Source organism: Mesoplodon densirostris, chromosome 9 (genome assembly GCF_025265405.1).
Source record: "Mesoplodon densirostris isolate mMesDen1 chromosome 9, mMesDen1 primary haplotype, whole genome shotgun sequence".
Taxonomy (NCBI): domain Eukaryota; kingdom Metazoa; phylum Chordata; class Mammalia; order Artiodactyla; family Ziphiidae; genus Mesoplodon; species Mesoplodon densirostris.
Window position 1 is genome coordinate 5,212,440 of NC_082669.1, and position 144,179 is coordinate 5,356,618.

Consider the following 144,179-nt stretch of genomic DNA (forward strand, 5'->3'; position numbering starts at 1 on the left):
GGAGAAAGCCCCTCAAGTTTGTCTCACTACTTCTTGTTCGTGTTTTTAATTTTTTTTTTATTTTCTATTACAGCAAGTTTGATTACAATGTTTGGCTTGTTGTAGGTGTGGAAGATTGGTTCTTTTACACATATACAGATGTCTGTTCTTCCTGGGATCCTTTTCCCATGTACGTTAGGACAGAATGTTGAGTAGTCCTCTCTTGGTATTCCGTAGGTCTTTGGTGATTATATATGTCACCTGTGTTTGATTATGTCTGTTAACCCCCATATCATAATGAAACCAATCCTCACACCTTTCCATTGGTGAACCATAAGTTTGTTTAATGAATCTGTGATTGCCCTTCTCCGTGGAAATGTCTGCCCTGGTATCCATTTTTAGGTAACACCTATAAGTGATATGATACGATATGTGTCTTTGACTTTCTGACTTACTCCAAGTCACGTGATTACCTCGAGACTCATCTACGGGGCTGCAAATGGCATTGTGTCCTTTTTTTCCTTGGCTTCTATTCTGCCTTAGCGAGGTCCATTTTCAACAATGTGATTCCCAGAGGGTTGTGGATTAGCTGACCTGGGCAGCCTTACCCTGCCGGCCGGCCCTCCCCAGGTGTGCCTGGTCGAGGTCAATATAAACAGCGCTCCAGGCAGCAATAGCCCCTGAAGTTGTGCCTGACTCCATATTCTCTGCCCCGTCAGCAGTCTCGGGGCTGTGCTGGTGGGAGGGAGTGAGGGGCCAAGGCTTTGTTGGTGGTCCGGTGTGAGTGGGGCTCTGCTGGCCTTTCTGCAGGAGTTGCCAGGCTGCCACCTGTAAAGAAGAGGATGTGTCACCCATACCTTCCGATGGAATTTCTCTCCGGACAGAGGTGAGGAAGGATAAAAGCAGTGGGGGCCGGGACAGGATGGCTATCTCAGGCAGGGCAATAGAAAGCTTCCAGAAGAGCGCCCTTGGCCAGGACCATCCTGGCTGGCCTGCAGCCACCGAGTTGGCCTGCGTGCTGTTGCTTGTGTGGCTCCACGGCCCTTCCTCTAGGCTTTCAAGCCCTTGTACATATTCAGGTGTTTTACCTGGGAAGGGTGGGAATAGTTCAGCAGCAGCTGGCCTGGGGCTCAGCTCACGTTTACTCACAGATGCCTCAGCACGGTCCCCCAGCTTTGCAATGAGGATGCTCCTTGCATGGGGGGTGGGTTGCTGGCTGTATGGGAGGTGATTCCCAACCTCTGACCAATTTGAGAATTGTTTACCGCTGGAGCAAGTGCCATGATAGGGTTTCCCTCTGTATAACTGGTGGGTTCAGGTTTTTTTTTCTTTTATGGTTCAAGTTAGACTTGATTCCTCTTTTATGTTTTTATAGATATAAGCATGGAAATAATTCATTCCTATAAATACATCTGTGTGAAGGGAAGAACTTTTTCTGTTTTATTTTAAAATTTTATTTTTTAAAATTTTGAAATTTAATTTTATTTATTTTTTTATACAGCAGGTTATTATTAGTTATGTATTTTATGCATATACATGTATACAGGTCAATCCCAATCTCCCAACTCATCCCACCACCACCACCCCATGGCTTCCCACACTTGGTGTCCATACGTTTGTTCTCTACCTCTGTGTCTCTATTTCTTCCCTGCAAACCAGTTCATCTGTACCATTTTTTAGGTTCCACATATATGCATTAATATACAATATTTGTTTTCCTCTTTCTGACTTACTTCATTCTGTATGACAGTCTCTAGATCCATCGATGTCTCTACAAATGACCCAGTTTCATCCCTTTTAATGGCTGAGTAATATTCCATTTTATATATGTACCACATCTTTATCCATTCATCTGTCTGTGGGCATTTAGGTTGCTTGCATTACCTGGCTATTGTAAATAGTGCTGCAATGAACATTGTGGTGAATGTGCCTTTTTGATTTATGGTTTTCTCTGGGTATATGCCCAGAAGTGGGATTGCTGGATCAGATGCTAATTCTATTTCTTGTTTTTTAAAGGAAACTCCATACTGTTCTCCATAGTGACTGTATCAATTTACATCCCCACCAATAGTGGAAGAGGGCTCCTTTTGTCCACGCCCTCCCCAGAATTTGTTGTTTGTAGATTTTCTGATGATGCCGATTCTAACAGGTGTGAGGTGATACCTCATTGTAGTTTTGATTTGCATTTCTCTAATAATTAGTGCTGTTGAGCAGCTTTTCATGTGCGTCTTGGCCATCTCTGTGTCTTCTTTGAAGAAACGTCTCTTTAGATCTTCTGCCCATTTTTGTATTGGGTTGTTTGTTTTTTTAATATTAAGCTGCATGAGCTGTTTATATATATATTGGAGATTAAACCTTTGTCCATTGATTCATTTGCAACGATTTTCGCCCATTCTGAGGGATGCCTTTTTCCATTCCCGTTTTTTTAACAAAAAAGGAAAGAAAGAAAAAGAAGCAGAACACTAATGTGCGTAAAATATGCCTTTTGAAATGGTCGTTTTGAAATATGGACGTCCTTTGAATTTTTTGGTCGATATGTGACCCCAGGATTTGTTTTCAGGGCAGGTGTCATTTACAGGCCTGCAATGATTTTGAATATCAACTGACCATTAGCGCTGGGATTAAAGCTGCTGTTGCGTGAAACGGCCACAAGGTGGCAGCAGTTCTCCCTTACCAAATCTGGTTACTAGAGCAACAGAGCCTCAATGGAAGTCGTGTTCTAGATTGGAATTTAGAATGGAATGTGCCAGGAGAAAGCCCCTCAAGTTTGTCTCACTACTTCTTGTTCGTGTTTTTAATTTTTTTTTTATTTTCTATTACAGCAAGTTTGATTACAATGTTTGGCTTGTTGTAGGTGTGGAAGATTGGTTCTTTTACACATATACAGATGTCTGTTCTTCCTGGGATCCTTTTCCCATGTACGTTAGGACAGAATGTTGAGTAGTCCTCTCTTGGTATTCCGTAGGTCTTTGGTGATTATATATGTCACCTGTGTTTGATTATGTCTGTTAACCCCCATATCATAATGAAACCAATCCTCACACCTTTCCATTGGTGAACCATAAGTTTGTTTAATGAATCTGTGATTGCCCTTCTCCGTGGAAATGTCTGCCCTGGTATCCATTTTTAGGTAACACCTATAAGTGATATGATACGATATGTGTCTTTGACTTTCTGACTTACTCCAAGTCACGTGATTACCTCGAGACTCATCTACGGGGCTGCAAATGGCATTGTGTCCTTTTTTTCCTTGGCTTCTATTCTGCCTTAGCGAGGTCCATTTTCAACAATGTGATTCTCTGAGGGTTGTGGATTAGCTGACCTGGGCAGCCTTACCCTGCCGGCCGGCCCTCCCCAGGTGTGCCTGGTCGCGGTCAATATAAACAGCGCTCCAGGCAGCAATAGCCCCTGAAGTTGTGCCTGACTCCATATTCTCTGCCCCGTCAGCAGTCTCGGGGCTGTGCTGGTGGGAGGGAGTGAGGGGCCAAGGCTTTGTTGGTGGTCCGGTGTGAGTGGGGCTCTGCTGGCCTTTCTGCAGGAGTTGCCAGGCTGCCACCTGTAAAGAAGAGGATGTGTCACCCATACCTTCCGATGGAATTTCTCTCCGGACAGAGGTGAGGAAGGATAAAAGCAGTGGGGGCCGGGACAGGATGGCTATCTCAGGCAGGGCAATAGAAAGCTTCCAGAAGAGCGCCCTTGGCCAGGACCATCCTGGCTGGCCTGCAGCCACCGAGTTGGCCTGCGTGCTGTTGCTTGTGTGGCTCCACGGCCCTTCCTCTAGGCTTTCAAGCCCTTGTACATATTCAGGTGTTTTACCTGGGAAGGGTGGGAATAGTTCAGCAGCAGCTGGCCTGGGGCTCAGCTCACGTTTACTCACAGATGCCTCAGCACGGTCCCCCAGCTTTGCAATGAGGATGCTCCTTGCATGGGGGGTGGGTTGCTGGCTGTATGGGAGGTGATTCCCAACCTCTGACCAATTTGAGAATTGTTTACCGCTGGAGCAAGTGCCATGATAGGGTTTCCCTCTGTATAACTGGTGGGTTCAGGTTTTTTTTTCTTTTATGGTTCAAGTTAGACTTGATTCCTCTTTTATGTTTTTATAGATATAAGCATGGAAATAATTCATTCCTATAAATACATCTGTGTGAAGGGAAGAACTTTTTCTGTTTTATTTTAAAATTTTATTTTTTAAAATTTTGAAATTTAATTTTATTTATTTTTTTATACAGCAGGTTATTATTAGTTATGTATTTTATGCATATACATGTATACAGGTCAATCCCAATCTCCCAACTCATCCCACCACCACCACCCCATGGCTTCCCACACTTGGTGTCCATACGTTTGTTCTCTACCTCTGTGTCTCTATTTCTTCCCTGCAAACCAGTTCATCTGTACCATTTTTTAGGTTCCACATATATGCATTAATATACAATATTTGTTTTCCTCTTTCTGACTTACTTCATTCTGTATGACAGTCTCTAGATCCATCGATGTCTCTACAAATGACCCAGTTTCATCCCTTTTAATGGCTGAGTAATATTCCATTTTATATATGTACCACATCTTTATCCATTCATCTGTCTGTGGGCATTTAGGTTGCTTGCATTACCTGGCTATTGTAAATAGTGCTGCAATGAACATTGTGGTGAATGTGCCTTTTTGATTTATGGTTTTCTCTGGGTATATGCCCAGAAGTGGGATTGCTGGATCAGATGCTAATTCTATTTCTTGTTTTTTAAAGGAAACTCCATACTGTTCTCCATAGTGACTGTATCAATTTACATCCCCACCAATAGTGGAAGAGGGCTCCTTTTGTCCACTCCCTCCCCAGAATTTGTTGTTTGTAGATTTTCTGATGATGCCGATTCTAACAGGTGTGAGGTGATACCTCATTGTAGTTTTGATTTGCATTTCTCTAATAATTAGTGCTGTTGAGCAGCTTTTCATGTGCGTCTTGGCCATCTCTGTGTCTTCTTTGAAGAAACGTCTCTTTAGATCTTCTGCCCATTTTTGTATTGGGTTGTTTGTTTTTTTAATATTAAGCTGCATGAGCTGTTTATATATATATTGGAGATTAAACCTTTGTCCATTGATTCATTTGCAACGATTTTCGCCCATTCTGAGGGATGCCTTTTTCCATTCCCGTTTTTTTAACAAAAAAGGAAAGAAAGAAAAAGAAGCAGAACACTAATGTGCGTAAAATATGCCTTTTGAAATGGTCGTTTTGAAATATGGACGTCCTTTGAATTTTTTGGTCGATATGTGACCCCAGGATTTGTTTTCAGGGCAGGTGTCATTTACAGGCCTGCAATGATTTTGAATATCAACTGACCATTAGCGCTGGGATTAAAGCTGCTGTTGCGTGAAACGGCCACAAGGTGGCAGCAGTTCTCCCTTACCAAATCTGGTTACTAGAGCAACAGAGCCTCAATGGAAGTCGTGTTCTAGATTGGAATTTAGAATGGAATGTGCCAGGAGAAAGCCCCTCAAGTTTGTCTCACTACTTCTTGTTCGTGTTTTTAATTTTTTTTTTATTTTCTATTACAGCAAGTTTGATTACAATGTTTGGCTTGTTGTAGGTGTGGAAGATTGGTTCTTTTACACATATACAGATGTCTGTTCTTCCTGGGATCCTTTTCCCATGTACGTTAGGACAGAATGTTGAGTAGTCCTCTCTTGGTATTCCGTAGGTCTTTGGTGATTATATATGTCACCTGTGTTTGATTATGTCTGTTAACCCCCATATCATAATGAAACCAATCCTCACACCTTTCCATTGGTGAACCATAAGTTTGTTTAATGAATCTGTGATTGCCCTTCTCCGTGGAAATGTCTGCCCTGGTATCCATTTTTAGGTAACACCTATAAGTGATATGATACGATATGTGTCTTTGACTTTCTGACTTACTCCAAGTCACGTGATTACCTCGAGACTCATCTACGGGGCTGCAAATGGCATTGTGTCCTTTTTTTCCTTGGCTTCTATTCTGCCTTAGCGAGGTCCATTTTCAACAATGTGATTCTCTGAGGGTTGTGGATTAGCTGACCTGGGCAGCCTTACCCTGCCGGCCGGCCCTCCCCAGGTGTGCCTGGTCGCGGTCAATATAAACAGCGCTCCAGGCAGCAATAGCCCCTGAAGTTGTGCCTGACTCCATATTCTCTGCCCCGTCAGCAGTCTCGGGGCTGTGCTGGTGGGAGGGAGTGAGGGGCCAAGGCTTTGTTGGTGGTCCGGTGTGAGTGGGGCTCTGCTGGCCTTTCTGCAGGAGTTGCCAGGCTGCCACCTGTAAAGAAGAGGATGTGTCACCCATACCTTCCGATGGAATTTCTCTCCGGACAGAGGTGAGGAAGGATAAAAGCAGTGGGGGCCGGGACAGGATGGCTATCTCAGGCAGGGCAATAGAAAGCTTCCAGAAGAGCGCCCTTGGCCAGGACCATCCTGGCTGGCCTGCAGCCACCGAGTTGGCCTGCGTGCTGTTGCTTGTGTGGCTCCACGGCCCTTCCTCTAGGCTTTCAAGCCCTTGTACATATTCAGGTGTTTTACCTGGGAAGGGTGGGAATAGTTCAGCAGCAGCTGGCCTGGGGCTCAGCTCACGTTTACTCACAGATGCCTCAGCACGGTCCCCCAGCTTTGCAATGAGGATGCTCCTTGCATGGGGGGTGGGTTGCTGGCTGTATGGGAGGTGATTCCCAACCTCTGACCAATTTGAGAATTGTTTACCGCTGGAGCAAGTGCCATGATAGGGTTTCCCTCTGTATAACTGGTGGGTTCAGGTTTTTTTTTCTTTTATGTTTCAAGTTAGATTTGATTCCTCTTTTATGTATTTATAGATATAAGCATGGAAATAATTCATTCCTATAAATACATCTGTGTGAAGGGAAGAACTTTTTCTGTTTTATTTTAAAATTTTATTTTTTAAAATTTTGAAATTTAATTTTATTTATTTTTTTATACAGCAGGTTATTATTAGTTATGTATTTTATGCATATACATGTATACAGGTCAATCCCAATCTCCCAACTCATCCCACCACCACCACCCCATGGCTTCCCACACTTGGTGTCCATACGTTTGTTCTCTACCTCTGTGTCTCTATTTCTTCCCTGCAAACCAGTTCATCTGTACCATTTTTTAGGTTCCACATATATGCATTAATATACAATATTTGTTTTCCTCTTTCTGACTTACTTCATTCTGTATGACAGTCTCTAGATCCATCGATGTCTCTACAAATGACCCAGTTTCATCCCTTTTTATGGCTGAGTAATATTCCATTTTATATATGTACCACATCTTTATCCATTCATCTGTCTGTGGGCATTTAGGTTGCTTGCATTACCTGGCTATTGTAAATAGTGCTGCAATGAACATTGTGGTGAATGTGCCTTTTTGATTTATGGTTTTCTCTGGGTATATGCCCAGAAGTGGGATTGCTGGATCAGATGCTAATTCTATTTCTTGTTTTTTAAAGGAAACTCCATACTGTTCTCCATAGTGACTGTATCAATTTACATCCCCACCAATAGTGGAAGAGGGCTCCTTTTGTCCACGCCCTCCCCAGAATTTGTTGTTTGTAGATTTTCTGATGATGCCGATTCTAACAGGTTTGAGGTGATACCTCATTGTAGTTTTGATTTGCATTTCTCTAATAATTAGTGCTGTTGAGCAGCTTTTCATGTGCGTCTTGGCCATCTCTGTGTCTTCTTTGAAGAAACGTCTCTTTAGATCTTCTGCCCATTTTTGTATTGGGTTGTTTGTTTTTTTAATATTAAGCTGCATGAGCTGTTTATATATATATTGGAGATTAAACCTTTGTCCATTGATTCATTTGCAACGATTTTCGCCCATTCTGAGGGATGCCTTTTTCCATTCCCGTTTTTTTAACAAAAAAGGAAAGAAAGAAAAAGAAGCAGAACACTAATGTGCGTAAAATATGCCTTTTGAAATGGTCGTTTTGAAATATGGACGTCCTTTGAATTTTTTGGTCGATATGTGACCCCAGGATTTGTTTTCAGGGCAGGTGTCATTTACAGGCCTGCAATGATTTTGAATATCAACTGACCATTAGCGCTGGGATTAAAGCTGCTGTTGCGTGAAACGGCCACAAGGTGGCAGCAGTTCTCCCTTACCAAATCTGGTTACTAGAGCAACAGAGCCTCAATGGAAGTCGTGTTCTAGATTGGAATTTAGAATGGAATGTGCCAGGAGAAAGCCCCTCAAGTTTGTCTCACTACTTCTTGTTCGTGTTTTTAATTTTTTTTTTATTTTCTATTACAGCAAGTTTGATTACAATGTTTGGCTTGTTGTAGGTGTGGAAGATTGGTTCTTTTACACATATACAGATGTCTGTTCTTCCTGGGATCCTTTTCCCATGTACGTTAGGACAGAATGTTGAGTAGTCCTCTCTTGGTATTCCGTAGGTCTTTGGTGATTATATATGTCACCTGTGTTTGATTATGTCTGTTAACCCCCATATCATAATGAAACCAATCCTCACACCTTTCCATTGGTGAACCATAAGTTTGTTTAATGAATCTGTGATTGCCCTTCTCCGTGGAAATGTCTGCCCTGGTATCCATTTTTAGGTAACACCTATAAGTGATATGATACGATATGTGTCTTTGACTTTCTGACTTACTCCAAGTCACGTGATTACCTCGAGACTCATCTACGGGGCTGCAAATGGCATTGTGTCCTTTTTTTCCTTGGCTTCTATTCTGCCTTAGCGAGGTCCATTTTCAACAATGTGATTCTCTGAGGGTTGTGGATTAGCTGACCTGGGCAGCCTTACCCTGCCGGCCGGCCCTCCCCAGGTGTGCCTGGTCGCGGTCAATATAAACAGCGCTCCAGGCAGCAATAGCCCCTGAAGTTGTGCCTGACTCCATATTCTCTGCCCCGTCAGCAGTCTCGGGGCTGTGCTGGTGGGAGGGAGTGAGGGGCCAAGGCTTTGTTGGTGGTCCGGTGTGAGTGGGGCTCTGCTGGCCTTTCTGCAGGAGTTGCCAGGCTGCCACCTGTAAAGAAGAGGATGTGTCACCCATACCTTCCGATGGAATTTCTCTCCGGACAGAGGTGAGGAAGGATAAAAGCAGTGGGGGCCGGGACAGGATGGCTATCTCAGGCAGGGCAATAGAAAGCTTCCAGAAGAGCGCCCTTGGCCAGGACCATCCTGGCTGGCCTGCAGCCACCGAGTTGGCCTGCGTGCTGTTGCTTGTGTGGCTCCACGGCCCTTCCTCTAGGCTTTCAAGCCCTTGTACATATTCAGGTGTTTTACCTGGGAAGGGTGGGAATAGTTCAGCAGCAGCTGGCCTGGGGCTCAGCTCACGTTTACTCACAGATGCCTCAGCACGGTCCCCCAGCTTTGCAATGAGGATGCTCCTTGCATGGGGGGTGGGTTGCTGGCTGTATGGGAGGTGATTCCCAACCTCTGACCAATTTGAGAATTGTTTACCGCTGGAGCAAGTGCCATGATAGGGTTTCCCTCTGTATAACTGGTGGGTTCAGGTTTTTTTTTCTTTTATGTTTCAAGTTAGATTTGATTCCTCTTTTATGTATTTATAGATATAAGCATGGAAATAATTCATTCCTATAAATACATCTGTGTGAAGGGAAGAACTTTTTCTGTTTTATTTTAAAATTTTATTTTTTAAAATTTTGAAATTTAATTTTATTTATTTTTTTATACAGCAGGTTATTATTAGTTATGTATTTTATGCATATACATGTATACAGGTCAATCCCAATCTCCCAACTCATCCCACCACCACCACCCCATGGCTTCCCACACTTGGTGTCCATACGTTTGTTCTCTACCTCTGTGTCTCTATTTCTTCCCTGCAAACCAGTTCATCTGTACCATTTTTTAGGTTCCACATATATGCATTAATATACAATATTTGTTTTCCTCTTTCTGACTTACTTCATTCTGTATGACAGTCTCTAGATCCATCGATGTCTCTACAAATGACCCAGTTTCATCCCTTTTTATGGCTGAGTAATATTCCATTTTATATATGTACCACATCTTTATCCATTCATCTGTCTGTGGGCATTTAGGTTGCTTGCATTACCTGGCTATTGTAAATAGTGCTGCAATGAACATTGTGGTGAATGTGCCTTTTTGATTTATGGTTTTCTCTGGGTATATGCCCAGAAGTGGGATTGCTGGATCAGATGCTAATTCTATTTCTTGTTTTTTAAAGGAAACTCCATACTGTTCTCCATAGTGACTGTATCAATTTACATCCCCACCAATAGTGGAAGAGGGCTCCTTTTGTCCACGCCCTCCCCAGAATTTGTTGTTTGTAGATTTTCTGATGATGCCGATTCTAACAGGTTTGAGGTGATACCTCATTGTAGTTTTGATTTGCATTTCTCTAATAATTAGTGCTGTTGAGCAGCTTTTCATGTGCGTCTTGGCCATCTCTGTGTCTTCTTTGAAGAAACGTCTCTTTAGATCTTCTGCCCATTTTTGTATTGGGTTGTTTGTTTTTTTAATATTAAGCTGCATGAGCTGTTTATATATATATTGGAGATTAAACCTTTGTCCATTGATTCATTTGCAACGATTTTCGCCCATTCTGAGGGATGCCTTTTTCCATTCCCGTTTTTTTAACAAAAAAGGAAAGAAAGAAAAAGAAGCAGAACACTAATGTGCGTAAAATATGCCTTTTGAAATGGTCGTTTTGAAATATGGACGTCCTTTGAATTTTTTGGTCGATATGTGACCCCAGGATTTGTTTTCAGGGCAGGTGTCATTTACAGGCCTGCAATGATTTTGAATATCAACTGACCATTAGCGCTGGGATTAAAGCTGCTGTTGCGTGAAACGGCCACAAGGTGGCAGCAGTTCTCCCTTACCAAATCTGGTTACTAGAGCAACAGAGCCTCAATGGAAGTCGTGTTCTAGATTGGAATTTAGAATGGAATGTGCCAGGAGAAAGCCCCTCAAGTTTGTCTCACTACTTCTTGTTCGTGTTTTTAATTTTTTTTTTATTTTCTATTACAGCAAGTTTGATTACAATGTTTGGCTTGTTGTAGGTGTGGAAGATTGGTTCTTTTACACATATACAGATGTCTGTTCTTCCTGGGATCCTTTTCCCATGTACGTTAGGACAGAATGTTGAGTAGTCCTCTCTTGGTATTCCGTAGGTCTTTGGTGATTATATATGTCACCTGTGTTTGATTATGTCTGTTAACCCCCATATCATAATGAAACCAATCCTCACACCTTTCCATTGGTGAACCATAAGTTTGTTTAATGAATCTGTGATTGCCCTTCTCCGTGGAAATGTCTGCCCTGGTATCCATTTTTAGGTAACACCTATAAGTGATATGATACGATATGTGTCTTTGACTTTCTGACTTACTCCAAGTCACGTGATTACCTCGAGACTCATCTACGGGGCTGCAAATGGCATTGTGTCCTTTTTTTCCTTGGCTTCTATTCTGCCTTAGCGAGGTCCATTTTCAACAATGTGATTCTCTGAGGGTTGTGGATTAGCTGACCTGGGCAGCCTTACCCTGCCGGCCGGCCCTCCCCAGGTGTGCCTGGTCGAGGTCAATATAAACAGCGCTCCAGGCAGCAATAGCCCCTGAAGTTGTGCCTGACTCCATATTCTCTGCCCCGTCAGCAGTCTCGGGGCTGTGCTGGTGGGAGGGAGTGAGGGGCCAAGGCTTTGTTGGTGGTCCGGTGTGAGTGGGGCTCTGCTGGCCTTTCTGCAGGAGTTGCCAGGCTGCCACCTGTAAAGAAGAGGATGTGTCACCCATACCTTCCGATGGAATTTCTCTCCGGACAGAGGTGAGGAAGGATAAAAGCAGTGGGGGCCGGGACAGGATGGCTATCTCAGGCAGGGCAATAGAAAGCTTCCAGAAGAGCGCCCTTGGCCAGGACCATCCTGGCTGGCCTGCAGCCACCGAGTTGGCCTGCGTGCTGTTGCTTGTGTGGCTCCACGGCCCTTCCTCTAGGCTTTCAAGCCCTTGTACATATTCAGGTGTTTTACCTGGGAAGGGTGGGAATAGTTCAGCAGCAGCTGGCCTGGGGCTCAGCTCACGTTTACTCACAGATGCCTCAGCACGGTCCCCCAGCTTTGCAATGAGGATGCTCCTTGCATGGGGGGTGGGTTGCTGGCTGTATGGGAGGTGATTCCCAACCTCTGACCAATTTGAGAATTGTTTACCGCTGGAGCAAGTGCCATGATAGGGTTTCCCTCTGTATAACTGGTGGGTTCAGGTTTTTTTTTCTTTTATGGTTCAAGTTAGACTTGATTCCTCTTTTATGTTTTTATAGATATAAGCATGGAAATAATTCATTCCTATAAATACATCTGTGTGAAGGGAAGAACTTTTTCTGTTTTATTTTAAAATTTTATTTTTTAAAATTTTGAAATTTAATTTTATTTATTTTTTTATACAGCAGGTTATTATTAGTTATGTATTTTATGCATATACATGTATACAGGTCAATCCAAATCTCCCAACTCATCCCACCACCACCACCCCATGGCTTCCCACACTTGGTGTCCATACGTTTGTTCTCTACCTCTGTGTCTCTATTTCTTCCCTGCAAACCAGTTCATCTGTACCATTTTTTAGGTTCCACATATATGCATTAATATACAATATTTGTTTTCCTCTTTCTGACTTACTTCATTCTGTATGACAGTCTCTAGATCCATCGATGTCTCTACAAATGACCCAGTTTCATCCCTTTTAATGGCTGAGTAATATTCCATTTTATATATGTACCACATCTTTATCCATTCATCTGTCTGTGGGCATTTAGGTTGCTTGCATTACCTGGCTATTGTAAATAGTGCTGCAATGAACATTGTGGTGAATGTGCCTTTTTGATTTATGGTTTTCTCTGGGTATATGCCCAGAAGTGGGATTGCTGGATCAGATGCTAATTCTATTTCTTGTTTTTTAAAGGAAACTCCATACTGTTCTCCATAGTGACTGTATCAATTTACATCCCCACCAATAGTGGAAGAGGGCTCCTTTTGTCCACGCCCTCCCCAGAATTTGTTGTTTGTAGATTTTCTGATGATGCCGATTCTAACAGGTGTGAGGTGATACCTCATTGTAGTTTTGATTTGCATTTCTCTAATAATTAGTGCTGTTGAGCAGCTTTTCATGTGCGTCTTGGCCATCTCTGTGTCTTCTTTGAAGAAACGTCTCTTTAGATCTTCTGCCCATTTTTGTATTGGGTTGTTTGTTTTTTTAATATTAAGCTGCATGAGCTGTTTATATATATATTGGAGATTAAACCTTTGTCCATTGATTCATTTGCAACGATTTTCGCCCATTCTGAGGGATGCCTTTTTCCATTCCCGTTTTTTTAACAAAAAAGGAAAGAAAGAAAAAGAAGCAGAACACTAATGTGCGTAAAATATGCCTTTTGAAATGGTCGTTTTGAAATATGGACGTCCTTTGAATTTTTTGGTCGATATGTGACCCCAGGATTTGTTTTCAGGGCAGGTGTCATTTACAGGCCTGCAATGATTTTGAATATCAACTGACCATTAGCGCTGGGATTAAAGCTGCTGTTGCGTGAAACGGCCACAAGGTGGCAGCAGTTCTCCCTTACCAAATCTGGTTACTAGAGCAACAGAGCCTCAATGGAAGTCGTGTTCTAGATTGGAATTTAGAATGGAATGTGCCAGGAGAAAGCCCCTCAAGTTTGTCTCACTACTTCTTGTTCGTGTTTTTAATTTTTTTTTTATTTTCTATTACAGCAAGTTTGATTACAATGTTTGGCTTGTTGTAGGTGTGGAAGATTGGTTCTTTTACACATATACAGATGTCTGTTCTTCCTGGGATCCTTTTCCCATGTACGTTAGGACAGAATGTTGAGTAGTCCTCTCTTGGTATTCCGTAGGTCTTTGGTGATTATATATGTCACCTGTGTTTGATTATGTCTGTTAACCCCCATATCATAATGAAACCAATCCTCACACCTTTCCATTGGTGAACCATAAGTTTGTTTAATGAATCTGTGATTGCCCTTCTCCGTGGAAATGTCTGCCCTGGTATCCATTTTTAGGTAACACCTATAAGTGATATGATACGATATGTGTCTTTGACTTTCTGACTTACTCCAAGTCACGTGATTACCTCGAGACTCATCTACGGGGCTGCAAATGGCATTGTGTCCTTTTTTTCCTTGGCTTCTATTCTGCCTTAGCGAGGTCCATTTTCAACAATGTGATTCTCTGAGGGTTGTGGATTAGCTGACCTGGGCAGCCTTACCCTGCCGGCCGGCCCTCCCCAGGTGTGCCTGGTCGCGGTCAATATAAACAGCGCTCCAGGCAGCAATAGCCCCTGAAGTTGTGCCTGACTCCATATTCTCTGCCCCGTCAGCAGTCTCGGGGCTGTGCTGGTGGGAGGGAGTGAGGGGCCAAGGCTTTGTTGGTGGTCCGGTGTGAGTGGGGCTCTGCTGGCCTTTCTGCAGGAGTTGCCAGGCTGCCACCTGTAAAGAAGAGGATGTGTCACCCATACCTTCCGATGGAATTTCTCTCCGGACAGAGGTGAGGAAGGATAAAAGCAGTGGGGGCCGGGACAGGATGGCTATCTCAGGCAGGGCAATAGAAAGCTTCCAGAAGAGCGCCCTTGGCCAGGACCATCCTGGCTGGCCTGCAGCCACCGAGTTGGCCTGCGTGCTGTTGCTTGTGTGGCTCCACGGCCCTTCCTCTAGGCTTTCAAGCCCTTGTACATATTCAGGTGTTTTACCTGGGAAGGGTGGGAATAGTTCAGCAGCAGCTGGCCTGGGGCTCAGCTCACGTTTACTCACAGATGCCTCAGCACGGTCCCCCAGCTTTGCAATGAGGATGCTCCTTGCATGGGGGGTGGGTTGCTGGCTGTATGGGAGGTGATTCCCAACCTCTGACCAATTTGAGAATTGTTTACCGCTGGAGCAAGTGCCATGATAGGGTTTCCCTCTGTATAACTGGTGGGTTCAGGTTTTTTTTTCTTTTATGTTTCAAGTTAGATTTGATTCCTCTTTTATGTATTTATAGATATAAGCATGGAAATAATTCATTCCTATAAATACATCTGTGTGAAGGGAAGAACTTTTTCTGTTTTATTTTAAAATTTTATTTTTTAAAATTTTGAAATTTAATTTTATTTATTTTTTTATACAGCAGGTTATTATTAGTTATGTATTTTATGCATATACATGTATACAGGTCAATCCCAATCTCCCAACTCATCCCACCACCACCACCCCATGGCTTCCCACACTTGGTGTCCATACGTTTGTTCTCTACCTCTGTGTCTCTATTTCTTCCCTGCAAACCAGTTCATCTGTACCATTTTTTAGGTTCCACATATATGCATTAATATACAATATTTGTTTTCCTCTTTCTGACTTACTTCATTCTGTATGACAGTCTCTAGATCCATCGATGTCTCTACAAATGACCCAGTTTCATCCCTTTTTATGGCTGAGTAATATTCCATTTTATATATGTACCACATCTTTATCCATTCATCTGTCTGTGGGCATTTAGGTTGCTTGCATTACCTGGCTATTGTAAATAGTGCTGCAATGAACATTGTGGTGAATGTGCCTTTTTGATTTATGGTTTTCTCTGGGTATATGCCCAGAAGTGGGATTGCTGGATCAGATGCTAATTCTATTTCTTGTTTTTTAAAGGAAACTCCATACTGTTCTCCATAGTGACTGTATCAATTTACATCCCCACCAATAGTGGAAGAGGGCTCCTTTTGTCCACGCCCTCCCCAGAATTTGTTGTTTGTAGATTTTCTGATGATGCCGATTCTAACAGGTTTGAGGTGATACCTCATTGTAGTTTTGATTTGCATTTCTCTAATAATTAGTGCTGTTGAGCAGCTTTTCATGTGCGTCTTGGCCATCTCTGTGTCTTCTTTGAAGAAACGTCTCTTTAGATCTTCTGCCCATTTTTGTATTGGGTTGTTTGTTTTTTTAATATTAAGCTGCATGAGCTGTTTATATATATATTGGAGATTAAACCTTTGTCCATTGATTCATTTGCAACGATTTTCGCCCATTCTGAGGGATGCCTTTTTCCATTCCCGTTTTTTTAACAAAAAAGGAAAGAAAGAAAAAGAAGCAGAACACTAATGTGCGTAAAATATGCCTTTTGAAATGGTCGTTTTGAAATATGGACGTCCTTTGAATTTTTTGGTCGATATGTGACCCCAGGATTTGTTTTCAGGGCAGGTGTCATTTACAGGCCTGCAATGATTTTGAATATCAACTGACCATTAGCGCTGGGATTAAAGCTGCTGTTGCGTGAAAGGGCCACAAGGTGGCAGCAGTTCTCCCTTACCAAATCTGGTTACTAGAGCAACAGAGCCTCAATGGAAGTCGTGTTCTAGATTGGAATTTAGAATGGAATGTGCCAGGAGAAAGCCCCTCAAGTTTGTCTCACTACTTCTTGTTCGTGTTTTTAATTTTTTTTTTATTTTCTATTACAGCAAGTTTGATTACAATGTTTGGCTTGTTGTAGGTGTGGAAGATTGGTTCTTTTACACATATACAGATGTCTGTTCTTCCTGGGATCCTTTTCCCATGTACGTTAGGACAGAATGTTGAGTAGTCCTCTCTTGGTATTCCGTAGGTCTTTGGTGATTATATATGTCACCTGTGTTTGATTATGTCTGTTAACCCCCATATCATAATGAAACCAATCCTCACACCTTTCCATTGGTGAACCATAAGTTTGTTTAATGAATCTGTGATTGCCCTTCTCCGTGGAAATGTCTGCCCTGGTATCCATTTTTAGGTAACACCTATAAGTGATATGATACGATATGTGTCTTTGACTTTCTGACTTACTCCAAGTCACGTGATTACCTCGAGACTCATCTACGGGGCTGCAAATGGCATTGTGTCCTTTTTTTCCTTGGCTTCTATTCTGCCTTAGCGAGGTCCATTTTCAACAATGTGATTCTCTGAGGGTTGTGGATTAGCTGACCTGGGCAGCCTTACCCTGCCGGCCGGCCCTCCCCAGGTGTGCCTGGTCGCGGTCAATATAAACAGCGCTCCAGGCAGCAATAGCCCCTGAAGTTGTGCCTGACTCCATATTCTCTGCCCCGTCAGCAGTCTCGGGGCTGTGCTGGTGGGAGGGAGTGAGGGGCCAAGGCTTTGTTGGTGGTCCGGTGTGAGTGGGGCTCTGCTGGCCTTTCTGCAGGAGTTGCCAGGCTGCCACCTGTAAAGAAGAGGATGTGTCACCCATACCTTCCGATGGAATTTCTCTCCGGACAGAGGTGAGGAAGGATAAAAGCAGTGGGGGCCGGGACAGGATGGCTATCTCAGGCAGGGCAATAGAAAGCTTCCAGAAGAGCGCCCTTGGCCAGGACCATCCTGGCTGGCCTGCAGCCACCGAGTTGGCCTGCGTGCTGTTGCTTGTGTGGCTCCACGGCCCTTCCTCTAGGCTTTCAAGCCCTTGTACATATTCAGGTGTTTTACCTGGGAAGGGTGGGAATAGTTCAGCAGCAGCTGGCCTGGGGCTCAGCTCACGTTTACTCACAGATGCCTCAGCACGGTCCCCCAGCTTTGCAATGAGGATGCTCCTTGCATGGGGGGTGGGTTGCTGGCTGTATGGGAGGTGATTCCCAACCTCTGACCAATTTGAGAATTGTTTACCGCTGGAGCAAGTGCCATGATAGGGTTTCCCTCTGTATAACTGGTGGGTTCAGGTTTTTTTTTCTTTTATGTTTCAAGTTAGATTTGATTCCTCTTTTATGTATTTATAGATATAAGCATGGAAATAATTCATTCCTATAAATACATCTGTGTGAAGGGAAGAACTTTTTCTGTTTTATTTTAAAATTTTATTTTTTAAAATTTTGAAATTTAATTTTATTTATTTTTTTATACAGCAGGTTATTATTAGTTATGTATTTTATGCATATACATGTATACAGGTCAATCCCAATCTCCCAACTCATCCCACCACCACCACCCCATGGCTTCCCACACTTGGTGTCCATACGTTTGTTCTCTACCTCTGTGTCTCTATTTCTTCCCTGCAAACCAGTTCATCTGTACCATTTTTTAGGTTCCACATATATGCATTAATATACAATATTTGTTTTCCTCTTTCTGACTTACTTCATTCTGTATGACAGTCTCTAGATCCATCGATGTCTCTACAAATGACCCAGTTTCATCCCTTTTTATGGCTGAGTAATATTCCATTTTATATATGTACCACATCTTTATCCATTCATCTGTCTGTGGGCATTTAGGTTGCTTGCATTACCTGGCTATTGTAAATAGTGCTGCAATGAACATTGTGGTGAATGTGCCTTTTTGATTTATGGTTTTCTCTGGGTATATGCCCAGAAGTGGGATTGCTGGATCAGATGCTAATTCTATTTCTTGTTTTTTAAAGGAAACTCCATACTGTTCTCCATAGTGACTGTATCAATTTACATCCCCACCAATAGTGGAAGAGGGCTCCTTTTGTCCACGCCCTCCCCAGAATTTGTTGTTTGTAGATTTTCTGATGATGCCGATTCTAACAGGTTTGAGGTGATACCTCATTGTAGTTTTGATTTGCATTTCTCTAATAATTAGTGCTGTTGAGCAGCTTTTCATGTGCGTCTTGGCCATCTCTGTGTCTTCTTTGAAGAAACGTCTCTTTAGATCTTCTGCCCATTTTTGTATTGGGTTGTTTGTTTTTTTAATATTAAGCTGCATGAGCTGTTTATATATATATTGGAGATTAAACCTTTGTCCATTGATTCATTTGCAACGATTTTCGCCCATTCTGAGGGATGCCTTTTTCCATTCCCGTTTTTTTAACAAAAAAGGAAAGAAAGAAAAAGAAGCAGAACACTAATGTGCGTAAAATATGCCTTTTGAAATGGTCGTTTTGAAATATGGACGTCCTTTGAATTTTTTGGTCGATATGTGACCCCAGGATTTGTTTTCAGGGCAGGTGTCATTTACAGGCCTGCAATGATTTTGAATATCAACTGACCATTAGCGCTGGGATTAAAGCTGCTGTTGCGTGAAACGGCCACAAGGTGGCAGCAGTTCTCCCTTACCAAATCTGGTTACTAGAGCAACAGAGCCTCAATGGAAGTCGTGTTCTAGATTGGAATTTAGAATGGAATGTGCCAGGAGAAAGCCCCTCAAGTTTGTCTCACTACTTCTTGTTCGTGTTTTTAATTTTTTTTTTATTTTCTATTACAGCAAGTTTGATTACAATGTTTGGCTTGTTGTAGGTGTGGAAGATTGGTTCTTTTACACATATACAGATGTCTGTTCTTCCTGGGATCCTTTTCCCATGTACGTTAGGACAGAATGTTGAGTAGTCCTCTCTTGGTATTCCGTAGGTCTTTGGTGATTATATATGTCACCTGTGTTTGATTATGTCTGTTAACCCCCATATCATAATGAAACCAATCCTCACACCTTTCCATTGGTGAACCATAAGTTTGTTTAATGAATCTGTGATTGCCCTTCTCCGTGGAAATGTCTGCCCTGGTATCCATTTTTAGGTAACACCTATAAGTGATATGATACGATATGTGTCTTTGACTTTCTGACTTACTCCAAGTCACGTGATTACCTCGAGACTCATCTACGGGGCTGCAAATGGCATTGTGTCCTTTTTTTCCTTGGCTTCTATTCTGCCTTAGCGAGGTCCATTTTCAACAATGTGATTCTCTGAGGGTTGTGGATTAGCTGACCTGGGCAGCCTTACCCTGCCGGCCGGCCCTCCCCAGGTGTGCCTGGTCGAGGTCAATATAAACAGCGCTCCAGGCAGCAATAGCCCCTGAAGTTGTGCCTGACTCCATATTCTCTGCCCCGTCAGCAGTCTCGGGGCTGTGCTGGTGGGAGGGAGTGAGGGGCCAAGGCTTTGTTGGTGGTCCGGTGTGAGTGGGGCTCTGCTGGCCTTTCTGCAGGAGTTGCCAGGCTGCCACCTGTAAAGAAGAGGATGTGTCACCCATACCTTCCGATGGAATTTCTCTCCGGACAGAGGTGAGGAAGGATAAAAGCAGTGGGGGCCGGGACAGGATGGCTATCTCAGGCAGGGCAATAGAAAGCTTCCAGAAGAGCGCCCTTGGCCAGGACCATCCTGGCTGGCCTGCAGCCACCGAGTTGGCCTGCGTGCTGTTGCTTGTGTGGCTCCACGGCCCTTTCTCTAGGCTTTCAAGCCCTTGTACATATTCAGGTGTTTTACCTGGGAAGGGTGGGAATAGTTCAGCAGCAGCTGGCCTGGGGCTCAGCTCACGTTTACTCACAGATGCCTCAGCACGGTCCCCCAGCTTTGCAATGAGGATGCTCCTTGCATGGGGGGTGGGTTGCTGGCTGTATGGGAGGTGATTCCCAACCTCTGACCAATTTGAGAATTGTTTACCGCTGGAGCAAGTGCCATGATAGGGTTTCCCTCTGTATAACTGGTGGGTTCAGGTTTTTTTTTCTTTTATGGTTCAAGTTAGACTTGATTCCTCTTTTATGTTTTTATAGATATAAGCATGGAAATAATTCATTCCTATAAATACATCTGTGTGAAGGGAAGAACTTTTTCTGTTTTATTTTAAAATTTTATTTTTTAAAATTTTGAAATTTAATTTTATTTATTTTTTTATACAGCAGGTTATTATTAGTTATGTATTTTATGCATATACATGTATACAGGTCAATCCAAATCTCCCAACTCATCCCACCACCACCACCCCATGGCTTCCCACACTTGGTGTCCATACGTTTGTTCTCTACCTCTGTGTCTCTATTTCTTCCCTGCAAACCAGTTCATCTGTACCATTTTTTAGGTTCCACATATATGCATTAATATACAATATTTGTTTTCCTCTTTCTGACTTACTTCATTCTGTATGACAGTCTCTAGATCCATCGATGTCTCTACAAATGACCCAGTTTCATCCCTTTTAATGGCTGAGTAATATTCCATTTTATATATGTACCACATCTTTATCCATTCATCTGTCTGTGGGCATTTAGGTTGCTTGCATTACCTGGCTATTGTAAATAGTGCTGCAATGAACATTGTGGTGAATGTGCCTTTTTGATTTATGGTTTTCTCTGGGTATATGCCCAGAAGTGGGATTGCTGGATCAGATGCTAATTCTATTTCTTGTTTTTTAAAGGAAACTCCATACTGTTCTCCATAGTGACTGTATCAATTTACATCCCCACCAATAGTGGAAGAGGGCTCCTTTTGTCCACGCCCTCCCCAGAATTTGTTGTTTGTAGATTTTCTGATGATGCCGATTCTAACAGGTGTGAGGTGATACCTCATTGTAGTTTTGATTTGCATTTCTCTAATAATTAGTGCTGTTGAGCAGCTTTTCATGTGCGTCTTGGCCATCTCTGTGTCTTCTTTGAAGAAACGTCTCTTTAGATCTTCTGCCCATTTTTGTATTGGGTTGTTTGTTTTTTTAATATTAAGCTGCATGAGCTGTTTATATATATATTGGAGATTAAACCTTTGTCCATTGATTCATTTGCAACGATTTTCGCCCATTCTGAGGGATGCCTTTTTCCATTCCCGTTTTTTTAACAAAAAAGGAAAGAAAGAAAAAGAAGCAGAACACTAATGTGCGTAAAATATGCCTTTTGAAATGGTCGTTTTGAAATATGGACGTCCTTTGAATTTTTTGGTCGATATGTGACCCCAGGATTTGTTTTCAGGGCAGGTGTCATTTACAGGCCTGCAATGATTTTGAATATCAACTGACCATTAGCGCTGGGATTAAAGCTGCTGTTGCGTGAAACGGCCACAAGGTGGCAGCAGTTCTCCCTTACCAAATCTGGTTACTAGAGCAACAGAGCCTCAATGGAAGTCGTGTTCTAGATTGGAATTTAGAATGGAATGTGCCAGGAGAAAGCCCCTCAAGTTTGTCTCACTACTTCTTGTTCGTGTTTTTAATTTTTTTTTTATTTTCTATTACAGCAAGTTTGATTACAATGTTTGGCTTGTTGTAGGTGTGGAAGATTGGTTCTTTTACACATATACAGATGTCTGTTCTTCCTGGGATCCTTTTCCCATGTACGTTAGGACAGAATGTTGAGTAGTCCTCTCTTGGTATTCCGTAGGTCTTTGGTGATTATATATGTCACCTGTGTTTGATTATGTCTGTTAACCCCCATATCATAATGAAACCAATCCTCACACCTTTCCATTGGTGAACCATAAGTTTGTTTAATGAATCTGTGATTGCCCTTCTCCGTGGAAATGTCTGCCCTGGTATCCATTTTTAGGTAACACCTATAAGTGATATGATACGATATGTGTCTTTGACTTTCTGACTTACTCCAAGTCACGTGATTACCTCGAGACTCATCTACGGGGCTGCAAATGGCATTGTGTCCTTTTTTTCCTTGGCTTCTATTCTGCCTTAGCGAGGTCCATTTTCAACAATGTGATTCTCTGAGGGTTGTGGATTAGCTGACCTGGGCAGCCTTACCCTGCCGGCCGGCCCTCCCCAGGTGTGCCTGGTCGAGGTCAATATAAACAGCGCTCCAGGCAGCAATAGCCCCTGAAGTTGTGCCTGACTCCATATTCTCTGCCCCGTCAGCAGTCTCGGGGCTGTGCTGGTGGGAGGGAGTGAGGGGCCAAGGCTTTGTTGGTGGTCCGGTGTGAGTGGGGCTCTGCTGGCCTTTCTGCAGGAGTTGCCAGGCTGCCACCTGTAAAGAAGAGGATGTGTCACCCATACCTTCCGATGGAATTTCTCTCCGGACAGAGGTGAGGAAGGATAAAAGCAGTGGGGGCCGGGACAGGATGGCTATCTCAGGCAGGGCAATAGAAAGCTTCCAGAAGAGCGCCCTTGGCCAGGACCATCCTGGCTGGCCTGCAGCCACCGAATTGGCCTGCGTGCTGTTGCTTGTGTGGCTCCACGGCCCTTCCTCTAGGCTTTCAAGCCCTTGTACATATTCAGGTGTTTTACCTGGGAAGGGTGGGAATAGTTCAGCAGCAGCTGGCCTGGGGCTCAGCTCACGTTTACTCACAGATGCCTCAGCACGGTCCCCCAGCTTTGCAATGAGGATGCTCCTTGCATGGGGGGTGGGTTGCTGGCTGTATGGGAGGTGATTCCCAACCTCTGACCAATTTGAGAATTGTTTACCGCTGGAGCAAGTGCCATGATAGGGTTTCCCTCTGTATAACTGGTGGGTTCAGGTTTTTTTTTCTTTTATGGTTCAAGTTAGACTTGATTCCTCTTTTATGTTTTTATAGATATAAGCATGGAAATAATTCATTCCTATAAATACATCTGTGTGAAGGGAAGAACTTTTTCTGTTTTATTTTAAAATTTTATTTTTTTAAAATTTTGAAATTTAATTTTATTTATTTTTTTATACAGCAGGTTATTATTAGTTATGTATTTTATGCATATACATGTATACAGGTCAATCCCAATCTCCCAACTCATCCCACCACCACCACCCCATGGCTTCCCACACTTGGTGTCCATACGTTTGTTCTCTACCTCTGTGTCTCTATTTCTTCCCTGCAAACCAGTTCATCTGTACCATTTTTTAGGTTCCACATATATGCATTAATATACAATATTTGTTTTCCTCTTTCTGACTTACTTCATTCTGTATGACAGTCTCTAGATCCATCGATGTCTCTACAAATGACCCAGTTTCATCCCTTTTAATGGCTGAGTAATATTCCATTTTATATATGTACCACATCTTTATCCATTCATCTGTCTGTGGGCATTTAGGTTGCTTGCATTACCTGGCTATTGTAAATAGTGCTGCAATGAACATTGTGGTGAATGTGCCTTTTTGATTTATGGTTTTCTCTGGGTATATGCCCAGAAGTGGGATTGCTGGATCAGATGCTAATTCTATTTCTTGTTTTTTAAAGGAAACTCCATACTGTTCTGCATAGTGACTGTATCAATTTACATCCCCACCAATAGTGGAAGAGGGCTCCTTTTGTCCACGCCCTCCCCAGAATTTGTTGTTTGTAGATTTTCTGATGATGCCGATTCTAACAGGTGTGAGGTGATACCTCATTGTAGTTTTGATTTGCATTTCTCTAATAATTAGTGCTGTTGAGCAGCTTTTCATGTGCGTCTTGGCCATCTCTGTGTCTTCTTTGAAGAAACGTCTCTTTAGATCTTCTGCCCATTTTTGTATTGGGTTGTTTGTTTTTTTAATATTAAGCTGCATGAGCTGTTTATATATATATTGGAGATTAAACCTTTGTCCATTGATTCATTTGCAACGATTTTCGCCCATTCTGAGGGATGCCTTTTTCCATTCCCGTTTTTTTAACAAAAAAGGAAAGAAAGAAAAAGAAGCAGAACACTAATGTGCGTAAAATATGCCTTTTGAAATGGTCGTTTTGAAATATGGACGTCCTTTGAATTTTTTGGTCGATATGTGACCCCAGGATTTGTTTTCAGGGCAGGTGTCATTTACAGGCCTGCAATGATTTTGAATATCAACTGACCATTAGCGCTGGGATTAAAGCTGCTGTTGCGTGAAACGGCCACAAGGTGGCAGCAGTTCTCCCTTACCAAATCTGGTTACTAGAGCAACAGAGCCTCAATGGAAGTCGTGTTCTAGATTGGAATTTAGAATGGAATGTGCCAGGAGAAAGCCCCTCAAGTTTGTCTCACTACTTCTTGTTCGTGTTTTTAATTTTTTTTTTTATTTTCTATTACAGCAAGTTTGATTACAATGTTTGGCTTGTTGTAGGTGTGGAAGATTGGTTCTTTTACACATATACAGATGTCTGTTCTTCCTGGGATCCTTTTCCCATGTACGTTAGGACAGAATGTTGAGTAGTCCTCTCTTGGTATTCCGTAGGTCTTTGGTGATTATATATGTCACCTGTGTTTGATTATGTCTGTTAACCCCCATATCATAATGAAACCAATCCTCACACCTTTCCATTGGTGAACCATAAGTTTGTTTAATGAATCTGTGATTGCCCTTCTCCGTGGAAATGTCTGCCCTGGTATCCATTTTTAGGTAACACCTATAAGTGATATGATACAATATGTGTCTTTGACTTTCTGACTTACTCCAAGTCACGTGATTACCTCGAGACTCATCTACGGGGCTGCAAATGGCATTGTGTCCTTTTTTTCCTTGGCTTCTATTCTGCCTTAGCGAGGTCCATTTTCAACAATGTGATTCTCTGAGGGTTGTGGATTAGCTGACCTGGGCAGCCTTACCCTGCCGGCCGGCCCTCCCCAGGTGTGCCTGGTCGCGGTCAATATAAACAGCGCTCCAGGCAGCAATAGCCCCTGAAGTTGTGCCTGACTCCATATTCTCTGCCCCGTCAGCAGTCTCGGGGCTGTGCTGGTGGGAGGGAGTGAGGGGCCAAGGCTTTGTTGGTGGTCCGGTGTGAGTGGGGCTCTGCTGGCCTTTCTGCAGGAGTTGCCAGGCTGCCACCTGTAAAGAAGAGGATGTGTCACCCATACCTTCCGATGGAATTTCTCTCCGGACAGAGGTGAGGAAGGATAAAAGCAGTGGGGGCCGGGACAGGATGGCTATCTCAGGCAGGGCAATAGAAAGCTTCCAGAAGAGCGCCCTTGGCCAGGACCATCCTGGCTGGCCTGCAGCCACCGAGTTGGCCTGCGTGCTGTTGCTTGTGTGGCTCCACGGCCCTTCCTCTAGGCTTTCAAGCCCTTGTACATATTCAGGTGTTTTACCTGGGAAGGGTGGGAATAGTTCAGCAGCAGCTGGCCTGGGGCTCAGCTCACGTTTACTCACAGATGCCTCAGCACGGTCCCCCAGCTTTGCAATGAGGATGCTCCTTGCATGGGGGGTGGGTTGCTGGCTGTATGGGAGGTGATTCCCAACCTCTGACCAATTTGAGAATTGTTTACCGCTGGAGCAAGTGCCATGATAGGGTTTCCCTCTGTATAACTGGTGGGTTCAGGTTTTTTTTTCTTTTACGGTTCAAGTTAGACTTGATTCCTCTTTTATGTTTTTATAGATATAAGCATGGAAATAATTCATTCCTATAAATACATCTGTGTGAAGGGAAGAACTTTTTCTGTTTTATTTTAAAATTTTATTTTTTAAAATTTTGAAATTTAATTTTATTTATTTTTTTATACAGCAGGTTATTATTAGTTATGTATTTTATGCATATACATGTATACAGGTCAATCCCAATCTCCCAACTCATCCCACCACCACCACCCCATGGCTTCCCACACTTGGTGTCCATACGTTTGTTCTCTACCTCTGTGTCTCTATTTCTTCCCTGCAAACCAGTTCATCTGTACCATTTTTTAGGTTCCACATATATGCATTAATATACAATATTTGTTTTCCTCTTTCTGACTTACTTCATTCTGTATGACAGTCTCTAGATCCATCGATGTCTCTACAAATGACCCAGTTTCATCCCTTTTAATGGCTGAGTAATATTCCATTTTATATATGTACCACATCTTTATCCATTCATCTGTCTGTGGGCATTTAGGTTGCTTGCATTACCTGGCTATTGTAAATAGTGCTGCAATGAACATTGTGGTGAATGTGCCTTTTTGATTTATGGTTTTCTCTGGGTATATGCCCAGAAGTGGGATTGCTGGATCAGATGCTAATTCTATTTCTTGTTTTTTAAAGGAAACTCCATACTGTTCTCCATAGTGACTGTATCAATTTACATCCCCACCAATAGTGGAAGAGGGCTCCTTTTGTCCACGCCCTCCCCAGAATTTGTTGTTTGTAGATTTTCTGATGATGCCGATTCTAACAGGTGTGAGGTGATACCTCATTGTAGTTTTGATTTGCATTTCTCTAATAATTAGTGCTGTTGAGCAGCTTTTCATGTGCGTCTTGGCCATCTCTGTGTCTTCTTTGAAGAAACGTCTCTTTAGATCTTCTGCCCATTTTTGTATTGGGTTGTTTGTTTTTTTTAATATTAAGCTGCATGAGCTGTTTATATATATATTGGAGATTAAACCTTTGTCCATTGATTCATTTGCAACGATTTTCGCCCATTCTGAGGGATGCCTTTTTCCATTCCCGTTTTTTTAACAAAAAAGGAAAGAAAGAAAAAGAAGCAGAACACTAATGTGCGTAAAATATGCCTTTTGAAATGGTCGTTTTGAAATATGGACGTCCTTTGAATTTTTTGGTCGATATGTGACCCCAGGATTTGTTTTCAGGGCAGGTGTCATTTACAGGCCTGCAATGATTTTGAATATCAACTGACCATTAGCGCTGGGATTAAAGCTGCTGTTGCGTGAAACGGCCACAAGGTGGCAGCAGTTCTCCCTTACCAAATCTGGTTACTAGAGCAACAGAGCCTCAATGGAAGTCGTGTTCTAGATTGGAATTTAGAATGGAATGTGCCAGGAGAAAGCCCCTCAAGTTTGTCTCACTACTTCTTGTTCGTGTTTTTAATTTTTTTTTTAGTTTCTATTACAGCAAGTTTGATTACAATGTTTGGCTTATTGTAGGTGTGGAAGATTGGTTCTTTTACACATATACAGATGTCTGTTCTTCCTGGGATCCTTTTCCCATGTACGTTAGGACAGAATGTTGAGTAGTCCTCTCTTGGTATTCCGTAGGTCTTTGGTGATTATATATGTCACCTGTGTTTGATTATGTCTGTTAACCCCCATATCATAATGAAACCAATCCTCACACCTTTCCATTGGTGAACCATAAGTTTGTTTAATGAATCTGTGATTGCCCTTCTCCGTGGAAATGTCTGCCCTGGTATCCATTTTTAGGTAACACCTATAAGTGATATGATACGATATGTGTCTTTGACTTTCTGACTTACTCCAAGTCACGTGATTACCTCGAGACTCATCTACGGGGCTGCAAATGGCATTGTGTCCTTTTTTTCCTTGGCTTCTATTCTGCCTTAGCGAGGTCCATTTTCAACAATGTGATTCTCTGAGGGTTGTGGATTAGCTGACCTGGGCAGCCTTACCCTGCCGGCCGGCCCTCCCCAGGTGTGCCTGGTCGAGGTCAATATAAACAGCGCTCCAGGCAGCAATAGCCCCTGAAGTTGTGCCTGACTCCATATTCTCTGCCCCGTCAGCAGTCTCGGGGCTGTGCTGGTGGGAGGGAGTGAGGGGCCAAGGCTTTGTTGGTGGTCCGGTGTGAGTGGGGCTCTGCTGGCCTTTCTGCAGGAGTTGCCAGGCTGCCACCTGTAAAGAAGAGGATGTGTCACCCATACCTTCCGATGGAATTTCTCTCCGGACAGAGGTGAGGAAGGATAAAAGCAGTGGGGGCCGGGACAGGATGGCTATCTCAGGCAGGGCAATAGAAAGCTTCCAGAAGAGCGCCCTTGGCCAGGACCATCCTGGCTGGCCTGCAGCCACCGAGTTGGCCTGCGTGCTGTTGCTTGTGTGGCTCCACGGCCCTTCCTCTAGGCTTTCAAGCCCTTGTACATATTCAGGTGTTTTACCTGGGAAGGGTGGGAATAGTTCAGCAGCAGCTGGCCTGGGGCTCAGCTCACGTTTACTCACAGATGCCTCAGCACGGTCCCCCAGCTTTGCAATGAGGATGCTCCTTGCATGGGGGGTGGGTTGCTGGCTGTATGGGAGGTGATTCCCAACCTCTGACCAATTTGAGAATTGTTTACCGCTGGAGCAAGTGCCATGATAGGGTTTCCCTCTGTATAACTGGTGGGTTCAGGTTTTTTTTTCTTTTATGGTTCAAGTTAGACTTGATTCCTCTTTTATGTTTTTATAGATATAAGCATGGAAATAATTCATTCCTATAAATACATCTGTGTGAAGGGAAGAACTTTTTCTGTTTTATTTTAAAATTTTATTTTTTAAAATTTTGAAATTTAATTTTATTTATTTTTTTATACAGCAGGTTATTATTAGTTATGTATTTTATGCATATACATGTATACAGGTCAATCCCAATCTCCCAACTCATCCCACCACCACCACCCCATGGCTTCCCACACTTGGTGTCCATACGTTTGTTCTCTACCTCTGTGTCTCTATTTCTTCCCTGCAAACCAGTTCATCTGTACCATTTTTTAGGTTCCACATATATGCATTAATATACAATATTTGTTTTCCTCTTTCTGACTTACTTCATTCTGTATGACAGTCTCTAGATCCATCGATGTCTCTACAAATGACCCAGTTTCATCCCTTTTAATGGCTGAGTAATATTCCATTTTATATATGTACCACATCTTTATCCATTCATCTGTCTGTGGGCATTTAGGTTGCTTGCATTACCTGGCTATTGTAAATAGTGCTGCAATGAACATTGTGGTGAATGTGCCTTTTTGATTTATGGTTTTCTCTGGGTATATGCCCAGAAGTGGGATTGCTGGATCAGATGCTAATTCTATTTCTTGTTTTTTAAAGGAAACTCCATACTGTTCTCCATAGTGACTGTATCAATTTACATCCCCACCAATAGTGGAAGAGGGCTCCTTTTGTCCACGCCCTCCCCAGAATTTGTTGTTTGTAGATTTTCTGATGATGCCGATTCTAACAGGTGTGAGGTGATACCTCATTGTAGTTTTGATTTGCATTTCTCTAATAATTAGTGCTGTTGAGCAGCTTTTCATGTGCGTCTTGGCCATCTCTGTGTCTTCTTTGAAGAAACGTCTCTTTAGATCTTCTGCCCATTTTTGTATTGGGTTGTTTGTTTTTTTAATATTAAGCTGCATGAGCTGTTTATATATATATTGGAGATTAAACCTTTGTCCATTGATTCATTTGCAACGATTTTCGCCCATTCTGAGGGATGCCTTTTTCCATTCCCGTTTTTTTAACAAAAAAGGAAAGAAAGAAAAAGAAGCAGAACACTAATGTGCGTAAAATATGCCTTTTGAAATGGTCGTTTTGAAATATGGACGTCCTTTGAATTTTTTGGTCGATATGTGACCCCAGGATTTGTTTTCAGGGCAGGTGTCATTTACAGGCCTGCAATGATTTTGAATATCAACTGACCATTAGCGCTGGGATTAAAGCTGCTGTTGCGTGAAACGGCCACAAGGTGGCAGCAGTTCTCCCTTACCAAATCTGGTTACTAGAGCAACAGAGCCTCAATGGAAGTCGTGTTCTAGATTGGAATTTAGAATGGAATGTGCCAGGAGAAAGCCCCTCAAGTTTGTCTCACTACTTCTTGTTCGTGTTTTTAATTTTTTTTTTAGTTTCTATTACAGCAAGTTTGATTACAATGTTTGGCTTGTTGTAGGTGTGGAAGATTGGTTCTTTTACACATATACAGATGTCTGTTCTTCCTGGGATCCTTTTCCCATGTACGTTAGGACAGAATGTTGAGTAGTCCTCTCTTGGTATTCCGTAGGTCTTTGGTGATTATATATGTCACCTGTGTTTGATTATGTCTGTTAACCCCCATATCATAATGAAACCAATCCTCACACCTTTCCATTGGTGAACCATAAGTTTGTTTAATGAATCTGTGATTGCCCTTCTCCGTGGAAATGTCTGCCCTGGTATCCATTTTTAGGTAACACCTATAAGTGATATGATACGATATGTGTCTTTGACTTTCTGACTTACTCCAAGTCACGTGATTACCTCGAGACTCATCTACGGGGCTGCAAATGGCATTGTGTCCTTTTTTTCCTTGGCTTCTATTCTGCCTTAGCGAGGTCCATTTTCAACAATGTGATTCTCTGAGGGTTGTGGATTAGCTGACCTGGGCAGCCTTACCCTGCCGGCCGGCCCTCCCCAGGTGTGCCTGGTCGAGGTCAATATAAACAGCGCTCCAGGCAGCAATAGCCCCTGAAGTTGTGCCTGACTCCATATTCTCTGCCCCGTCAGCAGTCTCGGGGCTGTGCTGGTGGGAGGGAGTGAGGGGCCAAGGCTTTGTTGGTGGTCCGGTGTGAGTGGGGCTCTGCTGGCCTTTCTGCAGGAGTTGCCAGGCTGCCACCTGTAAAGAAGAGGATGTGTCACCCATACCTTCCGATGGAATTTCTCTCCGGACAGAGGTGAGGAAGGATAAAAGCAGTGGGGGCCGGGACAGGATGGCTATCTCAGGCAGGGCAATAGAAAGCTTCCAGAAGAGCGCCCTTGGCCAGGACCATCCTGGCTGGCCTGCAGCCACCGAGTTGGCCTGCGTGCTGTTGCTTGTGTGGCTCCACGGCCCTTCCTCTAGGCTTTCAAGCCCTTGTACATATTCAGGTGTTTTACCTGGGAAGGGTGGGAATAGTTCAGCAGCAGCTGGCCTGGGGCTCAGCTCACGTTTACTCACAGATGCCTCAGCACGGTCCCCCAGCTTTGCAATGAGGATGCTCCTTGCATGGGGGGTGGGTTGCTGGCTGTATGGGAGGTGATTCCCAACCTCTGACCAATTTGAGAATTGTTTACCGCTGGAGCAAGTGCCATGATAGGGTTTCCCTCTGTATAACTGGTGGGTTCAGGTTTTTTTTTCTTTTATGGTTCAAGTTAGATTTGATTCCTCTTTTATGTATTTATAGATATAAGCATGGAAATAATTCATTCCTATAAATACATCTGTGTGAAGGGAAGAACTTTTTCTGTTTTATTTTAAAATTTTATTTTTTAAAATTTTGAAATTTAATTTTATTTATTTTTTTATACAGCAGGTTATTATTAGTTATGTATTTTATGCATATACATGTATACAGGTCAATCCCAATCTCCCAACTCATCCCACCACCACCACCCCATGGCTTCCCACACTTGGTGTCCATACGTTTGTTCTCTACCTCTGTGTCTCTATTTCTTCCCTGCAAACCAGTTCATCTGTACCATTTTTTAGGTTCCACATATATGCATTAATATACAATATTTGTTTTCCTCTTTCTGACTTACTTCATTCTGTATGACAGTCTCTAGATCCATCGATGTCTCTACAAATGACCCAGTTTCATCCCTTTTAATGGCTGAGTAATATTCCATTTTAGATATGTACCACATCTTTATCCATTCATCTGTCTGTGGGCATTTAGGTTGCTTGCATTACCTGGCTATTGTAAATAGTGCTGCAATGAACATTGTGGTGAATGTGCCTTTTTGATTTATGGTTTTCTCTGGGTATATGCCCAGAAGTGGGATTGCTGGATCAGATGCTAATTCTATTTCTTGTTTTTTAAAGGAAACTCCATACTGTTCTCCATAGTGACTGTATCAATTTACATCCCCACCAATAGTGGAAGAGGGCTCCTTTTGTCCACGCCCTCCCCAGAATTTGTTGTTTGTAGATTTTCTGATGATGCCGATTCTAACAGGTGTGAGGTGATACCTCATTGTAGTTTTGATTTGCATTTCTCTAATAATTAGTGCTGTTGAGCAGCTTTTCATGTGCGTCTTGGCCATCTCTGTGTCTTCTTTGAAGAAACGTCTCTTTAGATCTTCTGCCCATTTTTGTATTGGGTTGTTTGTTTTTTTAATATTAAGCTGCATGAGCTGTTTATATATATATTGGAGATTAAACCTTTGTCCATTGATTCATTTGCAACGATTTTCGCCCATTCTGAGGGATGCCTTTTTCCATTCCCGTTTTTTTAACAAAAAAGGAAAGAAAGAAAAAGAAGCAGAACACTAATGTGCGTAAAATATGCCTTTTGAAATGGTCGTTTTGAAATATGGACGTCCTTTGAATTTTTTGGTCGATATGTGACCCCAGGATTTGTTTTCAGGGCAGGTGTCATTTACAGGCCTGCAATGATTTTGAATATCAACTGACCATTAGCGCTGGGATTAAAGCTGCTGTTGCGTGAAACGGCCACAAGGTGGCAGCAGTTCTCCCTTACCAAATCTGGTTACTAGAGCAACAGAGCCTCAATGGAAGTCGTGTTCTAGATTGGAATTTAGAATGGAATGTGCCAGGAGAAAGCCCCTCAAGTTTGTCTCACTACTTCTTGTTCGTGTTTTTAATTTTTTTTTTAGTTTCTATTACAGCAAGTTTGATTACAATGTTTGGCTTGTTGTAGGTGTGGAAGATTGGTTCTTTTACACATATACAGATGTCTGTTCTTCCTGGGATCCTTTTCCCATGTACGTTAGGACAGAATGTTGAGTAGTCCTCTCTTGGTATTCCGTAGGTCTTTGGTGATTATATATGTCACCTGTGTTTGATTATGTCTGTTAACCCCCATATCATAATGAAACCAATCCTCACACCTTTCCATTGGTGAACCATAAGTTTGTTTAATGAATCTGTGATTGCCCTTCTCCGTGGAAATGTCTGCCCTGGTATCCATTTTTAGGTAACACCTATAAGTGATATGATACGATATGTGTCTTTGACTTTCTGACTTACTCCAAGTCACGTGATTACCTCGAGACTCATCTACGGGGCTGCAAATGGCATTGTGTCCTTTTTTTCCTTGGCTTCTATTCTGCCTTAGCGAGGTCCATTTTCAACAATGTGATTCTCTGAGGGTTGTGGATTAGCTGACCTGGGCAGCCTTACCCTGCCGGCCGGCCCTCCCCAGGTGTGCCTGGTCGAGGTCAATATAAACAGCGCTCCAGGCAGCAATAGCCCCTGAAGTTGTGCCTGACTCCATATTCTCTGCCCCGTCAGCAGTCTCGGGGCTGTGCTGGTGGGAGGGAGTGAGGGGCCAAGGCTTTGTTGGTGGTCCGGTGTGAGTGGGGCTCTGCTGGCCTTTCTGCAGGAGTTGCCAGGCTGCCACCTGTAAAGAAGAGGATGTGTCACCCATACCTTCCGATGGAATTTCTCTCCGGACAGAGGTGAGGAAGGATAAAAGCAGTGGGGGCCGGGACAGGATGGCTATCTCAGGCAGGGCAATAGAAAGCTTCCAGAAGAGCGCCCTTGGCCAGGACCATCCTGGCTGGCCTGCAGCCACCGAGTTGGCCTGCGTGCTGTTGCTTGTGTGGCTCCACGGCCCTTCCTCTAGGCTTTCAAGCCCTTGTACATATTCAGGTGTTTTACCTGGGAAGGGTGGGAATAGTTCAGCAGCAGCTGGCCTGGGGCTCAGCTCACGTTTACTCACAGATGCCTCAGCACGGTCCCCCAGCTTTGCAATGAGGATGCTCCTTGCATGGGGGGTGGGTTGCTGGCTGTATGGGAGGTGATTCCCAACCTCTGACCAATTTGAGAATTGTTTACCGCTGGAGCAAGTGCCATGATAGGGTTTCCCTCTGTATAACTGGTGGGTTCAGGTTTTTTTTTTCTTTTATGGTTCAAGTTAGATTTGATTCCTCTTTTATGTATTTATAGATATAAGCATGGAAATAATTCATTCCTATAAATACATCTGTGTGAAGGGAAGAACTTTTTCTGTTTTATTTTAAAATTTTATTTTTTAAAATTTTGAAATTTAATTTTATTTATTTTTTTATACAGCAGGTTATTATTAGTTATGTATTTTATGCATATACATGTATACAGGTCAATCCCAATCTCCCAACTCATCCCACCACCACCACCCCATGGCTTCCCACACTTGGTGTCCATACGTTTGTTCTCTACCTCTGTGTCTCTATTTCTTCCCTGCAAACCAGTTCATCTGTACCATTTTTTAGGTTCCACATATATGCATTAATATACAATATTTGTTTTCCTCTTTCTGACTTACTTCATTCTGTATGACAGTCTCTAGATCCATCGATGTCTCTACAAATGACCCAGTTTCATCCCTTTTTATGGCTGAGTAATATTCCATTTTATATATGTACCACATCTTTATCCATTCATCTGTCTGTGGGCATTTAGGTTGCTTGCATTACCTGGCTATTGTAAATAGTGCTGCAATGAACATTGTGGTGAATGTGCCTTTTTGATTTATGGTTTTCTCTGGGTATATGCCCAGAAGTGGGATTGCTGGATCAGATGCTAATTCTATTTCTTGTTTTTTAAAGGAAACTCCATACTGTTCTCCATAGTGACTGTATCAATTTACATCCCCACCAATAGTGGAAGAGGGCTCCTTTTGTCCACGCCCTCCCCAGAATTTGTTGTTTGTAGATTTTCTGATGATGCCGATTCTAACAGGTTTGAGGTGATACCTCATTGTAGTTTTGATTTGCATTTCTCTAATAATTAGTGCTGTTGAGCAGCTTTTCATGTGCGTCTTGGCCATCTCTGTGTCTTCTTTGAAGAAACGTCTCTTTAGATCTTCTGCCCATTTTTGTATTGGGTTGTTTGTTTTTTTAATATTAAGCTGCATGAGCTGTTTATATATATATTGGAGATTAAACCTTTGTCCATTGATTCATTTGCAACGATTTTCGCCCATTCTGAGGGATGCCTTTTTCCATTCCCGTTTTTTTAACAAAAAAGGAAAGAAAGAAAAAGAAGCAGAACACTAATGTGCGTAAAATATGCCTTTTGAAATGGTCGTTTTGAAATATGGACGTCCTTTGAATTTTTTGGTCGATATGTGACCCCAGGATTTGTTTTCAGGGCAGGTGTCATTTACAGGCCTGCAATGATTTTGAATATCAACTGACCATTAGCGCTGGGATTAAAGCTGCTGTTGCGTGAAACGGCCACAAGGTGGCAGCAGTTCTCCCTTACCAAATCTGGTTACTAGAGCAACAGAGCCTCAATGGAAGTCGTGTTCTAGATTGGAATTTAGAATGGAATGTGCCAGGAGAAAGCCCCTCAAGTTTGTCTCACTACTTCTTGTTCGTGTTTTTAATTTTTTTTTTAGTTTCTATTACAGCAAGTTTGATTACAATGTTTGGCTTGTTGTAGGTGTGGAAGATTGGTTCTTTTACACATATACAGATGTCTGTTCTTCCTGGGATCCTTTTCCCATGTACGTTAGGACAGAATGTTGAGTAGTCCTCTCTTGGTATTCCGTAGGTCTTTGGTGATTATATATGTCACCTGTGTTTGATTATGTCTGTTAACCCCCATATCATAATGAAACCAATCCTCACACCTTTCCATTGGTGAACCATAAGTTTGTTTAATGAATCTGTGATTGCCCTTCTCCGTGGAAATATCTGCCCTGGTATCCATTTTTAGGTAACACCTATAAGTGATATGATACGATATGTGTCTTTGACTTTCTGACTTACTCCAAGTCACGTGATTACCTCTAGACTCATCTACGGGGCTGCAAATGGCATTGTGTCCTTTTTTTCCTTGGCTTCTATTCTGCCTTAGCGAGGTCCATTTTCAACAATGTGATTCTCTGAGGGTTGTGGATTAGCTGACCTGGGCAGCCTTACCCTGCCGGCCGGCCCTCCCCAGGTGTGCCTGGTCGCGGTCAATATAAACAGCGCTCCAGGCAGCAATAGCCCCTGAAGTTGTGCCTGACTCCATATTCTCTGCCCCGTCAGCAGTCTCGGGGCTGTGCTGGTGGGAGGGAGTGAGGGGCCAAGGCTTTGTTGGTGGTCCGGTGTGAGTGGGGCTCTGCTGGCCTTTCTGCAGGAGTTGCCAGGCTGCCACCTGTAAAGAAGAGGATGTGTCACCCATACCTTCCGATGGAATTTCTCTCCGGACAGAGGTGAGGAAGGATAAAAGCAGTGGGGGCCGGGACAGGATGGCTATCTCAGGCAGGGCAATAGAAAGCTTCCAGAAGAGCGCCCTTGGCCAGGACCATCCTGGCTGGCCTGCAGCCACCGAGTTGGCCTGCGTGCTGTTGCTTGTGTGGCTCCACGGCCCTTCCTCTAGGCTTTCAAGCCCTTGTACATATTCAGGTGTTTTACCTGGGAAGGGTGGGAATAGTTCAGCAGCAGCTGGCCTGGGGCTCAGCTCACGTTTACTCACAGATGCCTCAGCACGGTCCCCCAGCTTTGCAATGAGGATGCTCCTTGCATGGGGGGTGGGTTGCTGGCTGTATGGGAGGTGATTCCCAACCTCTGACCAATTTGAGAATTGTTTACCGCTGGAGCAAGTGCCATGATAGGGTTTCCCTCTGTATAACTGGTGGGTTCAGGTTTTTTTTTTCTTTTATGGTTCAAGTTAGATTTGATTCCTCTTTTATGTATTTATAGATATAAGCATGGAAATAATTCATTCCTATAAATACATCTGTGTGAAGGGAAGAACTTTTTCTGTTTTATTTTAAAATTTTATTTTTTAAAATTTTGAAATTTAATTTTATTTATTTTTTTATACAGCAGGTTATTATTAGTTATGTATTTTATGCATATACATGTATACAGGTCAATCCCAATCTCCCAACTCATCCCACCACCACCACCCCATGGCTTCCCACACTTGGTGTCCATACGTTTGTTCTCTACCTCTGTGTCTCTATTTCTTCCCTGCAAACCAGTTCATCTGTACCATTTTTTAGGTTCCACATATATGCATTAATATACAATATTTGTTTTCCTCTTTCTGACTTACTTCATTCTGTATGACAGTCTCTAGATCCATCGATGTCTCTACAAATGACCCAGTTTCATCCCTTTTTATGGCTGAGTAATATTCCATTTTATATATGTACCACATCTTTATCCATTCATCTGTCTGTGGGCATTTAGGTTGCTTGCATTACCTGGCTATTGTAAATAGTGCTGCAATGAACATTGTGGTGAATGTGCCTTTTTGATTTATGGTTTTCTCTGGGTATATGCCCAGAAGTGGGATTGCTGGATCAGATGCTAATTCTATTTCTTGTTTTTTAAAGGAAACTCCATACTGTTCTCCATAGTGACTGTATCAATTTACATCCCCACCAATAGTGGAAGAGGGCTCCTTTTGTCCACGCCCTCCCCAGAATTTGTTGTTTGTAGATTTTCTGATGATGCCGATTCTAACAGGTTTGAGGTGATACCTCATTGTAGTTTTGATTTGCATTTCTCTAATAATTAGTGCTGTTGAGCAGCTTTTCATGTGCGTCTTGGCCATCTCTGTGTCTTCTTTGAAGAAACGTCTCTTTAGATCTTCTGCCCATTTTTGTATTGGGTTGTTTGTTTTTTTAATATTAAGCTGCATGAGCTGTTTATATATATATTGGAGATTAAACCTTTGTCCATTGATTCATTTGCAACGATTTTCGCCCATTCTGAGGGATGCCTTTTTCCATTCCCGTTTTTTTAACAAAAAAGGAAAGAAAGAAAAAGAAGCAGAACACTAATGTGCGTAAAATATGCCTTTTGAAATGGTCGTTTTGAAATATGGACGTCCTTTGAATTTTTTGGTCGATATGTGACCCCAGGATTTGTTTTCAGGGCAGGTGTCATTTACAGGCCTGCAATGATTTTGAATATCAACTGACCATTAGCGCTGGGATTAAAGCTGCTGTTGCGTGAAACGGCCACAAGGTGGCAGCAGTTCTCCCTTACCAAATCTGGTTACTAGAGCAACAGAGCCTCAATGGAAGTCGTGTTCTAGATTGGAATTTAGAATGGAATGTGCCAGGAGAAAGCCCCTCAAGTTTGTCTCACTACTTCTTGTTCGTGTTTTTAATTTTTTTTTTAGTTTCTATTACAGCAAGTTTGATTACAATGTTTGGCTTGTTGTAGGTGTGGAAGATTGGTTCTTTTACACATATACAGATGTCTGTTCTTCCTGGGATCCTTTTCCCATGTACGTTAGGACAGAATGTTGAGTAGTCCTCTCTTGGTATTCCGTAGGTCTTTGGTGATTATATATGTCACCTGTGTTTGATTATGTCTGTTAACCCCCATATCATAATGAAACCAATCCTCACACCTTTCCATTGGTGAACCATAAGTTTGTTTAATGAATCTGTGATTGCCCTTCTCCGTGGAAATATCTGCCCTGGTATCCATTTTTAGGTAACACCTATAAGTGATATGATACGATATGTGTCTTTGACTTTCTGACTTACTCCAAGTCACGTGATTACCTCTAGACTCATCTACGGGGCTGCAAATGGCATTGTGTCCTTTTTTTCCTTGGCTTCTATTCTGCCTTAGCGAGGTCCATTTTCAACAATGTGATTCTCTGAGGGTTGTGGATTAGCTGACCTGGGCAGCCTTACCCTGCCGGCCGGCCCTCCCCAGGTGTGCCTGGTCGCGGTCAATATAAACAGCGCTCCAGGCAGCAATAGCCCCTGAAGTTGTGCCTGACTCCATATTCTCTGCCCCGTCAGCAGTCTCGGGGCTGTGCTGGTGGGAGGGAGTGAGGGGCCAAGGCTTTGTTGGTGGTCCGGTGTGAGTGGGGCTCTGCTGGCCTTTCTGCAGGAGTTGCCAGGCTGCCACCTGTAAAGAAGAGGATGTGTCACCCATACCTTCCGATGGAATTTCTCTCCGGACAGAGGTGAGGAAGGATAAAAGCAGTGGGGGCCGGGACAGGATGGCTATCTCAGGCAGGGCAATAGAAAGCTTCCAGAAGAGCGCCCTTGGCCAGGACCATCCTGGCTGGCCTGCAGCCACCGAGTTGGCCTGCGTGCTGTTGCTTGTGTGGCTCCACAGCCCTTCCTCTAGGCTTTCAAGCCCTTGTACATATTCAGGTGTTTTACCTGGGAAGGGTGGGAATAGTTCAGCAGCAGCTGGCCTGGGGCTCAGCTCACGTTTACTCACAGATGCCTCAGCACGGTCCCCCAGCTTTGCAATGAGGATGCTCCTTGCATGGGGGGTGGGTTGCTGGCTGTATGGGAGGTGATTCCCAACCTCTGACCAATTTGAGAATTGTTTACCGCTGGAGCAAGTGCCATGATAGGGTTTCCCTCTGTATAACTGGTGGGTTCAGGTTTTTTTTTTCTTTTATGGTTCAAGTTAGATTTGATTCCTCTTTTATGTATTTATAGATATAAGCATGGAAATAATTCATTCCTATAAATACATCTGTGTGAAGGGAAGAACTTTTTCTGTTTTATTTTAAAATTTTATTTTTTAAAATTTTGAAATTTAATTTTATTTATTTTTTTATACAGCAGGTTATTATTAGTTATGTATTTTATGCATATACATGTATACAGGTCAATCCCAATCTCCCAACTCATCCCACCACCACCACCCCATGGCTTCCCACACTTGGTGTCCATACGTTTGTTCTCTACCTCTGTGTCTCTATTTCTTCCCTGCAAACCAGTTCATCTGTACCATTTTTTAGGTTCCACATATATGCATTAATATACAATATTTGTTTTCCTCTTTCTGACTTACTTCATTCTGTATGACAGTCTCTAGATCCATCGATGTCTCTACAAATGACCCAGTTTCATCCCTTTTTATGGCTGAGTAATATTCCATTTTATATATGTACCACATCTTTATCCATTCATCTGTCTGTGGGCATTTAGGTTGCTTGCATTACCTGGCTATTGTAAATAGTGCTGCAATGAACATTGTGGTGAATGTGCCTTTTTGATTTATGGTTTTCTCTGGGTATATGCCCAGAAGTGGGATTGCTGGATCAGATGCTAATTCTATTTCTTGTTTTTTAAAGGAAACTCCATACTGTTCTCCATAGTGACTGTATCAATTTACATCCCCACCAATAGTGGAAGAGGGCTCCTTTTGTCCACGCCCTCCCCAGAATTTGTTGTTTGTAGATTTTCTGATGATGCCGATTCTAACAGGTTTGAGGTGATACCTCATTGTAGTTTTGATTTGCATTTCTCTAATAATTAGTGCTGTTGAGCAGCTTTTCATGTGCGTCTTGGCCATCTCTGTGTCTTCTTTGAAGAAACGTCTCTTTAGATCTTCTGCCCATTTTTGTATTGGGTTGTTTGTTTTTTTAATATTAAGCTGCATGAGCTGTTTATATATATATTGGAGATTAAACCTTTGTCCATTGATTCATTTGCAATGATTTTCGCCCATTCTGAGGGATGCCTTTTTCCATTCCCGTTTTTTTAACAAAAAAGGAAAGAAAGAAAAAGAAGCAGAACACTAATGTGCGTAAAATATGCCTTTTGAAATGGTCGTTTTGAAATATGGACGTCCTTTGAATTTTTTGGTCGATATGTGACCCCAGGATTTGTTTTCAGGGCAGGTGTCATTTACAGGCCTGCAATGATTTTGAATATCAACTGACCATTAGCGCTGGGATTAAAGCTGCTGTTGCGTGAAACGGCCACAAGGTGGCAGCAGTTCTCCCTTACCAAATCTGGTTACTAGAGCAACAGAGCCTCAATGGAAGTCGTGTTCTAGATTGGAATTTAGAATGGAATGTGCCAGGAGAAAGCCCCTCAAGTTTGTCTCACTACTTCTTGTTCGTGTTTTTAATTTTTTTTTATTTTCTATTACAGCAAGTTTGATTACAATGTTTGGCTTGTTGTAGGTGTGGAAGATTGGTTCTTTTACACATATACAGATGTCTGTTCTTCCTGGGATCCTTTTCCCATGTACGTTAGGACAGAATGTTGAGTAGTCCTCTCTTGGTATTCCGTAGGTCTTTGGTGATTATATATGTCACCTGTGTTTGATTATGTCTGTTAACCCCCATATCATAATGAAACCAATCCTCACACCTTTCCATTGGTGAACCATAAGTTTGTTTAATGAATCTGTGATTGCCCTTCTCCGTGGAAATATCTGCCCTGGTATCCATTTTTAGGTAACACCTATAAGTGATATGATACGATATGTGTCTTTGACTTTCTGACTTACTCCAAGTCACGTGATTACCTCTAGACTCATCTACGGGGCTGCAAATGGCATTGTGTCCTTTTTTTCCTTGGCTTCTATTCTGCCTTAGCGAGGTCCATTTTCAACAATGTGATTCTCTGAGGGTTGTGGATTAGCTGACCTGGGCAGCCTTACCCTGCCGGCCGGCCCTCCCCAGGTGTGCCTGGTCGCGGTCAATATAAACAGCGCTCCAGGCAGCAATAGCCCCTGAAGTTGTGCCTGACTCCATATTCTCTGCCCCGTCAGCAGTCTCGGGGCTGTGCTGGTGGGAGGGAGTGAGGGGCCAAGGCTTTGTTGGTGGTCCGGTGTGAGTGGGGCTCTGCTGGCCTTTCTGCAGGAGTTGCCAGGCTGCCACCTGTAAAGAAGAGGATGTGTCACCCATACCTTCCGATGGAATTTCTCTCCGGACAGAGGTGAGGAAGGATAAAAGCAGTGGGGGCCGGGACAGGATGGCTATCTCAGGCAGGGCAATAGAAAGCTTCCAGAAGAGCGCCCTAAGCCAGGACCATCCTGGCTGGCCTGCAGCCACCGAGTTGGCCTGCGTGCTGTTGCTTGTGTGGCTCCACGGCCCTTCCTCTAGGCTTTCAAGCCCTTGTACATATTCAGGTGTTTTACCTGGGAAGGGTGGGAATAGTTCAGCAGCAGCTGGCCTGGGGCTCAGCTCACGTTTACTCACAGATGCCTCAGCACGGTCCCCCAGCTTTGCATTGAGGATGCTCCTTGCATGGGGGGTGGGTTGCTGGCTGTATGGGAGGTGATTCCCAACCTCTGACCAATTTGAGAATTGTTTACCACTGGAGCAAGTGCCATGATAGGGTTTCCCTCTGTATAACTGGTGGGTTCAGGTTTTTTTTTTCTTTTATGGTTCAAGTTAGATTTGATTCCTCTTTTATGTATTTATAGATATAAGCATGGAAATAATTCATTCCTATAAATACATCTGTGTGAAGGGAAGAACTTTTTCTGTTTTATTTTAAAATTTTATTTTTTAAAATTTTGAAATTTAATTTTATTTATTTTTTTATACAGCAGGTTATTATTAGTTATGTATTTTATGCATATACATGTATACAGGTCAATCCCAATCTCCCAACTCATCCCACCACCACCACCCCATGGCTTCCCACACTTGGTGTCCATACGTTTGTTCTCTACCTCTGTGTCTCTATTTCTTCCCTGCAAACCAGTTCATCTGTACCATTTTTTAGGTTCCACATATATGCATTAATATACAATATTTGTTTTCCTCTTTCTGACTTACTTCATTCTGTATGACAGTCTCTAGATCCATCGATGTCTCTACAAATGACCCAGTTTCATCCCTTTTTATGGCTGAGTAATATTCCATTTTATATATGTACCACATCTTTATCCATTCATCTGTCTGTGGGCATTTAGGATGCTTGCATTACCTGGCTATTGTAAATAGTGCTGCAATGAACATTGTGGTGAATGTGCCTTTTTGATTTATGGTTTTCTCTGGGTATATGCCCAGAAGTGGGATTGCTGGATCAGATGCTAATTCTATTTCTTGTTTTTTAAAGGAAACTCCATACTGTTCTCCATAGTGACTGTATCAATTTACATCCCCACCAATAGTGGAAGAGGGCTCCTTTTGTCCACGCCCTCCCCAGAATTTGTTGTTTGTAGATTTTCTGATGATGCCGATTCTAACAGGTGTGAGGTGATACCTCATTGTAGTTTTGATTTGCATTTCTCTAATAATTAGTGCTGTTGAGCAGCTTTTCATGTGCGTCTTGGCCATCTCTGTGTCTTCTTTGAAGAAACGTCTCTTTAGATCTTCTGCCCATTTTTGTATTGGGTTGTTTGTTTTTTTAATATTAAGCTGCATGAGCTGTTTATATTTATATTGGAGATTAAACCTTTGTCCATTGATTCATTTGCAACGATTTTCGCCCATTCTGAGGGATTCCTTTTTCCATTCCCGTTTTTTTAACAAAAAAGGAAAGAAAGAAAAAGAAGCAGAACACTAATGTGTGTAAAATAGGCCTTTTGAAATGGTCGTTTTGAAATATGCACGTCCTTTGAAATTTTTGGTCGATATGTGACCCCAGGATTTGTTTTCAGGGCAGGTGTCATTTACAGGCCTGCAATGATTTTGAATATCAACTGACCATTAGCGCTGGGATTAAAGCTGCTGTTGCGTGAAACGGCCACAAGGTGGCAGCAGTTCTCCCTTACCAAATCTGGTTACTAGAGCAACAGAGCCTCAATGGAAGTCGTGTTCTAGATTGGAATTTAGAATGGAATGTGCCAGGAGAAAGCCCCTCAAGTTTGTCTCACTACTTCTTGTTCTTGTTTTTAATTTTTTTTTTATTTTCTATTACAGCAAGTTTGATTACAATGTTTGGCTTGTTGTAGGTGTGGAAGATGTGGTTCTTTTACACATATACAGATGTCTGTTCTTCCTGGGATCCTTTTCCCATGTACGTTAGGACAGAATGTTGAGTAGTCTTCTCTTGGTATTCCGTAGGTCTTTGGTGATTATATGTGTCACCTGTGTTTGATTATGTCTGTTAACCCCCATATCGTAATGAAACCAATCCTCTCACCTTTCCATTGGTGAACCATAAGTTTGTTTAATGAATCTGTGATTGCCCTTCTCCGTGGAAATATCTGCCCTGGTATCCATTTTTAGGTAACACCTATAAGTGATATGATACGATATGTGTCTTTCACTTTCTGACTTACTCCAAGTCACGTGATTACCTCTAGACTCATCTACGGGGCTGCAAATGGCATTGTGTCCTTTTTTTCCTTGGCTTCTATTCTGCCTTAGCGAGGTCCATTTTCAACAATGTGATTCTCTGAGGGTTGTGGATTAGCTGACCTGGGCAGCCTTACCCTGCCGGCCGGCCCTCCCCAGGTGTGCCTGGTCGAGGTCAATATAAACAGCGCTCCAGGCAGCAATAGCCCCTGAAGTTGTGCCTGACTCCATATTCTCTGCCCCGTCAGCAGTCTCGGGGCTGTGCTGGTGGGAGGGAGTGAGGGGCCAAGGCTTTGTTGGTGGTCCGGTGTGAGTGGGGCTCTGCTGGCCTTTCTGCAGGAGTTGCCAGGCTGCCACCTGTAAAGAAGAGGATGTGTCACCCATACCTTCCGATGGAATTTCTCTCCGGACAGAGGTGAGGAAGGATAAAAGCAGTGGGGGCCGGGACAGTATGGCTATCTCAGGCAGGGCAATAGAAAGCTTCCAGAAGAGCGCCCTTGGCCAGGACCATCCTGGCTGGCCTGCAGCCACCGAGTTGGCCTGCGTGCTGTTGCTTGTGTGGCTCCACGGCCCTTCCTCTAGGCTTTCAAGCCCTTGTACATATTCAGGTGTTTTACCTGGGAAGGGTGGGAATAGTTCAGCAGCAGCTGGCCTGGGGCTCAGCTCACGTTTACTCACAGATGCCTCAGCACGGTCCCCCAGCTTTGCAATGAGGATGCTCCTTGCATGGGGGGTGGGTTGCTGGCTGTATGGGAGGTGATTCCCAACCTCTGACCAATTTGAGAATTGTTTACCGCTGGAGCAAGTGCCATGATAGGGTTTCCCTCTGTATAACTGGTGGGTTCAGGTTTTTTTTTTCTTTTATGGTTCAAGTTAGATTTGATTCCTCTTTTATGTATTTATAGATATAAGCATGGAAATAATTCATTCCTATAAATACATCTGTGTGAAGGGAAGAACTTTTTCTGTTTTATTTTAAAATTTTATTTTTTAAAATTTTGAAATTTAATTTTATTTATTTTTTTATACAGCAGGTTATTATTAGTTATGTATTTTATGCATATACATGTATACAGGTCAATCCCAATCTCCCAACTCATCCCACCACCACCACCCCATGGCTTCCCACACTTGGTGTCCATACGTTTGTTCTCTACCTCTGTGTCTCTATTTCTTCCCTGCAAACCAGTTCATCTGTACCATTTTTTAGGTTCCACATATATGCATTAATATACAATATTTGTTTTCCTCTTTCTGACTTACTTCATTCTGTATGACAGTCTCTAGATCCATCGATGTCTCTACAAATGACCCAGTTTCATCCCTTTTTATGGCTGAGTAATATTCCATTTTATATATGTACCACATCTTTATCCATTCATCTGTCTGTGGGCATTTAGGTTGCTTGCATTACCTGGCTATTGTAAATAGTGCTGCAATGAACATTGTGGTGAATGTGCCTTTTTGATTTATGGTTTTCTCTGGGTATATGCCCAGAAGTGGGATTGCTGGATCAGATGCTAATTCTATTTCTTGTTTTTTAAAGGAAACTCCATACTGTTCTCCATAGTGACTGTATCAATTTACATCCCCACCAATAGTGGAAGAGGGCTCCTTTTGTCCACGCCCTCCCCAGAATTTGTTGTTTGTAGATTTTCTGATGATGCCGATTCTAACAGGTGTGAGGTGATACCTCATTGTAGTTTTGATTTGCATTTCTCTAATAATTAGTGCTGTTGAGCAGCTTTTCATGTGCGTCTTGGCCATCTCTGTGTCTTCTTTGAAGAAACGTCTCTTTAGATCTTCTGCCCATTTTTGTATTGGTTTGTTTGTTTGTTTAATATTAAGCTGCATGAGCTGTTTATATATATATTGGAGATTAAACCTTTGTCCATTGATTCATTTGCAATGATTTTCGCCCATTCTGAGGGATGCCTTTTTCCATTCCCGTTTTTTTAACAAAAAAGGAAAGAAAGAAAAAGAAGCAGAACACTAATGTGCGTAAAATATGCCTTTTGAAATGGTCGTTTTGAAATATGGACGTCCTTTGAATTTTTTGGTCGATATGTGACCCCAGGATTTGTTTTCAGGGCAGGTGTCATTTACAGGCCTGCAATGATTTTGAATATCAACTGACCATTAGCGCTGGGATTAAAGCTGCTGTTGCGTGAAACGGCCACAAGGTGGCAGCAGTTCTCCCTTACCAAATCTGGTTACTAGAGCAACAGAGCCTCAATGGAAGTCGTGTTCTAGATTGGAATTTAGAATGGAATGTGCCAGGAGAAAGCCCCTCAAGTTTGTCTCACTACTTCTTGTTCGTGTTTTTAATTTTTTTTTATTTTCTATTACAGCAAGTTTGATTACAATGTTTGGCTTGTTGTAGGTGTGGAAGATTGGTTCTTTTACACATATACAGATGTCTGTTCTTCCTGGGATCCTTTTCCCATGTACGTTAGGACAGAATGTTGAGTAGTCCTCTCTTGGTATTCCGTAGGTGTTTGGTGATTATATATGTCACCTGTGTTTGATTATGTCTGTTAACCCCCATATCATAATGAAACCAATCCTCACACCTTTCCATTGGTGAACCATAAGTTTGTTTAATGAATCTGTGATTGCCCTTCTCCGTGGAAATATCTGCCCTGGTATCCATTTTTAGGTAACACCTATAAGTGATATGATACGATATGTGTCTTTGACTTTCTGACTTACTCCAAGTCACGTGATTACCTCTAGACTCATCTACGGGGCTGCAAATGGCATTGTGTCCTTTTTTTCCTTGGCTTCTATTCTGCCTTAGCGAGGTCCATTTTCAACAATGTGATTCTCTGAGGGTTGTGGATTAGCTGACCTGGGCAGCCTTACCCTGCCGGCCGGCCCTCCCCAGGTGTGCCTGGTCGCGGTCAATATAAACAGCGCTCCAGGCAGCAATAGCCCCTGAAGTTGTGCCTGACTCCATATTCTCTGCCCCGTCAGCAGTCTCGGGGCTGTGCTGGTGGGAGGGAGTGAGGGGCCAAGGCTTTGTTGGTGGTCCGGTGTGAGTGGGGCTCTGCTGGCCTTTCTGCAGGAGTTGCCAGGCTGCCACCTGTAAAGAAGAGGATGTGTCACCCATACCTTCCGATGGAATTTCTCTCCGGACAGAGGTGAGGAAGGATAAAAGCAGTGGGGGCCGGGACAGGATGGCTATCTCAGGCAGGGCAATAGAAAGCTTCCAGAAGTGCGCCCTAAGCCAGGACCATCCTGGCTGGCTTGCAGCCACCGAGTTGGCCTGCGTGCTGTTGCTTGTGTGGCTCCACGGCCTTTCCTCTAGGCTTTCAAGCCCTTGTACATATTCAGGTGTTTTACCTGGGAAGGGTGGGAATAGTTCAGCAGCAGCTGGCCTGGGGCTCAGCTCACGTTTACTCACAGATGCCTCAGCACGGTCCCCCAGCTTTGCAATGAGGATGCTCCTTGCATGGGGGGTGGGTTGCTGGCTGTATGGGAGGTGATTCCCAACCTCTGACCAATTTGAGAATTGTTTACCGCTGGAGCAAGTGCCATGATAGGGTTTCCCTCTGTATAACTGGTGGGTTCAGGTTTTTTTTTTCTTTTATGGTTCAAGTTAGATTTGATTCCTCTTTTATGTATTTATAGATATAAGCATGGAAATAATTCATTCCTATAAATACATCTGTGTGAAGGGAAGAACTTTTTCTGTTTTATTTTAAAATTTTATTTTTTAAAATTTTGAAATTTAATTTTATTTATTTTTTTATACAGCAGGTTATTATTAGTTATGTATTTTATGCATATACATGTATACAGGTCAATCCCAATCTCCCAACTCATCCCACCACCACCACCCCATGGCTTCCCACACTTGGTGTCCATACGTTTGTTCTCTACCTCTGTGTCTCTATTTCTTCCCTGCAAACCAGTTCATCTGTACCATTTTTTAGGTTCCACATATATGCATTAATATACAATATTTGTTTTCCTCTTTCTGACTTACTTCATTCTGTATGACAGTCTCTAGATCCATCGATGTCTCTACAAATGACCCAGTTTCATCCCTTTTTATGGCTGAGTAATATTCCATTTTATATATGTACCACATCTTTATCCATTCATCTGTCTGTGGGCATTTAGGATGCTTGCATTACCTGGCTATTGTAAATAGTGCTGCAATGAACATTGTGGTGAATGTGCCTTTTTGATTTATGGTTTTCTCTGGGTATATGCCCAGAAGTGGGATTGCTGGATCAGATGCTAATTCTATTTCTTGTTTTTTAAAGGAAACTCCATACTGTTCTCCATAGTGACTGTATCAATTTACATCCCCACCAATAGTGGAAGAGGGCTCCTTTTGTCCACGCCCTCCCCAGAATTTGTTGTTTGTAGATTTTCTGATGATGCCGATTCTAACAGGTGTGAGGTGATACCTCATTGTAGTTTTGATTTGCATTTCTCTAATAATTAGTGCTGTTGAGCAGCTTTTCATGTGCGTCTTGGCCATCTCTGTGTCTTCTTTGAAGAAACGTCTCTTTAGATCTTCTGCCCATTTTTGTATTGGGTTGTTTGTTTTTTTAATATTAAGCTGCATGAGCTGTTTATATTTATATTGGAGATTAAACCTTTGTCCATTGATTCATTTGCAACGATTTTCGCCCATTCTGAGGGATTCCTTTTTCCATTCCCGTTTTTTTAACAAAAAAGGAAAGAAAGAAAAAGAAGCAGAACACTAATGTGTGTAAAATAGGCCTTTTGAAATGGTCGTTTTGAAATATGCACGTCCTTTGAAATTTTTGGTCGATATGTGACCCCAGGATTTGTTTTCAGGGCAGGTGTCATTTACAGGCCTGCAATGATTTTGAATATCAACTGACCATTAGCGCTGGGATTAAAGCTGCTGTTGCGTGAAACGGCCACAAGGTGGCAGCAGTTCTCCCTTACCAAATCTGGTTACTAGAGCAACAGAGCCTCAATGGAAGTCGTGTTCTAGATTGGAATTTAGAATGGAATGTGCCAGGAGAAAGCCCCTCAAGTTTGTCTCACTACTTCTTGTTCTTGTTTTTAATTTTTTTTTATTTTCTATTACAGCAAGTTTGATTACAATGTTTGGCTTGTTGTAGGTGTGGAAGATGTGGTTCTTTTACACATATACAGATGTCTGTTCTTCCTGGGATCCTTTTCCCATGTACGTTAGGACAGAATGTTGAGTAGTCTTCTCTTGGTATTCCGTAGGTCTTTGGTGATTATATGTGTCACCTGTGTTTGATTATGTCTGTTAACCCCCATATCGTAATGAAACCAATCCTCTCACCTTTCCATTGGTGAACCATAAGTTTGTTTAATGAATCTGTGATTGCCCTTCTCCGTGGAAATATCTGCCCTGGTATCCATTTTTAGGTAACACCTATAAGTGATATGATACGATATGTGTCTTTCACTTTCTGACTTACTCCAAGTCACGTGATTACCTCTAGACTCATCTACGGGGCTGCAAATGGCATTGTGTCCTTTTTTTCCTTGGCTTCTATTCTGCCTTAGCGAGGTCCATTTTCAACAATGTGATTCTCTGAGGGTTGTGGATTAGCTGACCTGGGCAGCCTTACCCTGCCGGCCGGCCCTCCCCAGGTGTGCCTGGTCGAGGTCAATATAAACAGCGCTCCAGGCAGCAATAGCCCCTGAAGTTGTGCCTGACTCCATATTCTCTGCCCCGTCAGCAGTCTCGGGGCTGTGCTGGTGGGAGGGAGTGAGGGGCCAAGGCTTTGTTGGTGGTCCGGTGTGAGTGGGGCTCTGCTGGCCTTTCTGCAGGAGTTGCCAGCCTGCCACCTGTAAAGAAGAGGATGTGTCACCCATACCTTCCGATGGAATTTCTCTCCGGACAGAGGTGAGGAAGGATAAAAGCAGTGGGGGCCGGGACAGGATGGCTATCTCAGGCAGCGCAATAGAAAGCTTCCAGAAGAGCGCCCTTGGCCAGGACCATCGTGGCTGGCCTGCAGGCACCGAGTTGGCCTGCGTGCTGTCGCTGGTGTGGCTCCACGGCCCTTCCTCTAGGCTTTCAAGCCCTTGTACATATTCAGGTGTTTTACCTGGGAAGGGTGGGAATAGTTCAGCAGCAGCTGGCCTGGGGCTCAGCTCACGTTTACTCACAGATGCCTCAGCACGGTCCCCCAGCTTTGCAATGAGGACGCTCCTTGCATGGGGGGTGGGTTTCTGGCTGTATGGGAGGTGATTCTCCACCTCTGACCAATTTCAGAATTGTTTACCACTGGAGCAAGTGCCCTGATAGGGTTTCCCTCTGTATAACTGGTGGGTTCAGGTTTTTTTTTCTTTTATGGTTCAAGTTAGATTTGATTCCTCTTTTATGTATTTATAGATATAAGCATGGAAATAATTCATTCCTATAAATACATCTGTGTGAAGGGAAGAACTTTTTCTGTTTTATTTTAAAATTTTATTTTTTAAAATTTGGAAATTTAATTTTATTTATTTTTTTATACAGCAGGTTATTATTAGTTATGTAATTTATGCATATACATGTATACAGGTCAATCCCAATCTCCCAACTCATCCCACCACCACCACCCCATGGCTTCCCACACTTGGTGTCCATACGTTTGTTCTCTACCTCTGTGTCTCTATTTCTTCCCTGCAAACCAGTTCATCTGTACCATTTTTTAGGTTCCACATATATGCATTAATATACAATATTTGTTTTCCTCTTTCTGACTTACTTCATTCTGTATGACAGTCTCTAGATCCATCGATGTCTCTACAAATGACCCAGTTTCATCCCTTTTTATGGCTGAGTAATATTCCATTTTATATATGTACCACATCTTTATCCATTCATCTGTCTGTGGGCATTTAGGTTGCTTGCATTACCTGGCTATTGTAAATAGTGCTGCAATGAACATTGTGGTGAATGTGCCTTTTTGATTTATGGTTTTCTCTGGGTATATGCCCAGAAGTGGGATTGCTGGATCATATGGTAATTCTATTTCTAGTTTTTTTAAGGAAACTCCATACTGTTCTCCATAGTGACTGTATCAATTTACATCCCCACCAATAGTGGAAGAGGGCTCCTTTTGTCCACGCCCTCCCCAGAATTTGTTGTTTGTAGATTTTCTGATGATGCCGATTCTAACAGGTGTGAGGTGATACCTCATTGTAGTTTTGATTTGCATTTCTCTAATAATCAGTGCTATTGAGCAGCTTTTCATGTGCGTCTTGGCCATCTCTGTGTCTTCTTTGAAGAAACGTCTCTTTAGATCTTCTGCCCATTTTTGTATTGGGTTGTTTGTTTTTTTAATATTAAGCTGCATGAGCTGTTTATATATATATTGGAGATTAAACCTTTGTCCATTGATTCATTTGCAACGATTTTCGCCCATTCTGAGGGATGCCTTTTTCCATTCCCGTTTTTTTAACAAAAAAGGAAAGAAAGAAAAAGAAGCAGAACACTAATGTGCGTAAAATATGCCTTTTGAAATGGTCGTTTTGAAATATGGACGTCCTTTGAATTTTTTGGTCGATATGTGACCCCAGGATTTGTTTTCAGGGCAGGTGTCATTTACAGGCCTGCAATGATTTTGAATATCAACTGACCATTAGCGCTGGGATTAAAGCTGCTGTTGCGTGAAACGGCCACAAGGTGGCAGCAGTTCTCCCTTACCAAATCTGGTTACTAGAGCAACAGAGCCTCAATGGAAGTCGTGTTCTAGATTGGAATTTAGAATGGAATGTGCCAGGAGAAAGCCCCTCAAGTTTGTCTCACTACTTCTTGTTCGTGTTTTTAATTTTTTTTTTATTTTCTATTACAGCAAGTTTGATTACAATGTTTGGCTTGTTGTAGGTGTGGAAGATTGGTTCTTTTACACATATACAGATGTCTGTTCTTCCTGGGATCCTTTTCCCATGTACGTTAGGACAGAATGTTGAGTAGTCCTCTCTTGGTATTCCGTAGGTCTTTGGTGATTATATATGTCACCTGTGTTTGATTATGTCTGTTAACCCCCATATCATAATGAAACCAATCCTCACACCTTTCCATTGGTGAACCATAAGTTTGTTTAATGAATCTGTGATTGCCCTTCTCCGTGGAAATATCTGCCCTGGTATCCATTTTTAGGTAACACCTATAAGTGATATGATACGATATGTGTCTTTGACTTTCTGACTTACTCCAAGTCACGTGATTACCTCTAGACTCATCTACGGGGCTGCAAATGGCATTGTGTCCTTTTTTTCCTTGGCTTCTATTCTGCCTTAGCGAGGTCCATTTTCAACAATGTGATTCTCTGAGGGTTGTGGATTAGCTGACCTGGGCAGCCTTACCCTGCCGGCCGGCCCTCCCCAGGTGTGCCTGGTCGCGGTCAATATAAACAGCGCTCCAGGCAGCAATAGCCCCTGAAGTTGTGCCTGACTCCATATTCTCTGCCCCGTCAGCAGTCTCGGGGCTGTGCTGGTGGGAGGGAGTGAGGGGCCAAGGCTTTGTTGGTGGTCCGGTGTGAGTGGGGCTCTGCTGGCCTTTCTGCAGGAGTTGCCAGGCTGCCACCTGTAAAGAAGAGGATGTGTCACCCATACCTTCCGATGGAATTTCTCTCCGGACAGAGGTGAGGAAGGATAAAAGCAGTGGGGGCCGGGACAGGATGGCTATCTCAGGCAGGGCAATAGAAAGCTTCCAGAAGAGCGCCCTTGGCCAGGACCATCCTGGCTGGCCTGCAGCCACCGAGTTGGCCTGCGTGCTGTTGCTTGTGTGGCTCCACGGCCCTTCCTCTAGGCTTTCAAGCCCTTGTACATATTCAGGTGTTTTACCTGGGAAGGGTGGGAATAGTTCAGCAGCAGCTGGCCTGGGGCTCAGCTCACGTTTACTCACAGATGCCTCAGCACGGTCCCCCAGCTTTGCAATGAGGATGCTCCTTGCATGGGGGGTGGGTTGCTGGCTGTATGGGAGGTGATTCCCAACCTCTGACCAATTTGAGAATTGTTTACCGCTGGAGCAAGTGCCATGATAGGGTTTCCCTCTGTATAACTGGTGGGTTCAGGTTTTTTTTTTCTTTTATGGTTCAAGTTAGATTTGATTCCTCTTTTATGTATTTATAGATATAAGCATGGAAATAATTCATTCCTATAAATACATCTGTGTGAAGGGAAGAACTTTTTCTGTTTTATTTTAAAATTTTATTTTTTAAAATTTTGAAATTTAATTTTATTTATTTTTTTATACAGCAGGTTATTATTAGTTATGTATTTTATGCATATACATGTATACAGGTCAATCCCAATCTCCCAACTCATCCCACCACCACCACCCCATGGCTTCCCACACTTGGTGTCCATACGTTTGTTCTCTACCTCTGTGTCTCTATTTCTTCCCTGCAAACCAGTTCATCTGTACCATTTTTTAGGTTCCACATATATGCATTAATATACAATATTTGTTTTCCTCTTTCTGACTTACTTCATTCTGTATGACAGTCTCTAGATCCATCGATGTCTCTACAAATGACCCAGTTTCATCCCTTTTTATGGCTGAGTAATATTCCATTTTATATATGTACCACATCTTTATCCATTCATCTGTCTGTGGGCATTTAGGTTGCTTGCATTACCTGGCTATTGTAAATAGTGCTGCAATGAACATTGTGGTGAATGTGCCTTTTTGATTTATGGTTTTCTCTGGGTATATGCCCAGAAGTGGGATTGCTGGATCAGATGCTAATTCTATTTCTTGTTTTTTAAAGGAAACTCCATACTGTTCTCCATAGTGACTGTATCAATTTACATCCCCACCAATAGTGGAAGAGGGCTCCTTTTGTCCACGCCCTCCCCAGAATTTGTTGTTTGTAGATTTTCTGATGATGCCGATTCTAACAGGTGTGAGGTGATACCTCATTGTAGTTTTGATTTGCATTTCTCTAATAATTAGTGCTGTTGAGCAGCTTTTCATGTGCGTCTTGGCCATCTCTGTGTCTTCTTTGAAGAAACGTCTCTTTAGATCTTCTGCCCATTTTTGTATTGGTTTGTTTGTTTTTTTAATATTAAGCTGCATGAGCTGTTTATATTTATATTGGAGATTAAACCTTTGTCCATTGATTCATTTGCAACGATTTTCGCCCATTCTGAGGGATTCCTTTTTCCATTCCCGTTTTTTTAACAAAAAAGGAAAGAAAGAAAAAGAAGCAGAACACTAATGTGCGTAAAATATGCCTTTTGAAATGGTCGTTTTGAAATATGGACGTCCTTTGAATTTTTTGGTCGATATGTGACCCCAGGATTTGTTTTCAGGGCAGGTGTCATTTACAGGCCTGCAATGATTTTGAATATCAACTGACCATTAGCGCTGGGATTAAAGCTGCTGTTGCGTGAAACGGCCACAAGGTGGCAGCAGTTCTCCCTTACCAAATCTGGTTACTAGAGCAACAGAGCCTCAATGGAAGTCGTGTTCTAGATTGGAATTTAGAATGGAATGTGCCAGGAGAAAGCCCCTCAAGTTTGTCTCACTACTTCTTGTTCGTGTTTTTAATTTTTTTTTTATTTTCTATTACAGCAAGTTTGATTACAATGTTTGGCTTGTTGTAGGTGTGGAAGATTGGTTCTTTTACACATATACAGATGTCTGTTCTTCCTGGGATCCTTTTCCCATGTACGTTAGGACAGAATGTTGAGTAGTCCTCTCTTGGTATTCCGTAGGTCTTTGGTGATTATATATGTCACCTGTGTTTGATTATGTCTGTTAACCCCCATATCATAATGAAACCAATCCTCACACCTTTCCATTGGTGAACCATAAGTTTGTTTAATGAATCTGTGATTGCCCTTCTCCGTGGAAATGTCTGCCCTGGTATCCATTTTTAGGTAACACCTATAAGTGATATGATACGATATGTGTCTTTGACTTTCTGACTTACTCCAAGTCACGTGATTACCTCGAGACTCATCTACGGGGCTGCAAATGGCATTGTGTCCTTTTTTTCCTTGGCTTCTATTCTGCCTTAGCGAGGTCCATTTTCAACAATGTGATTCTCTGAGGGTTGTGGATTAGCTGACCTGGGCAGCCTTACCCTGCCGGCCGGCCCTCCCCAGGTGTGCCTGGTCGAGGTCAATATAAACAGCGCTCCAGGCAGCAATAGCCCCTGAAGTTGTGCCTGACTCCATATTCTCTGCCCCGTCAGCAGTCTCGGGGCTGTGCTGGTGGGAGGGAGTGAGGGGCCAAGGCTTTGTTGGTGGTCCGGTGTGAGTGGGGCTCTGCTGGCCTTTCTGCAGGAGTTGCCAGGCTGCCACCTGTAAAGAAGAGGATGTGTCACCCATACCTTCCGATGGAATTTCTCTCCGGACAGAGGTGAGGAAGGATAAAAGCAGTGGGGGCCGGGACAGGATGGCTATCTCAGGCAGGGCAATAGAAAGCTTCCAGAAGAGCGCCCTTGGCCAGGACCATCCTGGCTGGCCTGCAGCCACCGAGTTGGCCTGCGTGCTGTTGCTTGTGTGGCTCCACGGCCCTTCCTCTAGGCTTTCAAGCCCTTGTACATATTCAGGTGTTTTACCTGGGAAGGGTGGGAATAGTTCAGCAGCAGCTGGCCTGGGGCTCAGCTCACGTTTACTCACAGATGCCTCAGCACGGTCCCCCAGCTTTGCAATGAGGATGCTCCTTGCATGGGGGGTGGGTTGCTGGCTGTATGGGAGGTGATTCCCAACCTCTGACCAATTTGAGAATTGTTTACCGCTGGAGCAAGTGCCATGATAGGGTTTCCCTCTGTATAACTGGTGGGTTCAGGTTTTTTTTTCTTTTATGGTTCAAGTTAGACTTGATTCCTCTTTTATGTTTTTATAGATATAAGCATGGAAATAATTCATTCCTATAAATACATCTGTGTGAAGGGAAGAACTTTTTCTGTTTTATTTTAAAATTTTATTTTTTAAAATTTTGAAATTTAATTTTATTTATTTTTTTATACAGCAGGTTATTATTAGTTATGTATTTTATGCATATACATGTATACAGGTCAATCCCAATCTCCCAACTCATCCCACCACCACCACCCCATGGCTTCCCACACTTGGTGTCCATACGTTTGTTCTCTACCTCTGTGTCTCTATTTCTTCCCTGCAAACCAGTTCATCTGTACCATTTTTTAGGTTCCACATATATGCATTAATATACAATATTTGTTTTCCTCTTTCTGACTTACTTCATTCTGTATGACAGTCTCTAGATCCATCGATGTCTCTACAAATGACCCAGTTTCATCCCTTTTAATGGCTGAGTAATATTCCATTTTATATATGTACCACATCTTTATCCATTCATCTGTCTGTGGGCATTTAGGTTGCTTGCATTACCTGGCTATTGTAAATAGTGCTGCAATGAACATTGTGGTGAATGTGCCTTTTTGATTTATGGTTTTCTCTGGGTATATGCCCAGAAGTGGGATTGCTGGATCAGATGCTAATTCTATTTCTTGTTTTTTAAAGGAAACTCCATACTGTTCTCCATAGTGACTGTATCAATTTACATCCCCACCAATAGTGGAAGAGGGCTCCTTTTGTCCACGCCCTCCCCAGAATTTGTTGTTTGTAGATTTTCTGATGATGCCGATTCTAACAGGTGTGAGGTGATACCTCATTGTAGTTTTGATTTGCATTTCTCTAATAATTAGTGCTGTTGAGCAGCTTTTCATGTGCGTCTTGGCCATCTCTGTGTCTTCTTTGAAGAAACGTCTCTTTAGATCTTCTGCCCATTTTTGTATTGGGTTGTTTGTTTTTTTAATATTAAGCTGCATGAGCTGTTTATATATATATTGGAGATTAAACCTTTGTCCATTGATTCATTTGCAACGATTTTCGCCCATTCTGAGGGATGCCTTTTTCCATTCCCGTTTTTTTAACAAAAAAGGAAAGAAAGAAAAAGAAGCAGAACACTAATGTGCGTAAAATATGCCTTTTGAAATGGTCGTTTTGAAATATGGACGTCCTTTGAATTTTTTGGTCGATATGTGACCCCAGGATTTGTTTTCAGGGCAGGTGTCATTTACAGGCCTGCAATGATTTTGAATATCAACTGACCATTAGCGCTGGGATTAAAGCTGCTGTTGCGTGAAACGGCCACAAGGTGGCAGCAGTTCTCCCTTACCAAATCTGGTTACTAGAGCAACAGAGCCTCAATGGAAGTCGTGTTCTAGATTGGAATTTAGAATGGAATGTGCCAGGAGAAAGCCCCTCAAGTTTGTCTCACTACTTCTTGTTCGTGTTTTTAATTTTTTTTTTAGTTTCTATTACAGCAAGTTTGATTACAATGTTTGGCTTGTTGTAGGTGTGGAAGATTGGTTCTTTTACACATATACAGATGTCTGTTCTTCCTGGGATCCTTTTCCCATGTACGTTAGGACAGAATGTTGAGTAGTCCTCTCTTGGTATTCCGTAGGTCTTTGGTGATTATATATGTCACCTGTGTTTGATTATGTCTGTTAACCCCCATATCATAATGAAACCAATCCTCACACCTTTCCATTGGTGAACCATAAGTTTGTTTAATGAATCTGTGATTGCCCTTCTCCGTGGAAATGTCTGCCCTGGTATCCATTTTTAGGTAACACCTATAAGTGATATGATACGATATGTGTCTTTGACTTTCTGACTTACTCCAAGTCACGTGATTACCTCGAGACTCATCTACGGGGCTGCAAATGGCATTGTGTCCTTTTTTTCCTTGGCTTCTATTCTGCCTTAGCGAGGTCCATTTTCAACAATGTGATTCTCTGAGGGTTGTGGATTAGCTGACCTGGGCAGCCTTACCCTGCCGGCCGGCCCTCCCCAGGTGTGCCTGGTCGAGGTCAATATAAACAGCGCTCCAGGCAGCAATAGCCCCTGAAGTTGTGCCTGACTCCATATTCTCTGCCCCGTCAGCAGTCTCGGGGCTGTGCTGGTGGGAGGGAGTGAGGGGCCAAGGCTTTGTTGGTGGTCCGGTGTGAGTGGGGCTCTGCTGGCCTTTCTGCAGGAGTTGCCAGGCTGCCACCTGTAAAGAAGAGGATGTGTCACCCATACCTTCCGATGGAATTTCTCTCCGGACAGAGGTGAGGAAGGATAAAAGCAGTGGGGGCCGGGACAGGATGGCTATCTCAGGCAGGGCAATAGAAAGCTTCCAGAAGAGCGCCCTTGGCCAGGACCATCCTGGCTGGCCTGCAGCCACCGAGTTGGCCTGCGTGCTGTTGCTTGTGTGGCTCCACGGCCCTTCCTCTAGGCTTTCAAGCCCTTGTACATATTCAGGTGTTTTACCTGGGAAGGGTGGGAATAGTTCAGCAGCAGCTGGCCTGGGGCTCAGCTCACGTTTACTCACAGATGCCTCAGCACGGTCCCCCAGCTTTGCAATGAGGATGCTCCTTGCATGGGGGGTGGGTTGCTGGCTGTATGGGAGGTGATTCCCAACCTCTGACCAATTTGAGAATTGTTTACCGCTGGAGCAAGTGCCATGATAGGGTTTCCCTCTGTATAACTGGTGGGTTCAGGTTTTTTTTTTCTTTTATGGTTCAAGTTAGATTTGATTCCTCTTTTATGTATTTATAGATATAAGCATGGAAATAATTCATTCCTATAAATACATCTGTGTGAAGGGAAGAACTTTTTCTGTTTTATTTTAAAATTTTATTTTTTAAAATTTTGAAATTTAATTTTATTTATTTTTTTATACAGCAGGTTATTATTAGTTATGTATTTTATGCATATACATGTATACAGGTCAATCCCAATCTCCCAACTCATCCCACCACCACCACCCCATGGCTTCCCACACTTGGTGTCCATACGTTTGTTCTCTACCTCTGTGTCTCTATTTCTTCCCTGCAAACCAGTTCATCTGTACCATTTTTTAGGTTCCACATATATGCATTAATATACAATATTTGTTTTCCTCTTTCTGACTTACTTCATTCTGTATGACAGTCTCTAGATCCATCGATGTCTCTACAAATGACCCAGTTTCATCCCTTTTAATGGCTGAGTAATATTCCATTTTATATATGTACCACATCTTTATCCATTCATCTGTCTGTGGGCATTTAGGTTGCTTGCATTACCTGGCTATTGTAAATAGTGCTGCAATGAACATTGTGGTGAATGTGCCTTTTTGATTTATGGTTTTCTCTGGGTATATGCCCAGAAGTGGGATTGCTGGATCAGATGCTAATTCTATTTCTTGTTTTTTAAAGGAAACTCCATACTGTTCTCCATAGTGACTGTATCAATTTACATCCCCACCAATAGTGGAAGAGGGCTCCTTTTGTCCACGCCCTCCCCAGAATTTGTTGTTTGTAGATTTTCTGATGATGCCGATTCTAACAGGTGTGAGGTGATACCTCATTGTAGTTTTGATTTGCATTTCTCTAATAATTAGTGCTGTTGAGCAGCTTTTCATGTGCGTCTTGGCCATCTCTGTGTCTTCTTTGAAGAAACGTCTCTTTAGATCTTCTGCCCATTTTTGTATTGGGTTGTTTGTTTTTTTAATATTAAGCTGCATGAGCTGTTTATATATATATTGGAGATTAAACCTTTGTCCATTGATTCATTTGCAACGATTTTCGCCCATTCTGAGGGATGCCTTTTTCCATTCCCGTTTTTTTAACAAAAAAGGAAAGAAAGAAAAAGAAGCAGAACACTAATGTGCGTAAAATATGCCTTTTGAAATGGTCGTTTTGAAATATGGACGTCCTTTGAATTTTTTGGTCGATATGTGACCCCAGGATTTGTTTTCAGGGCAGGTGTCATTTACAGGCCTGCAATGATTTTGAATATCAACTGACCATTAGCGCTGGGATTAAAGCTGCTGTTGCGTGAAACGGCCACAAGGTGGCAGCAGTTCTCCCTTACCAAATCTGGTTACTAGAGCAACAGAGCCTCAATGGAAGTCGTGTTCTAGATTGGAATTTAGAATGGAATGTGCCAGGAGAAAGCCCCTCAAGTTTGTCTCACTACTTCTTGTTCGTGTTTTTAATTTTTTTTTTATTTTCTATTACAGCAAGTTTGATTACAATGTTTGGCTTGTTGTAGGTGTGGAAGATTGGTTCTTTTACACATATACAGATGTCTGTTCTTCCTGGGATCCTTTTCCCATGTACGTTAGGACAGAATGTTGAGTAGTCCTCTCTTGGTATTCCGTAGGTCTTTGGTGATTATATATGTCACCTGTGTTTGATTATGTCTGTTAACCCCCATATCATAATGAAACCAATCCTCACACCTTTCCATTGGTGAACCATAAGTTTGTTTAATGAATCTGTGATTGCCCTTCTCCGTGGAAATATCTGCCCTGGTATCCATTTTTAGGTAACACCTATAAGTGATATGATACGATATGTGTCTTTGACTTTCTGACTTACTCCAAGTCACGTGATTACCTCTAGACTCATCTACGGGGCTGCAAATGGCATTGTGTCCTTTTTTTCCTTGGCTTCTATTCTGCCTTAGCGAGGTCCATTTTCAACAATGTGATTCTCTGAGGGTTGTGGATTAGCTGACCTGGGCAGCCTTACCCTGCCGGCCGGCCCTCCCCAGGTGTGCCTGGTCGCGGTCAATATAAACAGCGCTCCAGGCAGCAATAGCCCCTGAAGTTGTGCCTGACTCCATATTCTCTGCCCCGTCAGCAGTCTCGGGGCTGTGCTGGTGGGAGGGAGTGAGGGGCCAAGGCTTTGTTGGTGGTCCGGTGTGAGTGGGGCTCTGCTGGCCTTTCTGCAGGAGTTGCCAGGCTGCCACCTGTAAAGAAGAGGATGTGTCACCCATACCTTCCGATGGAATTTCTCTCCGGACAGAGGTGAGGAAGGATAAAAGCAGTGGGGGCCGGGACAGGATGGCTATCTCAGGCAGGGCAATAGAAAGCTTCCAGAAGAGCGCCCTTGGCCAGGACCATCGTGGCTGGCCTGCAGGCACCGAGTTGGCCTGCGTGCTGTTGCTTGTGTGGCTCCACGGCCCTTCCTCTAGGCTTTCAAGCCCTTGTACATATTCAGGTGTTTTACCTGGGAAGGGTGGGAATAGTTCAGCAGCAGCTGGCCTGGGGCTCAGCTCACGTTTACTCACAGATGCCTCAGCACTGTCCCCCAGCTTTGCAATGAGGATGCTCCTTGCATGGGGGGTGGGTTGCTGGCTGTATGGGAGGTGATTCCCAACCTCTGACCAATTTGAGAATTGTTTACCGCTGGAGCAAGTGCCATGATAGGGTTTCCCTCTGTATAACTGGTGGGTTCAGGTTTTTTTTTTCTTTTATGGTTCAAGTTAGATTTGATTCCTCTTTTATGTATTTATAGATATAAGCATGGAAATAATTCATTCCTATAAATACATCTGTGTGAAGGGAAGAACTTTTTCTGTTTTATTTTAAAATTTTATTTTTTAAAATTTTGAAATTTAATTTTATTTATTTTTTTATACAGCAGGTTATTATTAGTTATGTATTTTATGCATATACATGTATACAGGTCAATCCCAATCTCCCAACTCATCCCACCACCACCACCCCATGGCTTCCCACACTTGGTGTCCATACGTTTGTTCTCTACCTCTGTGTCTCTATTTCTTCCCTGCAAACCAGTTCATCTGTACCATTTTTTAGGTTCCACATATATGCATTAATATACAATATTTGTTTTCCTCTTTCTGACTTACTTCATTCTGTATGACAGTCTCTAGATCCATCGATGTCTCTACAAATGACACAGTTTCATCCCTTTTTATGGCTGAGTAATATTCCATTTTATATATGTACCACATCTTTATCCATTCATCTGTCTGTGGGCATTTAGGTTGCTTGCATTACCTGGCTATTGTAAATAGTGCTGCAATGAACATTGTGGTGAATGTGCCTTTTTGATTTATGGTTTTCTCTGGGTATATGCCCAGAAGTGGGATTGCTGGATCAGATGCTAATTCTATTTCTTGTTTTTTAAAGGAAACTCCATACTGTTCTCCATAGTGACTGTATCAATTTACATCCCCACCAATAGTGGAAGAGGGCTCCTTTTGTCCACGCCCTCCCCAGAATTTGTTGTTTGTAGATTTTCTGATGATGCCGATTCTAACAGGTTTGAGGTGATACCTCATTGTAGTTTTGATTTGCATTTCTCTAATAATTAGTGCTGTTGAGCAGCTTTTCATGTGCGTCTTGGCCATCTCTGTGTCTTCTTTGAAGAAACGTCTCTTTAGATCTTCTGCCCATTTTTGTATTGGGTTGTTTGTTTTTTTAATATTAAGCTGCATGAGCTGTTTATATATATATTGGAGATTAAACCTTTGTCCATTGATTCATTTGCAACGATTTTCGCCCATTCTGAGGGATGCCTTTTTCCATTCCCGTTTTTTTAACAAAAAAGGAAAGAAAGAAAAAGAAGCAGAACACTAATGTGCGTAAAATATGCCTTTTGAAATGGTCGTTTTGAAATATGAACGTCCTTTGAATTTTTTGGTCGATATGTGACCCCAGGATTTGTTTTCAGGGCAGGTGTCATTTACAGGCCTGCAATGATTTTGAATATCAACTGACCATTAGCGCTGGGATTAAAGCTGCTGTTGCGTGAAACGGCCACAAGGTGGCAGCAGTTCTCCCTTACCAAATCTGGTTACTAGAGCAACAGAGCCTCAATGGAAGTCGTGTTCTAGATTGGAATTTAGAATGGAATGTGCCAGGAGAAAGCCCCTCAAGTTTGTCTCACTACTTCTTGTTCGTGTTTTTAATTTTTTTTTATTTTCTATTACAGCAAGTTTGATTACAATGTTTGGCTTGTTGTAGGTGTGGAAGATTGGTTCTTTTACACATATACAGATGTCTGTTCTTCCTGGGATCCTTTTCCCATGTACGTTAGGACAGAATGTTGAGTAGTCCTCTCTTGGTATTCCGTAGGTCTTTGGTGATTATATATGTCACCTGTGTTTTATTATGTCTGTTAACCCCCATATCATAATGAAACCAATCCTCACACCTTTCCATTGGTGAACCATAAGTTTGTTTAATGAATCTGTGATTGCCCTTCTCCGTGGAAATATCTGCCCTGGTATCCATTTTTAGGTAACACCTATAAGTGATATGATACGATATGTGTCTTTGACTTTCTGACTTACTCCAAGTCACGTGATTACCTCTAGACTCATCTACGGGGCTGCAAATGGCATTGTGTCCTTTTTTTCCTTGGCTTCTATTCTGCCTTAGCGAGGTCCATTTTCAACAATGTGATTCTCTGAGGGTTGTGGATTAGCTGACCTGGGCAGCCTTACCCTGCCGGCCGGCCCTCCCCAGGTGTGCCTGGTCGCGGTCAATATAAACAGCGCTCCAGGCAGCAATAGCCCCTGAAGTTGTGCCTGACTCCATATTCTCTGCCCCGTCAGCAGTCTCGGGGCTGTGCTGGTGGGAGGGAGTGAGGGGCCAAGGCTTTGTTGGTGGTCCGGTGTGAGTGGGGCTCTGCTGGCCTTTCTGCAGGAGTTGCCAGGCTGCCACCTGTAAAGAAGAGGATGTGTCACCCATACCTTCCGATGGAATTTCTCTCCGGACAGAGGTGAGGAAGGATAAAAGCAGTGGGGGCCGGGACAGGATGGCTATCTCAGGCAGCGCAATAGAAAGCTTCCAGAAGAGCGCCCTTGGCCAGGACCATCGTGGCTGGCCTGCAGGCACCGAGTTGGCCTGCGTGCTGTCGCTGGTGTGGCTCCACGGCCCTTCCTCTAGGCTTTCAAGCCCTTGTACATATTCAGGTGTTTTACCTGGGAAGGGTGGGAATAGTTCAGCAGCAGCTGGCCTGGGGCTCAGCTCACGTTTACTCACAGATGCCTCAGCACGGTCCCCCAGCTTTGCAATGAGGACGCTCCTTGCATGGGGGGTGGGTTGCTGGCTGTATGGGAGGTGATTCTCCACCTCTGACCAATTTCAGAATTGTTTACCACTGGAGCAAGTGCCCTGATAGGGTTTCCCTCTGTATAACTGGTGGGTTCAGGTTTTTTTTTCTTTTATGGTTCAAGTTAGATTTGATTCCTCTTTTATGTATTTATAGATATAAGCATGGAAATAATTCATTCCTATAAATACATCTGTGTGAAGGGAAGAACTTTTTCTGTTTTATTTTAAAATTTTATTTTTTAAAATTTGGAAATTTAATTTTATTTATTTTTTTATACAGCAGGTTATTATTAGTTATGTAATTTATGCATATACATGTATACAGGTCAATCCCAATCTCCCAACTCATCCCACCACCACCACCCCATGGCTTCCCACACTTGGTGTCCCTACGTTTGTTCTCTACCTCTGTGTCTCTATTTCTTCCCTGCAAACCAGTTCATCTGTACCATTTTTTAGGTTCCACATATATGCATTAATATACAATATTTGTTTTCCTCTTTCTGACTTACTTCATTCTGTATGACAGTCTCTAGATCCATCGATGTCTCTACAAATGACCCAGTTTCATCCCTTTTTATGGCTGAGTAATATTCCATTTTATATATGTACCACATCTTTATCCATTCATCTGTCTGTGGGCATTTAGGTTGCTTGCATTACCTGGCTATTGTAAATAGTGCTGCAATGAACATTGTGGTGAATGTGCCTTTTTGATTTATGGTTTTCTCTGGGTATATGCCCAGAAGTGGGATTGCTGGATCATATGGTAATTCTATTTCTAGTTTTTTTAAGGAAACTCCATACTGTTCTCCATAGTGACTGTATCAATTTACATCCCCACCAATAGTGGAAGAGGGCTCCTTTTGTCCACGCCCTCCCCAGAATTTGTTGTTTGTAGATTTTCTGATGATGCCGATTCTAACAGGTGTGAGGTGATACCTCATTGTAGTTTTGATTTGCATTTCTCTAATAATCAGTGCTATTGAGCAGCTTTTCATGTGCGTCTTGGCCATCTCTGTGTCTTCTTTGAAGAAACGTCTCTTTAGATCTTCTGCCCATTTTTGTATTGGGTTGTTTGTTTTTTTAATATTAAGCTGCATGAGCTGTTTATATATATATTGGAGATTAAACCTTTGTCCATTGATTCATTTGCAACGATTTTCGCCCATTCTGAGGGATGCCTTTTTCCATTCCCGTTTTTTTAACAAAAAAGGAAAGAAAGAAAAAGAAGCAGAACACTAATGTGCGTAAAATATGCCTTTTGAAATGGTCGTTTTGAAATATGGACGTCCTTTGAATTTTTTGGTCGATATGTGACCCCAGGATTTGTTTTCAGGGCAGGTGTCATTTACAGGCCTGCAATGATTTTGAATATCAACTGACCATTAGCGCTGGGATTAAAGTTGCTGTTGCGTGAAACGGCCACAAGGTGGCAGCAGTTCTCCCTTACCAAATCTGGTTACTAGAGCAACAGAGCCTCAATGGAAGTCGTGTTCTAGATTGGAATTTAGAATGGAATGTGCCAGGAGAAAGCCCCTCAAGTTTGTCTCACTACTTCTTGTTCTTGTTTTTAATTTTTTTTTATTTTCTATTACAGCAAGTTTGATTACAATGTTTGGCTTGTTGTAGGTGTGGAAGATGTGGTTCTTTTACACATATACAGATGTCTGTTCTTCCTGGGATCCTTTTCCCATGTACGTTAGGACAGAATGTTGAGTAGTCTTCTCTTGGTATTCTGTATGTCTTTGGTGATTATATGTGTCACCTGTGTTTGATTATGTCTGTTAACCACGATATCATAATGAAACCAATCCTCACACCTTTCCATTGGTGAACCATAAGTTTGTTTAATGAATCTGTGATTGCGCTTCTCCGTGGAAATATCTGCCCTGGTATCCATTTTTACGTAATACCTATAGGTGATATGATACGATATGTGTCTTTCACTTTCTGACTTACTCCAAGTCACGTGATTACCTCTAGACTCATCTACGGGGCTGCAAATGGCATTGTGTCCTTTTTTTCCTTGGCTTCTATTCTGCCTTAGCGAGGTCCATTTTCAACAATGTGATTCCCTGAGGGTTGTGGATTAGCTGACCTGGGCAGCCTTACCCTGCCGCCCGGCCCTCCCCAGGTGTGCCTGGTCAAGGTCAATATAAACAGCGCTCCAGGCAGCAATAGCCCCTGAAGTTGTGCCTGACTCCATATTCTCTGCCCCGTCAGCAGTCTCGGGGCTGTGCTGGTGGGAGGGAGTGAGGGGCCAAGGCTTTGTTGGTGGCCCGGTGTGAGTGGGGCTCTGCTGGCCTTTCTTCAGGAGTTGCCAGGCTGCCACCTGTAAAGAAGAGGATGTGTCACCCATACCTTCCGATGGAATTTCTCTCCGGACAGAGGTGAGGAAGGATAAAAGCAGTGGGGGCCGGGACAGGAGGGGTATCTCAAGCAGGGCAATAGAAAGCTTCCAGAAGAGCGCCCTTGGCCAGGACCATCCTGGCTGGCCTGCAGGCAGCAAGTTGGCCTGCGTGCTGTCGCTGGTGTGGCTCCACGGCCCTTCCTCTAGGCTTTCAAGCCCTTGTACATATTCAGGTGTTTTACCTGGGAAGGGTGGGAACAGTTCAGCAGCAGCTGGCCTGGGGCTCAGCTCACGTTTACTCACAGATGCCTCAGCACGGTCCCCCAGCTTTGCAATGAGGACGCTCCTTGCATGGGGGGTGGGTTGCTGGCTGTATGGGAGGTGATTCTCCACCTCTGACCAATTTCAGAATTGTTTACCACTGGAGCAAGTGCCCTGATAGGGTTTCCCTCTCTATAACTGGTGGGTTCAGGTTTTTTTTTTCTTTTATGGTTCAAGTTAGATTTGATTCCTCTTTTATGTATTTATAGATATAAGCATGGAAATAATTCATTCCTATAAATACATCTGTGTGAAGGGAAGAACTTTTTCTGTTTTATTTTAAAATTTTATTTTTTAAAATTTTGAAATTTAATTTTATTTATTTTTTTATACAGCAGGTTATTATTAGTTATGTTTTTTATGCATATACATGTATACAGGTCAATCCCAATCTCCCAACTCATCCCACCACCACCACCCCATGGCTTCCCACACTTGGTGTCCATACGTTTCGTTTGTTCTCTACCTCTGTGTCTCTATTTCTTCCCTGCAAACCAGTTCATCTGTACCATTTTTTAGGTTCCACATATATGCATTAATATACAATATTTGTTTTCCTCTTTCTGACTTACTTCATTCTGTATGACAGTCTCTAGATCCATCGATGCCTCTACAAATGGCCCAGTTTCATTCCTTTTTATGGCTGAGTAATATTCCATTTTATATATGTACCACATCTTTATCCATTCATCTGTCTGTGGGCATTTAGGTTGCTTGCATTACCTGGCTATTGTAAATAGTGCTGCAATGAACATTGTGGTGAATGTGCCTTTTTGATTTATGGTTTTCTCTGGGTATATGCCCAGAAGTGGGATTGCTGGATCAGATGGTAATTCTATTTCTAGTTTTTTTAAGGAAACTCCATACTGTTCTCCATAGTGACTGTATCAATTTACATCCCCACCAATAGTGGAAGAGGGCTCCTTTTGTCCACGCCCTCCCCAGAATTTGTTGTTTGTAGATTTTCTGATGATGCCGATTCTAACATGTGTGAGGTGATACCTCATTGTAGTTTTGATTTGCATTTCTCTAATAATTAGTGCTGTTGAGCAGCTTTTCATGTGCGTCTTGGCCATCTCTGTGTCTTCTTTGAAGAAACGTCTCTTTAGATCTTCTGCCCATTTTTGTATTGGGTTGTTTGTTTTTTTAATATTAAGCTGCATGAGCTGTTTATATATATATTGGAGATTAAACCTTTGTCCATTGATTCATTTGCAACGATTTTCGCCTATTCTGAGGGATGCCTTTTTCCATTCCCGTTTTTTTTTAACAAAAAAGGAAAGAAAGAAAAAGAAGCAGAACATTAATGTGCGTAAAATATGCCTTTTGAAACGGTCGTTTTGAAATATGGACGTCCTTTGAATTTTTTGGTCGATATGTGACCCCAGGATTTGTTTTCAGGGCAGGTGTCATTTACAGGCCTGCAATGATTTTGAATATCAACTGACCATTAGCGCTGGGATTAAAGCTGCTGTTGCGTGAAACGGCCACAAGGTGGCAGCAGTTCTCCCTTACCAAATCTGGTTACTAGAGCAACAGAGCCTCAATGGAAGTCGTGTTCTAGATTGGAATTTAGAATGGAATGTGCCAGGAGAAAGCCCCTCAAGTTTGTCTCACTACTTCTTGTTCGTGTTTTTAATTTTTTTTTAATTTTCTATTACAGCAAGTTTGATTACAATGTTTGGCTTGTTGTAGGTGTGGAAGATTGGTTCTTTTACACATATACAGATGTCTGTTCTTCCTGGGATCCTTTTCCCATGTACGTTAGGACAGAATGTTGAGTAGTCCTCTCTTGGTATTCCGTAGGTCTTTGGTGATTATATATGTCACCTGTGTTTGATTATGTCTGTTAACCCCGATATCGTAATGAAACCAATCCTCACACCTTTCCATTGGTGAACCATAAGTTTGTTTAATGAATCTGTGATTGCCCTTCTCCGTGGAAATATCTGCCCTGGTATCCATTTTTAGGTAACACCTATAAGTGATATTATACGATATGTGTGTTTGACTTTCTGACTTACTCCAAGTCACGTGATTACCTCTAGACTCATCTACGGGGCTGCAAATGGCATTGTGTCCTTTTTTTCCTTGGCTTCTATTCTGCCTTAGCGAGGTCCATTTTCAACAATGTGATTCCCTGAGGGTTGTGGATTAGCTGACCTGGGCAGCCTTACCCTGCCGGCCGGCCCTCCCCAGGTGTGCCAGGTCGAGGTCAATATAAACAGCGCTCCAGGCAGCAATAACCCCTGAAGTTGTGCCTGACTCCATATTCTCTGCCCCGTCAGCAGTCTCGGGGCTGTGCTGGTGGGAGGGAGTGAGGGGCCAAGGCTTTGTTGGTGGCCCGGTGTGAGTGGGGCTCTGCTGGCCTTTCTGTAGGAGTTGCCAGGCTGCCACCTGTAAAGAAGAGGATGTGTCACCCATACCTTCCGATGGAATTTCTCTCCGGACAGAGGTGAGGAAGGATAAAAGCAGTGGGGGCCGGGACAGGAGGGCTATCTCAGGCAGGGCAATAGAAAGCTTCCAGAAGAGCGCCCTTGGCCAGGACCATCCTGGCTGGCCTGCAGCCACCGAGTTGGCCTGCGTGCTGTTGCTTGTGTGGCTCCATGGCCCTTCCTCTAGGCTTTCAAGCCCTTGTACATATTCAGGTGTTTTACCTGGGAAGGATGGGAACAGTTCAGCAGCAGCTGGCCTGGGGCTCAGCTCACGTTTACTCACAGATGCCTCAGCACGGTCCCCCAGCTTTGCAATGAGGACGCTCCTTGCATGGGGGGTGGGTTGCTGGCTGTATGGGAGGTGATTCTCCACCTCTGACCAATTTTAGAATTGTTTACCGCTGGAGCAAGTGCCCTGATAGGGTTTCCCTCTGTATAACTGGTGGGTTCAGGTTTTTTTTTTCTTTTATGGTTCAAGTTAGATTTGATTCCTCTTTTATGTTTTTATAGATATAAGCATGGAAATAATTCATTCCTATAAATACATCTGTGTGAAGGGAAGAACTTTTTTCTGTTTTATTTTAAAATTTTATTTTTTAAAATTTTGAAATTTAATTTTATATATTTTTTTATACAGCAGGTTATTATTAGTTATGTATTTTATGCATATACATGTATACAGGTCAATCCCAATCTCCCAACTCATCCCACCACCACCACCCCATGGCTTCCCACACTTGGTGTCCATACGCTTGTTCTCTACCTCTGTGTCTCTATTTCTTCCCTGCAAACCAGTTCATCTGTACCATTTTTTAGGTTCCACATATATGCATTAATATACAATATTTGTTTTCCTCTTTCTGACTTACTTCATTCTGTATGACAGTCTCTAGATCCATCGATGCCTCTACAAATGGCCCAGTTTCATTCCTTTTTATGGCTGAGTAATATTCCATTTTATATATGTACCACATCTTTATCCATTCATCTGTCTGTGGGCATTTAGGTTGCTTGCATTACCTGGCTATTGTAAATAGTGCTGCAATGAACATTGTGGTGAATGTGCCTTTTTGATTTATGGTTTTCTCTGGGTATATGCCCAGAAGTGGGATTGCTGGATCAGATGGTAATTCTATTTCTAGTTTTTTTAAGGAAACTCCATACTGTTCTCCATAGTGACTGTATCAATTTACATCCCCACCAATAGTGGAAGAGGGCTCCTTTTGTCCACGCCCTCCCCAGAATTTGTTGTTTGTAGATTTTCTGATGATGCCGATTCTAACAGGTGTGAGGTGATACCTCATTGTAGTTTTGATTTGCATTTCTCTAATAATTAGTGCTGTTGAGCAGCTTTTCATGTGCGTCTTGGCCATCTCTGTGTCTTCTTTGAAGAAACGTCTCTTTAGATCTTCTGCCCATTTTTGTATTGGGTTGTTTGTTTTTTTAATATTAAGCTGCATGAGCTGTTTATATATATATTGGAGATTAAACCTTTGTCCATTGATTCATTTGCAACGATTTTCGCCCATTCTGAGGGATGCCTTTTTCCATTCCCGTTTTTTTAACAAAAAAGGAAAGAAAGAAAAAGAAGCAGAACACTAATGTGCGTAAAATATGCCTTTTGAAATGGTCGTTTTGAAATATGGACGTCCTTTGAATTTTTTGGTCGATATGTGACCCCAGGATTTGTTTTCAGGGCAGGTGTCATTTACAGGCCTGCAATGATTTTGAATATCAACTGACCATTAGCGCTGGGATTAAAGCTGCTGTTGCGTGAAACGGCCACAAGGTGGCAGCAGTTCTCCCTTACCAAATCTGGTTACTAGAGCAACAGAGCCTCAATGGAAGTCGTGTTCTAGATTGGAATTTAGAATGGAATGTGCCAGGAGAAAGCCCCTCAAGTTTGTCTCACTACTTCTTGTTCGTGTTTTTAATTTTTTTTTAATTTTCTATTACAGCAAGTTTGATTACAATGTTTGGCTTGTTGTAGGTGTGGAAGATTGGTTCTTTTACACATATACAGATGTCTGTTCTTCCTGGGATCCTTTTCCCATGTACGTTAGGACAGAATGTTGAGTAGTCCTCTCTTGGTATTCCGTAGGTCTTTGGTGATTATATATGTCACCTGTGTTTTATTATGTCTGTTAACCCCGATATTGTAATGAAACCAATCCTCACACCTTTCCATTGGTGAACCATAAGTTTGTTTAATGAATCTGTGATTGCCCTTCTCCGTGGAAATATCTGCCCTGGTATCCATTTTTAGGTAACACCTATAAGTGATATGATACGATATGTGTCTTTGACTTTCTGACTTACTCCAAGTCACGTGATTACCTCTAGACTCATCTACGGGGCTGCAAATGGCATTGTGTCCTTTTTTTCCTTGGCTTCTATTCTGCCTTAGCGAGGTCCATTTTCAACAATGTGATTCCCTGAGGGTTGTGGATTAGCTGACCTGGGCAGCCTTACCCTGCCGGCCGGCCCTCCCCAGGTGTGCCAGGTCGAGGTCAATATAAACAGCGCTCCAGGCAGCAATAACCCCTGAAGTTGTGCCTGACTCCATATTCTCTGCCCCGTCAGCAGTCTCGGGGCTGTGCTGGTGGGAGGGAGTGAGGGGCCAAGGCTTTGTTGGTGGCCCGGTGTGAGTGGGGCTCTGCTGGCCTTTCTGTAGGAGTTGCCAGGCTGCCACCTGTAAAGAAGAGGATGTGTCACCCATACCTTCCGATGGAATTTCTCTCCGGACAGAGGTGAGGAAGGATAAAAGCAGTGGGGGCCGGGACAGGAGGGCTATCTCAGGCAGGGCAATAGAAAGCTTCCAGAAGAGCGCCCTTGGCCAGGACCATCCTGGCTGGCCTGCAGCCACCGAGTTGGCCTGCGTGCTGTTGCTTGTGTGGCTCCATGGCCCTTCCTCTAGGCTTTCAAGCCCTTGTACATATTCAGGTGTTTTACCTGGGAAGGATGGGAACAGTTCAGCAGCAGCTGGCCTGGGGCTCAGCTCACGTTTACTCACAGATGCCTCAGCACGGTCCCCCAGCTTTGCAATGAGGACGCTCCTTGCATGGGGGGTGGGTTGCTGGCTGTATGGGAGGTGATTCTCCACCTCTGACCAATTTTAGAATTGTTTACCGCTGGAGCAAGTGCCCTGATAGGGTTTCCCTCTGTATAACTGGTGGGTTCAGGTTTTTTTTTTCTTTTATGGTTCAAGTTAGATTTGATTCCTCTTTTATGTTTTTATAGATATAAGCATGGAAATAATTCATTCCTATAAATACATCTGTGTGAAGGGAAGAACTTTTTTCTGTTTTATTTTAAAATTTTATTTTTTAAAATTTTGAAATTTAATTTTATATATTTTTTTATACAGCAGGTTATTATTAGTTATGTATTTTATGCATATACATGTATACAGGTCAATCCCAATCTCCCAACTCATCCCACCACCACCACCCCATGGCTTCCCACACTTGGTGTCCATACGCTTGTTCTCTACCTCTGTGTCTCTATTTCTTCCCTGCAAACCAGTTCATCTGTACCATTTTTTAGGTTCCACATATATGCATTAATATACAATATTTGTTTTCCTCTTTCTGACTTACTTCATTCTGTATGACAGTCTCTAGATCCATCGATGCCTCTACAAATGGCCCAGTTTCATTCCTTTTTATGGCTGAGTAATATTCCATTTTATATATGTACCACATCTTTATCCATTCATCTGTCTGTGGGCATTTAGGTTGCTTGCATTACCTGGCTATTGTAAATAGTGCTGCAATGAACATTGTGGTGAATGTGCCTTTTTGATTTATGGTTTTCTCTGGGTATATGCCCAGAAGTGGGATTGCTGGATCAGATGGTAATTCTATTTCTAGTTTTTTTAAGGAAACTCCATACTGTTCTCCATAGTGACTGTATCAATTTACATCCCCACCAATAGTGGAAGAGGGCTCCTTTTGTCCACGCCCTCCCCAGAATTTGTTGTTTGTAGATTTTCTGATGATGCCGATTCTAACAGGTGTGAGGTGATACCTCATTGTAGTTTTGATTTGCATTTCTCTAATAATTAGTGCTGTTGAGCAGCTTTTCATGTGCGTCTTGGCCATCTCTGTGTCTTCTTTGAAGAAACGTCTCTTTAGATCTTCTGCCCATTTTTGTATTGGGTTGTTTGTTTTTTTAATATTAAGCTGCATGAGCTGTTTATATATATATTGGAGATTAAACCTTTGTCCATTGATTCATTTGCAACGATTTTCGCCCATTCTGAGGGATGCCTTTTTCCATTCCCGTTTTTTTAACAAAAAAGGAAAGAAAGAAAAAGAAGCAGAACACTAATGTGCGTAAAATATGCCTTTTGAAATGGTCGTTTTGAAATATGGACGTCCTTTGAATTTTTTGGTCGATATGTGACCCCAGGATTTGTTTTCAGGGCAGGTGTCATTTACAGGCCTGCAATGATTTTGAATATCAACTGACCATTAGCGCTGGGATTAAAGCTGCTGTTGCGTGAAACGGCCACAAGGTGGCAGCAGTTCTCCCTTACCAAATCTGGTTACTAGAGCAACAGAGCCTCAATGGAAGTCGTGTTCTAGATTGGAATTTAGAATGGAATGTGCCAGGAGAAAGCCCCTCAAGTTTGTCTCACTACTTCTTGTTCGTGTTTTTAATTTTTTTTTTATTTTCTATTACAGCAAGTTTGATTACAATGTTTGGCTTGTTGTAGGTGTGGAAGATTGGTTCTTTTACACATATACAGATGTCTGTTCTTCCTGGGATCCTTTTCCCATGTACGTTAGGACAGAATGTTGAGTAGTCCTCTCTTGGTATTCCGTAGGTCTTTGGTGATTATATATGTCACCTGTGTTTTATTATGTCTGTTAACCCCGATATTGTAATGAAACCAATCCTCACACCTTTCCATTGGTGAACCATAAGTTTGTTTAATGAATCTGTGATTGCCCTTCTCCGTGGAAATATCTGCCCTGGTATCCATTTTTAGGTAACACCTATAAGTGATATGATACGATATGTGTCTTTGACTTTCTGACTTACTCCAAGTCACGTGATTACCTCTAGACTCATCTACGGGGCTGCAAATGGCATTGTGTCCTTTTTTTCCTTGGCTTCTATTCTGCCTTAGCGAGGTCCATTTTCAACAATGTGATTCTCTGAGGGTTGTGGATTAGCTGACCTGGGCAGCCTTACCCTGCCGGCCGGCCCTCCCCAGGTGTGCCTGGTCGCGGTCAATATAAACAGCGCTCCAGGCAGCAATAGCCCCTGAAGTTGTGCCTGACTCCATATTCTCTGCCCCGTCAGCAGTCTCGGGGCTGTGCTGGTGGGAGGGAGTGAGGGGCCAAGGCTTTGTTGGTGGTCCGGTGTGAGTGGGGCTCTGCTGGCCTTTCTGCAGGAGTTGCCAGGCTGCCACCTGTAAAGAAGAGGATGTGTCACCCATACCTTCCGATGGAATTTCTCTCCGGACAGAGGTGAGGAAGGATAAAAGCAGTGGGGGCCGGGACAGGATGGCTCTCTCAGGCAGGGCAATAGAAAGCTTCCAGAAGAGCGCCCTTGGCCAGGACCATCCTGGCTGGCCTGCAGCCACCGAGTTGGCCTGCGTGCTGTTGCTTGTGTGGCTCCACGGCCCTTCCTCTAGGCTTTCAAGCCCTTGTACATATTCAGGTGTTTTACCTGGGAAGGATGGGAACAGTTCAGCAGCAGCTGGCCTGGGGCTCAGCTCACGTTTACTCACAGATGCCTCAGCACGGTCCCCCAGCTTTGCAATGAGGACGCTCCTTGCATGGGTGGTGGGTTGCTGGCTGTATGGGAGGTGATTCTCCACCTCTGACCAATTTTAGAATTGTTTACCGCTGGAGCAAGTGCCCTGATAGGGTTTCCCTCTGTATAACTGGTGGGTTCAGGTTTTTTTTTTCTTTTATGGTTCAAGTTAGATTTGATTCCTCTTTTATGTTTTTATAGATATAAGCATGGAAATAATTCATTCCTATAAATACATCTGTGTGAAGGGAAGAACTTTTTTCTGTTTTATTTTAAAATTTTATTTTTTAAAATTTTGAAATTTAATTTTATATATTTTTTTATACAGCAGGTTATTATTAGTTATGTATTTTATGCATATACATGTATACAGGTCAATCCCAATCTCCCAACTCATCCCACCACCACCACCCCATGGCTTCCCACACTTGGTGTCCATACGCTTGTTCTCTACCTCTGTGTCTCTATTTCTTCCCTGCAAACCAGTTCATCTGTACCATTTTTTAGGTTCCACATATATGCATTAATATACAATATTTGTTTTCCTCTTTCTGACTTACTTCATTCTGTATGACAGTCTCTAGATCCATCGATGCCTCTACAAATGGCCCAGTTTCATTCCTTTTTATGGCTGAGTAATATTCCATTTTATATATGTACCACATCTTTATCCATTCATCTGTCTGTGGGCATTTAGGTTGCTTGCATTACCTGGCTATTGTAAATAGTGCTGCAATGAACATTGTGGTGAATGTGCCTTTTTGATTTATGGTTTTCTCTGGGTATATGCCCAGAAGTGGGATTGCTGGATCAGATGGTAATTCTATTTCTAGTTTTCTTAAGGAAACTCCATACTGTTCTCCATAGTGACTGTATCAATTTACATCCCCACCAATAGTGGAAGAGGGCTCCTTTTGTCCACACCCTCCCCAGAATTTGTTGTTTGTAGATTTTCTGATGATGCCGATTCTAACAGGTGTGAGGTGATACCTCATTGTAGTTTTGATTTGCATTTCTCTAATAATTAGTGCTGTTGAGCAGCTTTTCATGTGCGTCTTGGCCATCTCTGTGTCTTCTTTGAAGAAACGTCTCTTTAGATCTTCTGCCCATTTTTGTATTGGGTTGTTTGTTTTTTTAATATTAAGCTGCATGAGCTGTTTATATATATATTGGAGATTAAACCTTTGTCCATTGATTCATTTGCAACGATTTTCGCCCATTCTGAGGGATGCCTTTTTCCATTCCCGTTTTTTTAACAAAAAAGGAAAGAAAGAAAAAGAAGCAGAACACTAATGTGCGTAAAATATGCCTTTTGAAATGGTCGTTTTGAAATATGGACGTCCTTTGAATTTTTTGGTCGATATGTGACCCCAGGATTTGTTTTCAGGGCAGGTGTCATTTACAGGCCTGCAATGATTTTGAATATCAACTGACCATTAGCGCTGGGATTAAAGCTGCTGTTGCGTGAAACGGCCACAAGGTGGCAGCAGTTCTCCCTTACCAAATCTGGTTACTAGAGCAACAGAGCCTCAATGGAAGTCGTGTTCTAGATTGGAATTTAGAATGGAATGTGCCAGGAGAAAGCCCCTCAAGTTTGTCTCACTACTTCTTGTTCGTGTTTTTAATTTTTTTTTTATTTTCTATTACAGCAAGTTTGATTACAATGTTTGGCTTGTTGTAGGTGTGGAAGATTGGTTCTTTTACACATATACAGATGTCTGTTCTTCCTGGGATCCTTTTCCCATGTACGTTAGGACAGAATGTTGAGTAGTCCTCTCTTGGTATTCCGTAGGTCTTTGGTGATTATATATGTCACCTGTGTTTTATTATGTCTGTTAACCCCGATATTGTAATGAAACCAATCCTCACACCTTTCCATTGGTGAACCATAAGTTTGTTTAATGAATCTGTGATTGCCCTTCTCCGTGGAAATATCTGCCCTGGTATCCATTTTTAGGTAACACCTATAAGTGATATGATACGATATGTGTCTTTGACTTTCTGACTTACTCCAAGTCACGTGATTACCTCTAGACTCATCTACGGGGCTGCAAATGGCATTGTGTCCTTTTTTTCCTTGGCTTCTATTCTGCCTTAGCGAGGTCCATTTTCAACAATGTGATTCTCTGAGGGTTGTGGATTAGCTGACCTGGGCAGCCTTACCCTGCCGGCCGGCCCTCCCCAGGTGTGCCTGGTCGTGGTCAATATAAACAGCGCTCCAGGCAGCAATAGCCCCTGAAGTTGTGCCTGACTCCATATTCTCTGCCCCGTCAGCAGTCTCGGGGCTGTGCTGGTGGGAGGGAGTGAGGGGCCAAGGCTTTGTTGGTGGTCCGGTGTGAGTGGGGCTCTGCTGGCCTTTCTGCAGGAGTTGCCAGGCTGCCACCTGTAAAGAAGAGGATGTGTCACCCATACCTTCCGATGGAATTTCTCTCCGGACAGAGGTGAGGAAGGATAAAAGCAGTGGGGGCCGGGACAGGATGGCTCTCTCAGGCAGGGCAATAGAAAGCTTCCAGAAGAGCGCCCTTGGCCAGGACCATCCTGGCTGGCCTGCAGCCACCGAGTTGGCCTGCGTGCTGTTGCTTGTGTGGCTCCACGGCCCTTCCTCTAGGCTTTCAAGCCCTTGTACATATTCAGGTGTTTTACCTGGGAAGGGTGGGAATAGTTCAGCAGCAGCTGGCCTGGGGCTCAGCTCACGTTTACTCACAGATGCCTCAGCACGGTCCCCCAGCTTTGCAATGAGGATGCTCCTTGCATGGGGGGTGGGTTGCTGGCTGTATGGGAGGTGATTCCCAACCTCTGACCAATTTGAGAATTGTTTACCACTGGAGCAAGTGCCATGATACGGTTTCCCTCTGTATAACTGGTGGGTTCAGGTTTTTTTTTCTTTTATGGTTCAAGTTAGATTTGATTCCTCTTTTATGTATTTATAGATATAAGCATGGAAATAATTCATTCCTATAAATACATCTGTGTGAAGGGAAGAACTTTTTCTGTTTTATTTTAAAATTTTATTTTTTAAAATTTGGAAATTTAATTTTATTTATTTTTTTATACAGCAGGTTATTATTAGTTATGTATTTTATGCATATACATGTATACAGGTCAATCCCAATCTCCCAACTCATCCCACCACCACCACCCCATGGCTTCCCACACTTGGTGTCCATACGTTTGTTCTCTACCTCTGTGTCTCTATTTCTTCCCTGCAAACCAGTTCATCTGTACCATTTTTTAGGTTCCACATATATGCATTAATATACAATATTTGTTTTCCTCTTTCTGACTTACTTCATTCTGTATGACAGTCTCTAGATCCATCGATGTCTCTACAAATGACCCAGTTTCATCCCTTTTTATGGCTGAGTAATATTCCATTTTATATATGTACCACATCTTTATCCATTCATCTGTCTGTGGGCATTTAGGTTGCTTGCATTACCTGGCTATTGTAAATAGTGCTGCAATGAACATTGTGGTGAATGTGCCTTTTTGATTTATGGTTTTCTCTGGGTATATGCCCAGAAGTGGGATTGCTGGATCAGATGCTAATTCTATTTCTTGTTTTTTAAAGGAAACTCCATACTGTTCTCCATAGTGACTGTATCAATTTACATCCCCACCAATAGTGGAAGAGGGCTCCTTTTGTCCACGCCCTCCCCAGAATTTGTTGTTTGTAGATTTTCTGATGATGCCGATTCTAACAGGTGTGAGGTGATACCTCATTGTAGTTTTGATTTGCATTTCTCTAATAATTAGTGCTGTTGAGCAGCTTTTCATGTGCGTCTTGGCCATCTCTGTGTCTTCTTTGAAGAAACGTCTCTTTAGATCTTCTGCCCATTTTTGTATTGGTTTGTTTGTTTTTTTTAATATTAAGCTGCATGAGCTGTTTATATATATATTGGAGATTAAACCTTTGTCCATTGATTCATTTGCAACGATTTTCGCCCATTCTGAGGGATGCCTTTTTCCATTCCCGTTTTTTTAACAAAAAAGGAAAGAAAGAAAAAGAAGCAGAACACTAATGTGCGTAAAATATGCCTTTTGAAATGGTCGTTTTGAAATATGGACGTCCTTTGAATTTTTTGGTCGATATGTGACCCCAGGATTTGTTTTCAGGGCAGGTGTCATTTACAGGCCTGCAAAGATTTTGAATATCAACTGACCATTAGCGCTGGGATTAAAGCTGCTGTTGCGTGAAACGGCCACAAGGTGGCAGCAGTTCTCCCTTACCAAATCTGGTTACTAGAGCAACAGAGCCTCAATGGAAGTCGTGTTCTAGATTGGAATTTAGAATGGAATGTGCCAGGAGAAAGCCCCTCAAGTTTGTCTCACTACTTCTTGTTCTTGTTTTTAATTTTTTTTTTTATTTTCTATTACAGCAAGTTTGATTACAATGTTTGGCTTGTTGTAGGTGTGGAAGATGTGGTTCTTTTACACATATACAGATGTCTGTTCTTCCTGGGATCCTTTTCCCATGTACGTTAGGACAGAATGTTGAGTAGTCTTCTCTTGGTATTCCGTAGGTCTTTGGTGATTATATGTGTCACCTGTGTTTGATTATGTCTGTTAACCCCCATATCGTAATGAAACCAATCCTCTCACCTTTCCATTGGTGAACCATAAGTTTGTTTAATGAATCTGTGATTGCCCTTCTCCGTGGAAATATCTGCCCTGGTATCCATTTTTAGGTAACACCTATAAGTGATATGATACGATATGTGTCTTTCACTTTCTGACTTACTCCACGTCACGTGATTACCTCTAGACTCATCTACGGGGCTGCAAATGGCATTGTGTCCTTTTTTTCCTTGGCTTCTATTCTGCCTTAGCGAGGTCCATTTTCAACAATGTGATTCTCTGAGGGTTGTGGATTAGCTGACCTGGGCAGCCTTACCCTGCCGGCCGGGCCTCCCCAGGTGTGCCTGGTCGAGGTCAATATAAACAGCGCTCCAGATAGCAATAGCCCTTGAAGTTGTGCCTGACTCCATATTCTCTGCCCCGTCAGCAGTCTCGGGGCTGTGCTGGTGGGAGGGAGTGAGGGGCCAAGGCTTTGTTGGTGGTCCGGTGTGAGTGGGGCTCTGCTGGCCTTTCTGCAGGAGTTGCCAGGCTGCCACCTGTAAAGAAGAGGATGTGTCACCCATACCTTCCGATGGAATTTCTCTCCGGACAGAGGTGAGGAAGGATAAAAGCAGTGGGGGCCGGGACAGGATGGCTATCTCAGGCAGGGCAATAGAAAGCTTCCAGAAGAGCGCCCTTGGCCAGGACCATCGTGGCTGGCCTGCAGGCACCGAGTTGGCCTGCGTTCTGTCGCTGGTGTGGCTCCACGGCCCTTCCTCTAGGCTTTCAAGCCCTTGTACATATTCAGGTGTTTTACCTGGGAAGGGTGGGAATAGTTCAGCAGCAGCTGGCCTGGGGCTCAGCTCACGTTTACTCACAGATGCCTCAGCACGGTCCCCCAGCTTTGCAATGAGGACGCTCCTTGTATGGGGGGTGGGTTGCTGGCTGTATGGGAGGTGATTCTCCACCTCTGACCAATTTGAGAATTGTTTACCACTGGAGCAAGTGCCCTGATAGGGTTTCCCTCTGTATAACTGGTGGGTTCAGGTTTTTTTTTTCTTTTATGGTTCAAGTTAGATTTGATTCCTCTTTTATGTATTTATAGATATAAGCATGGAAATAATTCATTCCTATAAATACATCTGTGTGAAGGGAAGAACTTTTTCTGTTTTATTTTAAAATTTTATTTTTTAAAATTTGGAAATTTAATTTTATTTATTTTTTTATACAGCAGGTTATTATTAGTTATGTATTTTATGCATATACATGTATACAGGTCAATCCCAATCTCCCAACTCATCCCACCACCACCACCCCATGGCTTCCCACACTTGGTGTCCATACGTTTGTTCTCTACCTCTGTGTCTCTATTTCTTCCCTGCAAACCAGTTCATCTGTACCATTTTTTAGGTTCCACATATATGCATTAATATACAATATTTGTTTTCCTCTTTCTGACTTACTTCATTCTGTATGACAGTCTCTAGATCCATCGATGTCTCTACAAATGACCCAGTTTCATCCCTTTTTATGGCTGAGTAATATTCCATTTTATATATGTACCACATCTTTATCCATTCATCTGTCTGTGGGCATTTAGGTTGCTTGCATTACCTGGCTATTGTAAATAGTGCTGCAATGAACATTGTGGTGAATGTGCCTTTTTGATTTATGGTTTTCTCTGGGTATATGCCCAGAAGTGGGATTGCTGGATCAGATGCTAATTCTATTTCTTGTTTTTTAAAGGAAACTCCATACTGTTCTCCATAGTGACTGTATCAATTTACATCCCCACCAATAGTGGAAGAGGGCTCCTTTTGTCCACGCCCTCCCCAGAATTTGTTGTTTGTAGATTTTCTGATGATGCCGATTCTAACAGGTGTGAGGTGATACCTCATTGTAGTTTTGATTTGCATTTCTCTAATAATTAGTGCTGTTGAGCAGCTTTTCATGTGCGTCTTGGCCATCTCTGTGTCTTCTTTGAAGAAACGTCTCTTTAGATCTTCTGCCCATTTTTGTATTGGTTTGTTTGTTTTTTTTAATATTAAGCTGCATGAGCTGTTTATATATATATTGGAGATTAAACCTTTGTCCATTGATTCATTTGCAACGATTTTCGCCCATTCTGAGGGATGCCTTTTTCCATTCCCGTTTTTTTAACAAAAAAGGAAAGAAAGAAAAAGAAGCAGAACACTAATGTGCGTAAAATATGCCTTTTGAAATGGTCGTTTTGAAATATGGACGTCCTTTGAATTTTTTGGTCGATATGTGACCCCAGGATTTGTTTTCAGGGCAGGTGTCATTTACAGGCCTGCAATGATTTTGAATATCAACTGACCATTAGCGCTGGGATTAAAGCTGCTGTTGCGTGAAACGGCCACAAGGTGGCAGCAGTTCTCCCTTACCAAATCTGGTTACTAGAGCAACAGAGCCTCAATGGAAGTCGTGTTCTAGATTGGAATTTAGAATGGAATGTGCCAGGAGAAAGCCCCTCAAGTTTGTCTCACTACTTCTTGTTCTTGTTTTTAATTTTTTTTTTATTTTCTATTACAGCAAGTTTGATTACAATGTTTGGCTTGTTGTAGGTGTGGAAGATGTGGTTCTTTTACACATATACAGATGTCTGTTCTTCCTGGGATCCTTTTCCCATGTACGTTAGGACAGAATGTTGAGTAGTCTTCTCTTGGTATTCCGTAGGTCTTTGGTGATTATATGTGTCACCTGTGTTTGATTATGTCTGTTAACCCCCATATCGTAATGAAACCAATCCTCTCACCTTTCCATTGGTGAACCATAAGTTTGTTTAATGAATCTGTGATTGCCCTTCTCCGTGGAAATATCTGCCCTGGTATCCATTTTTAGGTAACACCTATAAGTGATATGATACGATATGTGTCTTTCACTTTCTGACTTACTCCACGTCACGTGATTACCTCTAGACTCATCTACGGGGCTGCAAATGGCATTGTGTCCTTTTTTTCCTTGGCTTCTATTCTGCCTTAGCGAGGTCCATTTTCAACAATGTGATTCTCTGAGGGTTGTGGATTAGCTGACCTGGGCAGCCTTACCCTGCCGGCCGGGCCTCCCCAGGTGTGCCTGGTCGAGGTCAATATAAACAGCGCTCCAGATAGCAATAGCCCTTGAAGTTGTGCCTGACTCCATATTCTCTGCCCCGTCAGCAGTCTCGGGGCTGTGCTGGTGGGAGGGAGTGAGGGGCCAAGGCTTTGTTGGTGGTCCGGTGTGAGTGGGGCTCTGCTGGCCTTTCTGCAGGAGTTGCCAGGCTGCCACCTGTAAAGAAGAGGATGTGTCACCCATACCTTCCGATGGAATTTCTCTCCGGACAGAGGTGAGGAAGGATAAAAGCAGTGGGGGCCGGGACAGGATGGCTATCTCAGGCAGGGCAATAGAAAGCTTCCAGAAGAGCGCCCTTGGCCAGGACCATCGTGGCTGGCCTGCAGGCACCGAGTTGGCCTGCGTGCTGTCGCTGGTGTGGCTCCACGGCCCTTCCTCTAGGCTTTCAAGCCCTTGTACATATTCAGGTGTTTTACCTGGGAAGGGTGGGAATAGTTCAGCAGCAGCTGGCCTGGGGCTCAGCTCACGTTTACTCACAGATGCCTCAGCACGGTCCCCCAGCTTTGCAATGAGGACGCTCCTTGCATGGGGGGTGGGTTGCTGGCTGTATGGGAGGTGATTCTCCACCTCTGACCAATTTGAGAATTGTTTACCACTGGAGCAAGTGCCCTGATAGGGTTTCCCTCTGTATAACTGGTGGGTTCAGGTTTTTTTTTCTTTTATGGTTCAAGTTAGATTTGATTCCTCTTTTATGTATTTATAGATATAAGCATGGAAATAATTCATTCCTATAAATACATCTGTGTGAAGGGAAGAACTTTTTCTGTTTTATTTTAAAATTTTATTTTTTAAAATTTGGAAATTTAATTTTATTTATTTTTTTATACAGCAGGTTATTATTAGTTATGTATTTTATGCATATACATGTATACAGGTCAATCCCAATCTCCCAACTCATCCCACCACCACCACCCCATGGCTTCCCACACTTGGTGTCCATACGTTTGTTCTCTACCTCTGTGTCTCTATTTCTTCCCTGCAAACCAGTTCATCTGTACCATTTTTTAGGTTCCACATATATGCATTAATATACAATATTTGTTTTCCTCTTTCTGACTTACTTCATTCTGTATGACAGTCTCTAGATCCATCGATGTCTCTACAAATGACCCAGTTTCATCCCTTTTTATGGCTGAGTAATATTCCATTTTATATATGTACCACATCTTTATCCATTCATCTGTCTGTGGGCATTTAGGTTGCTTGCATTACCTGGCTATTGTAAATAGTGCTGCAATGAACATTGTGGTGAATGTGCCTTTTTGATTTATGGTTTTCTCTGGGTATATGCCCAGAAGTGGGATTGCTGGATCAGATGGTAATTCTATTTCTAGTTTTTTTAAGGAAACTCCATACTGTTCTCCATAGTGACTGTATCAATTTACATCCCCACCAATAGTGGAAGAGGGCTCCTTTTGTCCACGCCCTCCCCAGAATTTGTTGTTTGTAGATATTCTGATGATGCCGATTCTAACAGGTGTGAGGTGATACCTCATTGTAGTTTTGATTTGCATTTCTCTAATCATTAGTGCTGTTGAGCAGCTTTTCATGTGCGTCTTGGCCATCTCTGTGTCTTCTTTGAAGAAATGTCTCTTTAGATCTTCTGCCCATTTTTGTATTGGGTTTTTTGTTTTTTTTAATATTAAGCTGCATGAGCTGTTTATATATATATTGGAGATTAAAACTTTGTCCATTGATTCATTTCCAACGATTTTCGCCCATTCTGAGGGATGACTTTTTCCATTCCCGTTTTTTTAACAAAAAAGGAAAGAAAGAAAAAGAACCAGAACACTAATGTGCATAAAATATGCCTTTTGAAATGGTCGTTTTGAAATATGGACGTCCTTTGAATTTTTTGGTCGATATGTGACCCCAGGATTTGTTTTCAGGGCAGGTGTCATTTACAGGCCTGCAATGATTTTGAATATCAACTGACCATTAGCGCTGGGATTAAAGCTGCTGTTGCGTGAAACGGCCACAAGGTGGCAGCCGTTCTCCCTTACCAAATCTGGTTACTAGAGCAACAGAGCCTCAATGGAAGTCGTGTTCTAGATTGGAATTTAGAATGGAATGTGCCAGGAGAAAGCCCCTCAAGTTTGTTTCACTACTTCTTGTTCTTGTTTTTAATTTTTTTTTATTTTCTATTACAGCAAGTTTGATTACAATGTTTGGCTTGTTGTAGGTGTGGAAGATGTGGTTCTTTTACACATATACAGATGTCTGTTCTTCCTGGGATCCTTTTCCCATGTACGTTAGGACAGGATGTTGAGTAGACTTCTCTTGGTATTCCGTAGGTCTTTGGTGATTATATGTGTCACCTGTGTTTGATTATGTCTGTTAACCACGATATCATAATGAAACCAATCCTCACACCTTTCCATTGGTGAACCATAAGTTTGTTTAATGAATCTGTGATTGCGCTTCTCCGTGGAAATATCTGCCCTGGTATCCATTTTTAGGTAATACCTATAAGTGATATGATACGATATGTGTCTTTGACTTTCTGACTTACTCCAAGTCACGTGATTACCTCTAGACTCATCTACGGGGCTGCAAATGGCATTGTGTCCTTTTTTTCCTTGGCTTCTATTCTGCCTTAGCGAGGTCCATTTTCAACAATGTGATTCTCTGAGGGTTGTGGATTAGCTGACCTGGGCAGCCTTACCCTGCCGCCCGGCCCTCCCCAGGTGTGCCTGTTCAAGGTCAATATAAACAGCGCTCCAGGCAGCAATAGCCCCTGAAGTTGTGCCTGACTCCATATTCTCTGCCCCGTCAGCAGTCTCGGGGCTGTGCTGGTGGGAGGGAGTGAGGGGCCAAGGCTTTGTTGGTGGTCCGGTGTGAGTGGGGCTCTGCTGGCCTTTCTGCAGGAGTTGCCAGGCTGCCACCTGTAAAGAAGAGGATGTGTCACCCATACCTTCCGATGGAATTTCTCTCCGGACAGAGGTGAGGAAGGATAAAAGCAGTGGGGGCCGGGACAGGATGGCTATCTCAGGCAGGGCAATAGAAAGCTTCCAGAAGAGCGCCCGGGGCCAGGACCATCCTGGCTGGCCTGCAGGCAGCAAGTTGGCCTGCGTGCTGTCGCTGGTGTGGCTCCACGGCCCTTCCTCTAGGCTTTCAAGCCCTTGTACATATTCAGGTGTTTTACCTGGGAAGGGTGGGAACAGTTCAGCAGCAGCTGGCCTGGGGCTCAGCTCACGTTTACTCACAGATGCCTCAGCACGGTCCCCCAGCTTTGCAATGAGGACGCTCCTTGCATGGGGGGTGGGTTGCTGGCTGTATGGGAGGTGATTCTCCACCTCTGACCAATTTCAGAATTGTTTACCACTGGAGCAAGTGCCCTGATAGGGTTTCCCTCTGTATAACTGGTGGGTTCAGGTTTTTTTTTTCTTTTATGGTTCAAGTTAGATTTGATTCCTCTTTTATGTATTTATAGATATAAGCATGGAAATAATTCATTCCTATAAATACATCTGTGTGAAGGGAAGAACTTTTTCTGTTTTATTTTAAAAGTTTATTTTTTAAAATTTTGAAATTTAATTTTATTTATTTTTTTATACAGCAGGTTATTATTAGTTATGTATTTTATGCATATACATGTATACAGGTCAATCCCAATCTCCCAACTCATCCCACCACCACCACCCCATGGCATCCCACACTTGGTGTCCATACGTTTGTTCTCTACCTCTGTGTCTCTATTTCTTCCCTGCAAACCAGTTCATCTGTACCATTTTTTAGGTTCCACATATATGCATTAATATACAATATTTGTTTTCCTCTTTCTGACTTACTTCATTCTGTATGACAGTCTCTAGATCCATCGATGCCTCTACAAATGGCCCAGTTTCATTCCTTTTTATGGCTGAGTAATATTCCATTTTATATATGTACCACATCTTTATCCATTCATCTGTCTGTGGGCATTTAGGTTGCTTGCATTACCTGGCTATTGTAAATAGTGCTGCAATGAACATTGTGGTGAATGTGCCTTTTTGATTTATGGTTTTCTCTGGGTATATGCCCAGAAGTGGGATTGCTTGATCAGATGGTAATTCTATTTCTAGTTTTTTTTAAGGAAACTCCATACTGTTCTCCATAGTGACTGTATCAATTTACATCCCCACCAATAGTGGAAGAGGGCTCCTTTTGTCCACGCCCTCCCCAGAATTTGTTGTTTGTAGATTTTCTGATGATGCCGATTCTAACAGGTGTGAGGTGATACCTCATTGTAGTTTTGATTTGCATTTCTCTAATAATTAGTGCTGTTGAGCAGCTTTTCATGTGCGTCTTGGCCATCTCTGTGTCTTCTTTGAAGAAACGTCTCTTTAGATCTTCTGCCCATTTTTGTATTGGGTTGTTTGTTTTTTTAATATTAAGCTGCATGAGCTGTTTATATATATATTGGAGATTAAACCTTTGTCCATTGATTCATTTGCAACGATTTTCGCCCATTCTGAGGGATGCCTTTTTCCATTCCCGTTTTTTTAACAAAAAAGGAAAGAAAGAAAAAGAAGCAGAAGACTAATGTGCGTAAAATATGCCTTTTGAAATGGTCGTTTTGAAATATGGACGTCCTTTGAATTTTTTGGTCGATATGTGACCCCAGGATTTGTTTTCAGGGCAGGTGTCATTTACAGACCTGCAATGATTTTGAATATCAACTGACCATTAGCGCTGGGATTAAAGCTGCTGTTGCGTGAAACGGCCACAAGGTGGCAGCAGTTCTCCCTTACCAAATCTGGTTACTAGAGCAACAGAGCCTCAATGGAAGTCGTGTTCTAGATTGGAATTTAGAATGGAATGTGCCAGGAGAAAGCCCCTCAAGTTTGTCTCACTACTTCTTGTTCGTGTTTTTAATTTTTTTTTTTATTTTCTATTACAGCAAGTTTGATTACAATGTTTGGCTTGTTGTAGGTGTGGAAGATTGGTTCTTTTACACATATACAGATGTCTGTTCTTCCTGGGATCCTTTTCCCATGTACGTTAGGACAGAATGTTGAGTAGTCCTCTCTTGGTATTCCGTAGGTCTTTGGTGATTATATATGTCACCTGTGTTTGATTATGTCTGTTAACCACGATATCATAATGAAACCAATCCTCACACCTTTCCATTGGTGAACCATAAGTTTGTTTAATGAATCTGTGATTGCCCTTCTCCGTGGAAATATCTGCCCTGGTATCCATTTTTAGGTAATACCTATAAGTGATATGATACGATATGTGTCTTTCACTTTCTGACTTACTCCTAGTCACGTGATTACCTCTAGACTCATCTACGGGGCTGCAAATGGCATTGTGTCCTTTTTTTCCTTGGCTTCTATTCTGCCTTAGCGAGGTCCATTTTCAACAATGTGATTCCCTGAGGGTTGTGGATTAGCTGACCTGGGCAGCCTTACCCTGCCGCCCGGACCTCCCCACGTGTGCCTGGTCAAGGTCAATATAAACAGCGCTCCAGGCAGCAATAACCCCTGAAGTTGTGCCTGACTCCATATTCTCTGCCCCGTCAGCAGTCTCGGGGCTGTGCTGGTGGGAGGGAGTGAGGGGCCAAGGCTTTGTTGGTGGCCCGCTGTGAGTGGGGCTCTGCTGGCCTTTCTGCAGGAGTTGCCAGGCTGCCACCTGTAAAGAAGAGGATGTGTCACCCATACCTTCCGATGGAATTTCTCTCCGGACAGAGGTGAGGAAGGATAAAAGCAGTGGGGGCCGGGACAGCAGGGCTATCTCAGGCAGGGCAATAGAAAGCTTCCAGAAGAGCGCCCTTGGCCAGGACCATCCTGGCTGGCCTGCAGGCACCGAGTTGGCCTGCGTGCTGTTGCTTGTGTGGCTCCACGGCCCTTCCTCTAGGCTTTCAAGCCCTTGTACATATTCAGGTGTTTTACCTGGGAAGGATGGGAACAGTTCAGCAGCAGCTGGCCTGGGGCTCAGCTCACGTTTACTCACAGATGCCTCAGCACGGTCCCCCAGCTTTGCAATGAGGACGCTCCTTGCATGGGGGGTGGGTTGCTGGCTGTATGGGAGGTGATTCTCCACCTCTGACCAATTTTAGAATTGTTTACCGCTGGAGCAAGTGCCCTGATAGGGTTTCCCTGTGTATAACTGGAGGGTTCAGGTTTTTTTTTTCTTTTATGGTTCAAGTTAGATTTGATTCCTCTTTTATGTTTTTATAGATATAAGCATGGAAATAATTCATTCCTATAAATACATCTGTGTGAAGGGAAGAACTTTTTTCTGTTTTATTTTAAAATTTTATTTTTTAAAATTTTGAAATTTAATTTTATATATTTTTTTATACAGCAGGTTATTATTAGTTATGTATTTTATGCATATACATGTATACAGGTCAATCCCAATCTCCCAACTCATCCCACCACCACCACCCCATGGCTTCCCACACTTGGTGTCCATACGCTTGTTCTCTACCTCTGTGTCTCTATTTCTTCCCTGCAAACCAGTTCATCTGTACCATTTTTTAGGTTCCACATATATGCATTAATATACAATATTTGTTTTCCTCTTTCTGACTTACTTCATTCTGTATGACAGTCTCTAGATCCATCAATGCCTCTACAAATGGCCCAGTTTCATTCCTTTTTATGGCTGAGTAATATTCCATTTTATATATGTACCACATCTTTATCCATTCATCTGTCTGTGGGCATTTAGGTTGCTTGCATTACCTGGCTATTGTAAATAGTGCTGCAATGAACATTGTGGTGAATGTGCCTTTTTGATTTATGGTTTTCTCTGGGTATATGCCCAGAAGTGGGATTGCTGGATCAGATGGTAATTCTATTTCTAGCTTTTTTTAAGGAAACTCCATACTGTTCTCCATAGTGACTGTATCAATTTACATCCCCACCAATAGTGGAAGAGGGCTCCTTTTGTCCACACCCTCCCCAGAATTTGTTGTTTGTAGATTTTCTGATGATGCCGATTCTAACAGGTGTGAGGTGATACCTCATTGTAGTTTTGATTTGCATTTCTCTAATAATTAGTGCTGTTGAGCAGCTTTTCATGTGCGTCTTGGCCATCTCTGTGTCTTCTTTGAAGAAACGTCTCTTTAGATCTTCTGCCCATTTTTGTATTGGGTTGTTTGTTTTTTTAATATTAAGCTGCATGAGCTGTTTATATATATATATTGGAGATTAAACCTTTGTCCATTGATTCATTTGCAACGATTTTCGCCCATTCTGAGGGATGCCTTTTTCCATTCCCGTTTTTTTAACAAAAAAGGAAAGAAAGAAAAAGAAGCAGAACACTAATGTGCGTAAAATATGCCTTTTGAAATGGTCGTTTTGAAATATGGACGTCCTTTGAATTTTTTGGTCGATATGTGACCCCAGGATTTGTTTTCAGGGCAGGTGTCATTTACAGGCCTGCAATGATTTTGAATATCAACTGACCATTAGCGCTGGGATTAAAGCTGCTGTTGCGTGAAACGGCCACAAGGTGGCAGCAGTTCTCCCTTACCAAATCTGGTTACTAGAGCAACAGAGCCTCAATGGAAGTCGTGTTCTAGATTGGAATTTAGAATGGAATGTGCCAGGAGAAAGCCCCTCAAGTTTGTCTCACTACTTCTTGTTCGTGTTTTTAATTTTTTTTTAATTTTCTATTACAGCAAGTTTGATTACAATGTTTGGCTTGTTGTAGGCGTGGAAGATTGGTTCTTTTACACATATACAGATGTCTGTTCTTCCTGGGATCCTTTTCCCATGTACGTTAGGACAGAATGTTGAGTAGTCCTCTCTTGGTATTCCGTAGGTCTTTGGTGATTATATATGTCACCTGTGTTTTATTATGTCTGTTAACCCCGATATCATAATGAAACCAATCCTCACACCTTTCCATTGGTGAACCATAAGTTTGTTTAATGAATCTGTGATTGCCCTTCTCCGTGGAAATATCTGCCCTGGTATCCATTTTTAGGTAACACCTATAAGTGATATGATACGATATGTGTCTTTGACTTTCTGACTTACTCCAAGTCACGTGATTACCTCTAGACTCATCTACGGGGCTGCAAATGGCATTGTGTCCTTTTTTTCCTTGGCTTCTATTCTGCCTTAGCGAGGTCCATTTTCAACAATGTGATTCCCAGAGGGTTGTGGATTAGCTGACCTGGGCAGCCTTACCCTGCCGGCCGGCCCTCCCCAGGTGTGCCTGGTCGCGGTCAATATAAACAGCGCTCCAGGCAGCAATAGCCCCTGAAGTTGTGCCTGACTCCATATTCTCTGCCCCGTCAGCAGTCTCGGGGCTGTGCTGGTGGGAGGGAGTGAGGGGCCAAGGCTTTGTTGGTGGTCCGGTGTGAGTGGCGCTCTGCTGGCCTTTCTGCAGGAGTTGCCAGGCTGCCACCTGTAAAGAAGAGGATGTGTCACCCATACCTTCCGATGGAATTTCTCTCCGGACAGAGGTGAGGGAGGATAAAAGCAGTGGGGGCCGGGACAGGATGGCTATCTCAGGCAGGGCAATAGAAAGCTTCCAGAAGAGCGCCCTTGGCCAGGACCATCCTGGCTGGCCTGCAGGCACCGAGTTGGCCTGCGTGCTGTTGCTTGTGTGGCTCCACGGCCCTTCCTCTAGGCTTTCAAGCCCTTGTACATATTCAGGTGTTTTACCTGGGAAGGGTGGGAATAGTTCAGCAGCAGCTGGCCTGGGGCTCAGCTCACGTTTACTCACAGATGCCTCAGCACGGTCCCCCAGCTTTGCAATGAGGACGCTCCTTGCATGGGGGGTGGGTTGCTGGCTGTATGGGAGGTGATTCCCAACCTCTGACCAATTTGAGAATTGTTTACCGCTGGAGCAAGTGCCATGATAGGGTTTCCCTGTGTATAACTGGTGGGTTCAGGTTTTTTTTTTCTTTTATGGTTCAAGTTAGATTTGATTCCTCTTTTATGTTTTTATATATATAAGCATGGAAATAATTCATTCCTATAAATACATCTGTGTGAAGGGAAGAACTTTTTTCTGTTTTATTTTAAAATTTTATTTTTTAAAATTTTGAAATTTAATTTTATATATTTTTTTATACAGCAGGTTATTATTAGTTATGTATTTTATGCATATACATGTATACAGGTCAATCCCAATCTCCCAACTCATCCCACCACCACCACCCCATGGCTTCCCACACTTGGTGTCCATACGCTTGTTCTCTACCTCTGCGTCTCTATTTCTTCCCTGCAAACCCGTTCATCTGTACCATTTTTTAGGTTCCACATATATGCATTAATATACAATATTTGTTTTCCTCTTTCTGACTTACTTCATTCTGTATGACAGTCTCTAGATCCATCGATGCCTCTACAAATGGCCCAGTTTCATTCCTTTTTATGTCTGAGTAATATTCCATTTTATATATGTACCACATCTTTATCCATTCATCTGTCTGTGGGCATTTAGGTTGCTTGCATTACCTGGCTATTGTAAATAGTGCTGCAATGAACATTGTGGTGAATGTGCCTTTTTGATTTATGGTTTTCTCTGGGTATATGCCCAGAAGTGGGATTGCTGGATCAGATGGTAATTCTATTTCTAGCTTTTTTTAAGGAAACTCCATACTGTTCTCCATAGTGACTGTATCAATTTACATCCCCACCAATAGTGGAAGAGGGCTCCTTTTGTCCACACCCTCCCCAGAATTTGTTGTTTGTAGATTTTCTGATGATGCCGATTCTAACAGGTGTGAGGTGATACCTCATTGTAGTTTTGATTTGCATTTCTCTAATAATTAGTGCTGTTGAGCAGCTTTTCATGTGCGTCTTGGCCATCTCTGTGTCTTCTTTGAAGAAACGTCTCTTTAGATCTTCTGCCCATTTTTGTATTGGGTTGTTTGTTTTTTTAATATTAAGCTGCATGAGCTGTTTATATATATATTGGAGATTAAACCTTTGTCCATTGATTCATTTGCAACGATTTTCGCCCATTCTGAGGGATGCCTTTTTCCATTCCCGTTTTTTTAACAAAAAAGGAAAGAAAGAAAAAGAAGCAGAACACTAATGTGCGTAAAATATGCCTTTTGAAATGGTCGTTTTGAAATATGGACGTCCTTTGAATTTTTTGGTCGATATGTGACCCCAGGATTTGTTTTCAGGGCAGGTGTCATTTACAGGCCTGCAATGATTTTGAATATCAACTGACCATTAGCGCTGGGATTAAAGCTGCTGTTGCGTGAAACGGCCACAAGGTGGCAGCAGTTCTCCCTTACCAAATCTGGTTACTAGAGCAACAGAGCCTCAATGGAAGTCGTGTTCTAGATTGGAATTTAGAATGGAATGTGCCAGGAGAAAGCCCCTCAAGTTTGTCTCACTACTTCTTGTTTGTGTTTTTAATTTTTTTTTTATTTTCTATTACAGCAAGTTTGATTACAATGTTTGGCTTGTTGTAGGTGTGGAAGATTGGTTCTTTTACACATATACAGATGTCTGTTCTTCCTGGGATCCTTTTCCCATGTACGTTAGGAAAGAATGTTGAGTAGTCCTCTCTTGGTATTCCGTAGGTCTTTGGTGATTATATATGTCACCTGTGTTTGATTATGTCTGTTAACCCCCATATCGTAATGAAACCAATCCTCACACCTTTCCATTGGTGAACCATAAGTTTGTTTAATGAATATGTGATTGCCCTTCTCCGTGGAAATATCTGCCCTGGTATCCATTTTTAGGTAACACCTATAAGCGATATGATACGATATGTGTCTTTGACTTTCTGACTTACTCCAAGTCACGTGATTACCTCTAGACTCATCTACGGGGCTGCAAATGGCATTGTGTCCTTTTTTTCCTTGGCTTCTATTCTGCCTTAGCGAGGTCCATTTTCAACAATGTGATTCCCTGAGGGTTGTGGATTAGCTGACCTGGGCAGCCTTACCCTGCCAGCCGGCCCACCCCAGGTGTGCCTGGTCGAGGTCAATATAAACAGCGCTCCAGGCAGCAATAACCCCTGAAGTTGTGCCTGACTCCATATTCTCTGCCCCGTCAGCAGTCTCGGGGCTGTGCTGGTGGGAGGGAGTGAGGGGCCAAGGCTTTGTTGGTGGCCCGCTGTGAGTGGGGCTCTGCTGGCCTTTCTGCAGGAGTTGCCAGGCTGCCACCTGTAAAGAAGAGGATGTGTCACCCATACCTTCCGATGGAATTTCTCTCCGGACAGAGGTGAGGAAGGATAAAAGCAGTGGGGGCCGGGACAGCAGGGCTATCTCAGGCAGGGCAATAGAAAGCTTCCAGAAGAGCGCCCTTGGCCAGGACCATCGTGGCTGGCCTGCAGGCACCGAGTTGGCCTGCGTGCTGTCGCTGGTGTGGCTCCACGGCCCTTCCTCTAGGCTTTCAAGCCCTTGTACATATTCAGGTGTTTTACCTGGGAAGGATGGGAACAGTTCAGCAGCAGCTGGCCTGGGGCTCAGCTCACGTTTACTCACAGATGCCTCAGCACGGTCCCCCAGCTTTGCAATGAGGACGCTCCTTGCATGGGGGGTGGGTTGCTGGCTGTATGGGAGGTGATTCTCCACCTCTGACCAATTTTAGAATTGTTTACCGCTGGAGCAAGTGCCCTGATAGGGTTTCCCTGTGTATAACTGGAGGGTTCAGGTTTTTTTTTTCTTTTATGGTTCAAGTTAGATTTGATTCCTCTTTTATGTTTTTATAGATATAAGCATGGAAATAATTCATTCCTATAAATACATCTGTGTGAAGGGAAGAACTTTTTTCTGTTTTATTTTAAAATTTTATTTTTTAAAATTTTGAAATTTAATTTTATATATTTTTTTATACAGCAGGTTATTATTAGTTATGTATTTTATGCATATACATGTATACAGGTCAATCCCAATCTCCCAACTCATCCCACCACCACCACCCCATGGCTTCCCACACTTGGTGTCCATACGCTTGTTCTCTACCTCTGTGTCTCTATTTCTTCCCTGCAAACCAGTTCATCTGTACCATTTTTTAGGTTCCACATATATGCATTAATATACAATATTTGTTTTCCTCTTTCTGACTTACTTCATTCTGTATGACAGTCTCTAGATCCATCGATGCCTCTACAAATGGCCCAGTTTCATTCCTTTTTATGGCTGAGTAATATTCCATTTTATATATGTACCACATCTTTATCCATTCATCTGTCTGTGGGCATTTAGGTTGCTTGCATTACCTGGCTATTGTAAATAGTGCTGCAATGAACATTGTGGTGAATGTGCCTTTTTGATTTATGGTTTTCTCTGGGTATATGCCCAGAAGTGGGATTGCTGGATCAGATGGTAATTCTATTTCTAGCTTTTTTTAAGGAAACTCCATACTGTTCTCCATAGTGACTGTATCAATTTACATCCCCACCAATAGTGGAAGAGGGCTCCTTTTGTCCACACCCTCCCCAGAATTTGTTGTTTGTAGATTTTCTGATGATGCCGATTCTAACAGGTGTGAGGTGATACCTCATTGTAGTTTTGATTTGCATTTCTCTAATAATTAGTGCTGTTGAGCAGCTTTTCATGTGCGTCTTGGCCATCTCTGTGTCTTCTTTGAAGAAACGTCTCTTTAGATCTTCTGCCCATTTTTGTATTGGGTTGTTTGTTTTTTTAATATTAAGCTGCATGAGCTGTTTATATATATATATTGGAGATTAAACCTTTGTCCATTGATTCATTTGCAACGATTTTCGCCCATTCTGAGGGATGCCTTTTTCCATTCCCGTTTTTTTAACAAAAAAGGAAAGAAAGAAAAAGAAGCAGAACACTAATGTGCGTAAAATATGCCTTTTGAAATGGTCGTTTTGAAATATGGACGTCCTTTGAATTTTTTGGTCGATATGTGACCCCAGGATTTGTTTTCAGGGCAGGTGTCATTTACAGGCCTGCAATGATTTTGAATATCAACTGACCATTAGCGCTGGGATTAAAGCTGCTGTTGCGTGAAACGGCCACAAGGTGGCAGCAGTTCTCCCTTACCAAATCTGGTTACTAGAGCAACAGAGCCTCAATGGAAGTCGTGTTCTAGATTGGAATTTAGAATGGAATGTGCCAGGAGAAAGCCCCTCAAGTTTGTCTCACTACTTCTTGTTCGTGTTTTTAATTTTTTTTTAATTTTCTATTACAGCAAGTTTGATTACAATGTTTGGCTTGTTGTAGGCGTGGAAGATTGGTTCTTTTACACATATACAGATGTCTGTTCTTCCTGGGATCCTTTTCCCATGTACGTTAGGACAGAATGTTGAGTAGTCCTCTCTTGGTATTCCGTAGGTCTTTGGTGATTATATATGTCACCTGTGTTTTATTATGTCTGTTAACCCCGATATCATAATGAAACCAATCCTCACACCTTTCCATTGGTGAACCATAAGTTTGTTTAATGAATCTGTGATTGCCCTTCTCCGTGGAAATATCTGCCCTGGTATCCATTTTTAGGTAACACCTATAAGTGATATGATACGATATGTGTCTTTGACTTTCTGACTTACTCCAAGTCACGTGATTACCTCTAGACTCATCTACGGGGCTGCAAATGGCATTGTGTCCTTTTTTTCCTTGGCTTCTATTCTGCCTTAGCGAGGTCCATTTTCAACAATGTGATTCCCAGAGGGTTGTGGATTAGCTGACCTGGGCAGCCTTACCCTGCCGGCCGGCCCTCCCCAGGTGTGCCTGGTCGCGGTCAATATAAACAGCGCTCCAGGCAGCAATAGCCCCTGAAGTTGTGCCTGACTCCATATTCTCTGCCCCGTCAGCAGTCTCGGGGCTGTGCTGGTGGGAGGGAGTGAGGGGCCAAGGCTTTGTTGGTGGTCCGGTGTGAGTGGCGCTCTGCTGGCCTTTCTGCAGGAGTTGCCAGGCTGCCACCTGTAAAGAAGAGGATGTGTCACCCATACCTTCCGATGGAATTTCTCTCCGGACAGAGGTGAGGGAGGATAAAAGCAGTGGGGGCCGGGACAGGATGGCTATCTCAGGCAGGGCAATAGAAAGCTTCCAGAAGAGCGCCCTTGGCCAGGACCATCCTGCCTGGCCTGCAGGCACCGAGTTGGCCTGCGTGCTGTTGCTTGTGTGGCTCCACGGCCCTTCCTCTAGGCTTTCAAGCCCTTGTACATATTCAGGTGTTTTACCTGGGAAGGGTGGGAATAGTTCAGCAGCAGCTGGCCTGGGGCTCAGCTCACGTTTACTCACAGATGCCTCAGCACGGTCCCCCAGCTTTGCAATGAGGACGCTCCTTGCATGGGGGGTGGGTTGCTGGCTGTATGGGAGGTGATTCCCAACCTCTGACCAATTTGAGAATTGTTTACCGCTGGAGCAAGTGCCATGATAGGGTTTCCCTGTGTATAACTGGTGGGTTCAGGTTTTTTTTTTCTTTTATGGTTCAAGTTAGATTTGATTCCTCTTTTATGTTTTTATATATATAAGCATGGAAATAATTCATTCCTATAAATACATCTGTGTGAAGGGAAGAACTTTTTTCTGTTTTATTTTAAAATTTTATTTTTTAAAATTTTGAAATTTAATTTTATATATTTTTTTATACAGCAGGTTATTATTAGTTATGTATTTTATGCATATACATGTATACAGGTCAATCCCAATCTCCCAACTCATCCCACCACCACCACCCCATGGCTTCCCACACTTGGTGTCCATACGCTTGTTCTCTACCTCTGCGTCTCTATTTCTTCCCTGCAAACCCGTTCATCTGTACCATTTTTTAGGTTCCACATATATGCATTAATATACAATATTTGTTTTCCTCTTTCTGACTTACTTCATTCTGTATGACAGTCTCTAGATCCATCGATGCCTCTACAAATGGCCCAGTTTCATTCCTTTTTATGTCTGAGTAATATTCCATTTTATATATGTACCACATCTTTATCCATTCATCTGTCTGTGGGCATTTAGGTTGCTTGCATTACCTGGCTATTGTAAATAGTGCTGCAATGAACATTGTGGTGAATGTGCCTTTTTGATTTATGGTTTTCTCTGGGTATATGCCCAGAAGTGGGATTGCTGGATCAGATGGTAATTCTATTTCTAGCTTTTTTTAAGGAAACTCCATACTGTTCTCCATAGTGACTGTATCAATTTACATCCCCACCAATAGTGGAAGAGGGCTCCTTTTGTCCACACCCTCCCCAGAATTTGTTGTTTGTAGATTTTCTGATGATGCCGATTCTAACAGGTGTGAGGTGATACCTCATTGTAGTTTTGATTTGCATTTCTCTAATAATTAGTGCTGTTGAGCAGCTTTTCATGTGCGTCTTGGCCATCTCTGTGTCTTCTTTGAAGAAACGTCTCTTTAGATCTTCTGCCCATTTTTGTATTGGGTTGTTTGTTTTTTTAATATTAAGCTGCATGAGCTGTTTATATATATATTGGAGATTAAACCTTTGTCCATTGATTCATTTGCAACGATTTTCGCCCATTCTGAGGGATGCCTTTTTCCATTCCCGTTTTTTTAACAAAAAAGGAAAGAAAGAAAAAGAAGCAGAACACTAATGTGCGTAAAATATGCCTTTTGAAATGGTCGTTTTGAAATATGGACGTCCTTTGAATTTTTTGGTCGATATGTGACCCCAGGATTTGTTTTCAGGGCAGGTGTCATTTACAGGCCTGCAATGATTTTGAATATCAACTGACCATTAGCGCTGGGATTAAAGCTGCTGTTGCGTGAAACGGCCACAAGGTGGCAGCAGTTCTCCCTTACCAAATCTGGTTACTAGAGCAACAGAGCCTCAATGGAAGTCGTGTTCTAGATTGGAATTTAGAATGGAATGTGCCAGGAGAAAGCCCCTCAAGTTTGTCTCACTACTTCTTGTTCGTGTTTTTAATTTTTTTTTTAGTTTCTATTACAGCAAGTTTGATTACAATGTTTGGCTTGTTGTAGGTGTGGAAGATTGGTTCTTTTACACATATACAGATGTCTGTTCTTCCTGGGATCCTTTTCCCATGTACGTTAGGACAGAATGTTGAGTAGTCCTCTCTTGGTATTCCGTAGGTCTTTGGTGATTATATATGTCACCTGTGTTTGATTATGTCTGTTAACCCCCATATCATAATGAAACCAATCCTCACACCTTTCCATTGGTGAACCATAAGTTTGTTTAATGAATCTGTGATTGCCCTTCTCCGTGGAAATATCTGCCCTGGTATCCATTTTTAGGTAACACCTATAAGTGATATGATACGATATGTGTCTTTCACTTTCTGACTTACTCCAAGTCACGTGATTACCTCTAGACTCATCTACGGGGCTGCAAATGGCATTGTGTCCTTTTTTTCCTTGGCTTCTATTCTGCCTTAGCGAGGTCCATTTTCAACAATGTGATTCTCTGAGGGTTGTGGATTAGCTGACCTGGGCAGCCTTACCCTGCCGGCCGGCCCTCCCCAGGTGTGCCTGGTCGCGGTCAATATAAACAGCGCTCCAGGCAGCAATAGCCCCTGAAGTTGTGCCTGACTCCATATTCTCTGCCCCGTCAGCAGTCTCGGGGCTGTGCTGGTGGGAGGGAGTGAGGGGCCAAGGCTTTGTTGGTGGTCCGGTGTGAGTGGGGCTCTGCTGGCCTTTCTGCAGGAGTTGCCAGGCTGCCACCTGTAAAGAAGAGGATGTGTCACCCATACCTTCCGATGGAATTTCTCTCCGGACAGAGGTGAGGAAGGATAAAAGCAGTGGGGGCCGGGACAGGATGGCTATCTCAGGCAGGGCAATAGAAAGCTTCCAGAAGAGCGCCCTTGGCCAGGACCATCCTGGCTGGCCTGCAGGCACCGAGTTGGCCTGCGTGCTGTTGCTTGTGTGGCTCCACGGCCCTTCCTCTAGGCTTTCAAGCCTATGTACATATTCAGGTGTTTTACCTGGGAAGGGTGGGAATAGTTCAGCAGCAGCTGGCCTGGGGCTCAGCTCACGTTTACTCACAGATGCCTCAGCACGGTCCCCCAGCTTTGCAATGAGGATGCTCCTTGCATGGGGGGTGGGTTGCTGGCTGTATGGGAGGTGATTCCCAACCTCTGACCAATTTGAGAATTGTTTACCGCTGGAGCAAGTGCCATGATAGGGTTTCCCTCTGTATAACTGGTGGGTTCAGGTTTTTTTTTTCTTTTATGGTTCAAGTTAGATTTGATTCCTCTTTTATGTATTTATAGATATAAGCATGGAAATAATTCATTCCTATAAATACATCTGTGTGAAGGGAAGAACTTTTTCTGTTTTATTTTAAAATTTTATTTTTTAAAATTTTGAAATTTAATTTTATTTATTTTTTTATACAGCAGGTTATTATTAGTTATGTATTTTATGCATATACATGTATACAGGTCAATCCCAATCTCCCAACTCATCCCACCACCACCACCCCATGGCTTCCCACACTTGGTGTCCATACGTTTGTTCTCTACCTCTGTGTCTCTATTTCTTCCCTGCAAACCAGTTCATCTGTACCATTTTTTAGGTTCCACATATATGCATTAATATACAATATTTGTTTTCCTCTTTCTGACTTACTTCATTCTGTATGACAGTCTCTAGATCCATCGATGTCTCTACAAATGACCCAGTTTCATCCCTTTTTATGGCTGAGTAATATTCCATTTTATATATGTACCACATCTTTATCCATTCATCTGTCTGTGGGCATTTAGGTTGCTTGCATTACCTGGCTATTGTAAATAGTGCTGCAATGAACATTGTGGTGAATGTGCCTTTTTGATTTATGGTTTTCTCTGGGTATATGCCCAGAAGTGGGATTGCTGGATCAGATGGTAATTCTATTTCTAGTTTTTGAAAGGAAACTCCATACTTTTCTCCATAGTGACTGTATCAATTTACATCCCCACCAATAGTGGAAGAGGGCTCCTTTTGTCCACGCCCTCCCCAAAATTTGTTGTTTGTAGATTTTCTGATGATGCCGATTCTAACAGGTGTGAGGTGATACCTCATTGTAGTTTTGATTTGCATTTCTCTAATAATTAGTGCTGTTGAGCAGCTTTTCATGTGCGTCTTGGCCATCTCTGTGTCTTCTTTGAAGAAAGGTCTCTTTAGATCTTCTGCCCATTTTTGTATTGGGTTGTTTGTTTTTTTTAATATTAAGCTGCATGAGCTGTTTATATATATATTGGAGATTAAACCTTTGTCCATTGATTCATTTGCAACGATTTTCGCCCATTCTGAGGGATGCCTTTTTCCATTCCCGTTTTTTTAACAAAAAAGGAAAGAAAGAAAAAGAGGCAGAACATTAATGTGCGTAAAATATGCCTTTTGAAATGGTCGTTTTGAAATATGGACGTCCTTTGAAATTTTTGGTCGATATGTGACCCCAGGATTTGTTTTCAGGGCAGGTGTCATTTACAGGCCTGCAATGATTTTGAATATCAACTGACCATTAGCGCTGGGATTAAAGCTGCTGTTGCGTGAAACGGCCACAAGGTGGCAGCAGTTCTCCCTTACCAAATCTGGTTACTAGAGCAACAGAGCCTCAATGGAAGTCGTGTTCTAGATTGGAATTTAGAATGGAATGTGCCAGGAGAAAGCCCCTCAAGTTTGTCTCACTACTTCTTGTTCGTGTTTTTAATTTTTTTAATTTTCTATTACAGCAAGTTTGATTACAATGTTTGGCTTGTTGTAGGTGTGGAAGATTGGTTCTTTTACACATATACAGATGTCTGTTCTTCCTGGGATCCTTTTCCCATGTACGTTAGGACAGAATGTTGAGTAGTCCTCTCTTGGTATTCCGTAGGTCTTTGGTGATTATATATGTCACCTGTGTTTGATTATGTCTGTTAACCCCCATATCGTAATGAAACCAATCCTCACACCTTTCCATTGGTGAACCATAAGTTTGTTTAATGAATCTGTGATTGCCCTTCTCCGTGGAAATATCTGCCCTAGTATCCATTTTTAGGTAACACCTATAAGTGATATGATACGATATGTGTCTTTGACTTTCTGACTTACTCCAAGTCACGTGATTACCTCTAGACTCATCTACGGGGCTGCAAATGGCATTGTGTCCTTTTTTTCCTTGGCTTCTATTCTGCCTTAGCGAGGTCCATTTTCAACAATGTGATTCTCTGAGGGTTGTGGATTAGCTGACCTGTGCAGCCTTACCCTGCCGGCCGGCCCTCCCCAGGTGTGCCTGGTCGCGGTCAATATAAACAGCGCTCCAGGCAGCAATAGCCCCTGAAGTTGTGCCTGACTCCATATTCTCTGCCCCGTCAGCAGTCTCGGGGCTGTGCTGGTGGGAGGGAGTGAGGGGCCAAGGCTTTGTTGGTGGTCCGGTGTGAGTGGGGCTCTGCTGGCCTTTCTGCAGGAGTTGTCAGGCTGCCACCTGTAAAGAAGAGGATGTGTCACCCATACCTTCCGATGGAATTTCTCTCCGGACAGAGGTGAGGAAGGATAAAAGCAGTGGGGGCCGGGACAGGATGGCTATCTCAGGCAGGGCAATAGAAAGCTTCCAGAAGAGCGCCCTTGGCCAGGACCATTCTGGCTGGCCTGCAGGCACCGAGTTGGCCTGCGTGCTGTTGCTTGTGTGGCTCCACGGCCCTTCCTCTAGGCTTTCAAGCCCTTGTACATATTCAGGTGTTTTACCTGGGAAGGGTGGGAATAGTTCAGCAGCAGCTGGCCTGGGGCTCAGCTCACGTTTACTCACAGATGCCTCAGCACGGTCCCCCAGCTTTGCAATGAGGATGCTCCTTGCATGGGGGGTGGGTTGCTGGCTGTATGGGAGGTGATTCCCAACCTCTGACCAATTTGAGAATTGTTTACCGCTGGAGCAAGTGCCATGATAGTGTTTCCCTCTGTATAACTGGTGGGTTCAGGTTTTTTTTTTCTTTTATGGTTCAAGTTAGATTTGATTCCTCTTTTATGTTTTTATAGATATAAGCATGGAAATAATTCATTCCTATAAATACATCTGTGTGAAGGGAAGAACTTTTTCTGTTTTATTTTAAAATTTTATTTTTTAAAATTTTGAAATTTAATTTTATTTATTTTTTTATACAGCAGGTTATATTAGTTATGTATTTTATGCATATACATGTATACAGGTCAATCCCAATCTCCCAACTCATCCCACCACCACCACCCCATGGCTTCCCACACTTGGTGTCCATACGTTTGTTCTCTACCTCTGTGTCTCTATTTCTTCCCTGCAAACCAGTTCATCTGTACCATTTTTTAGGTTCCACATATATGCATTAATATACAATATTTGTTTTCCTCTTTCTGACTTACTTCATTCTGTATGACAGTCTCTAGATCCATCGATGTCTCTACAAATGACCCAGTTTCATCCCTTTTTATGGCTGAGTAATATTCCATTTTATATATGTACCACATCTTTATCCATTCATCTGTCTGTGGGCATTTAGGTTGCTTGCATTACCTGGCTATTGTAAATAGTGCTGCAATGAACATTGTGGTGAATGTGCCTTTTTGATTTATGGTTTTCTCTGGGTATATGCCCAGAAGTGGGATTGCTGGATCAGATGGTAATTCTATTTCTTGTTTTTTAAAGGAAACTCCATACTGTTCTCCATAGTGACTGTATCAATTTACATCCCCACCAATAGTGGAAGAGGGCTCCTATTGTCCACGCCCTCCCCAGAATTTGTTGTTTGTAGATTTTCTGATGATGCCGATTCTAACAGGTGTGAGGTGATACCTCATTGTAGTTTTGATTTGCATTTCTCTAATAATTAGTGCTGTTGAGCAGCTTTTCATGTGCGTCTTGGCCATCTCTGTGTCTTCTTTGAAGAAACGTCTCTTTAGATCTTCTGCCCATTTTTGTATTGGGTTGTTTGTTTTTTTTAATATTAAGCTGCATGAGCTGTTTATATATATATTGGAGATTAAACCTTTGTCCATTGATTCATTTGCAACGATTTTCGCCCATTCTGAGGGATGCCTTTTTCCATTCCCGTTTTTTTAACAAAAAAGGAAAGAAAGAAAAAGAAGCAGAACACTAATGTGCGTAAAATATGCCTTTTGAAATGGTCGTTTTGAAATATGGACGTCCTTTGAAATTTTTGGTCGATATGTGACCCCAGGATTTGTTTTCAGGGCAGGTGTCATTTACAGGCCTGCAATGATTTTGAATATCAACTGACCATTAGCGCTGGGATTAAAGCTGCTGTTGCGTGAAACGGCCACAAGGTGGCAGCAGTTCTCCCTTACCAAATCTGGTTACTAGAGCAACAGAGCCTCAATGGAAGTCGTGTTCTAGATTGGAATTTAGAATGGAATGTGCCAGGAGAAAGCCCCTCAAGTTTGTCTCACTACTTCTTGTTCTTGTTTTTAATTTTTTTTTATTTTCTATTACAGCAAGTTTGATTACAATGTTTGGCTTGTTGTAGGTGTGGAAGATGTGGTTCTTTTACACATATACAGATGTCTGTTCTTCCTGGGATCCTTTTCCCATGTACGTTAGGACAGAATGTTGAGTAGTCTTCTCTTGGTATTCCGTAGGTCTTTGGTGATTATATATGTCACCTGTGTTTGATTATGTCTGTTAACCCCCATATCATAATGAAACCAATCCTCACACCTTTCCATTGGTGAACCATAAGTTTGTTTAATGAATCTGTGATTGCCCTTCTCCGTGGAAATATCTGCCCTGGTATCCATTTTTAGGTAACACCTATAAGTGATATGATACGATATGTGTCTTTCACTTTCTGACTTACTCCAAGTCACGTGATTACCTCTAGACTCATCTACGGGGCTGCAAATGGCATTGTGTCCTTTTTTTCCTTGGCTTCTATTCTGCCTTAGCGAGGTCCATTTTCAACAATGTGATTCTCTGAGGGTTGTGGATTAGCTGACCTGGGCAGCCTTACCCTGCCGGCCGGCCCTCCCCAGGTGTGCCTGGTCGCGGTCAATATAAACAGCGCTCCAGGCAGCAATAGCCCCTGAAGTTGTGCCTGACTCCATATTCTCTGCCCCGTCAGCAGTCTCGGGGCTGTGCTGGTGGGAGGGAGTGAGGGGCCAAGGCTTTGTTGGTGGTCCGGTGTGAGTGGGGCTCTGCTGGCCTTTCTGCAGGAGTTGCCAGGCTGCCACCTGTAAAGAAGAGGATGTGTCACCCATACCTTCCGATGGAATTTCTCTCCGGACAGAGGTGAGGAAGGATAAAAGCAGTGGGGGCCGGGACAGGATGGCTATCTCAGGCAGGGCAATAGAAAGCTTCCAGAAGAGCGCCCTTGGCCAGGACCATCCTGGCTGGCCTGCAGCCACCGAGTTGGCCTGCGTGCTGTTGCTTGTGTGGCTCCACGGCCCTTCCTCTAGGCTTTCAAGCCTATGTACATATTCAGGTGTTTTACCTGGGAAGGGTGGGAATAGTTCAGCAGCAGCTGGCCTGGGGCTCAGCTCACGTTTACTCACAGATGCCTCAGCACGGTCCCCCAGCTTTGCAATGAGGATGCTCCTTGCATGGGGGGTGGGTTGCTGGCTGTATGGGAGGTGATTCCCAACCTCTGACCAATTTGAGAATTGTTTACCGCTGGAGCAAGTGCCATGATAGGGTTTCCCTCTGTATAACTGGTGGGTTCAGGTTTTTTTTTTCTTTTATGGTTCAAGTTAGATTTGATTCCTCTTTTATGTTTTTATAGATATAAGCATGGAAATAATTCATTCCTATAAATACATCTGTGTGAAGGGAAGAACTTTTTCTGTTTTATTTTAAAATTTTATTTTTTAAAATTTTGAAATTTAATTTTATTTATTTTTTTATACAGCAGGTTATTATTAGTTATGTATTTTATGCATATACATGTATACAGGTCAATCCCAATCTCCCAACTCATCCCACCACCACCACCCCATGGCTTCCCACACTTGGTGTCCATACGTTTGTTCTCTACCTCTGTGTCTCTATTTCTTCCCTGCAAACCAGTTCATCTGTACCATTTTTTAGGTTCCACATATATGCATTAATATACAATATTTGTTTTCCTCTTTCTGACTTACTTCATTCTGTATGACAGTCTCTAGATCCATCGATGTCTCTACAAATGACCCAGTTTCATCCCTTTTTATGGCTGAGTAATATTCCATTTTATATATGTACCACATCTTTATCCATTCATCTGTCTGTGGGCATTTAGGTTGCTTGCATTACCTGGCTATTGTAAATAGTGCTGCAATGAACATTGTGGTGAATGTGCCTTTTTGATTTATGGTTTTCTCTGGGTATATGCCCAGAAGTGGGATTGCTGGATCAGATGGTAATTCTATTTCTAGTTTTTGAAAGGAAACTCCATACTTTTCTCCATAGTGACTGTATCAATTTACATCCCCACCAATAGTGGAAGAGGGCTCCTTTTGTCCACGCCCTCCCCAAAATTTGTTGTTTGTAGATTTTCTGATGATGCCGATTCTAACAGGTGTGAGGTGATACCTCATTGTAGTTTTGATTTGCATTTCTCTAATAATTAGTGCTGTTGAGCAGCTTTTCATGTGCGTCTTGGCCATCTCTGTGTCTTCTTTGAAGAAACGTCTCTTTAGATCTTCTGCCCATTTTTGTATTGGTTTGTTTGTTTTTTTTAATATTAAGCTGCATGAGCTGTTTATATATATATTGGAGATTAAACCTTTGTCCATTGATTCATTTGCAACGATTTTCGCCCATTCTGAGGGATGCCTTTTTCCATTCCCGTTTTTTTAACAAAAAAGGAAAGAAAGAAAAAGAGGCAGAACATTAATGTGCGTAAAATATGCCTTTTGAAATGGTCGTTTTGAAATATGGACGTCCTTTGAAATTTTTGGTCGATATGTGACCCCAGGATTTGTTTTCAGGGCAGGTGTCATTTACAGGCCTGCAATGATTTTGAATATCAACTGACCATTAGCGCTGGGATTAAAGCTGCTGTTGCGTGAAACGGCCACAAGGTGGCAGCAGTTCTCCCTTACCAAATCTGGTTACTAGAGCAACAGAGCCTCAATGGAAGTCGTGTTCTAGATTGGAATTTAGAATGGAATGTGCCAGGAGAAAGCCCCTCAAGTTTGTCTCACTACTTCTTGTTCGTGTTTTTAATTTTTTTAATTTTCTATTACAGCAAGTTTGATTACAATGTTTGGCTTGTTGTAGGTGTGGAAGATTGGTTCTTTTACACATATACAGATGTCTGTTCTTCCTGGGATCCTTTTCCCATGTACGTTAGGACAGAATGTTGAGTAGTCCTCTCTTGGTATTCCGTAGGTCTTTGGTGATTATATATGTCACCTGTGTTTGATTATGTCTGTTAACCCCCATATCGTAATGAAACCAATCCTCACACCTTTCCATTGGTGAACCATAAGTTTGTTTAATGAATCTGTGATTGCCCTTCTCCGTGGAAATATCTGCCCTAGTATCCATTTTTAGGTAACATCTATAAGTGATATGATACGATATGTGTCTTTGACTTTCTGACTTACTCCAAGTCACGTGATTACCTCTAGACTCATCTACGGGGCTGCAAATGGCATTGTGTCCTTTTTTTCCTTGGCTTCTATTCTGCCTTAGCGAGGTCCATTTTCAACAATGTGATTCTCTGAGGGTTGTGGATTAGCTGACCTGGGCAGCCTTACCCTGCCGGCCGGCCCTCCCCAGGTGTGCCTGGTCGCGGTCAATATAAACAGCGCTCCAGGCAGCAATAGCCCCTGAAGTTGTGCCTGACTCCATATTCTCTGCCCCGTCAGCAGTCTCGGGGCTGTGCTGGTGGGAGGGAGTGAGGGGCCAAGGCTTTGTTGGTGGTCCGGTGTGAGTGGGGCTCTGCTGGCCTTTCTGCAGGAGTTGTCAGGCTGCCACCTGTAAAGAAGAGGATGTGTCACCCATACCTTCCGATGGAATTTCTCTCCGGACAGAGGTGAGGAAGGATAAAAGCAGTGGGGGCCGGGACAGGATGGCTATCTCAGGCAGGGTAATAGAAAGCTTCCAGAAGAGCGCCCTTGGCCAGGACCATACTGGCTGGCCTGCAGCCACCGAGTTGGCCTGCGTGCTGTTGCTTGTGTGGCTCCACGGCCCTTCCTCTAGGCTTTCAAGCCCTTGTACATATTCAGGTGTTTTACCTGGGAAGGGTGGGAATAGTTCAGCAGCAGCTGGCCTGGGGCTCAGCTCACGTTTACTCACAGATGCCTCAGCACGGTCCCCCAGCTTTGCAATGAGGATGCTCCTTGCATGGGGGGTGGGTTGCTGGCTGTATGGGAGGTGATTCCCAACCTCTGACCAATTTGAGAATTGTTTACCGCTGGAGCAAGTGCCATGATAGTGTTTCCCTCTGTATAACTGGTGGGTTCAGGTTTTTTTTTTCTTTTATGGTTCAAGTTAGATTTGATTCCTCTTTTATGTTTTTATAGATATAAGCATGGAAATAATTCATTCCTATAAATACATCTGTGTGAAGGGAAGAACTTTTTCTGTTTTATTTTAAAATTTTATTTTTTAAAATTTTGAAATTTAATTTTATTTATTTTTTTATACAGCAGGTTATATTAGTTATGTATTTTATGCATATACATGTATACAGGTCAATCCCAATCTCCCAACTCATCCCACCACCACCACCCCATGGCTTCCCACACTTGGTGTCCATACGTTTGTTCTCTACCTCTGTGTCTCTATTTCTTCCCTGCAAACCAGTTCATCTGTACCATTTTTTAGGTTCCACATATATGCATTAATATACAATATTTGTTTTCCTCTTTCTGACTTACTTCATTCTGTATGACAGTCTCTAGATCCATCGATGTCTCTACAAATGACCCAGTTTCATCCCTTTTTATGGCTGAGTAATATTCCATTTTATATATGTACCACATCTTTATCCATTCATCTGTCTGTGGGCATTTAGGTTGCTTGCATTACCTGGCTATTGTAAATAGTGCTGCAATGAACATTGTGGTGAATGTGCCTTTTTGATTTATGGTTTTCTCTGGGTATATGCCCAGAAGTGGGATTGCTGGATCAGATGGTAATTCTATTTCTTGTTTTTTAAAGGAAACTCCATACTGTTCTCCATAGTGACTGTATCAATTTACATCCCCACCAATAGTGGAAGAGGGCTCCTATTGTCCACGCCCTCCCCAGAATTTGTTGTTTGTAGATTTTCTGATGATGCCGATTCTAACAGGTGTGAGGTGATACCTCATTGTAGTTTTGATTTGCATTTCTCTAATAATTAGTGCTGTTGAGCAGCTTTTCATGTGCGTCTTGGCCATCTCTGTGTCTTCTTTGAAGAAACGTCTCTTTAGATCTTCTGCCCATTTTTGTATTGGGTTGTTTGTTTTTTTAATATTAAGCTGCATGAGCTGTTTATATATATATTGGAGATTAAACCTTTGTCCATTGATTCATTTGCAACGATTTTCACCCATTCTGAGGGATGCCTTTTTCCATTCCCGTTTTTTTAACAAAAAAGGAAAGAAAGAAAAAGAAGCAGAACACTAATGTGCGTAAAATATGCCTTTTGAAATGGTCGTTTTGAAATATGGACGTCCTTTGAAATTTTTGGTCGATATGTGACCCCAGGATTTGTTTTCAGGGCAGGTGTCATTTACAGGCCTGCAATGATTTTGAATATCAACTGACCATTAGCGCTGGGATTAAAGCTGCTGTTGCGTGAAACGGCCACAAGGTGGCAGCAGTTCTCCCTTACCAAATCTGGTTACTAGAGCAACAGAGCCTCAATGGAAGTCGTGTTCTAGATTGGAATTTAGAATGGAATGTGCCAGGAGAAAGCCCCTCAAGTTTGTCTCACTACTTCTTGTTCTTGTTTTTAATTTTTTTTTATTTTCTATTACAGCAAGTTTGATTACAATGTTTGGCTTGTTGTAGGTGTGGAAGATGTGGTTCTTTTACACATATACAGATGTCTGTTCTTCCTGGGATCCTTTTCCCATGTACGTTAGGACAGAATGTTGAGTAGTCTTCTCTTGGTATTCCGTAGGTCTTTGGTGATTATATGTGTCACCTGTGTTTGATTATGTCTGTTAACCACGATATCATAATGAAACCAATCCTCACACCTTTCCATTGGTGAACCATAAGTTTGTTTAATGAATCTGTGATTGCGCTTCTCCGTGAAAATATCTGCCCTGGTATCCATTTTTACGTAATACCTATAAGTGATATGATATGATATGTGTCTTTCACTTTCTGACTTACTCCAAGTCACGTGATTACCTCTAGACTCATCTACGGGGCTGCAAATGGCATTGTGTCCTTTTTTTCCTTGGCTTCTATTCTGCCTTAGCGAGGTCCATTTTCAACAATGTGATTCCCTGAGGGTTGTGGATTAGCTGACCTGGGCAGCCTTACCCTGCCGCCCGGCCCTCCCCAGGTGTGCCTGGTCAAGGTCAATATAAACAGCGCTCCAGGCAGCAATAGCCCCTGAAGTTGTGCCTGACTCCATATTCTCTGCCCTGTCAGCAGTCTCGGGGCTGTGCTGGTGGGAGGGAGTGAGGGGCCAAGGCTTTGTTGGTGGTCCGGTGTGAGTGGGGCTCTGCTGGCCTTTCTGCAGGAGTTGCCAGGCTGCCACCTGTAAAGAAGAGGATGTGTCACCCATACCTTCCGATGGAATTTCTCTCCGGACAGAGGTGAGGAAGGATAAAAGCAGTGGGGGCCGGGACAGGATGGCTATCTCAGGCAGGGCAATAGAAAGCTTCCAGAAGAGCACCCGGGGCCAGGACCATCCTGGCTGGCCTGCAGGCAGCAAGTTGGCCTGCGTGCTGTCGCTGGTGTGGCTCCACGGCCCTTCCTCTAGGCTTTCAAGCCCTTGTACATATTCAGGTGTTTTACCTGGGAAGGGTGGGAACAGTTCAGCAGCAGCTGGCCTGGGGCTCAGCTCACGTTTACTCACAGATGCCTCAGCACGGTCCCCCAGCTTTGCAATGAGGACGCTCCTTGCATGGGGGGTGGGTTGCTGGCTGTATGGGAGGTGATTCTCCACCTCTGACCAATTTCAGAATTGTTTACCACTGGAGCAAGTGCCCTGATAGGGTTTCCCTCTGTATAACTGGTGGGTTCAGGTTTTTTTTTCTTTTATAGTTCAAGTTAGATTTGATTCCTCTTTTATGTATTTATAGATATAAGCATGGAAATAATTCATTCCTATAAATACATCTGTGTGAAGGGAAGAACTTTTTCTGTTTTATTTTAAAATTTTATTTTTTAAAATTTTGAAATTTAATTTTATTTATTTTTTTATACAGCAGGTTATTATTAGTTATGTATTTTATGCATATACATGTATACAGGTCAATCCCAATCTCCCAACTCATCCCACCACCACCACCCCATGGCTTCCCACACTTGGTGTCCATACGCTTGTTCTCTACTTCTGTGTCTCTATTTCTTCCCTGCAAACCAGTTCATCTGTACCATTTTTTAGGTTCCACATATATGCATTAATATACAATATTTGTTTTCCTCTTTCTGACTTACTTCATTCTGTATGACAGTCTCTAGATCCATCGATGCCTCTACAAATGGCCCAGTTTCATTCCTTTTTATGGCTGAGTAATATTCCATTTTATATATGTACCACATCTTTATCCATTCATCTGTCTGTGGGCATTTAGGTTGCTTGCATTACCTGGCTATTGTAAATAGTGCTGCAATGAACATTGTGGTGAATGTGCCTTTTTGATTTATGGTTTTCTCTGGGTATATGCCCAGAAGTGGGATTGCTGGATCAGATGCTAATTCTATTTCTAGTTTTTTTTAAGGAAACTCCATACTGTTCTCCATAGTGACTGTATCAATTTTCATCCCCACCAATAGTGGAAGAGGGCTCCTTTTGTCCACGCCCTCCCCAGAATTTGTTGTTTGTAGATTTTCTGATGATGCCGATTCTAACAGGTGTGAGGTGATACCTCATTGTAGTTTTGATTTGCATTTCTCTAATAATTAGTGCTGTTGAGCAGCTTTTCATGTGCGTCTTGGCCATCTCTGTGTCTTCTTTGAAGAAACGTCTCTTTAGATCTTCTGCCCATTTTTGTATTGGGTTGTTTGTTTTTTTAATATTAAGCTGCATGAGCTGTTTATATATATATTGGAGATTAAACCTTTGTCCATTGATTAATTTGCAATAATTTTCGCCCATTCTGAGGGATGCCTTTTTCCATTCCCGTTTTTTTTAACAAAAAAGGAAAGAAAGAAAAAGAAGCAGAACATTAATGTGCGTAAAATATGCCTTTTGAAACGGTCGTTTTGAAATATGGACGTCCTTTGAATTTTTTGGTCGATATGTGACCCCAGGATTTGTTTTCAGGGCAGGTGTCATTTACAGGCCTGCAATGATTTTGAATATCAACTGACCATTAGCGCTGGGATTAAAGCTGCTGTTGCGTGAGACGGCCACAAGGTGGCAGCAGTTCTCCCTTACCAAATCTGGTTACTAGAGCAACAGAGCCTCAATGGAAGTCGTGTTCTAGATTGGAATTTAGAATGGAATGTGCCAGGAGAAAGCCCTCAAGTTTGTCTCACTACTTCTTGTTCGTGTTTTTAATTTTTTTTTTATTTTCTATTACAGCAAGTTTGATTACAATGTTTGGCTTGTTGTAGGTGTGGAAGATTGGTTCTTTTACACATATACAGATGTCTGTTCTTCCTGGGATCCTTTTCCCATGTACGTTAGGACAGAATGTTGAGTAGTCCTCTCTTGGTATTCCGTAGGTCTTTGGTGATTATATATGTCACCTGTGTTTGATTATGTCTGTTAACCCCGATATCGTAATGAAACCAATCCTCACACCTTTCCATTGGTGAACCATAAGTTTGTTTAATGAATCTGTGATTGCCCTTCTCCGTGGAAATATCTGCCCTGGTATCCATTTTTAGGTAACACCTATAAGTGATATGATACGATATGTGTCTTTCACTTTCTGACTTACTCCAAGTCACGTGATTACCTCTAGACTCATCTACGGGGCTGCAAATGGCATTGTGTCCTTTTTTTCCTTGGCTTCTATTCTGCCTTAGCGAGGTCCATTTTCAACAATGTGATTCCCTGAGGGTTGTGGATTAGCTGACCTGGGCAGCCTTACCCTGCCGGCCGGCCCTCCCCAGGTGTGCCTGGTCGAGGTCAATATAAACAGCGCTCCAGGCAGCAATAACCCCTGAAGTTGTGCCTGACTCCATATTCTCTGCCCCGTCAGCAGTCTCGGGGCTGTGCTGGTGGGAGGGAGTGAGGGGCCAAGGCTTTGTTGGTGGCCCGGTGTGAGTGGGGCTCTGCTGGCCTTTCTGCAGGAGTTGCCAGGCTGCCACCTGTAAAGAAGAGGATGTGTCACCCATACCTTCCGATGGAATTTCTCTCCGGACAGAGGTGAGGAAGGATAAAAGCAGTGGGGGCCGGGACAGGAGGGCTATCTCAGGCAGGGCAATAGAAAGCTTCCAGAAGAGCGCCCTTGGCCAGGACCATCCTGGCTGGCCTGCAGCCACCGAGTTGGCCTGCGTGCTGTTGCTTGTGTGGCTCCACGGCCCTTCCTCTAGGCTTTCAAGCCCTTGTACATATTCAGGTGTTTTACCTGGGAAGGATGGGGACAGTTCAGCAGCAGCTGGCCTGGGGCTCAGCTCACGTTTACTCACAGATGCCTCAGCACGGTCCCCCAGCTTTGCAATGAGGACGCTCCTTGCATGGGGGGTGGGTTGCTGGCTGTATGGGAGGTGATTCTCCACCTCTGACCAATTTTAGAATTGTTTACCGCTGGAGCAAGTGCCCTGATAGGGTTTCCCTCTGTATAACTGGTGGGTTCAGGTTTTTTTTTTCTTTTATGGTTCAAGTTAGATTTGATTCCTCTTTTATGTTTTTATAGATATAAGCATGGAAATAATTCATTCCTATAAATACATCTGTGTGAAGGGAAGAACTTTTTTCTGTTTTATTTTAAAATTTTATTTTTTAAAATTTTGAAATTTAATTTTATATATTTTTTATACAGCAGGTTATTATTAGTTATGTATTTTATGCATATACATGTATACAGGTCAATCCCAATCTCCCAACTCATCCCACCACCACCACCCCATGGCTTCCCACACTTGGTGTCCATACGCTTGTTCTCTACCTCTGCGTCTCTATTTCTTCCCTGCAAACCCGTTCATCTGTACCATTTTTTAGGTTCCACATATATGCATTAATATACAATATTTGTTTTCCTCTTTCTGACTTACTTCATTCTGTATGACAGTCTCTAGATCCATCGATGCCTCTACAAATGGCCCAGTTTCATTCCTTTTTATGGCTGAGTAATATTCCATTTTATATATGTACCACATCTTTATCCATTCATCTGTCTGTGGGCATTTAGGTTGCTTGCATTACCTGGCTATTGTAAATAGTGCTGCAATGAACATTGTGGTGAATGTGCCTTTTTGATTTATGGTTTTCTCTGGGTATATGCCCAGAAGTGGGATTGCTGGATCAGATGGTAATTCTATTTCTAGCTTTTTTAAGGAAACTCCATACTTTTCTCCATAGTGACTGTATCAATTTACATCCCCACCAATAGTGGAAGAGGGCTCCTTTTGTCCACACCCTCCCCAGAATTTGTTGTTTGTAGATTTTCTGATGATGCCGATTCTAACAGGTGTGAGGTGATACCTCATTGTAGTTTTGATTTGCATTTCTCTAATAATTAGTGCTGTTGAGCAGCTTTTCATGTGCGTCTTGGCCATCTCTGTGTCTTCTTTGAAGAAACGTCTCTTTAGATCTTCTGCCCATTTTTGTATTGGGTTGTTTGTTTTTTTAATATTAAGCTGCATGAGCTGTTTATATATATATTGGAGATTAAACCTTTGTCCATTGATTCATTTGCAACGATTTTCGCCCATTCTGAGGGATTCCTTTTTCCATTCCCGTTTTTTTAACAAAAAAGGAAAGAAAGAAAAAGAAGCAGAACACTAATGTGCGTAAAATATGCCTTTTGAAATGGTCGTTTTGAAATATGGACGTCCTTTGAATTTTTTGGTCGATATGTGACCCCAGGATTTGTTTTCAGGGCAGGTGTCATTTACAGGCCTGCAATGATTTTGAATATCAACTGACCATTAGCGCTGGGATTAAAGCTGCTGTTGCGTGAAACGGCCACAAGGTGGCAGCAGTTCTCCCTTACCAAATCTGGTTACTAGAGCAACAGAGCCTCAATGGAAGTCGTGTTCTAGATTGGAATTTAGAATGGAATGTGCCAGGAGAAAGCCCCTCAAGTTTGTCTCACTACTTCTTGTTCGTGTTTTTAATTTTTTTTTTATTTTCTATTACAGCAAGTTTGATTACAATGTTTGGCTTGTTGTAGGTGTGGAAGATTGGTTCTTTTACACATATACAGATGTCTGTTCTTCCTGGGATCCTTTTCCCATGTACGTTAGGACAGAATGTTGAGTAGTCCTCTCTTGGTATTCCGTAGGTCTTTGGTGATTTTATATGTCACCTGTGTTTGATTATGTCTGTTAACCCCCATATCATAAAGAAACCAATCCTCACACCTTTCCATTGGTGAACCATAAGTTTGTTTAATGAATCTGTGATTGCCCTTCTCCGTGGAAATATCTGCCCTGGTATCCATTTTTAGGTAACACCTATAAGTGATATGATACGATATGTGTCTTTCACTTTCTGACTTACTCCAAGTCACGTGATTACCTCTAGACTCATCTACGGGGCTGCAAATGGCATTGTGTCCTTTTTTTCCTTGGCTTCTATTCTGCCTTAGCGAGGTCCATTTTCAACAATGTGATTCTCTGAGGGTTGTGGATTAGCTGACCTGGGCAGCCTTACCCTGCCGGCCGGCCCTCCCCAGGTGTGCCTGGTCGCGGTCAATATAAACAGCGCTCCAGGCAGCAATAGCCCCTGAAGTTGTGCCTGACTCCATATTCTCTGCCCCGTCAGCAGTCTCGGGGCTGTGCTGGTGGGAGGGAGTGAGGGGCCAAGGCTTTGTTGGTGGTCCGGTGTGAGTGGGGCTCTGCTGGCCTTTCTGCAGGAGTTGCCAGGCTGCCACCTGTAAAGAAGAGGATGTGTCACCCATACCTTCCGATGGAATTTCTCTCCGGACAGAGGTGAGGAAGGATAAAAGCAGTGGGGGCCGGGACAGGATGGCTATCTCAGGCAGGGCAATAAAAAGCTTCCAGAAGAGCGCCCTTGGCCAGGACCATCCTGGCTGGCCTGCAGGCACCGAGTTGGCCTGCGTGCTGTTGCTTGTGTGGCTCCACGGCCCTTCCTCTAGGCTTTCAAGCCCTTGTACATATTCAGGTGTTTTACCTGGGAAGGGTGGGAATAGTTCAGCAGCAGCTGGCCTGGGGCTCAGCTCACGTTTACTCACAGATGCCTCAGCACGGTCCCCCAGCTTTGCAATGAGGATGCTCCTTGCATGGGGGGTGGGTTGCTGGCTGTATGGGAGGTGATTCCCAACCTCTGACCAATTTGAGAATTGTTTACCGCTGGAGCAAGTGCCATGATAGGGTTTCCCTCTGTATAACTGGTGGGTTCAGGTTTTTTTTTTCTTTTATGGTTCAAGTTAGATTTGATTCCTCTTTTATGTATTTATAGATATAAGCATGGAAATAATTCATTCCTATAAATACATCTGTGTGAAGGGAAGAACTTTTTCTGTTTTATTTTAAAATTTTATTTTTTAAAATTTTGAAATTTAATTTTATTTATTTTTTTATACAGCAGGTTATTATTAGTTATGTATTTTATGCATATACATGTATACAGGTCAATCCCAATCTCCCAACTCATCCCACCACCACCACCCCATGGCTTCCCACACTTGGTGTCCATACGTTTGTTCTCTACCTCTGTGTCTCTATTTCTTCCCTGCAAACCAGTTCATCTGTACCATTTTTTAGGTTCCACATATATGCATTAATATACAATATTTGTTTTCCTCTTTCTGACTTACTTCATTCTGTATGACAGTCTCTAGATCCATCGATGTCTCTACAAATGACCCAGTTTCATCCCTTTTTATGGCTGAGTAATATTCCATTTTATATATGTACCACATCTTTATCCATTCATCTGTCTGTGGGCATTTAGGTTGCTTGCATTACCTGGCTATTGTAAATAGTGCTGCAATGAACATTGTGGTGAATGTGCCTTTTTGATTTATGGTTTTCTCTGGGTATATGCCCAGAAGTGGGATTGCTGGATCAGATGGTAATTCTATTTCTAGTTTTTGAAAGGAAACTCCATACTTTTCTCCATAGTGACTGTATCAATTTACATCCCCACCAATAGTGGAAGAGGGCTCCTTTTGTCCACGCCCTCCCCAAAATTTGTTGTTTGTAGATTTTCTGGTGATGCCGATTCTAACAGGTGTGAGGTGATACCTCATTGTAGTTTTGATTTGCATTTCTCTAATAATTAGTGCTGTTGAGCAGCTTTTCATGTGCGTCTTGGCCATCTCTGTGTCTTCTTTGAAGAAACGTCTCTTTAGATCTTCTGCCCATTTTTGTATTGGTTTGTTTGTTTTTTTTAATATTAAGCTGCATGAGCTGTTTATATATATATTGGAGATTAAACCTTTGTCCATTGATTCATTTGCAACGATTTTCGCCCATTCTGAGGGATGCCTTTTTCCATTCCCGTTTTTTTAACAAAAAAGGAAAGAAAGAAAAAGAGGCAGAACATTAATGTGCGTAAAATATGCCTTTTGAAATGGTCGTTTTGAAATATGGACGTCCTTTGAAATTTTTGGTCGATATGTGACCCCAGGATTTGTTTTCAGGGCAGGTGTCATTTACAGGCCTGCAATGATTTTGAATATCAACTGACCATTAGCGCTGGGATTAAAGCTGCTGTTGCGTGAAACGGCCACAAGGTGGCAGCAGTTCTCCCTTACCAAATCTGGTTACTAGAGCAACAGAGCCTCAATGGAAGTCGTGTTCTAGATTGGAATTTAGAATGGAATGTGCCAGGAGAAAGCCCCTCAAGTTTGTCTCACTACTTCTTGTTCTTGTTTTTAATTTTTTTTTATTTTCTATTACAGCAAGTTTGATTACAATGTTTGGCTTGTTGTAGGTGTGGAAGATGTGGTTCTTTTACACATATACAGATGTCTGTTCTTCCTGGGATCCTTTTCCCATGTACGTTAGGACAGAATGTTGAGTAGTCTTCTCTTGGTATTCCGTAGGTCTTTGGTGATTATATGTGTCACCTGTGTTTTATTATGTCTGTTAACCCCCATATCGTAATGAAACCAATCCTCTCACCTTTCCATTGGTGAACCATAAGTTTGTTTAATGAATCTGTGATTGCCCTTCTCCGTGGAAATATCTGCCCTGGTATCCATTTTTAGGTAACACCTATAAGTGATATGATACGATATGTGTCTTTCACTTTCTGACTTACTCCAAGTCACGTGATTACCTCTAGACTCATCTACGGGGCTGCAAATGGCATTGTGTCCTTTTTTTCCTTGGCTTCTATTCTGCCTTAGCGAGGTCCATTTTCAACAATGTGATTCTCTGAGGGTTGTGGATTAGCTGACCTGGGCAGCGTTACCCTGCCGCCCGGCCCTCCCCAGGTGTGCCTGGTCGAGGTCAATATAAACAGCGCTCCAGGCAGCAATAGCCCCTGAAGTTGTGCCTGACTCCATATTCTCTGCCCCGTCAGCAGTCTCGGGGCTGTGCTGGTGGGAGGGAGTGAGGGGCCAAGGCTTTGTTGGTGGTCCGGTGTGAGTGGGGCTCTGCTGGCCTTTCTGCAGGAGTTGCCAGGCTGCCACCTGTAAAGAAGAGGATGTGTCACCCATACCTTCCGATGGAATTTCTCTCCAGACAGAGGTGAGGAAGGATAAAAGCAGTGGGGGCCGGGACAGGATGGCTATCTCAGGCAGGGCAATAGAAAGCTTCCAGAAGAGCGCCCTTGGCCAGGACCATCCTGGCTGGCCTGCAGGCACCGAGTTGGCCTGCGTGCTGTCGCTGGTGTGGCTCCACGGCCCTTCCTCTAGGCTTTCAAGCCCTTGTACATATTCAGGTGTTTTACCTGGGAAGGGTGGGAACAGTTCAGCAGCAGCTGGCCTGGGGCTCAGCTCACGTTTACTCACAGATGCCTCAGCACGGTCCCCCAGCTTTGCAATGAGGACGCTCCTTGCATGGGGGGTGGGTTGCTGGCTGTATGGGAGGTGATTCTCCACCTCTGACCAATTTCAGAATTGTTTACCACTGGAGCAAGTGCCCTGATAGGGTTTCCCTGTGTATAACTGGTGGGTTCAGGTTTTTTTTTTCTTTTATGGTTCAAGTTAGATTTGATTCCTCTTTTATGTATTTATAGATATAAGCATGGAAATAATTCATTCCTATAAATACATCTGTGTGAAGGGAAGAACTTTTTCTGTTTTATTTTAAAATTTTATTTTTTAAAATTTTGAAATTTAATTTTATTTATTTTTTTATACAGCAGGTTATTATTAGTTATGTATTTTATGCATATACATGTATACAGGTCAATCCCAATCTCCCAACTCATCCCACCACCACCACCCCATGGCTTCCCACACTTGGTGTCCATACGTTTGTTCTCTACCTCTGTGTCTCTATTTCTTCCCTGAAAACCAGTTCATCTGTACCATTTTTTAGGTTCCACATGTATGCATTAATATACAATATTTGTTTTCCTCTTTCTGACTTACTTCATTCTGTATGACAGTCTCTAGATCCATCGATGCCTCTACAAATGGCCCAGTTTCATTCCTTTTTATGGCTGAGTAATATTCCATTTTATATATGTACCACATCTTTATCCATTCATCTGTCTGTGGGCATTTAGGTTGCTTGCATTACCTGGCTATTGTAAATAGTGCTGCAATGAACATTGTGGTGAATGTGCCTTTTTGATTTATGGTTTTCTCTGGGTATATGCCCAGAAGTGGGATTGCTGGATCAGATGGTAATTCTATTTCTACTTTTTTTAAGGAAACTCCATACTGTTCTCCATAGTGACTGTATCAATTTACATCCCCACCAATAGTGGAAGAGGGCTCCTTTTGTCCACACCCTCCCCAGAATTTCTTGTTTGTAGATTTTCTGATGATGCCGATTCTAACAGGTGTGAGGTGATACCTCATTGTAGTTTTGATTTGCATTTCTCTAATAATTAGTGCTGTTGAGCATCTTTTCATGTGCGTCTTGGCCATCTCTGTGTCTTCTTTGAAGAAACGTCTCTTTAGATCTTCTGCCCATTTTTGTATTGGGTTGTTTGTTTTTTTAATATTAAGCTGCATGAGCTGTTTATATATATATTGGAGATTAAACCTTTGTCCATTGATTCATTTGCAACGATTTTCGCCCATTCTGAGGGATGCCTTTTTCCATTCCCGTTTTTTTTAACAAAAAAGGAAAGAAAGAAAAAGAAGCAGAACATTAATGTGCGTAAAATATGCCTTTTGAAATGGTCGTTTTGAAATATGGACGTCCTTTGAATTTTTTGGTCGATATGTGACCCCAGGATTTGTTTTCAGGGCAGGTGTCATTTACAGGCCTGCAATGATTTTGAATATCAACTGACCATTAGCGCTGGGATTAAAGCTGCTGTTGCGTGAAACGGCCACAAGGTGGCAGCAGTTCTCCCTTACCAAATCTGGTTACTAGAGCAACAGAGCCTCAATGGAAGTCGTGTTCTAGATTGGAATTTAGAATGGAATGTGCCAGGAGAAAGCCCCTCAAGTTTGTCTCACTACTTCTTGTTTGTGTTTTTAATTTTTTTTTTATTTTCTATTACAGCAAGTTTGATTACAATGTTTGGCTTGTTGTAGGTGTGGAAGATTGGTTCTTTTACACATATACAGATGTCTGTTCTTCCTGGGATCCTTTTCCCATGTACGTTAGGACAGAATGTTGAGTAGTCCTCTCTTGGTATTCCGTAGGTCTTTGGTGATTATATATGTCACCTGTGTTTTATTATGTCTGTTAACCCCGATATCGTAATGAAACCAATCCTCACACCTTTCCATTGGTGAACCATAAGTTTGTTTAATGAATCTGTGATTGCCCTTCTCCGTGGAAATATCTGCCCTGGTATCCATTTTTAGGTAACACCTATAAGTGATATGATACGATATGTGTCTTTGACTTTCTGACTTACTCCAAGTCACGTGATTACCTCTAGACTCATCTACGGGGCTGCAAATGGCATTGTGTCCTTTTTTTCCTTGGCTTCTATTCTGCCTTAGCGAGGTCCATTTTCAACAATGTGATTCCCAGAGGGTTGTGGATTAGCTGACCTGGGCAGCCTTACCCTGCCGGCCGGCCCTCCCCAGGTGTGCCTGGTCGCGGTCAATATAAACAGCGCTCCAGGCAGCAATAGCCCCTGAAGTTGTGCCTGACTCCATATTCTCTGCCCCGTCAGCAGTCTCGTGGCTGTGCTGGTGGGAGGGAGTGAGGGGCCAAGGCTTTGTTGGTGGTCCGGTGTGAGTGGGGCTCTGCTGGCCTTTCTGCAGGAGTTGCCAGGTTGCCACCTGTAAAGAAGAGGATGTGTCACCCATACCTTCCGATGGAATTTCTCTCCGGACAGAGGTGAGGGAGGATAAAAGCAGTGGGGGCCGGGACAGGATGGCTATCTCAGGCAGGGCAATAGAAAGCTTCCAGAAGAGCGCCCTTGGCCAGGACCATCCTGGCTGGCCTGCAGGCACCGAGTTGGCCTGCGTGCTGTTGCTTGTGTGGCTCCACGGCCCTTCCTCTAGGCTTTCAAGCCCTTGTACATATTCAGGTGCTTTACCTGGGAAGGGTGGGAATAGTTCAGCAGCAGCTGGCCTGGGGCTCAGCTCACGTTTACTCACAGATGCCTCAGCACGGTCCCCCAGCTTTGCAATGAGGACGCTCCTTGCATGGGGGGTGGGTTGCTGGCTGTATGGGAGGTGATTCCCAACCTCTGACCAATTTGAGAATTGTTTACCGCTGGAGCAAGTGCCATGATAGGGTTTCCCTGTGTATAACTGGTGGGTTCAGGTTTTTTTTTTCTTTTATGGTTCAAGTTAGATTTGATTCCTCTTTTATGTTTTTATATATATAAGCATGGAAATAATTCATTCCTAAAATACATCTGTGTGAAGGGAAGAACTTTTTTCTGTTTTATTTTAAAATTTTATTTTTTAAAATTTTGAAATTTAATTTTATATATTTTTTTATACAGCAGGTTATTATTAGTTATGTATTTTATGCATATACATGTATACAGGTCAATCCCAATCTCCCAACTCATCCCACCACCACCACCCCATGGCTTCCCACACTTGGTGTCCATACGCTTGTTCTCTACCTCTGCGTCTCTATTTCTTCCCTGCAAACCCGTTCATCTGTACCATTTTTTAGGTTCCACATATATGCATTAATATACAATATTTGTTTTCCTCTTTCTGACTTACTTCATTCTGTATGACAGTCTCTAGATCCATCGATGCCTCTACAAATGGCCCAGTTTCATTCCTTTTTATGTCTGAGTAATATTCCATTTTATATATGTACCACATCTTTATCCATTCATCTGTCTGTGGGCATTTAGGTTGCTTGCATTACCTGGCTATTGTAAATAGTGCTGCAATGAACATTGTGGTGAATGTGCCTTTTTGATTTATGGTTTTCTCTGGGTATATGCCCAGAAGTGGGATTGCTGGATCAGATGGTAATTCTATTTCTAGCTTTTTTTAAGGAAACTCCATACTGTTCTCCATAGTGACTGTATCAATTTACATCCCCACCAATAGTGGAAGAGGGCTCCTTTTGTCCACACCCTCCCCAGAATTTGTTGTTTGTAGATTTTCTGATGATGCCGATTCTAACAGGTGTGAGGTGATACCTCATTGTAGTTTTGATTTGCATTTCTCTAATAATTAGTGCTGTTGAGCAGCTTTTCATGTGCGTCTTGGCCATCTCTGTGTCTTCTTTGAAGAAACGTCTCTTTAGATCTTCTGCCCATTTTTGTATTGGGTTGTTTGTTTTTTTAATATTAAGCTGCATGAGCTGTTTATATATATATATTGGAGAATAAACCTTTGTCCATTGATTCATTTGCAACGATTTTCGCCCATTCTGAGGGATGCCTTTTTCCATTCCCGTTTTTTTAACAAAAAAGGAAAGAAAGAAAAAGAAGCAGAACACTAATGTGCGTAAAATATGCCTTTTGAAATGGTCGTTTTGAAATATGGACGTCCTTTGAATTTTTTGGTCGATATGTGACCCCAGGATTTGTTTTCAGGGCAGGTGTCATTTACAGGCCTGCAATGATTTTGAATATCAACTGACCATTAGCGCTGGGATTAAAGCTGCTGTTGCGTGAAACGGCCACAAGGTGGCAGCAGTTCTCCCTTACCAAATCTGGTTACTAGAGCAACAGAGCCCCAATGGAATTCGTGTTCTAGATTGGAATTTAGAATGGAATGTGCCAGGAGAAAGCCCCTCAAGTTTGTCTCACTACTTCTTGTTCGTGTTTTTAATTTTTTTTTAATTTTCTATTACAGCAAGTTTGATTACAATGTTTGGCTTGTTGTAGGTGTGGAAGATTGGTTCTTTTACACATATACAGATGTCTGTTCTTCCTGGGATCCTTTTCCCATGTACGTTAGGACAGAATGTTGAGTAGTCCTCTCTTGGTATTCCATAGGTCTTTGGTGATTATATATGTCACCTGTGTTTTATTATGTCTGTTAACCCCGATATCGTAATGAAACCAATCCTCACACCTTTCCATTGGTGAACCATAAGTTTGTTTAATGAATCTGTGATTGCCCTTCTCCGTGGAAATATCTGCCCTGGTATCCATTTTTAGGTAACACCTATAAGTGATATGATACGATATGTGTCTTTGACTTTCTGACTTACTCCAAGTCACGTGATTACCTCTAGACTCATCTACGGGGCTGCAAATGGCATTGTGTCCTTTTTTTCCTTGGCTTCTATTCTGCCTTAGCGAGGTCCATTTTCAACAATGTGATTCCCAGAGGGTTGTGGATTAGCTGACCTGGGCAGCCTTACCCTGCCGGCCGGCCCTCCCCAGGTGTGCCTGGTCGCGGTCAATATAAACAGCGCTCCAGGCAGCAATAGCCCCTGAAGTTGTGCCTGACTCCATATTCTCTGCCCCGTCAGCAGTCTCGGGGCTGTGCTGGTGGGAGGGAGTGAGGGGCCAAGGCTTTGTTGGTGGTCCGGTGTGAGTGGGGCTCTGCTGGCCTTTCTGCAGGAGTTGCCAGGCTGCCACCTGTAAAGAAGAGGATGTGTCACCCATACCTTCCGATGGAATTTCTCTCCGGACAGAGGTGAGGGAGGATAAAAGCAGTGGGGGCCGGGACAGGATGGCTATCTCAGGCAGGGCAATAGAAAGCTTCCAGAAGAGCGCCCTTGGCCAGGACCATCCTGGCTGGCCTGCAGGCACCGAGTTGGCCTGCGTGCTGTTGCTTGTGTGGCTCCACGGCCCTTCCTCTAGGCTTTCAAGCCCTTGTACATATTCAGGTGTTTTACCTGGGAAGGGTGGGAATAGTTCAGCAGCAGCTGGCCTGGGGCTCAGCTCACGTTTACTCACAGATGCCTCAGCACGGTCCCCCAGCTTTGCAATGAGGACGCTCCTTGCATGGGGGGTGGGTTGCTGGCTGTATGGGAGGTGATTCCCAACCTCTGACCAATTTGAGAATTGTTTACTGCTGGAGCAAGTGCCATGATAGGGTTTCCCTGTGTATAACTGGTGGGTTCAGGTTTTTTTTTTCTTTTATGGTTCAAGTTAGATTTGATTCCTCTTTTATGTTTTTATATATATAAGCATGGAAATAATTCATTCCTATAAATACATCTGTGTGAAGGGAAGAACTTTTTTCTGTTTTATTTTAAAATTTTATTTTTTAAAATTTTGAAATTTAATTTTTATATATTTTTTTATACAGCAGGTTATTATTAGTTATGTATTTTATGCATATACATGTATACAGGTCAATCCCAATCTCCCAACTCATCCCACCACCACCACCCCATGGCTTCCCACACTTGGTGTCCATACGCTTGTTCTCTACCTCTGCGTCTCTATTTCTTCCCTGCAAACCCGTTCATCTGTACCATTTTTTAGGTTCCACATATATGCATTAATATACAATATTTGTTTTCCTCTTTCTGACTTACTTCATTCTGTATGACAGTCTCTAGATCCATCGATGCCTCTACAAATGGCCCAGTTTCATTCCTTTTTATGTCTGAGTAATATTCCATTTTATATATGTACCACATCTTTATCCATTCATCTGTCTGTGGGCATTTAGGTTGCTTGCATTACCTGGCTATTGTAAATAGTGCTGCAATGAACATTGTGGTGAATGTGCCTTTTTGATTTATGGTTTTCTCTGGGTATATGCCCAGAAGTGGGATTGCTGGATCAGATGGTAATTCTATTTCTAGCTTTTTTAAAGGAAACTCCATACTGTTCTCCATAGTGACTGTATCAATTTACATCCCCACCAATAGTGGAAGAGGGCTCCTTTTGTCCACACCCTCCCCAGAATTTGTTGTTTGTAGATTTTCTGATGATGCCGATTCTAACAGGTGTGAGGTGATACCTCATTGTAGTTTTGATTTGCATTTCTCTAATAATTAGTGCTGTTGAGCAGCTTTTCATGTGCGTCTTGGCCATCTCTGTGTCTTCTTTGAAGAAACGTCTCTTTAGATCTTCTGCCCATTTTTGTATTGGGTTGTTTGTTTTTTTAATATTAAGCTGCATGAGCTGTTTATATATATATTGGAGATTAAACCTTTGTCCATTGATTCATTTGCAACGATTTTCGCCCATTCTGAGGGATGCCTTTTTCCATTCCCGTTTTTTTAACAAAAAAGGAAAGAAAGAAAAAGAAGCAGAACACTAATGTGCGTAAAATATGCCTTTTGAAATGGTCGTTTTGAAATATGGACGTCCTTTGAATTTTTTGGTCGATATGTGACCCCAGGATTTGTTTTCAGGGCAGGTGTCATTTACAGGCCTGCAATGATTTTGAATATCAACTGACCATTAGCGCTGGGATTAAAGCTGCTGTTGCGTGAAACGGCCACAAGGTGGCAGCAGTTCTCCCTTACCAAATCTGGTTACTAGAGCAACAGAGCCTCAATGGAAGTCGTGTTCTAGATTGGAATTTAGAATGGAATGTGCCAGGAGAAAGCCCCTCAAGTTTGTCTCACTACTTCTTGTTCGTGTTTTTAATTTTTTTTTTAGTTTCTATTACAGCAAGTTTGATTACAATGTTTGGCTTGTTGTAGGTGTGGAAGATTGGTTCTTTTACACATATACAGATGTCTGTTCTTCCTGGGATCCTTTTCCCATGTACGTTAGGACAGAATGTTGAGTAGTCCTCTCTTGGTATTCCGTAGGTCTTTGGTGATTATATATGTCACCTGTGTTTGATTATGTCTGTTAACCCCCATATCATAATGAAACCAATCCTCACACCTTTCCATTGGTGAACCATAAGTTTGTTTAATGAATCTGTGATTGCCCTTCTCCGTGGAAATATCTGCCCTGGTATCCATTTTTAGGTAACACCTATAAGTGATATGATACGATATGTGTCTTTCACTTTCTGACTTACTCCAAGTCACGTGATTACCTCTAGACTCATCTACGGGGCTGCAAATGGCATTGTGTCCTTTTTTTCCTTGGCTTCTATTCTGCCTTAGCGAGGTCCATTTTCAACAATGTGATTCTCTGAGGGTTGTGGATTAGCTGACCTGGGCAGCCTTACCCTGCCGGCCGGCCCTCCCCAGGTGTGCCTGGTCGCGGTCAATATAAACAGCGCTCCAGGCAGCAATAGCCCCTGAAGTTGTGCCTGACTCCATATTCTCTGCCCCGTCAGCAGTCTCGGGGCTGTGCTGGTGGGAGGGAGTGAGGGGCCAAGGCTTTGTTGGTGGTCCGGTGTGAGTGGGGCTCTGCTGGCCTTTCTGCAGGAGTTGCCAGGCTGCCACCTGTAAAGAAGAGGATGTGTCACCCATACCTTCTGATGGAATTTCTCTCCGGACAGAGGTGAGGAAGGATAAAAGCAGTGGGGGCCGGGACAGGATGGCTATCTCAGGCAGGGCAATAGAAAGCTTCCAGAAGAGCGCCCTTGGCCAGGACCATCCTGGCTGGCCTGCAGGCACCGAGTTGGCCTGCGTGCTGTTGCTTGTGTGGCTCCACGGCCCTTCCTCTAGGCTTTCAAGCCCTTGTACATATTCAGGTGTTTTACCTGGGAAGGGTGGGAATAGTTCAGCAGCAGCTGGCCTGGGGCTCAGCTCACGTTTACTCACAGATGCCTCAGCACGGTCCCCCAGCTTTGCAATGAGGATGCTCCTTGCATGGGGGGTGGGTTGCTGGCTGTATGGGAGGTGATTCCCAACCTCTGACCAATTTGAGAATTGTTTACCGCTGGAGCAAGTGCCATGATAGGGTTTCCCTCTGTATAACTGGCGGGTTCAGGTTTTTTTTTTCTTTTATGGTTCAAGTTAGATTTGATTCCTCTTTTATGTATTTATAGATATAAGCATGGAAATAATTCATTCCTATAAATACATCTGTGTGAAGGGAAGAACTTTTTCTGTTTTATTTTAAAATTTTATTTTTTAAAATTTTGAAATTTAATTTTATTTATTTTTTTATACAGCAGGTTATTATTAGTTATGTATTTTATGCATATACATGTATACAGGTCAATCCCAATCTCCCAACTCATCCCACCACCACCACCCCATGGCTTCCCACACTTGGTGTCCATACGTTTGTTCTCTACCTCTGTGTCTCTATTTCTTCCCTGCAAACCAGTTCATCTGTACCATTTTTTAGGTTCCACATATATGCATTAATATACAATATTTGTTTTCCTCTTTCTGACTTACTTCATTCTGTATGACAGTCTCTAGATCCATCGATGTCTCTACAAATGACCCAGTTTCATCCCTTTTTATGGCTGAGTAATATTCCATTTTATATATGTACCACATCTTTATCCATTCATCTGTCTGTGGGCATTTAGGTTGCTTGCATTACCTGGCTATTGTAAATAGTGCTGCAATGAACATTGTGGTGAATGTGCCTTTTTGATTTATGGTTTTCTCTGGGTATATGCCCAGAAGTGGGATTGCTGGATCAGATGGTAATTCTATTTCTAGTTTTTGAAAGGAAACTCCATACTTTTCTCCATAGTGACTGTATCAATTTACATCCCCACCAATAGTGGAAGACGGCTCCTTTTGTCCACGCCCTCCCCAAAATTTGTTGTTTGTAGATTTTCTGATGATGCCGATTCTAACAGGTGTGAGGTGATACCTCATTGTAGTTTTGATTTGCATTTCTCTAATAATTAGTGCTGTTGAGCAGCTTTTCATGTGCGTCTTGGCCATCTCTGTGTCTTCTTTGAAGAAACGTCTCTTTAGATCTTCTGCCCATTTTTGTATTGGTTTGTTTGTTTTTTTTAATATTAAGCTGCATGAGCTGTTTATATATATATTGGAGATTAAACCTTTGTCCATTGATTCATTTGCAACGATTTTCGCCCATTCTGAGGGATGCCTTTTTCCATTCCCGTTTTTTTAACAAAAAAGGAAAGAAAGAAAAAGAGGCAGAACATTAATGTGCGTAAAATATGCCTTTTGAAATGGTCGTTTTGAAATATGGACGTCCTTTGAAATTTTTGGTCGATATGTGACCCCAGGATTTGTTTTCAGGGCAGGTGTCATTTACAGGCCTGCAATGATTTTGAATATCAACTGACCATTAGCGCTGGGATTAAAGCTGCTGTTGCGTGAAACGGCCACAAGGTGGCAGCAGTTCTCCCTTACCAAATCTGGTTACTAGAGCAACAGAGCCTCAATGGAAGTCGTGTTCTAGATTGGAATTTAGAATGGAATGTGCCAGGAGAAAGCCCCTCAAGTTTGTCTCACTACTTCTTGTTTGTGTTTTTAATTTTTTTTTATTTTCTATTACAGCAAGTTTGATTACAATGTTTGGCTTGTTGTAGGTGTGGAAGATTGGTTCTTTTACACATATACAGATGTCTGTTCTTCCTGGGATCCTTTTCCCATGTACGTTAGGACAGAATGTTGAGTAGTCCTCTCTTGGTATTCCGTAGGTCTTTGGTGATTATATATGTCACCTGTGTTTGATTATGTCTGTTAACCCCCATATCGTAATGAAACCAATCCTCACACCTTTCCATTGGTGAACCATAAGTTTGTTTAATGAATATGTGATTGCCCTTCTCCGTGGAAATATCTGCCCTGGTATCCATTTTTAGGTAACACCTATAAGCGATATGATACGATATGTGTCTTTGACTTTCTGACTTACTCCAAGTCACGTGATTACCTCTAGACTCATCTACGGGGCTGCAAATGGCATTGTGTCCTTTTTTTCCTTGGCTTCTATTCTGCCTTAGCGAGGTCCATTTTCAACAATGTGATTCCCTGAGGGTTGTGGATTAGCTGACCTGGGCAGCCTTACCCTGCCAGCCGGCCCACCCCAGGTGTGCCTGGTCGAGGTCAATATAAACAGCGCTCCAGGCAGCAATAACCCCTGAAGTTGTGCCTGACTCCATATTCTCTGCCCCGTCAGCAGTCTCGGGGCTGTGCTGGTGGGAGGGAGTGAGGGGCCAAGGCTTTGTTGGTGGCCCGGTGTGAGTGGGGCTCTGCTGGCCTTTCTGCAGGAGTTGCCAGGCTGCCACCTGTAAAGAAGAGGATGTGTCACCCATACCTTCCGATGGAATTTCTCTCCGGACAGAGGTGAGGAAGGATAAAAGCAGTGGGGTCCGGGACAGGAAGGCTATCTCAGGCAGGGCAATAGAAAGCTTCCAGAAGAGCGCCCTTGGCCAGGACCATCCTGGCTGGCCTGCAGGCACCGAGTTGGCCTGCGTGCTGTTGCTTGTGTGGCTCCACGGCCCTTCCTCTAGGCTTTCAAGCCCTTGTACATATTCAGGTGTTTTACCTGGGAAGGATGGGAACTGTTCAGCAGCAGCTCGCCTGGGGCTCAGCTCACGTTTACTCACAGATGCCTCAGCACGGTCCCCCAGCTTTGCAATGAGGACGCTCCTTGCATGGGGGGTGGGTTGCTGGCTGTATGGGAGGTGATTCTCCACCTCTGACCAATTTTAGAATTGTTTACCGCTGGAGCAAGTGCCCTGATAGGGTTTCCCTGTGTATAACTGGTGGGTTCAGGTTTTTTTTTCTTTTATGGTTCAAGTTAGATTTGATTCCTCTTTTATGTTTTTATATATATAAGCATGGAAATAATTCATTCCTATAAATACATCTGTGTGAAGGGAAGAACTTTTTTCTGTTTTATTTTAAAATTTTATTTTTTAAAATTTTGAAATTTAATTTTATATATTTTTTTTATACAGCAGGTTATTATTAGTTATGTATTTTATGCATATACATGTATACAGGTCAATCCCAATCTCCCAACTCATCCCACCACCACCACCCCATGGCTTCCCACACTTGGTGTCCATTCGCTTGTTCTCTACCTCTGTGTCTCTATTTCTTCCCTGCAAACCAGTTCATCTGTACCATTTTTTAGGTTCCACATATATGCATTAATATACAATATTTGTTTTCCTCTTTCTGACTTACTTCATTCTGTATGACAGTCTCTAGATCCATCGATGCCTCTACAAATGGCCCAGTTTCATTCCTTTTTATGTCTGAGTAATATTCCATTTTATATATGTACCACATCTTTATCCATTCATCTGTCTGTGGGCATTTAGGTTGCTTGCATTACCTGGCTATTGTAAATAGTGCTGCAATGAACATTGTGGTGAATGTGCCTTTTTGATTTATGGTTTTCTCTGGGTATATGCCCAGAAGTGGGATTGCTGGATCAGATGGTAATTCTATTTCTAGCTTTTTTTAAGGAAACTCCATACTGTTCTCCATAGTGACTGTATCAATTTACATCCCCACCAATAGTGGAAGAGGGCTCCTTTTGTCCACACCCTCCCCAGAATTTGTTGTTTGTAGATTTTCTGATGATGCCGATTCTAACAGGTGTGAGGTGATACCTCATTGTAGTTTTGATTTGCATTTCTCTAATAATTAGTGCTGTTGAGCAGCTTTTCATGTGCGTCTTGGCCATCTCTGTGTCTTCTTTGAAGAAACGTCTCTTTAGATCTTCTGCCCATTTTTGTATTGGGTTGTTTGTTTTTTTAATATTAAGCTGCATGAGCTGTTTATATATATATATTGGAGAATAAACCTTTGTCCATTGATTCATTTGCAACGATTTTCGCCCATTCTGAGGGATGCCTTTTTCCATTCCCGTTTTTTTAACAAAAAAGGAAAGAAAGAAAAAGAAGCAGAACACTAATGTGCGTAAAATATGCCTTTTGAAATGGTCGTTTTGAAATATGGACGTCCTTTGAATTTTTTGGTCGATATGTGACCCCAGGATTTGTTTTCAGGGCAGGTGTCATTTACAGGCCTGCAATGATTTTGAATATCAACTGACCATTAGCGCTGGGATTAAAGCTGCTGTTGCGTGAAACGGCCACAAGGTGGCAGCAGTTCTCCCTTACCAAATCTGGTTACTAGAGCAACAGAGCCTCAATGGAAGTCGTGTTCTAGATTGGAATTTAGAATGGAATGTGCCAGGAGAAAGCCCCTCAAGTTTGTCTCACTACTTCTTGTTCGTGTTTTTAATTTTTTTTTAATTTTCTATTACAGCAAGTTTGATTACAATGTTTGGCTTGTTGTAGGTGTGGAAGATTGGTTCTTTTACACATATACAGATGTCTGTTCTTCCTGGGATCCTTTTCCCATGTACGTTAGGACAGAATGTTGAGTAGTCCTCTCTTGGTATTCCGTAGGTCTTTGGTGATTATATATGTCACCTGTGTTTTATTATGTCTGTTAACCCCGATATCGTAATGAAACCAATCCTCACACCTTTCCATTGGTGAACCATAAGTTTGTTTAATGAATCTGTGATTGCCCTTCTCCGTGGAAATATCTGCCCTGGTATCCATTTTTAGGTAACACCTATAAGTGATATGATACGATATGTGTCTTTGACTTTCTGACTTACTCCAAGTCACGTGATTACCTCTAGACTCATCTACGGGGCTGCAAATGGCATTGTGTCCTTTTTTTCCTTGGCTTCTATTCTGCCTTAGCGAGGTCCATTTTCAACAATGTGATTCCCAGAGGGTTGTGGATTAGCTGACCTGGGCAGCCTTACCCTGCCGGCCGGCCCTCCCCAGGTGTGCCTGGTCGCGGTCAATATAAACAGCGCTCCAGGCAGCAATAGCCCCTGAAGTTGTGCCTGACTCCATATTCTCTGCCCCGTCAGCAGTCTCGGGGCTGTGCTGGTGGGAGGGAGTGAGGGGCCAAGGCTTTGTTGGTGGTCCGGTGTGAGTGGGGCTCTGCTGGCCTTTCTGCAGGAGTTGCCAGGCTGCCACCTGTAAAGAAGAGGATGTGTCACCCATACCTTCCGATGGAATTTCTCTCCGGACAGAGGTGAGGGAGGATAAAAGCAGTGGGGGCCGGGACAGGATGGCTATCTCAGGCAGGGCAATAGAAAGCTTCCAGAAGAGCGCCCTTGGCCAGGACCATCCTGGCTGGCCTGCAGGCACCGAGTTGGCCTGCGTGCTGTTGCTTGTGTGGCTCCACGGCCCTTCCTCTAGGCTTTCAAGCCCTTGTACATATTCAGGTGTTTTACCTGGGAAGGGTGGGAATAGTTCAGCAGCAGCTGGCCTGGGGCTCAGCTCACGTTTACTCACAGATGCCTCAGCACGGTCCCCCAGCTTTGCAATGAGGACGCTCCTTGCATGGGGGGTGGGTTGCTGGCTGTATGGGAGGTGATTCCCAACCTCTGACCAATTTGAGAATTGTTTACCGCTGGAGCAAGTGCCGTGATAGGGTTTCCCTGTGTATAACTGGTGGGTTCAGGTTTTTTTTTTTCTTTTATGGTTCAAGTTAGATTTGATTCCTCTTTTATGTTTTTATATATATAAGCATGGAAATAATTCATTCCTATAAATACATCTGTGTGAAGGGAAGAACTTTTTTCTGTTTTATTTTAAAATTTTATTTTTTAAAATTTTGAAATTTAATTTTATATATTTTTTTATACAGCAGGTTATTATTAGTTATGTATTTTATGCATATACATGTATACAGGTCAATCCCAATCTCCCAACTCATCCCACCACCACCACCCCATGGCTTCCCACACTTGGTGTCCATACGCTTGTTCTCTACCTCTGCGTCTCTATTTCTTCCCTGCAAACCCGTTCATCTGTACCATTTTTTAGGTTCCACATATATGCATTAATATACAATATTTGTTTTCCTCTTTCTGACTTACTTCATTCTGTATGACAGTCTCTAGATCCATCGATGCCTCTACAAATGGCCCCGTTTCATTCCTTTTTATGTCTGAGTAATATTCCATTTTATATATGTACCACATCTTTATCCATTCATCTGTCTGTGGGCATTTAGGTTGCTTGCATTACCTGGCTATTGTAAATAGTGCTGCAATGAACATTGTGGTGAATGTGCCTTTTTGATTTATGGTTTTCTCTGGGTATATGCCCAGAAGTGGGATTGCTGGATCAGATGGTAATTCTATTTCTAGCTTTTTTTAAGGAAACTCCATACTGTTCTCCATAGTGACTGTATCAATTTACATCCCCACCAATAGTGGAAGAGGGCTCCTTTTGTCCACACCCTCCCCAGAATTTGTTGTTTGTAGATTTTCTGATGATGCCGATTCTAACAGGTGTGAGGTGATACCTCATTGTAGTTTTGATTTGCATTTCTCTAATAATTAGTGCTGTTGAGCAGCTTTTCATGTGCGTCTTGGCCATCTCTGTGTCTTCTTTGAAGAAACGTCTCTTTAGATCTTCTGCCCATTTTTGTATTGGGTTGTTTGTTTTTTTAATATTAAGCTGCATGAGCTGTTTATATATATATATTGGAGAATAAACCTTTGTCCATTGATTCATTTGCAACGATTTTCGCCCATTCTGAGGGATGCCTTTTTCCATTCCCGTTTTTTTAACAAAAAAGGAAAGAAAGAAAAAGAAGCAGAACACTAATGTGCGTAAAATATGCCTTTTGAAATGGTCGTTTTGAAATATGGACGTCCTTTGAATTTTTTGGTCGATATGTGACCCCAGGATTTGTTTTCAGGGCAGGTGTCATTTACAGGCCTGCAATGATTTTGAATATCAACTGACCATTAGCGCTGGGATTAAAGCTGCTGTTGCGTGAAACGGCCACAAGGTGGCAGCAGTTCTCCCTTACCAAATCTGGTTACTAGAGCAACAGAGCCTCAATGGAAGTCGTGTTCTAGATTGGAATTTAGAATGGAATGTGCCAGGAGAAAGCCCCTCAAGTTTGTCTCACTACTTCTTGTTCGTGTTTTTAATTTTTTTTTTAGTTTCTATTACAGCAAGTTTGATTACAATGTTTGGCTTGTTGTAGGTGTGGAAGATTGGTTCTTTTACACATATACAGATGTCTGTTCTTCCTGGGATCCTTTTCCCATGTACGTTAGGACAGAATGTTGAGTAGTCCTCTCTTGGTATTCCGTAGGTCTTTGGTGATTATATATGTCACCTGTGTTTGATTATGTCTGTTAACCCCCATATCATAATGAAACCAATCCTCACACCTTTCCATTGGTGAACCATAAGTTTGTTTAATGAATCTGTGATTGCCCTTCTCCGTGGAAATATCTGCCCTGGTATCCATTTTTAGGTAACACCTATAAGTGATATGATACGATATGTGTCTTTCACTTTCTGACTTACTCCAAGTCACGTGATTACCTCTAGACTCATCTACGGGGCTGCAAATGGCATTGTGTCCTTTTTTTCCTTGGCTTCTATTCTGCCTTAGCGAGGTCCATTTTCAACAATGTGATTCTCTGAGGGTTGTGGATTAGCTGACCTGGGCAGCCTTACCCTGCCGGCCGGCCCTCCCCAGGTGTGCCTGGTCGCGGTCAATATAAACAGCGCTCCAGGCAGCAATAGCCCCTGAAGTTGTGCCTGACTCCATATTCTCTGCCCCGTCAGCAGTCTCGGGGCTGTGCTGGTGGGAGGGAGTGAGGGGCCAAGGCTTTGTTGGTGGTCCGGTGTGAGTGGGGCTCTGCTGGCCTTTCTGCAGGAGTTGCCAGGCTGCCACCTGTAAAGAAGAGGATGTGTCACCCATACCTTCCGATGGAATTTCTCTCCGGACAGAGGTGAGGAAGGATAAAAGCAGTGGGGGCCGGGACAGGATGGCTATCTCAGGCAGGGCAATAGAAAGCTTCCAGAAGAGCGCCCTTGGCCAGGACCATCCTGGCTGGCCTGCAGGCACCGAGTTGGCCTGCGTGCTGTTGCTTGTGTGGCTCCACGGCCCTTCCTCTAGGCTTTCAAGCCCTTGTACATATTCAGGTGTTTTACCTGGGAAGGGTGGCAACAGTTCAGCAGCAGCTGGCCTGGGGCTCAGCTCACGTTTACTCACAGATGCCTCAGCACGGTCCCCCAGCTTTGCAATGAGGATGCTCCTTGCATGGGGGGTGGGTTGCTGGCTGTATGGGAGGTGATTCCCAACCTCTGACCAATTTGAGAATTGTTTACCGCTGGAGCAAGTGCCATGATAGGGTTTCCCTCTGTATAACTGGTGGGTTCAGGTTTTTTTTTTCTTTTATGGTTCAAGTTAGATTTGATTCCTCTTTTATGTTTTTATAGATATAAGCATGGAAATAATTAATTCCTATAAATACATCTGTGTGAAGGGAAGAACTTTTTCTGTTTTATTTTAAAATTTTATTTTTTAAAATTTGGAAATTTAATTTTATTTATTTTTTTATACAGCAGGTTATTATTAGTTATGTATTTTATGCATATACATGTATACAGGTCAATCCCAATCTCCCAACTCATCCCACCACCACCACCCCATGGCTTCCCACACTTGGTGTCCATACGTTTGTTCTCTACCTCTGTGTCTCTATTTCTTCCCTGCAAACCAGTTCATCTGTACCATTTTTTAGGTTCCACATATATGCATTAATATACAATATTTGTTTTCCTCTTTCTGACTTACTTCATTCTGTATGACAGTCTCTAGATCCATCGATGTCTCTACAAATGACCCAGTTTCATCCCTTTTTATGGCTGAGTAATATTCCATTTTATATATGTACCACATCTTTATCCATTCATCTGTCTGTGGGCATTTAGGTTGCTTGCATTACCTGGCTATTGTAAATAGTGCTGCAATGAACATTGTGGTGAATGTGCCTTTTTGATTTATGGTTTTCTCTGGGTATATGCCCAGAAGTGGGATTGCTGGATCAGATGGTAATTCTATTTCTAGTTTTTGAAAGGAAACTCCATACTTTTCTCCATAGTGACTGTATCAATTTACATCCCCACCAATAGTGGAAGAGGGCTCCTTTTGTCCACGCCCTCCCCAAAATTTGTTGTTTGTAGATTTTCTGATGATGCCGATTCTAACAGGTGTGAGGTGATACCTCATTGTAGTTTTGATTTGCATTTCTCTAATAATTAGTGCTGTTGAGCAGCTTTTCATGTGCGTCTTGGCCATCTCTGTGTCTTCTTTGAAGAAACGTCTCTTTAGATCTTCTGCCCATTTTTGTATTGGTTTGTTTGTTTTTTTTAATATTAAGCTGCATGAGCTGTTTATATATATATTGGAGATTAAACCTTTGTCCATTGATTCATTTGCAACGATTTTCGCCCATTCTGAGGGATGCCTTTTTCCATTCCCGTTTTTTTAACAAAAAAGGAAAGAAAGAAAAAGAGGCAGAACATTAATGTGCGTAAAATATGCCTTTTGAAATGGTCGTTTTGAAATATGGACGTCCTTTGAAATTTTTGGTCGATATGTGACCCCAGGATTTGTTTTCAGGGCAGGTGTCATTTACAGGCCTGCAATGATTTTGAATATCAACTGACCATTAGCGCTGGGATTAAAGCTGCTGTTGCGTGAAACGGCCACAAGGTGGCAGCAGTTCTCCCTTACCAAATCTGGTTACTAGAGCAACAGAGCCTCAATGGAAGTCGTGTTCTAGATTGGAATTTAGAATGGAATGTGCCAGGAGAAAGCCCCTCAAGTTTGTCTCACTACTTCTTGTTCTTGTTTTTAATTTTTTTTTATTTTCTATTACAGCAAGTTTGATTACAATGTTTGGCTTGTTGTAGGTGTGGAAGATGTGGTTCTTTTACACATATACAGATGTCTGTTCTTCCTGGGATCCTTTTCCCATGTACGTTAGGACAGAATGTTGAGTAGTCTTCTCTTGGTATTCCGTAGGTCTTTGGTGATTATATGTGTCACCTGTGTTTTATTATGTCTGTTAACCCCCATATCGTAATGAAACCAATCCTCTCACCTTTCCATTGGTGAACCATAAGTTTGTTTAATGAATCTGTGATTGCCCTTCTCCGTGGAAATATCTGCCCTGGTATCCATTTTTAGGTAACACCTATAAGTGATATGATACGATATGTGTCTTTCACTTTCTGACTTACTCCAAGTCACGTGATTACATCTATACTCATCTACGGGGCTGCAAATGGCATTGTGTCCTTTTTTTCCTTGGCTTCTATTCTGCCTTAGCGAGGTCCATTTTCAACAATGTGATTCTCTGAGGGTTGTGGATTAGCTGACCTGGGCAGCCTTACCCTGCCGCCCGGCCCTCCCCAGGTGTGCCTAGTCGAGGTCAATATAAACAGCGCTCCAGGCAGCAATAGCCCCTGAAGTTGTGCCTGACTCCATATTCTCTGCCCCGTCAGCAGTCTCGGGGCTGTGCTGGTGGGAGGGAGTGAGGGGCCAAGGCTTTGTTGGTGGTCCGGTGTGAGTGGGGCTCTGCTGGCCTTTCTGCAGGAGTTGCCAGGCTGCCACCTGTAAAGAAGAGGATGTGTCACCCATACCTTCCGATGGAATTTCTCTCCAGACAGATGTGAGGAAGGATAAAAGCAGTGGGGGCCGGGACAGGATGGCTATCTCAGGCAGGGCAATAGAAAGCTTCCAGAAGAGCGCCCTTGGCCAGGACCATCCTGGCTGGCCTGCAGGCACCGAGTTGGCCTGCGTGCTGTCGCTGGTGTGGCTCCACGGCCCTTCCTCTAGGCTTTCAAGCCCTTGTACATATTCAGGTGTTTTACCTGGGAAGGATGGGAATAGTTCAGCAGCAGCTGGCCTGGGGCTCAGCTCACGTTTACTCACAGATGCCTCAGCACGGTCCCCAAGCTTTGCAATGAGGACGCTCCTTGCATGGGGGGTGGGTTGCTGGCTGTATGGGAGGTGATTCCCAACCTCTGACCAATTTGAGAATTGTTTACCGCTGGAGCAAGTGCCATGATAGGGTTTCCCTCTGTATAACTGGCGGGTTCAGGTTTTTTTTTTCTTTTATGGTTCAAGTTAGATTTGATTCCTCTTTTATGTATTTATAGATATAAGCATGGAAATAATTCATTCCTATAAATACATCTGTGTGAAGGGAAGAACTTTTTCTGTTTTATTTTAAAATTTTATTTTTTAAAATTTTGAAATTTAATTTTATTTATTTTTTTATACAGCAGGTTATTATTAGTTATGTATTTTATGCATATACATGTATACAGGTCAATCCCAATCTCCCAACTCATCCCACCACCACCACCCCATGGCTTCCCACACTTGGTGTCCATACGTTTGTTCTCTACCTCTGTGTCTCTATTTCTTCCCTGCAAACCAGTTCATCTGTACCATTTTTTAGGTTCCACATATATGCATTAATATACAATATTTGTTTTCCTCTTTCTGACTTACTTCATTCTGTATGACAGTCTCTAGATCCATCGATGTCTCTACAAATGACCCAGTTTCATCCCTTTTTATGGCTGAGTAATATTCCATTTTATATATGTACCACATCTTTATCCATTCATCTGTCTGTGGGCATTTAGGTTGCTTGCATTACCTGGCTATTGTAAATAGTGCTGCAATGAACATTGTGGTGAATGTGCCTTTTTGATTTATGGTTTTCTCTGGGTATATGCCCAGAAGTGGGATTGCTGGATCAGATGGTAATTCTATTTCTAGTTTTTGAAAGGAAACTCCATACTTTTCTCCATAGTGACTGTATCAATTTACATCCCCACCAATAGTGGAAGACGGCTCCTTTTGTCCACGCCCTCCCCAAAATTTGTTGTTTGTAGATTTTCTGATGATGCCGATTCTAACAGGTGTGAGGTGATACCTCATTGTAGTTTTGATTTGCATTTCTCTAATAATTAGTGCTGTTGAGCAGCTTTTCATGTGCGTCTTGGCCATCTCTGTGTCTTCTTTGAAGAAACGTCTCTTTAGATCTTCTGCCCATTTTTGTATTGGTTTGTTTGTTTTTTTTAATATTAAGCTGCATGAGCTGTTTATATATATATTGGAGATTAAACCTTTGTCCATTGATTCATTTGCAACGATTTTCGCCCATTCTGAGGGATGCCTTTTTCCATTCCCGTTTTTTTAACAAAAAAGGAAAGAAAGAAAAAGAGGCAGAACATTAATGTGCGTAAAATATGCCTTTTGAAATGGTCGTTTTGAAATATGGACGTCCTTTGAAATTTTTGGTCGATATGTGACCCCAGGATTTGTTTTCAGGGCAGGTGTCATTTACAGGCCTGCAATGATTTTGAATATCAACTGACCATTAGCGCTGGGATTAAAGCTGCTGTTGCGTGAAACGGCCACAAGGTGGCAGCAGTTCTCCCTTACCAAATCTGGTTACTAGAGCAACAGAGCCTCAATGGAAGTCGTGTTCTAGATTGGAATTTAGAATGGAATGTGCCAGGAGAAAGCCCCTCAAGTTTGTCTCACTACTTCTTGTTTGTGTTTTTAATTTTTTTTTATTTTCTATTACAGCAAGTTTGATTACAATGTTTGGCTTGTTGTAGGTGTGGAAGATTGGTTCTTTTACACATATACAGATGTCTGTTCTTCCTGGGATCCTTTTCCCATGTACGTTAGGACAGAATGTTGAGTAGTCCTCTCTTGGTATTCCGTAGGTCTTTGGTGATTATATATGTCACCTGTGTTTGATTATGTCTGTTAACCCCCATATCGTAATGAAACCAATCCTCACACCTTTCCATTGGTGAACCATAAGTTTGTTTAATGAATATGTGATTGCCCTTCTCCGTGGAAATATCTGCCCTGGTATCCATTTTTAGGTAACACCTATAAGCGATATGATACGATATGTGTCTTTGACTTTCTGACTTACTCCAAGTCACGTGATTACCTCTAGACTCATCTACGGGGCTGCAAATGGCATTGTGTCCTTTTTTTCCTTGGCTTCTATTCTGCCTTAGCGAGGTCCATTTTCAACAATGTGATTCCCTGAGGGTTGTGGATTAGCTGACCTGGGCAGCCTTACCCTGCCAGCCGGCCCACCCCAGGTGTGCCTGGTCGAGGTCAATATAAACAGCGCTCCAGGCAGCAATAACCCCTGAAGTTGTGCCTGACTCCATATTCTCTGCCCCGTCAGCAGTCTCGGGGCTGTGCTGGTGGGAGGGAGTGAGGGGCCAAGGCTTTGTTGGTGGCCCGGTGTGAGTGGGGCTCTGCTGGCCTTTCTGCAGGAGTTGCCAGGCTGCCACCTGTAAAGAAGAGGATGTGTCACCCATACCTTCCGATGGAATTTCTCTCCGGACAGAGGTGAGGAAGGATAAAAGCAGTGGGGGCCGGGACAGGAAGGCTATCTCAGGCAGGGCAATAGAAAGCTTCCAGAAGAGCGCCCTTGGCCAGGACCATCCTGGCTGGCCTGCAGGCACCGAGTTGGCCTGCGTGCTGTTGCTTGTGTGGCTCCACGGCCCTTCCTCTAGGCTTTCAAGCCCTTGTACATATTCAGGTGTTTTACCTGGGAAGGATGGGAACTGTTCAGCAGCAGCTCGCCTGGGGCTCAGCTCACGTTTACTCACAGATGCCTCAGCACGGTCCCCCAGCTTTGCAATGAGGACGCTCCTTGCATGGGGGGTGGGTTGCTGGCTGTATGGGAGGTGATTCTCCACCTCTGACCAATTTTAGAATTGTTTACCGCTGGAGCAAGTGCCCTGATAGGGTTTCCCTGTGTATAACTGGTGGGTTCAGGTTTTTTTTTCTTTTATGGTTCAAGTTAGATTTGATTCCTCTTTTATGATTTTATATATATAAGCATGGAAATAATTCATTCCTATAAATACATCTGTGTGAAGGGAAGAACTTTTTTCTGTTTTATTTTAAAATTTTATTTTTTAAAATTTTGAAATTTAATTTTATATATTTTTTTTATACAGCAGGTTATTATTAGTTATGTATTTTATGCATATACATGTATACAGGTCAATCCCAATCTCCCAACTCATCCCACCACCACCACCCCATGGCTTCCCACACTTGGTGTCCATTCGCTTGTTCTCTACCTCTGTGTCTCTATTTCTTCCCTGCAAACCAGTTCATCTGTACCATTTTTTAGGTTCCACATATACGCATTAATATACAATATTTGTTTTCCTCTTTCTGACTTACTTCATTCTGTATGACAGTCTCTAGATCCATCGATGCCTCTACAAATGGCCCAGTTTCATTCCTTTTTATGTCTGAGTAATATTCCATTTTATATATGTACCACATCTTTATCCATTCATCTGTCTGTGGGCATTTAGGTTGCTTGCATTACCTGGCTATTGTAAATAGTGCTGCAATGAACATTGTGGTGAATGTGCCTTTTTGATTTATGGTTTTCTCTGGGTATATGCCCAGAAGTGGGATTGCTGGATCAGATGGTAATTCTATTTCTAGCTTTTTTTAAGGAAACTCCATACTGTTCTCCATAGTGACTGTATCAATTTACATCCCCACCAATAGTGGAAGAGGGCTCCTTTTGTCCACACCCTCCCCAGAATTTGTTGTTTGTAGATTTTCTGATGATGCCGATTCTAACAGGTGTGAGGTGATACCTCATTGTAGTTTTGATTTGCATTTCTCTAATAATTAGTGCTGTTGAGCAGCTTTTCATGTGCGTCTTGGCCATCTCTGTGTCTTCTTTGAAGAAACGTCTCTTTAGATCTTCTGCCCATTTTTGTATTGGGTTGTTTTTTTTTTAATATTAAGCTGCATGAGCTGTTTATATATATATATTGGAGAATAAACCTTTGTCCATTGATTCATTTGCAACGATTTTCGCCCATTCTGAGGGATGCCTTTTTCCATTCCCGTTTTTTTAACAAAAAAGGAAAGAAAGAAAAAGAAGCAGAACACTAATGTGCGTAAAATATGCCTTTTGAAATGGTCGTTTTGAAATATGGACGTCCTTTGAATTTTTTGGTCGATATGTGACCCCAGGATTTGTTTTCAGGGCAGGTGTCATTTACAGGCCTGCAATGATTTTGAATATCAACTGACCATTAGCGCTGGGATTAAAGCTGCTGTTGCGTGAAACGGCCACAAGGTGGCAGCAGTTCTCCCTTACCAAATCTGGTTACTAGAGCAACAGAGCCTCAATGGAAGTCGTGTTCTAGATTGGAATTTAGAATGGAATGTGCCAGGAGAAAGCCCCTCAAGTTTGTCTCACTACTTCTTGTTCGTGTTTTTAATTTTTTTTTAATTTTCTATTACAGCAAGTTTGATTACAATGTTTGGCTTGTTGTAGGTGTGGAAGATTGGTTCTTTTACACATATACAGATGTCTGTTCTTCCTGGGATCCTTTTCCCATGTACGTTAGGACAGAATGTTGAGTAGTCCTCTCTTGGTATTCCGTAGGTCTTTGGTGATTATATATGTCACCTGTGTTTTATTATGTCTGTTAACCCCGATATCGTAATGAAACCAATCCTCACACCTTTCCATTGGTGAACCATAAGTTTGTTTAATGAATCTGTGATTGCCCTTCTCCGTGGAAATATCTGCCCTGGTATCCATTTTTAGGTAACACCTATAAGTGATATGATACGATATGTGTCTTTGACTTTCTGACTTACTCCAAGTCACGTGATTACCTCTTGACTCATCTACGGGGCTGCAAATGGCATTGTGTCCTTTTTTTCCTTGGCTTCTATTCTGCCTTAGCGAGGTCCATTTTCAACAATGTGATTCCCAGAGGGTTGTGGATTAGCTGACCTGGGCAGCCTTACCCTGCCGGCCGGCCCTCCCCAGGTGTGCCTGGTCGCGGTCAATATAAACAGCGCTCCAGGCAGCAATAGCCCCTGAAGTTGTGCCTGACTCCATATTCTCTGCCCCGTCAGCAGTCTCGGGGCTGTGCTGGTGGGAGGGAGTGAGGGGCCAAGGCTTTGTTGGTGGTCCGGTGTGAGTGGGGCTCTGCTGGCCTTTCTGCAGGAGTTGCCAGGCTGCCACCTGTAAAGAAGAGGATGTGTCACCCATACCTTCCGATGGAATTTCTCTCCGGACAGAGGTGAGGAAGGATAAAAGCAGTGGGGGCCGGGACAGGATGGCTATCTCAGGCAGGGCAATAGAAAGCTTCCAGAAGAGCGCCCTTGGCCAGGACCATCCTGGCTGGCCTGCAGGCACCGAGTTGGCCTGCGTGCTGTTGCTTGTGTGGCTCCACGGCCCTTCCTCTAGGCTTTCAAGCCCTTGTACATATTCAGGTGTTTTACCTGGGAAGGGTGGGAATAGTTCAGCAGCAGCTGGCCTGGGGCTCAGCTCACGTTTACTCACAGATGCCTCAGCACGGTCCCCCAGCTTTGCAATGAGGACGCTTCTTGCATGGGGGGTGGGTTTCTGGCTGTATGGGAGGTGATTCCCAACCTCTGACCAATTTGAGAATTGTTTACCGCTGGAGCAAGTGCCATGATAGGGTTTCCCTGTGTATAACTGGTGGGTTCAGGTTTTTTTTTTTCTTTTATGGTTCAAGTTAGATTTGATTCCTCTTTTATGTTTTTATATATATAAGCATGGAAATAATTCATTCCTATAAATACATCTGTGTGAAGGGAAGAACTTTTTTCTGTTTTATTTTAAAATTTTATTTTTTAAAATTTTGAAATTTAATTTTATATATTTTTTTATACAGCAGGTTATTATTAGTTATGTATTTTATGCATATACATGTATACAGGTCAATCCCAATCTCCCAACTCATCCCACCACCACCACCCCATGGCTTCCCACACTTGGTGTCCATACGCTTGTTCTCTACCTCTGCGTCTCTATTTCTTCCCTGCAAACCCGTTCATCTGTACCATTTTTTAGGTTCCACATATATGCATTAATATACAATATTTGTTTTCCTCTTTCTGACTTACTTCATTCTGTATGACAGTCTCTAGATCCATCGATGCCTCTACAAATGGCCCCGTTTCATTCCTTTTTATGTCTGAGTAATATTCCATTTTATATATGTACCACATCTTTATCCATTCATCTGTCTGTGGGCATTTAGGTTGCTTGCATTACCTGGCTATTGTAAATAGTGCTGCAATGAACATTGTGGTGAATGTGCCTTTTTGATTTATGGTTTTCTCTGGGTATATGCCCAGAAGTGGGATTGCTGGATCAGATGGTAATTCTATTTCTAGCTTTTTTTAAGGAAACTCCATACTGTTCTCCATAGTGACTGTATCAATTTACATCCCCACCAATAGTGGAAGAGGGCTCCTTTTGTCCACACCCTCCCCAGAATTTGTTGTTTGTAGATTTTCTGATGATGCCGATTCTAACAGGTGTGAGGTGATACCTCATTGTAGTTTTGATTTGCATTTCTCTAATAATTAGTGCTGTTGAGCAGCTTTTCATGTGCGTCTTGGCCATCTCTGTGTCTTCTTTGAAG